At 41.9% G+C, this 144,179-nt stretch overlaps 21 protein-coding genes across 21 annotated transcripts; 1 reads left to right on the forward strand and 20 right to left on the reverse strand.

The window, feature by feature from the left end:
- Positions 1-579: 579 nt before the first annotated feature.
- Positions 580-1,227, reverse strand: LOC138355486 (histone H1-delta-like). Its single transcript, XM_069310625.1, has one exon. The coding sequence runs from the start codon at positions 1,225-1,227 to the stop codon at positions 580-582; it is 648 nt and encodes a 215-aa protein (XP_069166726.1).
- Positions 1,228-3,499: 2,272 nt separating this feature from the next.
- Positions 3,500-4,147, reverse strand: LOC138355488 (histone H1-delta-like). Its single transcript, XM_069310641.1, has one exon. It carries the CDS (start codon positions 4,145-4,147, stop codon positions 3,500-3,502), a length of 648 nt encoding a protein of 215 aa, XP_069166742.1.
- A 5,261-nt stretch (positions 4,148-9,408) lies between these two features.
- On the reverse strand, positions 9,409-10,056 carry LOC138355489 (histone H1-delta-like). The gene has a single exon (XM_069310657.1). It carries the CDS (start codon positions 10,054-10,056, stop codon positions 9,409-9,411), a length of 648 nt encoding a protein of 215 aa, XP_069166758.1.
- A 2,277-nt stretch (positions 10,057-12,333) lies between these two features.
- LOC138355491 (histone H1-delta-like) lies at positions 12,334-12,981 on the reverse strand. Its single transcript, XM_069310672.1, has one exon. The coding sequence runs from the start codon at positions 12,979-12,981 to the stop codon at positions 12,334-12,336; it is 648 nt and encodes a 215-aa protein (XP_069166773.1).
- Positions 12,982-16,180: 3,199 nt separating this feature from the next.
- LOC123751586 (histone H1-delta-like) lies at positions 16,181-16,828 on the reverse strand. Its single transcript, XM_045733676.1, has one exon. It carries the CDS (start codon positions 16,826-16,828, stop codon positions 16,181-16,183), a length of 648 nt encoding a protein of 215 aa, XP_045589632.1.
- A 2,267-nt stretch (positions 16,829-19,095) lies between these two features.
- On the reverse strand, positions 19,096-19,743 carry LOC138355492 (histone H1-delta-like). The gene has a single exon (XM_069310687.1). It carries the CDS (start codon positions 19,741-19,743, stop codon positions 19,096-19,098), a length of 648 nt encoding a protein of 215 aa, XP_069166788.1.
- A 2,267-nt stretch (positions 19,744-22,010) lies between these two features.
- Positions 22,011-22,658, reverse strand: LOC138355496 (histone H1-delta-like). Its single transcript, XM_069310697.1, has one exon. The coding sequence runs from the start codon at positions 22,656-22,658 to the stop codon at positions 22,011-22,013; it is 648 nt and encodes a 215-aa protein (XP_069166798.1).
- A 2,268-nt stretch (positions 22,659-24,926) lies between these two features.
- On the reverse strand, positions 24,927-25,574 carry LOC138355505 (histone H1-delta-like). Its single transcript, XM_069310706.1, has one exon. It carries the CDS (start codon positions 25,572-25,574, stop codon positions 24,927-24,929), a length of 648 nt encoding a protein of 215 aa, XP_069166807.1.
- Positions 25,575-27,842: 2,268 nt separating this feature from the next.
- On the reverse strand, positions 27,843-28,490 carry LOC123751590 (histone H1-delta-like). The gene has a single exon (XM_045733680.2). It carries the CDS (start codon positions 28,488-28,490, stop codon positions 27,843-27,845), a length of 648 nt encoding a protein of 215 aa, XP_045589636.2.
- A 2,272-nt stretch (positions 28,491-30,762) lies between these two features.
- On the reverse strand, positions 30,763-31,410 carry LOC123751589 (histone H1-delta-like). The gene has a single exon (XM_045733679.2). The coding sequence runs from the start codon at positions 31,408-31,410 to the stop codon at positions 30,763-30,765; it is 648 nt and encodes a 215-aa protein (XP_045589635.2).
- Positions 31,411-33,676: 2,266 nt separating this feature from the next.
- On the reverse strand, positions 33,677-34,324 carry LOC138355528 (histone H1-delta-like). The gene has a single exon (XM_069310729.1). The coding sequence runs from the start codon at positions 34,322-34,324 to the stop codon at positions 33,677-33,679; it is 648 nt and encodes a 215-aa protein (XP_069166830.1).
- A 2,265-nt stretch (positions 34,325-36,589) lies between these two features.
- On the reverse strand, positions 36,590-37,237 carry LOC123750190 (histone H1-delta-like). Its single transcript, XM_045732312.2, has one exon. The coding sequence runs from the start codon at positions 37,235-37,237 to the stop codon at positions 36,590-36,592; it is 648 nt and encodes a 215-aa protein (XP_045588268.2).
- Positions 37,238-40,424: 3,187 nt separating this feature from the next.
- LOC123750184 (histone H1-delta-like) lies at positions 40,425-41,066 on the reverse strand. Its single transcript, XM_045732306.2, has one exon. It carries the CDS (start codon positions 41,064-41,066, stop codon positions 40,425-40,427), a length of 642 nt encoding a protein of 213 aa, XP_045588262.2.
- Positions 41,067-44,263: 3,197 nt separating this feature from the next.
- LOC123751585 (histone H1-beta, late embryonic-like) lies at positions 44,264-48,080 on the reverse strand. The gene is made up of 2 exons (XM_069310741.1): positions 48,024-48,080; positions 44,264-44,863 (listed from the first exon to the last, which is right to left on the reverse strand). Exons 1-2 carry the CDS (start codon positions 48,078-48,080, stop codon positions 44,264-44,266), a joined length of 657 nt encoding a protein of 218 aa, XP_069166842.1.
- A 109-nt stretch (positions 48,081-48,189) lies between these two features.
- Positions 48,190-48,837, reverse strand: LOC123751630 (histone H1-delta-like). Its single transcript, XM_045733719.2, has one exon. It carries the CDS (start codon positions 48,835-48,837, stop codon positions 48,190-48,192), a length of 648 nt encoding a protein of 215 aa, XP_045589675.2.
- Positions 48,838-52,063: 3,226 nt separating this feature from the next.
- LOC123751632 (histone H1-delta-like) lies at positions 52,064-52,672 on the reverse strand. Its single transcript, XM_045733721.2, has one exon. It carries the CDS (start codon positions 52,670-52,672, stop codon positions 52,064-52,066), a length of 609 nt encoding a protein of 202 aa, XP_045589677.2.
- A 3,199-nt stretch (positions 52,673-55,871) lies between these two features.
- LOC123751583 (histone H1-delta-like) lies at positions 55,872-56,519 on the reverse strand. The gene has a single exon (XM_045733672.2). The coding sequence runs from the start codon at positions 56,517-56,519 to the stop codon at positions 55,872-55,874; it is 648 nt and encodes a 215-aa protein (XP_045589628.2).
- Positions 56,520-59,718: 3,199 nt separating this feature from the next.
- LOC123751634 (histone H1-delta-like) lies at positions 59,719-60,366 on the reverse strand. Its single transcript, XM_045733723.2, has one exon. The coding sequence runs from the start codon at positions 60,364-60,366 to the stop codon at positions 59,719-59,721; it is 648 nt and encodes a 215-aa protein (XP_045589679.2).
- Positions 60,367-62,617: 2,251 nt separating this feature from the next.
- On the reverse strand, positions 62,618-71,197 carry LOC123750187 (histone H1-delta-like). The gene is made up of 3 exons (XM_045732308.2): positions 71,178-71,197; positions 68,823-68,954; positions 62,618-63,215 (listed from the first exon to the last, which is right to left on the reverse strand). Exons 1-3 carry the CDS (start codon positions 71,195-71,197, stop codon positions 62,618-62,620), a joined length of 750 nt encoding a protein of 249 aa, XP_045588264.2.
- A 27,445-nt stretch (positions 71,198-98,642) lies between these two features.
- On the forward strand, positions 98,643-99,056 carry LOC138355549 (uncharacterized). The gene has a single exon (XM_069310768.1). The coding sequence runs from the start codon at positions 98,643-98,645 to the stop codon at positions 99,054-99,056; it is 414 nt and encodes a 137-aa protein (XP_069166869.1).
- Positions 99,057-116,007: 16,951 nt separating this feature from the next.
- On the reverse strand, positions 116,008-123,660 carry LOC123750189 (uncharacterized PPE family protein PPE62-like). Its single transcript, XM_069310773.1, has 3 exons — positions 123,595-123,660; positions 120,594-120,669; positions 116,008-116,816 (listed from the first exon to the last, which is right to left on the reverse strand). Exons 1-3 carry the CDS (start codon positions 123,658-123,660, stop codon positions 116,008-116,010), a joined length of 951 nt encoding a protein of 316 aa, XP_069166874.1.
- Positions 123,661-144,179: the final 20,519 nt, after the last annotated feature.

Raw genomic sequence — 144,179 nt, forward strand, 5'->3', positions numbered from 1 at the left:
CTTGAACGTGTCTAACGAAGGATGACGAAGTTAATCCCCCCCTAAATAGAAATCTTTATGAGTGGGATTTGGTGGTTATAAATAGGAGCTGCCTCGTATGAGCCAATAGGCCTTCTGCGGTTACCTTTGTTCTTAGGTAGCTGCAGAAGGACCATACGAGGCAGCTCCTATTTATAACCACCAAATTCCACTCATAAAGGTTTCTAATTAGGGGGATTAACTTTGTTAGGAGCTGCCTCGTATGGGCCTTCTGCCGTTATCTAAGAATAAAGTTAACTGCAGAAGGCCTATTGGCCCATACGAGGCAGCTCCGATCTATAACCACCGAATCCCACTCATATACATGTCCAACCCACGTTTAAAACAGATAACCTTTATTCTTATCTTCATTAATTAAAGCCTCTGAGCTTTACACATGAAGCTGGAGCAACTGTGACATCCGTAAATGCTTTCCCATTATAACTACTCATAAATCGTCAGAACAAAAACAAATTTGATAAAAATTTAAATGTATTTGTTTATTTTCACATGAAGGTAACATGTACATTAAAATATTTGCTAGCCCGAGGGTAAAACAGTTCAGGTTTTCCTAGGAATTAAACCTAAAGAATTTAAAAAACTGTCTTGATCCATATGATGAAGACTTGGTTGAGTGAAGGCTTGAGGCTGGCTTCCAGCAGCAGCTTGTGGTGTGGTAGCTGCGACACTCTTGACCTGTTGGACGCCTCCGGACCCCATACTTCTCTTCATCCTGATGTCGGTCATTGTCTGTTCTATCAGGAAGGCCTCAACGATAGAATTTTTAACTAGCTTATATTGTTTCTTTTTAGAATGCCTTTTGCGAGCAGTCTTCTCAGGAAGATTGTTTGCTGATGCATTTTCATGGGAGAAATTCCTTCCTGCCGCCTTCTTGGCTGAAGCCTTGAGCTTGGCTTCATCAGAGCACTTGTTGACTTTAAAATGCATTAACCGACCAGTAATTTTAACCTGTGTGAGGGCGCTTGAAGTAACACCTCGCCTCAAAGCCAGCTTCAGATGGATGTCAGCGTCCTTCTCGTTAACCGAGAAATTACAGACGACGAACTTCAGAATATTCTGACGAGAGGAGCCTTGACTATTATTAAGGAATGTGATGGCGGCAACAACCATCTCAGAATACTTGGGATGGTTCGCAGTCCTGTCCAAAACATTATCAGATGTCTTAGTTTTGGACCTTAAGACGACCATCTTGTGGGCTATTGTAAGACTCGATGCAGACAACTCGTTTTGATCCTACACTTTCAAGAGGTAAGGAGTGATTGCGTTGACTTGTCTGCTAAGGCTACATATAACAGCTGAGGTCAGGTGAGTATTATGCATAACAAGGGGCATATTAATAGGGAATTAAAAGTATCAACACATTTTTACAGGCTCATCATAGCCTGTGCTACATGGACACTTCCTTCTAAGTAGCTAAATCTAAAACAACAACGTATCAACACATGACAACTTAAAACAATGCATATAAATAGGATAAGTTTAGAAAGACATGGATAAATACTGGTTCGGTAACAGGGTTCTTGATTTGTGGACCCAATTATCGCGAAACGTGGGAGAGTTCCTTGATTGTTTCAAACGTGGGTTGGACATGTATATGAGTGGGATTTGGTGGTTATAAATAGAAACTGCCTCGTATGGACCGTCTGCAGTTACTTTTATTGTTATAATCATTAATTAAAGCCAGAGGGCTTTACACTTGTAGCTGGAGCAACTGTGACATCAATAAGTGTTTCCCCATTATAAATTCCCCTTCCCCAATGCTTCCAAGTAGGATGTTATTAAACAAATAATAAAACTCAAACCAAACAAATCCCCAGCGCCGAATGAAGTGTTTGCCAGGGTGCTTAAAGCATGCGAAGAGGATCTTTGCGAGCCACTGTCTACCATATTTAATAAATCCGTAGAGTCAAGCATAGTGCAGAGTCATGGAAGGTTGCTAATGTGCTACTTATTTTTAAGAAAGGAGATAGATCACTTACGTCAAACTATAGGGAAATTAGCATAACGTTTATTGTGGGAAAATTACTTGAATCGATAATTGCAAGTACAATTCGTGTTCATCTTGAAAAACATAAATTAATAAATGATTCGCAACATGGTTTTACAAATGGCCGTTCATGTTTAACAGATTTGCTATAATTTTATTCCAGCATAGTTGAGGCAGTTGATAGTGGTAAGGATTGTAATGTTGTGTACCTTGACTTTAGCAAAACTTTTGATACAGTGTCAGGTGAAAGACTGATTAAAAATATGGTATTAGGGGTGCTATATTAAGTTGGATTATTGCATGGCTACACCAAAGGAAACAGAGAGTTAGTATAAATGGGGTCAAGTCAGAGTGGGAAAATGTTGTAAGTAAAGTGCCTCAAGGCTCTGTCCTGGGACCTGTCCTCTGTTGTTTATAATATATATATATAAATGATTTAGAATCAGGGTTGAGTAGCAACATTTGGAAATTTGCCGATTATATAAAAAATCGGTAAAGAAATAAACACGGAAGTAAACCCCCTATCACTTCAAGTAAATCTAAATAGGATTTTGAAATGGTGAAAAGATTGGCAGATGCAGTTTAATGCTGATAATTGTAAAGTTTTGAGGCAAAATAATAAAGATAGTTACAAGATACGAGCTAGTTAGTGTAGAGATTGCGAAGTCGGATTGCGAAAGAGAACTGGGAGTTATGATTAGTAAGAACTTAAAACCAAAAGATCAATGCATGAATGCTCGTATTAAGGCGAATAGGATACTGGGATTTATCAATCGAAGCGTTAGAAACAAGACACCTGGTATTGTTCTTCAGCTATATCTTGTTCTGGTTAGGCCCCATTTAGATTATGCAGTTCAGCTTTTGTCGCTGCACTATAGAATGGATATAAATTCACTTGAACGTGTCTAACGAAGGATGACGAAGTTAATCCCCCCCTAAATAGAAATCTTTATGAGTGGGATTTGGTGGTTATAAATAGGAGCTGCCTCGTATGAGCCAATAGGCCTTCTGCGGTTACCTTTGTTCTTAGGTAGCTGCAGAAGGACCATACGAGGCAGCTCCTATTTATAACCACCAAATTCCACTCATAAAGGTTTCTAATTAGGGGGATTAACTTTGTTAGGAGCTGCCTCGTATGGGCCTTCTGCCGTTATCTAAGAATAAAGTTAACTGCAGAAGGCCTATTGGCCCATACGAGGCAGCTCCGATCTATAACCACCGAATCCCACTCATATACATGTCCAACCCACGTTTAAAACAGATAACCTTTATTCTTATCTTCATTAATTAAAGCCTCTGAGCTTTACACATGAAGCTGGAGCAACTGTGACATCCGTAAATGCTTTCCCCTTATAACTAGTCATAAATCGTCAGAACAAAAACAAATTTGATAAAAATTTAAATGTATTTGTTTATTTTCACATGAAGGTAACATGTACATTAAAATATTTGCTAGCCCGAGGGTAAAACAGTTCAGGTTTTCCTAGGAATTAAACCTAAAGAATTTAAAAAACTGTCTTGATCCATATGATGAAGACTTGGTTGAGTGAAGGCTTGAGGCTGGCTTCCAGCAGCAGCTTGTGGTGTGGTAGCTGCGACACTCTTGACCTGTTGGACGCCTCCGGACTCCATACTTCTCTTCATCCTGATGTCGGTCATTGTCTGTTCTATCAGGAAGGCCTCAACGATAGAATTTTTAACTAGCTTATATTGTTTCTTTTTAGAATGCCTTTTGCGAGCAGTCTTCTCAGGAAGATTGTTTGCTGATGCATTTTCATGGGAGAAATTCCTTCCTGCCGCCTTCTTGGCTGAAGCCTTGAGCTTGGCTTCATCAGAGCACTTGTTGACTTTAAAATGCATTAACCGACCAGTAATTTTAACCTGTGTGAGGGCGCTTGAAGTAACACCTCGCCTCAAAGCCAGCTTCAGATGGATGTCAGCGTCCTTCTCGTTAACCGAGAAATTACAGACGACGAACTTCAGAATATCCTGACGAGAGGAGCCTTGACTATTATTAAGGATTGTGATGGCGGCAACAACCATCTCAGAATACTTGGGATGGTTCCCAGTCCTGTCCAAAACATTATCAGATGTCTTAGTTTTGGACCTTAAGACGACCATCTTGTGGGCTATTGTACGACTCGATGCAGACAACTCGTATTGATCCTACACTTTCAAGAGGTAAGGAGTGATTGCGTTGACTTGTCTGCTAAGACTACATATAACAGCTGAGGTCAGGTGAGTATTAGGCATAACAAGGGGCATATTAATAGGGAATTAAAAGTATCAACACATTTTTACAGGCTCATCATAGCCTGTGCTACATGGACACTTCCTTCTAAGTAGCTAAATCTAAAACAACAACGTATCAACACATGACAACTTAAAACAATGCATATAAATAGGATAAGTTTAGAAAGACATGGATAAATACTGGTTCGGTAACAGGGTTCTTGATTTGTGGACCCAATTATCGCGAAACGTGGGAGAGTTCCTTGATTGTTTCAAACGTGGGTTGGACATGTATATGAGTGGGATTTGGTGGTTATAAATAGAAACTGCCTCGTATGGACCTTCTGCAGTTACTTTTATTGTTATAATCATTAATTAAAGCCAGAGGGCTTTACACTTGTAGCTGGAGCAACTGTGACATCAATAAGTGTTTCCCCATTATAAATTCCCCTTCCCCAATGCTTCCAAGTAGGATGTTATTAAACAAATAATAAAACTCAAACCAAACAAATCCCCAGCGCCGAATGAAGTGTTTGCCAGGGTGCTTAAAGCATGCGAAGAGGATCTTTGCGAGCCACTGTCTACCATATTTAATAAATCCGTAGAGTCAAGCATAGTGCAGAGTCATGGAAGGTTGCTAATGTGCTACTTATTTTTAAGAAAGGAGATAGATCACTTACGTCAAACTATAGGGAAATTAGCATAAAGTTTATTGTGGGAAAATTACTTGAATCCATAATTACAAGTACAATTCGTGTTCATCTTGAAAAACATAAATTAATAAATGATTCGCAACATGGTTTTACAAATGGCCGTTCATGTTTAACAGATTTGCTATAATTTTATTCCAGCATAGTTGAGGCAGTTGATAGTGGTAAGGATTGTAATGTTGTGTACCTTGACTTTAGCAAAACTTTTGATACAGTGTCAGGTGAAAGACTGATTAAAAATATGGTATTAGGGGTGCTATATTAAGTTGGATTATTGCATGGCTACACCAAAGGAAACAGAGAGTTAGTATAAATGGGGTCAAGTCAGAGTGGGAAAATGTTGTAAGTAAAGTGCCTCAAGGCTCTGTCCTGGGACCTGTCCTCTGTTGTTTATAATATATATATAAATGATTTAGAATCAGGGTTGAGTAGCAACATTTGGAAATTTGCCGGTTATACAAAAATCGGTAAAGAAATAAACACGGAAGCAAACCCCCTATCACTTCAAGTAAATCTAAATAGGATTTTGAAATGGTGAAAAGATTGGCAGATGCAGTTTAATGCTGATAAATGTAAAGTTTTGAGGCTAAATAATAATGATAGTTACAAGATACGAGCTAGTTAGTGTAGAGATTGCGAAGTCGGATTGCAAAAGAGAACTGGGAGTTATGATTAGTAAGAACTTAAAACCAAAAGATCAATGCATGAATGTTCGTATTAAGGTGAATAGGATACTGGGATTTATCAATCGAAGCGCTAGAAACAAGACACCTGGTGTTGTTCTTCAGCTATATCTTGTTCTGGTTAGGCCCCATTTAGATTATGCAGTTCAGCTTTTGTCGCTGCACTATAGAATGGATATAAATTCACTTGAACGTGTCTAACGAAGGATGACGAAGTTAATCCCCTAAATAGAAATCTTTATGAGTGGGATTTGGTGGTTATAAATAGGAGCTGCCTCGTATGGGCCAATAGGCCTTCTGCGGTTACCTTTGTTCTTAGGTAACTGCAGAAGGACCATACGAGGCAGCTCCTATTTATAACCACCAAATCCCACTCATAAAGGTTTCTAATTAGGGGGATTAACTTTGTTAGGAGCTGCCTCGTATGGGCCTTCTGCAGTTATCTAAGAATAAAGGTAACTGCAGAAGGCCTATTGGCCCATACGAGGCAGCTCCGATCTATAACCACCGAATCCCACTCATATACATGTCCAACCCACGTTTAAAACAGATAACCTTTATTCTTATCTTCATTAATTAAAGCCTCTGAGCTTTACACATGAAGCTGGAGCAACTGTGACATCCGTAAATGCTTTCCCATTATAACTAGTCATAAATGGTCAGAACAAAAACAAATTTGATAAAAATTAAAATGTATTTGTTTATTTTCACATGAAGGTAACATGTACATTAAAATATTTGCTGGCCCGAGGGTAAAACAGTTCAGGTTTTCCTAGGAATTAAACCTAAAGAATATAAAAAACTGTCTTGATCCATATGATGAAGACTTGGCTGAGTGAAGGCTTGAGGCTGGCTTCCAGCAGCAGCTTGTGGTGTGGTAGCTGCGACACTCTTGACCTGTTGGACGCCTCCGGACTCCATACTTCTCTTCATCCTGATGTCGGACATTGTCTGTTCTATCAGGAAGGCCTCAACGATAGAATTTTTAACAAGCTTATATTGTTTCTTTTTAGAATGCCTTTTGCGAGCAGTCTTCTCAGGAAGATTGTTTGCTGATGCATTTTCATGGGAGAAATTCCTTCCTGCCGTCTTTTGTTTCTTTTTAGAATGCCTTTTGCGAGCAGTCTTCTCAGGAAGATTGTTTGCTGATGCATTTTCATGGGAGAAATTCCTTCCTGCCGCCTTCTTGGCTGAAGCCTTGAGCTTGGCTTCATCAGAGCACTTGTTGACTTTAAAATGCATTAACCGACCAGTAATTTTAACCTGTGTAAAGGCGCCTGAAGTAACACCTCACCTCAAAGCCAGCTTCAGATGGATGTTAGCGTCCTTCTCGTTAACCGAGAAATTACAGACGACGAACTTCAGAATATCCTGACGAGAGGAGCCTTGACTATTATTAAGGAATGTGATGGCGGCAACAACCATCTCAGAATACTTGGGATGGTTCGCAGTCCTGTCCAAAACATTATCAGATGTCTTAGTTTTGGACCTTAAGACGACCATCTTGAGGGCTATTGTAAGACTCGATGCAGACAACTCGTTTTGATCCTACACTTTCAAGAGGTAAGGAGTGATTGCGTTGACTTGTCTGCTAAGGCTACATATAACAGCTGAGGTCAGGTGAGTATTAGGCATAACAAGGGGCATATTAATAGGGAATTAAAAGTATCAACACATTTTTACAGGCTCATCATAGCCTGTGCTACATGGACACTTCCTTCTAAGTAGCTAAATCTAAAACAACAACGTATCAACACATGACAACTTAAAACAATGCATATAAATAGGATAAGTTTAGAAAGACATGGATAAATACTGGTTCGGTAACAGGGTTCTTGATTTGTGGACTCAATTATCGCGAAACGTGGGAGAGTTCCTTGATTGTTTCAAACGTGGGTTGGACATGTATATGAGTGGGATTTGGTGGTTATAAATAGAAACTGCCTCGTATGGACCTTCTGCAGTTACTTTTATTGTTATAATCATTAATTAAAGCCTGAGGGCTTTACACTTATAGCTGGAGCAACTGTGACATCAATAAGTGTTTCCCCATTATAAATTCCCCTTCCCCAATGCTTCCAAGTAGGATGTTATTAAACAAATAATAAAACTCAAACCAAACAAATCCCCAGCGCCGAATGAAGTGTTTGCCAGGGTGCTTAAAGCATGCGAAGAGGATCTTTGCGAGCCACTGTCTACCATATTTAATAAATCCGTAGAGTCAAGCATAGTGCAGAGTCATGGAAGGTTGCTAATGTGCTACTTATTTTTAAGAAAGGAGATAGATCACTTACGTCAAACTATAGGGAAATTAGCATAACGTTTATTGTGGGAAAATTACTTGAATCGATAATTACAAGTACAATTCGTGTTCATCTTGAAAAACATAAATTAATAAATGATTCGCAACATGGTTTTACAAATGGCCGTTCATGTTTAACAGATTTGCTATAATTTTATTCCAGCATAGTTGAGGCAGTTGATAGTGGTAAGGATTGTAATGTTGTGTACCTTGACTTTAGCAAAACTTTTGATACAAAAGTCAGTATGTCAGGTTTGTCAGGTGAAAGACTGATTAAAAATATGGTATTAGGGGTGCTATATTAAGTTGGATTATTGCATGGCTACATCAAAGGAAACAGAGAGTTAGTATAAATGGGGTCAAGTCAGAGTGGGAAAATGTTGTAAGTAAAGTGCCTCAAGGCTCTGTCCTGGGACCTGTCCTCTGTTGTTTGTAATATATATATAAATGATTTAGAATCAGGGTTGAGTAGCAACATTTGGAAATTTGCCGGTTATACAAAAATCGGTAAAGAAATAAACACGGAAGCAAACCCCCTATCACTTCAAGTAAATCTAAATAGGATTTTGAAATGGTGAAAATATTGGCAGATGCAGTTTAATGCTGATAAATGTAAAGTTTTGAGGCTAAATAATAATGATAGTTACAAGATACGAGCTAGTTAGTGTAGAAATTGCGAAAGAGAACTGGGAGTTATGATTAGTAAGAACTTAAAACCAAAAGATCAATGCATGAATGTTCGTATTAAGGCGAATAGGATACTGGGATTTATCAATCGAAGCGCTAGAAACAAGACACCTGGTGTTGTTCTGGTTAGGCCCCACTTAGATTATGCAGTTCAGCTTTTGTCGCTGCACTATAGAATGGATATAAATTCACTTGAACGTGTCTAACGAAGGATGACGAAGTTAATCCCCCTAAATAGAAATCTTTATGAGTGGGATTTGGTGGTTATAAATAGGAGCTGCCTCGTATAGGCCAATAGGCCTTCTGCGGTTACCTTTGTTCTTAGGTAACTGCAGAAGGACCATACGAGGCAGCTCCTATTTATAACCACCAAATCCCACTCATAAAGGTTTCTAATTAGGGGGATTAACTTTGTTAGCAGCTGCCTCGTATGGGCCTTCTGCCGTTATCTAAGAATAAAGGTAACTGCAGAAGGCCTATTGGCCCATACGAGGCAGCTCCGATCTATAACCACCGAATCCCACTCATATACATGTCCAACCCACGTTTAAAACAGATAACCTTTATTCTTATCTTCATTAATTAAAGCCTGTGAGCTTTACACATGAAGCTGGAGCAACTGTGACATCCGTAAATGCTTTCCCATTATAACTAGTCATAAATGGTCAGAACAAAAACGAATTTGATAAAAATTTAAATGTATTTGTTTATTTTCACATGAAGGTAACATGTACATTAAAATATTTGCTGGCCCGAGGGGAAAACAGTTCAGGTTTTCCTAGGAATTAAACCTAAAGAATATAAAAAACTGTCTTGATCCATATGATGAAGACTTGGCTGAGTGAAGGCTTGAGGCTGGCTTCCAGCAGCAGCTTGTGGTGTGGTAGCTGCGACACTCTTGACCTGTTGGACGCCTCCGGACTCCATACTTCTCTTCATCCTGATGTCGGCCATTGTCTGTTCTATCAGGAAGGCCTCAACGATAGAATTTTTAACTAGCTTATATTGTTTCTTTTTAGAATGCCTTTTGCGAGCAGTCTTCTCAGGAAGATTGTTTGCTGATGCATTTTCATGGGAGAAATTCCTTCCTGCCGCCTTCTTGGCTGAAGCCTTGAGCTTGGCTTCATCAGAGCACTTGTTGACTTTAAAATGCATTAACCGACCAGTAATTTTAACCTGTGTGAGGGCGCTTGAAGTAACACCTCGCCTCAAAGCCAGCTTCAGATGGATGTCAGCGTCCTTCTCGTTAACCGAGAAATTACAGACGACGAACTTCAGAATATCCTGACGAGAGGAGCCTTGACTATTATTAAGGAATGTGATGGCGGCAACAACCATCTCAGAATACTTGGGATGGTTTGCAGTCCTGTCCAAAACATTATCAGATGTCTTAGTTTTGGACCTTAAGACGACCATCTTGTGGGCTATTGTACGACTCGATGCAGACAACTCGTATTGATCCTACACTTTCAAGAGGTAAGGAGTGATTGCGTTGACTTGTCTGCTAAGACTACATATAACAGCTGAGGTCAGGTGAGTATTAGGCATAACAAGGGGCATATTAATAGGGAATTAAAAGTATCAACACATTTTTACAGGCTCATCATAGCCTGTGCTACATGGACACTTCCTTCTAAGTAGCTAAATCTAAAACAACAACGTATCAACACATGACAACTTAAAACAATGCATATAAATAGGATAAGTTTAGAAAGACATGGATAAATACTGGTTCGGTAACAGGGTTCTTGATTTGTGGACCCAATTATCGCGAAACGTGGGAGAGTTCCTTGATTGTTTCAAATGTGGGTTGGACATGTATATGAGTGGGATTTGGTGGTTATAAATAGAAACTGCCTCGTATGGACCTTCTGCAGTTACTTTTATTGTTATAATCATTAATTAAAGCCAGAGGGCTTTACACTTGTAGCTGGAGCAACTGTGACATCAATAAGTGTTTCCCAATTATAAATTCCCCTTACCCAATGCTTTCAAGTAGGTTGTTTTTAAACAAATAATAAAACTCAAACCAAACAAATCCCCAGCTCCGAATGAAGTGTTTGCCAGGGTGCTTAAAGCATGCGAAGAGGATCTTTGCGAGCCACTGTCTACCATATTTAATAAATCCGTAGAGTCAAGCATAGTGCAGAGTCATGGAAGGTTGCTAATGTGCTACTTATTTTTATGAAAGGAGATAGATCACTTACGTCAAACTATAGGGAAATTAGCATAACGTTTATTGTGGGAAAATTACTTGAATCGATAATTGCAAGTACAATTCGTGTTCATCTTGAAAAACATAAATTAATAAATGATTCGCAACATGGTTTTACAAATGGCCGTTCATGTTTAACAGATTTGCTATAATTTTATTCCAGCATAGTTGAGGCAGTTGATAGTGGTAAGGATTGTAATGCTGTGTACCTTGACTTTAGCAAAACTTTTGATACAGTGTCAGGTGAAAGACTGATTAAAAATATGGTATTAGGGGTGCTATATTAAGTTGGATTATTGCATGGCTACACCAAAGGAAACAGAGAGTTAGTATAATTGGGGTCAAGTCAGAGTGGGAAAATGTTGTAAGTAAAGTGCCTCAAGGCTCTGTCCTGGGACCTGTCCTCTGTTGTTTATAATATATATATAAATGATTTAGAATCAGGGTTGAGTAGCAACATTTGGAAATTTGCCGATTATACAAAAATCGGTAAAGAAATAAACACGGAAGTAAACCCCCTATCACTTCAAGTAAATCTAAATAGGATTTTGAAATGGTGAAAAGATTGGCAGATGCAGTTTAATGCTGATAAATGTAAAGTTTTGAGGCAAAATAATAAAGATAGTTACAAGATACGAGCTAGTTAGTGTAGAGATTGCGAAGTCGGATTGCGAAAGAGAACTGGGAGTTATGATTAGTAAGAACTTAAAACCAAAAGATCAATGCATGAATGTTCGTATTAAGGCGAATAGGATACTGGGATTTATCAATCGAAGCGTTAGAAACAAGACACCTGGTGTTGTTCTTCAGCTATATCTTGTTCTGGTTAGGCCCCATTTAGATTATGCAGTTCAGCTTTTGTCGCTGCACTATAGAATGGATATAAATTCACTTGAACGTGTCTAACGAAGGATGACGAAGTTAATCCCCCTAAATAGAAATCTTTATGAGTTGGATTTGGTGGTTATAAATAGGAGCTGCCTCGTATGGGCCAATAGGCCTTCTGCGGTTACCTTTGTTCTTAGGTAACTGCAGAAGGACCATACGAGGCAGCTCCTATTTATAACCACCAAATCCCACTCATAAAGGTTTCTAATTAGGGGGATTAACTTTGTTAGGAGCTGCCTCGTATGGGCCTTCTGCCGTTATCTAAGAATAAAGGTAACTGCAGAAGGCCTATTGGCCCATACGAGGCAGCTCCGATCTATAACCACCGAATCCCACTCATATACATGTCCAACCCACGTTTAAAACAGATAACCTTTATTCTTATCTTCATTAATTAAAGCCTCTGAGCTTTACACATGAAGCTGAAGCAACTGTGACATCCGTAAATGCTTTCCCATTATAACTAATGGGAAATTAGTTATAATGGTCAGAACAAAAACAAATTTGATAAAAATTTAAATGTATTTGTTTATTTTCACATGAAGGTAACATGTACATTAAAATATTTGCTGGCCCGAGGGTAAAACAGTTCAGGTTTTCCTAAGAATTAAACCTAAAGAATATAAAAAACTGTCTTGATCCATATGATGAAGACTTGGCTGAGTGAAGGCTTGAGGCTGGCTTCCAGCAGCAGCTTGTGGTGTGGTAGCTGCGACACTCTTGACCTGTTGGACGCCTCCGGACTCCATACTTCTCTTCATCCTGATGTCGGCCATTGTCTGTTCTATCAGGAAGGCCTCAACGATAGAATTTTTAACAAGCTTATATTGTTTCTTTTTAGAATGCCTTTTGCGAGCAGTCTTCTCAGGAAGATTGTTTGCTGATGCATTTTCATGGGAGAAATTCCTTCCTGCCGCCTTCTTGGCTGAAGCCTTGAGCTTGGCTTCATCAGAGCACTTGTTGACTTTAAAATGCATTAACCGACCAGTAATTTTAACCTGTGTGAGGGCGCCTGAAGTAACACCTCGCCTCAAAGCCAGCTTCAGATGGATGTCAGCGTCCTTCTCGTTAACCGAGAAATTACAGACGACGAACTTCAGAATATCCTGACGAGAGGAGCCTTGACTATTATTAAGGAATGTGATGGCGGCAACAACCATCTCAGAATACTTGGGATGGTTCCCAGTCCTGTCCAAAACATTATCAGATGTCTTAGTTTTGGACCTTAAGACGACCATCTTGTGGGCTATTGCAAGACTCGATGCAGACAACTCGTATTGATCCTACACTTTCAAGAGGTAAGGAGTGATTGCGTTGACTTGTCTGCTAAGGCTACATATAACAGCTGAGGTCAGGTGAGTATTAGGCATAACAAGGGGCATATTAATAGGGAATTAAAAGTATCAACACATTTTTACAGGCTCATCATAGCCTGTGCTACATGGACACTTCCTTCTAAGTAGCTAAATCTAAAACAACAACGTATCGACACATGACAACTTAAAACAATGAATATAAATAGGATAAGTTTAGAAAGACATGGATAAATACTGGTTCGGTAACAGGGTTCTTGATTTGTGGACCCAATTATCGCGAAACGTGGGAGAGTTCCTTGATTGTTTCAAACGTGGGTTGGACATGTATATGAGTGGGATTTGGTGGTTATAAATAGAAACTGCCTCGTATGGACCTTCTGCAGTTACTTTTATTGTTATAATCATTAATTAAAGCCAGAGGGCTTTACACTTGTAGCTGGAGCAACTGTGACATCAATAAGTGTTTCCCCATTATAAATTCCCCTTCCCCAATGCTTCCAAGTAGGTTGTTTTTAAACAAATAATAAAACTCAAACCAAACAAATCCCCAGCGCCGAATGAAGTGTTTGCCAGGGTGCTTAAAGCATGCGAAGAGGATCTTTGCGAGCCACTGTCTACCATATTTAATAAATCCGTAGAGTCAAGCATAGTGCAGAGTCATGGAAGGTTGCTAATGTGCTACTTATTTTTAAGAAAGGAGATAGATCACTTACGTCAAACTATAGGAAATTAGCATAACGTTTATTGTGGGAAAATTACTTGAATCGATAATTGCAAGTACAATTCGTGTTCATCTTGAAAAACATAAATTAATAAATGATTCGCAACATGGTTTTACAAATGGCCGTTCATGTTTAACAGATTTGCTATAATTTTATTCCAGCATAGTTGAGGCAGTTGATAGTGGTAAGGATTGTAATGTTGTGTACCTTGACTTTAGCAAAACTTTTGATACAGTGTCAGGTGAAAGACTGATTAAAAATATGGTATTAAGGTGGCTTATTACCGGTTTCGTAAAAATTGTTCAATTTGTTTATAAATGTATTTATGAAATGGGTATAGAAAGGGCTGCAACTGGTCCAAGTTTCAGCATCACACCCTAAACAGAAAAGGAGAAAAAAAATACACAACGTATTATGCAACGAATTTTCAACATTTTCAAATAATTTCAGAGAACACATGTGTCAACTAAAATCATTTCTATAACACTCAGATATTAAATCTAGCAATAATAAAGGATTGTATTGATGCGTTTTATCAAAAAAAGTGTTTAGTGCAATAATATAATTATTCAAAATTACCCTTCCAAAAATATGCAATATATGATGTTTATAAATTTTTATAATATCAACAAATAGACTTTGGACTAAGATGTCTCAATAGGTTTGTAGAAGCACAAACTCTACATATAAGGTGTAATTTGCCTGTATATTGATTATTAAATGAAACCTCTGAAGTACTTTGAAGGTGAGAATTACTTTCCAGAGTAAAATAAAGATCCAAGTTCGGCCACCTGTAGCTGAGTTTGACGTCGACAGATTTCGTTCATAATTAACACCCTTGCAGATAGGCATCCATTGAGCAGGGTGTGCAAGTTTCATGCAAATCGCTTGATAACAAACGAGAAAAAAAAATTGGCCAAGAAAAAAAAGATTTTTTTTTTTTTTTAAATATATTGAACATACATATTACAATTATTACAAGAGTTTGTGCTTCTACAGCACATAGTAGACACTTTAGTTGACACATGTGTTCCCTGAGATTATTTGAGAATGTTGAACATTCGTTGCATAATAAGTTGTGTATTTTTTTTCTCCTTTTCTGTTTAGGGTGTGATGGTGAAACTTGGACCAGTTGCAGCCCTTTCCATAACCATTTCATAAATAAATTTATAAGCAAATTGAACAACTTTTAATTTATAACGAGTTAGAATTATATGCCCCCTTAAGTTGGATTATTGCATGGCTACACCAAAGGAAACAGAGAGTTAGTATAAATGGGGTCAAGTCAGAGTGGGAAAATGTTGTAAGTAAAGTGCCTCAGGGCTCTGTCCTGGGACCTGTCCTCTGTTGTTTATAATATATATATATAAATGATTTAGAATCAGGGTTGAGTAGCAACATTTGGAAATTTGCCGATTATACAAAAATCGGTAAACAAATAAACACGGAAACAAACCCCCTATCACTTCAAGTAAATCTAAATAGGATTTTGAAATGGTGAAAAGATTGGCAGATGCAGTTTAATGCTGATAAATGTAAAGTTTTGAGGCTAAATAATAATGATAGTTACAAGATACGAGCTAGTTAGTGTAGAGATTGCGAAGGAAGAGAACTGGGAGTTATGATTAGTAAGAACTTAAAACCAAAAGATCAATGCATGAATGTTCGTATTAAGGCGAATAGGATACTGGGATTTATCAATCGAAGCGTTAGAAACAAGATACCTGGTGTTGTTCTTCAGCTATATCTTGTTCTGGTTAGGCCCCATTTAGATTATGCAGTTCAGCTTTTGTCGCTGCACTATAGAATGGATATAAATTCACTTGAACGTGTCTAACGAAGGATGACGAAGTTAATCCCCCTAAATAGAAATCTTTATGAGTGGGATTTGGTGGTTATAAATAGGAGCTGCCTCGTATGGGCCAATAGGCCTTCTGCGGTTACCTTTGTTCTTAGGTAACTGCAGAAGGACCATACGAGGCAGCTCCTATTTATAACCACCAAATCCCACTCATAAAGGTTTCTAATTAGGGGGATTAACTTTGTTAGGAGCTGCCTCGTATGGGCCTTCTGCCGTTATCTAAGAATAAAAGTAACTGCAGAAGGCCTATTGGCCCATACGAGGCAGCTCCGATCTATAACCACCGAATCCCACTCATATACATGTCCAACCCACGTTTAAAACAGATAACCTTTATTCTTATCTTCATTAATTAAAGCCTCTGAGCTTTACACATGAAGCTGGAGCAACTGTGACATCCGTAAATGCTTTCCCATTATAACTAGTCATAAATGGTCAGAACAAAAACAAATTTGATAAAAATTTAAATGTATTTGTTTATTTTCACATGAAGGTAACATGTACATTAAAATATTTGCTGGCCCGAGGGTAAAACAGTTCAGGTTTTCCTAAGAATTAAACCTAAAGAATATAAAAAACTGTCTTGATCCATATGATGAAGACTTGGCTGAGTGAAGGCTTGAGGCTGGCTTCCAGCAGCAGCTTGTGGTGTGGTAGCTGCGACACTCTTGACCTGTTGGACGCCTCCGGACTCCATACTTCTCTTCATCCTGATGTCGGCCATTGTCTGTTCTATCAGGAAGGCCTCAACGATAGAATTTTTAACAAGCTTATATTGTTTCTTTTTAGAATGCCTTTTGCGAGCAGTCTTCTCAGGAAGATTGTTTGCTGATGCATTTTCATGGGAGAAATTCCTTCCTGCCGCCTTCTTGGCTGAAGCCTTGAGCTTGGCTTCATCAGAGCACTTGTTGACTTTAAAATGCATTAACCGACCAGTAATTTTAACCTGTGTGAGGGCGCCTGAAGTAACACCTCGCCTCAAAGCCAGCTTCAGATGGATGTCAGCGTCCTTCTCGTTAACCGAGAAATTACAGACGACGAACTTCAGAATATCCTGACGAGAGGAGCCTTGACTATTATTAAGGAATGTGATGGCGGCAACAACCATCTCAGAATACTTGGGATGGTTCGCAGTCCTGTCCAAAACATTATCAGATGTCTTAGTTTTGGACCTTAAGACGACCATCTTGTGGGCTATTGTAAGACTCGATGCAGACAACTCGTATTGATCCTACACTTTCAAGAGGTAAGGAGTGATTGCGTTGACTTGTCTGCTAAGGCTACATATAACAGCTGAGGTCAGGTGAGTATTAGGCATAACAAGGGGCATATTAATAGGGAATTAAAAGTATCAACACATTTTTACAGGCTCATCATAGCCTGTGCTACATGGACACTTCCTTCTAAGTAGCTAAATCTAAAACAACAACGTATCAACACATGACAACTTAAAACAATGAATATAAATAGGATAAGTTTAGAAAGACATGGATAAATACTGGTTCGGTAACAGGGTTCTTGATTTGTGGACCCAATTATCGCGAAACGTGGGAGAGTTCCTTGATTGTTTCAAAAGTGGGTTGGACATGTATATGAGTGGGATTTGGTGGTTATAAATAGAAACTGCCTCGTATGGACCTTCTGCAGTTACTTTTATTGTTATAATCATTAATTAAAGCCAGAGGGCTTTACACTTGTAGCTGGAGCAACTGTGACATCAATAAGTGTTTCCCCATTATAAATTCCCCTTCCCCAATGCTTCCAAGTAGGTTGTTTTTAAACAAATAATAAAACTCAAACCAAACAAATCCCCAGCGCCGAATGAAGTGTTTGCCAGGGTGCTTAAAGCATGCGAAGAGGATCTTTGCGAGCCACTGTCTACCATATTTAATAAATCCGTAGAGTCAAGCATAGTGCAGAGTCATGGAAGGTTGCTAATGTGCTACTTATTTTTAAGAAAGGAGATAGATCACTTACGTCAAACTATAGGAAAATTAGCATAACGTTTATTGTGGGAAATTTACTTGAATCGATAATTGCAAGTACAATTCGTGTTCATCTTGAAAAACATAAATTAATAAATGATTCGCAACATGGTTTTACAAATGGCCGTTCATGTTTAACAGATTTGCTATAATTTTATTCCAGCATAGTTGAGGCAGTTGATAGTGGTAAGGATTGTAATGTTGTGTACCTTGACTTTAGCAAAACTTTTGATACAGTGTCAGGTGAAAGACTGATTAAAAATATGGTATTAGGGGTGCTATATTAAGTTGGATTATTGCATGGCTACACCAAAGGAAACAGAGAGTTAGTATAAATGGGGTCAAGTCAGAGTGGGAAAATGTTGTAAGTAAAGTGCCTCAAGGCTCTGTCCTGGGACCTGTCCTCTGTTGTTTATAATATATATATAAATGATTTAGAATCAGGGTTGAGTAGCAACATTTGGAAATTTGCCGATTATACAAAAATCGGTAAAGAAATAAACACGGAAGTAAACCCCCTATCACTTCAAGTAAATCTAAATAGGATTTTGAAATGGTGAAAAGATTGGCAGATGCAGTTTAATGCTGATAAATGTAAAGTTTTGAGGCAAAATAATAAAGATAGTTACAAGATATGAGCTAGTTAGTGTAGAGATTGCGAAGTCGGATTGCGAAAGAGAACTGGGAGTTATGATTAGTAAGAACTTAAAACCAAAAGATCAATGCATGAATGTTCGTATTAAGGCGAATAGGATACTGGGATTTATCAATCGAAGCGTTAGAAACAAGACACCTGGTGTTGTTCTTCAGCTATATCTTGTTCTGGTTAGGCCCCATTTAGATTATGCAGTTCAGCTTTTGTCGCTGCACTATAGAATGGATATAAATTCACTTGAACGTGTCTAACGAAGGATGACGAAGTTAATCCCCCTAAATAGAAATCTTTATGAGTGGGATTTGGTGGTTATAAATAGGAGCTGCCTCGTATGGGCCAATAGGCCTTCTGCGGTTACCTTTGTTCTTAGGTAACTGCAGAAGGACCATACGAGGCAGCTCCTATTTATAACCACCAAATCCCACTCATAAAGGTTTCTAATTAGGGGGATTAATTTTGTTAGGAGCTGCCTCGTATGGGCCTTCTGCCGTTATCTAAGAATAAAGGTAACTGCAGAAGGCCTATTGGCCCATACGAGGCAGCTCCGATCTATAACCACCGAATCCCACTCATATACATGTCCAACCCACGTTTAAAACAGATAACCTTTATTCTTATCTTCATTAATTAAAGCCTCTGAGCTTTACACATGAAGCTGGAGCAACTGTGACATCCGTAAATGCTTTCCCATTATAACTAGTCATAAATGGTCAGAACAAAAACAAATTTGATAAAAATTTAAATGTATTTGTTTATTTTCACATGAAGGTAACATGTACATTAAAATATTTGCTGGCCCGAGGGTAAAACAGTTCAGGTTTTCCTAAGAATTAAACCTAAAGAATATAAAAAACTGTCTTGATCCATATGATGAAGACTTGGCTCAGTGAAGGCTTGAGGCTGGCTTCCAGCAGCAGCTTGTGGTGTGGTAGCTGCGACACTCTTGACCTGTTGGACGCCTCCGGACTCCATACTTCTCTTCATCCTGATGTCGGCCATTGTCTGTTCTATCAGGAAGGCCTCAACGATAGAATTTTTAACAAGCTTATATTGTTTCTTTTTAGAATGCCTTTTGCGAGCAGTCTTCTCCGGAAGATTGTTTGCTGATGCATTTTCATGGGAGAAATTCCTTCCTGCCGCCTTCTTGGCTGAAGCCTTGAGCTTGGCTTCATCAGAGCACTTGTTGACTTTAAAATGCATTAACCGACCAGTAATTTTAACCTGTGTGAGGGCGCCTGAAGTAACACCTCGCCTCAAAGCCAGCTTCAGATGGATGTCAGCGTCCTTCTCGTTAACCGAGAAATTACAGACGACGAACTTCAGAATATCCTGACGAGAGGAGCCTTGACTATTATTAAGGAATGTGATGGCGGCAACAACCATCTCAGAATACTTGGGATGGTTCGCAGTCCTGTCCAAAACATTATCAGATGTCTTAGTTTTGGACCTTAAGACGACCATCTTGTGGGCTATTGTAAGACTCGATGCAGACAACTCGTATTGATCCTACACTTTCAAGAGGTAAGGAGTGATTGCGTTGACTTGTCTGCTAAGGCTACATATAACAGCTGAGGTCAGGTGAGTATTAGGCATAACAAGGGGCATATTAATAGGGAATTAAAAGTATCAACACATTTTTACAGGCTCATCATAGCCTGTGCTACATGGACACTTCCTTCTAAGTAGCTAAATCTAAAACAACAACGTATCAACACATGACAACTTAAAACAATGAATATAAATAGGATAAGTTTAGAAAGACATGGATAAATACTGGTTCGGTAACAGGGTTCTTGATTTGTGGACCCAATTATCGCGAAACGTGGGAGAGTTCCTTGATTGTTTCAAAAGTGGGTTGGACATGTATATGAGTGGGATTTGGTGGTTATAAATAGAAACTGCCTCGTATGGACCTTCTGCAGTTACTTTTATTGTTATAATCATTAATTAAAGCCAGAGGGCTTTACACTTGTAGCTGGAGCAACTGTGACATCAATAAGTGTTTCCCCATTATAAATTCCCCTTCCCCAATGCTTCCAAGTAGGTTGTTTTTAAACAAATAATAAAACTCAAACCAAACAAATCCCCAGCGCCGAATGAAGTGTTTGCCAGGGTGCTTAAAGCATGCGAAGAGGATCTTTGCGAGCCACTGTCTACCATATTTAATAAATCCGTAGAGTCAAGCATAGTGCAGAGTCATGGAAGGTTGCTAATGTGCTACTTATTTTTAAGAAAGGAGATAGATCACTTACGTCAAACTATAGGAAAATTAGCATAACGTTTATTGTGGGAAATTTACTTGAATCGATAATTGCAAGTACAATTCGTGTTCATCTTGAAAAACATAAATTAATAAATGATTCGCAACATGGTTTTACAAATGGCCGTTCATGTTTAACAGATTTGCTATAATTTTATTCCAGCATAGTTGAGGCAGTTGATAGTGGTAAGGATTGTAATGTTGTGTACCTTGACTTTAGCAAAACTTTTGATACAGTGTCAGGTGAAAGACTGATTAAAAATATGGTATTAGGGGTGCTATATTAAGTTGGATTATTGCATGGCTACACCAAAGGAAACAGAGAGTTAGTATAAATGGGGTCAAGTCAGAGTGGGAAAATGTTGTAAGTAAAGTGCCTCAAGGCTCTGTCCTGGGACCTGTCCTCTGTTGTTTATAATATATATATAAATGATTTAGAATCAGGGTTGAGTAGCAACATTTGGAAATTTGCCGATTATACAAAAATCGGTAAAGAAATAAACACGGAAGTAAACCCCCTATCACTTCAAGTAAATCTAAATAGGATTTTGAAATGGTGAAAAGATTGGCAGATGCAGTTTAATGCTGATAAATGTAAAGTTTTGAGGCAAAATAATAAAGATAGTTACAAGATATGAGCTAGTTAGTGTAGAGATTGCGAAGTCGGATTGCGAAAGAGAACTGGGAGTTATGATTAGTAAGAACTTAAAACCAAAAGATCAATGCATGAATGTTCGTATTAAGGCGAATAGGATACTGGGATTTATCAATCGAAGCGTTAGAAACAAGACACCTGGTGTTGTTCTTCAGCTATATCTTGTTCTGGTTAGGCCCCATTTAGATTATGCAGTTCAGCTTTTGTCGCTGCACTATAGAATGGATATAAATTCACTTGAACGTGTCTAACGAAGGATGACGAAGTTAATCCCCCTAATAGAAATCTTTATGAGTGGGATTTGGTGGTTATAAATAGGAGCTGCCTCGTATGGGCCAATAGGCCTTCTGCGGTTACCTTTGTTCTTAGGTAACTGCAGAAGGACCATACGAGGCAGCTCCTATTTATAACCACCAAATCCCACTCATAAAGGTTTCTAATTAGGGGGATTAACTTTTGTTAGGAGCTGCCTCGTATGGGCCTTCTGCCGTTATCTAAGAATAAAGGTAACTGCAGAAGGCCTATTGGCCCATACGAGGCAGCTCCGATCTATAACCACCGAATCCCACTCATATACATGTCCAACCCACGTTTAAAACAGATAACCTTTATTCTTATCTTCATTAATTAAAGCCTCTGAGCTTTACACATGAAGCTGGAGCAACTGTGACATCCGTAAATGCTTTCCCATTATAACTAGTCATAAATGGTCAGAACAAAAACAAATTTGATAAAAATTTAAATGTATTTGTTTATTTTCACATGAAGGTAACATGTACATTAAAATATTTGCTGGCCCGAGGGTAAAACAGTTCAGGTTTTCCTAAGAATTAAACCTAAAGAATATAAAAAACTGTCTTGATCCATATGATGAAGACTTGGCTCAGTGAAGGCTTGAGGCTGGCTTCCAGCAGCAGCTTGTGGTGTGGTAGCTGCGACACTCTTGACCTGTTGGACGCCTCCGGACTCCATACTTCTCTTCATCCTGATGTCGGCCATTGTCTGTTCTATCAGGAAGGCCTCAACGATAGAATTTTTAACAAGCTTATATTGTTTCTTTTTAGAATGCCTTTTGCGAGCAGTCTTCTCCGGAAGATTGTTTGCTGATGCATTTTCATGGGAGAAATTCCTTCCTGCCGCCTTCTTGGCTGAAGCCTTGAGCTTGGCTTCATCAGAGCACTTGTTGACTTTAAAATGCATTAACCGACCAGTAATTTTAACCTGTGTGAGGGCGCCTGAAGTAACACCTCGCCTCAAAGCCAGCTTCAGATGGATGTCAGCGTCCTTCTCGTTAACCGAGAAATTACAGACGACGAACTTCAGAATATCCTGACGAGAGGAGCCTTGACTATTATTAAGGAATGTGATGGCGGCAACAACCATCTCAGAATACTTGGGATGGTTCGCAGTCCTGTCCAAAACATTATCAGATGTCTTAGTTTTGGACCTTAAGACGACCATCTTGTGGGCTATTGTAAGACTCGATGCAGACAACTCGTATTGATCCTACACTTTCAAGAGGTAAGGAGTGATTGCGTTGACTTGTCTGCTAAGGCTACATATAACAGCTGAGGTCAGGTGAGTATTAGGCATAACAAGGGGCATATTAATAGGGAATTAAAAGTATCAACACATTTTTACAGGCTCATCATAGCCTGTGCTACATGGACACTTCCTTCTAAGTAGCTAAATCTAAAACAACAACGTATCAACACATGACAACTTAAAACAATGAATATAAATAGGATAAGTTTAGAAAGACATGGATAAATACTGGTTCGGTAACAGGGTTCTTGATTTGTGGACCCAATTATCGCGAAACGTGGGAGAGTTCCTTGATTGTTTCAAAAGTGGGTTGGACATGTATATGAGTGGGATTTGGTGGTTATAAATAGAAACTGCCTCGTATGGACCTTCTGCAGTTACTTTTATTGTTATAATCATTAATTAAAGCCAGAGGGCTTTACACTTGTAGCTGGAGCAACTGTGACATCAATAAGTGTTTCCCCATTATAAATTCCCCTTCCCCAATGCTTCCAAGTAGGTTGTTTTTAAACAAATAATAAAACTCAAACCAAACAAATCCCCAGCGCCGAATGAAGTGTTTGCCAGGGTGCTTAAAGCATGCGAAGAGGATCTTTGCGAGCCACTGTCTACCATATTTAATAAATCCGTAGAGTCAAGCATAGTGCAGAGTCATGGAAGGTTGCTAATGTGCTACTTATTTTTAAGAAAGGAGATAGATCACTTACGTCAAACTATAGGGAAAATTAGCATAACGTTTATTGTGGGAAATTACTTGAATCGATAATTGCAAGTACAATTCGTGTTCATCTTGAAAAACATAAATTAATAAATGATTCGCAACATGGTTTTACAAATGGCCGTTCATGTTTAACAGATTTGCTATAATTTTATTCCAGCATAGTTGAGGCAGTTGATAGTGGTAAGGATTGTAATGTTGTGTACCTTGACTTTAGCAAAACTTTTGATACAGTGTCAGGTGAAAGACTGATTAAAAATATGGTATTAGGGGTGCTATATTAAGTTGGATTATTGCATGGCTACACCAAAGGAAACAGAGAGTTAGTATAAATGGGGTCAAGTCAGAGTGGGAAAATGTTGTAAGTAAAGTGCCTCAAGGCTCTGTCCTGGGACCTGTCCTCTGTTGTTTATAATATATATATAAATGATTTAGAATCAGGGTTGAGTAGCAACATTTGGAAATTTGCCGATTATACAAAAATCGGTAAAGAAATAAACACGGAAGTAAACCCCCTATCACTTCAAGTAAATCTAAATAGGATTTTGAAATGGTGAAAAGATTGGCAGATGCAGTTTAATGCTGATAAATGTAAAGTTTTGAGGCAAAATAATAAAGATAGTTACAAGATATGAGCTAGTTAGTGTAGAGATTGCGAAGTCGGATTGCGAAAGAGAACTGGGAGTTATGATTAGTAAGAACTTAAAACCAAAAGATCAATGCATGAATGTTCGTATTAAGGCGAATAGGATACTGGGATTTATCAATCGAAGCGTTAGAAACAAGACACCTGGTGTTGTTCTTCAGCTATATCTTGTTCTGGTTAGGCCCCATTTAGATTATGCAGTTCAGCTTTTGTCGCTGCACTATAGAATGGATATAAATTCACTTGAACGTGTCTAACGAAGGATGACGAAGTTAATCCCCCTAAATAGAAATCTTTATGAGTGGGATTTGGTGGTTATAAATAGGAGCTGCCTCGTATGGGCCAATAGGCCTTCTGCGGTTACCTTTGTTCTTAGGTAACTGCAGAAGGACCATACGAGGCAGCTCCTATTTATAACCACCAAATCCCACTCATAAAGGTTTCTAATTAGGGGGATTAACTTTTGTTAGGAGCTGCCTCGTATGGGCCTTCTGCCGTTATCTAAGAATAAAGGTAACTGCAGAAGGCCTATTGGCCCATACGAGGCAGCTCCGATCTATAACCACCGAATCCCACTCATATACATGTCCAACCCACGTTTAAAACAGATAACCTTTATTCTTATCTTCATTAATTAAAGCCTCTGAGCTTTACACATGAAGCTGGAGCAACTGTGACATCCGTAAATGCTTTCCCATTATAACTAGTCATAAATGGTCAGAACAAAAACAAATTTGATAAAAATTTAAATGTATTTGTTTATTTTCACATGAAGGTAACATGTACATTAAAATATTTGCTGGCCCGAGGGTAAAACAGTTCAGGTTTTCCTAAGAATTAAACCTAAAGAATATAAAAAACTGTCTTGATCCATATGATGAAGACTTGGCTCAGTGAAGGCTTGAGGCTGGCTTCCAGCAGCAGCTTGTGGTGTGGTAGCTGCGACACTCTTGACCTGTTGGACGCCTCCGGACTCCATACTTCTCTTCATCCTGATGTCGGCCATTGTCTGTTCTATCAGGAAGGCCTCAACGATAGAATTTTTAACAAGCTTATATTGTTTCTTTTTAGAATGCCTTTTGCGAGCAGTCTTCTCCGGAAGATTGTTTGCTGATGCATTTTCATGGGAGAAATTCCTTCCTGCCGCCTTCTTGGCTGAAGCCTTGAGCTTGGCTTCATCAGAGCACTTGTTGACTTTAAAATGCATTAACCGACCAGTAATTTTAACCTGTGTGAGGGCGCCTGAAGTAACACCTCGCCTCAAAGCCAGCTTCAGATGGATGTCAGCGTCCTTCTCGTTAACCGAGAAATTACAGACGACGAACTTCAGAATATCCTGACGAGAGGAGCCTTGACTATTATTAAGGAATGTGATGGCGGCAACAACCATCTCAGAATACTTGGGATGGTTCGCAGTCCTGTCCAAAACATTATCAGATGTCTTAGTTTTGGACCTTAAGACGACCATCTTGTGGGCTATTGTAAGACTCGATGCAGACAACTCGTATTGATCCTACACTTTCAAGAGGTAAGGAGTGATTGCGTTGACTTGTCTGCTAAGGCTACATATAACAGCTGAGGTCAGGTGAGTATTAGGCATAACAAGGGGCATATTAATAGGGAATTAAAAGTATCAACACATTTTTACAGGCTCATCATAGCCTGTGCTACATGGACACTTCCTTCTAAGTAGCTAAATCTAAAACAACAACGTATCAACACATGACAACTTAAAACAATGCATATAAATAGGATAAGTTTAGAAAGACATGGATAAATACTGGTTCGGTAACAGGGTTCTTGATTTGTGGACCCAATTATCGCGAAACGTGGGAGAGTTCCTTGATTGTTTCAAAAGTGGGTTGGACATGTATATGAGTGGGATTTGGTGGTTATAAATAGAAACTGCCTCGTATGGACCTTCTGCAGTTACTTTTATTGTTATAATCATTAATTAAAGCCAGAGGGCTTTACACTTGTAGCTGGAGCAACTGTGACATCAATAAGTGTTTCCCCATTATAAATTCCCCTTACCCAATGCTTTCAAGTAGGTTGTTTTTAAACAAATAATAAAACTCAAACCAAACAAATCCCCAGCGCCGAATGAAGTGTTTGCCAGGGTGCTTAAAGCATGCGAAGAGGATCTTTGCGAGCCACTGTCTACCATATTTAATAAATCCGTAGAGTCAAGCATAGTGCAGAGTCATGGAAGGTTGCTAATGTGCTACTTATTTTTAAGAAAGGAGATAGATCACTTACGTCAAACTATAGGGAAATTAGCATAACGTTTATTGTGGGAAAATTACTTGAATCGATAATTGCAAGTACAATTCGTGTTCATCTTGAAAAACATAAATTAATAAATGATTCGCAACATGGTTTTACAAATGGCCGTTCATGTTTAACAGATTTGCTATAATTTTATTCCAGCATAGTTGAGGCAGTTGATAGTGGTAAGGATTGTAATGCTTGTGTACCTTGACTTTAGCAAAACTTTTGATACAGTGTCAGGTGAAAGACTGATTAAAAATATGGTATTAGGGGTGCTATATTAAGTTGGATTATTGCATGGCTACACCAAAGGAAACAGAGAGTTAGTATAAATGGGGTCAAGTCAGAGTGGGAAAATGTTGTAAGTAAAGTGCCTCAAGGCTCTGTCCTGGGACCTGTCCTCTGTTGTTTATAATATATATATAAATGATTTAGAATCAGGGTTGAGTAGCAACATTTGGAAATTTGCCGATTATACAAAAATCGGTAAAGAAATAAACACGGAAGTAAACCCCCTATCACTTCAAGTAAATCTAAATAGGATTTTGAAATGGTGAAAAGATTGGCAGATGCAGTTTAATGCTGATAAATGTAAAGTTTTGAGGCAAAATAATAAAGATAGTTACAAGATATGAGCTAGTTAGTGTAGAGATTGCGAAGTCGGATTGCGAAAGAGAACTGGGAGTTATGATTAGTAAGAACTTAAAACCAAAAGATCAATGCATGAATGTTCGTATTAAGGCGAATAGGATACTGGGATTTATCAATCGAAGCGTTAGAAACAAGACACCTGGTGTTGTTCTTCAGCTATATCTTGTTCTGGTTAGGCCCCATTTAGATTATGCAGTTCAGCTTTTGTCGCTGCACTATAGAATGGATATAAATTCACTTGAACGTGTCTAACGAAGGATGACGAAGTTAATCCCCCTAAATAGAAATCTTTATGAGTGGGATTTGGTGGTTATAAATAGGAGCTGCCTCGTATGGGCCAATAGGCCTTCTGCGGTTACCTTTGTTCTTAGGTAACTGCAGAAGGACCATACGAGGCAGCTCCTATTTATAACCACCAAATCCCACTCATAAAGGTTTCTAATTAGGGGGATTAATTTTGTTAGGAGCTGCCTCGTATGGGCCTTCTGCCGTTATCTAAGAATAAAGGTAACTGCAGAAGGCCTATTGGCCCATACGAGGCAGCTCCGATCTATAACCACCGAATCCCACTCATATACATGTCCAACCCACGTTTAAAACAGATAACCTTTATTCTTATCTTCATTAATTAAAGCCTCTGAGCTTTACACATGAAGCTGGAGCAACTGTGACATCCGTAAATGCTTTCCCATTATAACTAGTCATAAATGGTCAGAACAAAAACAAATTTGATAAAAATTTAAATGTATTTGTTTATTTTCACATGAAGGTAACATGTACATTAAAATATTTGCTGGCCCGAGGGTAAAACAGTTCAGGTTTTCCTAAGAATTAAACCTAAAGAATATAAAAAACTGTCTTGATCCATATGATGAAGACTTGGCTCAGTGAAGGCTTGAGGCTGGCTTCCAGCAGCAGCTTGTGGTGTGGTAGCTGCGACACTCTTGACCTGTTGGACGCCTCCGGACTCCATACTTCTCTTCATCCTGATGTCGGCCATTGTCTGTTCTATCAGGAAGGCCTCAACGATAGAATTTTTAACAAGCTTATATTGTTTCTTTTTAGAATGCCTTTTGCGAGCAGTCTTCTCCGGAAGATTGTTTGCTGATGCATTTTCATGGGAGAAATTCCTTCCTGCCGCCTTCTTGGCTGAAGCCTTGAGCTTGGCTTCATCAGAGCACTTGTTGACTTTAAAATGCATTAACCGACCAGTAATTTTAACCTGTGTGAGGGCGCCTGAAGTAACACCTCGCCTCAAAGCCAGCTTCAGATGGATGTCAGCGTCCTTCTCGTTAACCGAGAAATTACAGACGACGAACTTCAGAATATCCTGACGAGAGGAGCCTTGACTATTATTAAGGAATGTGATGGCGGCAACAACCATCTCAGAATACTTGGGATGGTTCGCAGTCCTGTCCAAAACATTATCAGATGTCTTAGTTTTGGACCTTAAGACGACCATCTTGTGGGCTATTGTAAGACTCGATGCAGACAACTCGTATTGATCCTACACTTTCAAGAGGTAAGGAGTGATTGCGTTGACTTGTCTGCTAAGGCTACATATAACAGCTGAGGTCAGGTGAGTATTAGGCATAACAAGGGGCATATTAATAGGGAATTAAAAGTATCAACACATTTTTACAGGCTCATCATAGCCTGTGCTACATGGACACTTCCTTCTAAGTAGCTAAATCTAAAACAACAACGTATCAACACATGACAACTTAAAACAATGAATATAAATAGGATAAGTTTAGAAAGACATGGATAAATACTGGTTCGGTAACAGGGTTCTTGATTTGTGGACCCAATTATCGCGAAACGTGGGAGAGTTCCTTGATTGTTTCAAATGTGGGTTGGACATGTATATGAGTGGGATTTGGTGGTTATAAATAGAAACTGCCTCGTATGGACCTTCTGCAGTTACTTTTATTGTTATAATCATTAATTAAAGCCAGAGGGCTTTACACTTGTAGCTGGAGCAACTGTGACATCAATAAGTGTTTCCCCATTATAAATTCCCCTTCCCCAATGCTTCCAAGTAGGTTGTTTTTAAACAAATAATAAAACTCAAACCAAACAAATCCCCAACGCCGAATGAAGTGTTTGCCAGGGTGCTTAAAGCATGCGAAGAGGATCTTTGCGAGCCACTGTCTACCATATTTAATAAATCCGTAGAGTCAAGCATAGTGCAGAGTCATGGAAGGTTGCTAATGTGCTACTTATTTTTAAGAAAGGAGATAGATCACTTACGTCAAACTATAGGAAAATTAGCATAACGTTTATTGTGGGAAAATTTACTTGAATCGATAATTGCAAGTACAATTCGTGTTCATCTTGAAAAACATAAATTAATAAATGATTCGCAACATGGTTTTACAAATGGCCGTTCATGTTTAACAGATTTGCTATAATTTTATTCCAGCATAGTTGAGGCAGTTGATAGTGGTAAGGATTGTAATGTTGTGTACCTTGACTTTAGCAAAACTTTTGATACAGTGTCAGGTGAAAGACTGATTAAAAATATGGTATTAGGGGTGCTATATTAAGTTGGATTATTGCATGGCTACACCAAAGGAAACAGAGAGTTAGTATAAATTGGGGTCAAGTCAGAGTGGGAAAATGTTGTAAGTAAAGTGCCTCAAGGCTCTGTCCTGGGACCTGTCCTCTGTTGTTTATAATATATATATAAATGATTTAGAATCAGGGTTGATGTAGCAACATTTGGAAATTTGCCGATTATACAAAAATCGGTAAAGAAATAAACACGGAAGTAAACCCTCTATCACTTCAAGTAAATCTAAATAGGATTTTGAAATGGTGAAAAGATTGGCAGATGCAGTTTAATGCTGATAAATGTAAAGTTTTGAGGCAAAATAATAAAGATAGTTACAAGATACTGAGCTAGTTAGTGTAGAGATTGCGAAGTCGGATTGCGAAAGAGAACTGGGAGTTATGATTAGTAAGAACTTAAAACCAAAAGATCAATGCATGAATGTTCGTATTAAGGCGAATAGGATACTGGGATTTATCAATCGAAGCGTTAGAAACAAGACACCTGGTGTTGTTCTTCAGCTATATCTTGTTCTGGTTAGGCCCCATTTAGATTATGCAGTTCAGCTTTTGTCGCTGCACTATAGAATGGATATAAATTCACTTGAACGTGTCTAACGAAGGATGACGAAGTTAATCCCCCTTAATAGAAATCTTTATGAGTGGGATTTGGTGGTTATAAATAGGAGCTGCCTCGTATGGGCCAATAGGCCTTCTGCGGTTACCTTTGTTCTTAGGTAACTGCAGAAGGACCATACGAGGCAGCTCCTATTTATAACCACCAAATCCCACTCATAAAGGTTTCTAATTAGGGGGATTAACTTTGTTAGGAGCTGCCTCGTATGGGCCTTCTGCCGTTATCTAAGAATAAAGGTAACTGCAGAAGGCCTATTGGCCCATACGAGGCATGCTCCGATCTATAACCACCGAATCCCACTCATATACATGTCCAACCCACGTTTAAAACAGATAACCTTTATTCTTATCTTCATTAATTAAAGCCTCTGAGCTTTACACATGAAGCTGGAGCAACTGTGACATCCGTAAATGCTTTCCCATTATAACTAGTCATAAATGGTCAGAACAAAAACAAATTTGATAAAAATTTAAATGTATTTGTTTATTTTCACATGAAGGTAACATGTACATTAAAATATTTGCTGGCCCGAGGGTAAAACAGTTCAGGTTTTCCTAAGAATTAAACCTAAAGAATATAAAAAACTGTCTTGATCCATATGATGAAGACTTGGCTCAGTGAAGGCTTGAGGCTGGCTTCCAGCAGCAGCTTGTGGTGTGGTAGCTGCGACACTCTTGACCTGTTGGACGCCTCCGGACTCCATACTTCTCTTCATCCTGATGTCGGCCATTGTCTGTTCTATCAGGAAGGCCTCAACGATAGAATTTTTAACAAGCTTATATTGTTTCTTTTTAGAATGCCTTTTGCGAGCAGTCTTCTCCGGAAGATTGTTTGCTGATGCATTTTCATGGGAGAAATTCCTTCCTGCCGCCTTCTTGGCTGAAGCCTTGAGCTTGGCTTCATCAGAGCACTTGTTGACTTTAAAATGCATTAACCGACCAGTAATTTTAACCTGTGTGAGGGCGCCTGAAGTAACACCTCGCCTCAAAGCCAGCTTCAGATGGATGTCAGCGTCCTTCTCGTTAACCGAGAAATTACAGACGACGAACTTCAGAATATCCTGACGAGAGGAGCCTTGACTATTATTAAGGAATGTGATGGCGGCAACAACCATCTCAGAATACTTGGGATGGTTCGCAGTCCTGTCCAAAACATTATCAGATGTCTTAGTTTTGGACCTTAAGACGACCATCTTGTGGGCTATTGTAAGACTCGATGCAGACAACTCGTATTGATCCTACACTTTCAAGAGGTAAGGAGTGATTGCATTGACTTGTCTGCTAAGGCTACATATAACAGCTGAGGTCAGGTGAGTATTAGGCATAACAAGGGGCATATTAATAGGGAATTAAAAGTATCAACACATTTTTACAGGCTCATCATAGCCTGTGCTACATGGACACTTCCTTCTAAGTAGCTAAATCTAGAACAACAACGTATCAACACATGACAACTTAAAACAATGAATATAAATAGGATAAGTTTAGAAAGACATGGATAAATACTGGTTCGGTAACAGGGTTCTTGATTTGTGGACCCAATTATCGCGAAACGTGGGAGAGTTCCTTGATTGTTTCAAAAGTGGGTTGGACATGTATATGAGTGGGATTTGGTGGTTATAAATAGAAACTGCCTCGTATGGACCTTCTGCAGTTACTTTTATTGTTATAATCATTAATTAAAGCCAGAGGGCTTTACACTTGTAGCTGGAGCAACTGTGACATCAATAAGTGTTTCCCCATTATAAATTCCCCTTCCCCAACGCTTCCAAGTAGGTTGTTTTTAAACAAATAATAAAACTCAAACCAAACAAATCCCCAGCGCCGAATGAAGTGTTTGCCAGGGTGCTTAAAGCATGCGAAGAGGATCATTGCGAGCCACTGTCTACCATATTTAATAAATCCGTAGAGTCAAGCATAGTGCAGAGTCATGGAAGATTGCTAATGTGCTACTTATTTTTAAGAAAGGAGATAGATCACTTACGTCAAACTATAGGAAAATTAGCATAACGTTTATTGTGGGAAATTTACTTGAATCGATAATTGCAAGTACAATTCGTGTTCATCTTGAAAAACATAAATTAATAAATGATTCGCAACATGGTTTTACAAATGGCCGTTCATGTTTAACAGATTTGCTATAATTTTATTCCAGCATAGTTGAGGCAGTTGATAGTGGTAAGGATTGTAATGTTGTGTACCTTGACTTTAGCAAAACTTTTGATACAGTGTCAGGTGAAAGACTGATTAAAAATATGGTATTAGGGGTGCTATATTAAGTTGGATTATTGCATGGCTACACCAAAGGAAACAGAGTTAGTATAAATGGGGTCAAGTCAGAGTGGGAAAATGTTGTAAGTAAAGTGCCTCAAGGCTCTGTCCTGGGACCTGTCCTCTGTTGTTTATAATATATATATAAATGATTTAGAATCAGGGTTGAGTAGCAACATTTGGAAATTTGCCGATTATACAAAAATCGGTAAAGAAATAAACACGGAAGTAAACCCCCTATCACTTCAAGAAAATCTAAATAGGATTTTGAAATGGTGAAAAGATTGGCAGATGCAGTTTAATGCTGATAAATGTAAAGTTTTGAGGCAAAATAATAAAGATAGTTACAAGATACTGAGCTAGTTAGTGTAGAGATTGCGAAGTCGGATTGCGAAAGAGAACTGGGAGTTATGATTAGTAAGAACTTAAAACCAAAAGATCAATGCATGAATGTTCGTATTAAGGCGAATAGGATACTGGGATTTATCAATCGAAGCGTTAGAAACAAGATACCTAATGTTGTTCTTCAGCTATATCTTGTTCTGGTTAGGCCCCATTTAGATTATGCAGTTCAGCTTTTGTCGCTGCACTATAGAATGGATATAAATTCACTTGAACGTGTCTAACGAAGGATGACGAAGTTAATCCCCCTAAATAGAAATCTTTATGAGTGGGATTTGGTGGTTATAAATAGGAGCTGCCTCGTATGGGCCAATAGGCCTTCTGCGGTTACCTTTGTTCTTAGGTAACTGCAGAAGGACCATACGAGGCAGCTCCTATTTATAACCACCAAATCCCACTCATAAAGGTTTCTAATTAGGGGGATTAACTTTGTTAGGAGCTGCCTCGTATGGGCCTTCTGCCGTTATCTAAGAATAAAGGTAACTGCAGAAGGCCTATTGGCCCATACGAGGCAGCTCCGATCTATAACCACCGAATCCCACTCATATACATGTCCAACCCACGTTTAAAACAGATAACCTTTATTCTTATCTTCATTAATTAAAGCCTCTGAGCTTTACACATGAAGCTGGAGCAACTGTGACATCCGTAAATGCTTTCCCATTATAACTAGTCATAAATGGTCAGAACAAAAACAAATTTGATAAAAATTTAAATGTATTTGTTTATTTTCACATGAAGGTAACATGTACATTAAAATATTTGCTGGCCCGAGGGTAAAACAGTTCAGGTTTTCCTAAGAATTAAACCTAAAGAATATAAAAAACTGTCTTGATCCATATGATGAAGACTTGGCTCAGTGAAGGCTTGAGGCTGGCTTCCAGCAGCAGCTTGTGGTGTGGTAGCTGCGACACTCTTGACCTGTTGGACGCCTCCGGTCTCCATTTTTCTCTTCATCCTGATGTCGGCCATTGTCTGTTCTATCAGGAAGGCCTCAACGATAGAATTTTTAACAAGCTTATATTGTTTCTTTTTAGAATGCCTTTTGCGAGCAGTCTTCTCCGGAAGATTGTTTGCTGATGCATTTTCATGGGAGAAATTCCTTCCTGCCGCCTTCTTGGCTGAAGCCTTGAGCTTGGCTTCATCAGAGCACTTGTTGACTTTAAAATGCATTAACCGACCAGTAATTTTAACCTGTGTGAGGGCGCCTGAAGTAACACGTCGCCTCAAAGCCAGCTTCAGATGGATGTCAGCGTCCTTCTCGTTAACCGAGAAATTACAGACGACGAACTTCAGAATATCCTGACGAGAGGAGCCTTGACTATTATTAAGGAATGTGATGGCGGCAACAACCATCTCAGAATACTTGGGATGGTTCGCAGTCCTGTCCAAAACATTATCAGATGTCTTAGTTTTGGACCTTAAGACGACCATCTTGTGGGCTATTGTAAGACTCGATGCAGACAACTCGTATTGATCCTACACTTTCAAGAGGTAAGGAGTGATTGCATTGACTTGTCTGCTAAGGCTACATATAACAGCTGAGGTCAGGTGAGTATTAGGCATAACAAGGGGCATATTAATAGGGAATTAAAAGTATCAACACATTTTTACAGGCTCATCATAGCCTGTGCTACATGGACACTTCCTTCTAAGTAGCTAAATCTAGAACAACAACGTATCAACACATGACAACTTAAAACAATGAATATAAATAGGATAAGTTTAGAAAGACATGGATAAATACTGGTTCGGTAACAGGGTTCTTGATTTGTGGACCCAATTATCGCGAAACGTGGGAGAGTTCCTTGATTGTTTCAAAAGTGGGTTGGACATGTATATGAGTGGGATTTGGTGGTTATAAATAGAAACTGCCTCGTATGGACCTTCTGCAGTTACTTTTATTGTTATAATCATTAATTAAAGCCAGAGGGCTTTACACTTGTAGCTGGAGCAACTGTGACATCAATAAGTGTTTCCCCATTATAAATTCCCCTTCCCCAATGCTTCCAAGTAGGTTGTTTTTAAACAAATAATAAAACTCAAACCAAACAAATCCCCAGCGCCGAATGAAGTGTTTGCCAGGGTGCTTAAAGCATGCGAAGAGGATCTTTGCGAGCCACTGTCTACCATATTTAATAAATCCGTAGAGTCAAGCATAGTGCAGAGTCATGGAAGGTTGCTAATGTGCTACTTATTTTTAAGAAAGGAGATAGATCACTTACGTCAAACTATAGGAAAATTAGCATAACGTTTATTGTTGGAAATTTACTTGAATCGATAATTGCAAGTACAATTCGTGTTCATCTTGAAAAACATAAATTAATAAATGATTCGCAACATGGTTTTACAAATGGCCGTTCATGTTTAACAGATTTGCTATAATTTTATTCCAGCATAGTTGAGGCAGTTGATAGTGGTAAGGATTGTAATGTTGTGTACCTTGACTTTAGCAAAACTTTTGATACAGTGTCAGGTGAAAGACTGATTAAAAATATGGTATTAGGGGTGCTATATTAAGTTGGATTATTGCATGGCTACACCAAAGGAAACAGAGTTAGTATAAATGGGGTCAAGTCAGAGTGGGAAAATGTTGTAAGTAAAGTGCCTCAAGGCTCTGTCCTGGGACCTGTCCTCTGTTGTTTATAATATATATATAAATGATTTAGAATCAGGGTTGAGTAGCAACATTTGGAAATTTGCCGATTATACAAAAATCGGTAAAGAAATAAACACGGAAGTAAACCCCCTATCACTTCAAGTAAATCTAAATAGGATTTTGAAATGGTGAAAAGATTGGCAGATGCAGTTTAATGCTGATAAATGTAAAGTTTTGAGGCAAAATAATAAAGATAGTTACAAGATATGAGCTAGTTAGTGTAGAGATTGCGAAGTCGGATTGCGAAAGAGAACTGGGAGTTATGATTAGTAAGAACTTAAAACCAAAAGATCAATGCATGAATGTTCGTATTAAGGCGAATAGGATACTGGGATTTATCAATCGAAGCGTTAGAAACAAGACACCTGGTGTTGTTCTTCAGCTATATCTTGTTCTGGTTAGGCCCCATTTAGATTATGCAGTTCAGCTTTTGTCGCTGCACTATAGAATGGATATAAATTCACTTGAACGTGTCTAACGAAGGATGACGAAGTTAATCCCCCTAAATAGAAATCTTTATGAGTGGGATTTGGTGGTTATAAATAGGAGCTGCCTCGTATGGGCCAATAGGCCTTCTGCGGTTACCTTTGTTCTTAGGTAACTGCAGAAGGACCATACGAGGCAGCTCCTATTTATAACCACCAAATCCCACTCATAAAGGTTTCTAATTAGGGGGATTAATTTTGTTAGGAGCTGCCTCGTATGGGCCTTCTGCCGTTATCTAAGAATAAAGGTAACTGCAGAAGGCCTATTGGCCCATACGAGGCAGCTCCGATCTATAACCACCGAATCCCACTCATATACATGTCCAACCCACGTTTAAAACAGATAACCTTTATTCTTATCTTCATTAATTAAAGCCTCTGAGCTTTACACATGAAGCTGGAGCAACTGTGACATCCGTAAATGCTTTCCCATTATAACTAGTCATAAATGGTCAGAACAAAAACAAATTTGATAAAAATTTAAATGTATTTGTTTATTTTCACATGAAGGTAACATGTACATTAAAATATTTGCTGGCCCGAGGGTAAAACAGTTCAGGTTTTCCTAAGAATTAAACCTAAAGAATATAAAAAACTGTCTTGATCCATATGATGAAGACTTGGCTCAGTGAAGGCTTGAGGCTGGCTTCCAGCAGCAGCTTGTGGTGTGGTAGCTGCGACACTCTTGACCTGTTGGACGCCTCCGGTCTCCATACTTCTCTTCATCCTGATGTCGGCCATTGTCTGTTCTATCAGGAAGGAATCAACGATAGAATTTTTAACAAGCTTATATTGTTTCTTTTTAGAATGTCTTTTGCGAGCAGTCTTCTCCGGAAGATTGTTTGCTGATGCATTTTCATGGGAGAAATTCCTTCCTGCCGCCTTCTTGGCTGAAGCCTTGAGCTTGGCTTCATCAGAGCACTTTTTGACTTTAAAATGCATTAACCGACCAGTAATTTTAACCTGTGTGAGGGCGCCTGAAGTAACACCTCGCCTCAAAGCCAGCTTCAGATGGATGTCAGCGTCCTTCTCGTTAACCGAGAAATTACAGACGACGAACTTCAGAATATCCTGACGAGAGGAGCCTTGACTATTATTAAGGAATGTGATGGCGGCAACAACCATCTCAGAATACTTGGGATGGTTCGCAGTCCTGTCCAAAACATTATCAGATGTCTTAGTTTTGGACCTTAAGACGACCATCTTGTGGGCTATTGTAAGACTCGATGCAGACAACTCGTATTGATCCTACACTTTCAAGAGGTAAGGAGTGATTGCGTTGACTTGTCTGCTAAGGCTACATATAACAGCTGAGGTCAGGTGAGTATTAGGCATAACAAGGGGCATATTAATAGGGAATTAAAAGTATCAACACATTTTTACAGGCTCATCATAGCCTGTGCTACATGGACACTTCCTTCTAAGTAGCTAAATCTAAAACAACAACGTATCAACACATGACAACTTAAAACAATGAATATAAATAGGATAAGTTTAGAAAGACATGGATAAATACTGGTTCGGTAACAGGGTTCTTGATTTGTGGACCCAATTATCGCGAAACGTGGGAGAGTTCCTTGATTGTTTCAAAAGTGGGTTGGACATGTATATGAGTGGGATTTGGTGGTTATAAATAGAAACTGCCTCGTATGGACCTTCTGCAGTTACTTTTATTGTTATAATCATTAATTAAAGCCAGAGGGCTTTACACTTGTAGCTGGAGCAACTGTGACATCAATAAGTGTTTCCCCATTATAAATTCCCCTTCCCCAATGCTTCCAAGTAGGTTGTTTTTAAACAAATAATAAAACTCAAACCAAACAAATCCCCAGCGCCGAATGAAGTGTTTGCCAGGGTGCTTAAAGCATGCGAAGAGGATCTTTGCGAGCCACTGTCTACCATATTTAATAAATCCGTAGAGTCAAGCATAGTGCAGAGTCATGGAAGGTTGCTAATGTGCTACTTATTTTTAAGAAAGGAGATAGATCACTTACGTCAAACTATAGGAAAATTAGCATAACGTTTATTGTGGGAAATTTACTTGAATCGATAATTGCAAGTACAATTCGTGTTCATCTTGAAAAACATAAATTAATAAATGATTCGCAACATGGTTTTACAAATGGCCGTTCATGTTTAACAGATTTGCTATAATTTTATTCCAGCATAGTTGAGGCAGTTGATAGTGGTAAGGATTGTAATGTTGTGTACCTTGACTTTAGCAAAACTTTTGATACAGTGTCAGGTGAAAGACTGATTAAAAATATGGTATTAAGGGGGCTTATTACCGGTTTCGTAAAAATTGTTCAATTTGTTTGTAAATGTATTTATGAAATGGGTATAGAAAGGGCTGCAACTGGTCCAAGTTTCAGCATCACACCCTAAACAGAAAAGGAGAAAAAAAATACACAACGTATTATGCAACGAATTTTCAACATTTTCAAATAATTTCAGAGAACACATGTGTCAACTAAAATCATTTCTATAACACTCAGATATTTAATTTAGCAATAATAAAGGATTGTATTGATGCGTTTTATCAAAAAAAGTGTTTAGTGCAATAATATAATTATTCAAAATTACCCTTCCAAAAATATGCAATATATGATGTTTATAAATTTTTATAAAATCAACAAATGGACTTTGGACTAAGATGTCTCAATAGGTTTGTAGAAGCACAAACTCTACATATAAGGTGTAATTTGCCTGTAAATTGATTATTAAATGAAAGCTCTGAAGTACTTTGAAGGTGTAAATTACTTTCCAGAGTAAAATAAAGATCCAAGTTCGGCCACCTGTAGCTGAGCTTGACGTCGACAGATTAGGTTCATAATTAATACCCTTGCAGATAGGCATCCATTGAGCAAGGTGTGCAAGTTTCATGCAAATCCCTTGATAACAAACGAGAAAAAAAAATTGGCCAAAAAAAAACAAAATTTTAATATATTGAACATACATATTACACTTATTAGAAGAGTTTGTGCTTCTACAGCACATAGTAGACACTTTAGTTGACACATGTGTTCCCTGAGATTATTTGAGAATGTTGAACATTCGTTGCATAATACGTTGTGTATTTTTTTTCTCCTTTTCTGTTTAGAGTGTGATGGTGAAACTTGGACCAGTTGCAGCCCTTTCTATGACCATTTCATAAATAAATTTATAAGCAAATTGAACAACTTTTAATTTATAACGATTTAGAATTATATGCCCCCTTAAGTTGGATTATTGCATGGCTACCCCAAAGGAAACAGAGAGTTAGTATAAATGGGGTCAAGTCAGAGTGGGAAAATGTTGTAAGTAAAGTGCCTCAGGGCTCTGTCCTGGGACCTGTCCTCTGTTGTTTATAATATATATATATAAATGATTTAGAATCAGGGTTGAGTAGCAACATTTGGAAATTTGCCGATTATACAAAAATCGGTAAAGAAATAAACACGGAAGCAAACCCCCTATCACTTCAAGTAAATCTAAATAGGATTTTGAAATGGTGAAAAGATTGGCAGATGCAGTTTAATGCTGATAAATGTAAAGTTTTGAGGCTAAATAATAATGATAGTTACAAGATACGAGCTAGTTAGTGTAGAGATTGCGAAAGAGAACTGGGAGTTATGATTAGTAAGAACTTAAAACCAAAAGATCAATGCATGAATGTTCGTATTAAGGCGAATAGGATACTGGGATTTATCAATCGAAGCGTTAGAAACAAGACACCTGGTGTTGTTCTTCAGCTATATCTTGTTCTGGTTAGGCCCCATTTAGATTATGCAGTTCAGCTTTTGTCGCTGCACTATAGAATGGATATAAATTCACTTGAACGTGTCTAACGAAGGATGACGAAGTTAATCCCCCTAAATAGAAATCTTTATGAGTGGGATTTGGTGGTTATAAGTAGGAGCTGCCTCGTATGGGCCAATAGGCCTTCTGCGGTTACCTTTGTTCTTAGGTAACTGCAGAAGGACCATACGAGGCAGCTCCTATTTATAACCACCAAATCCCACTCATAGAGGTTTCTAATTAGGGGGATTAACTTTGCTAGGAGCTGCCTCGTATGGGCCTTCTGCAGTTATCTAAGAATAAAAGTAACTGCAGAAGGCCTATTGGCCCATACGAGGCTGCTCCGATCTATAACCACCGAATCCCACTCATATACATGTCCAACCCACGTTTAAAACAGATAACCTTTATTCTTATCTTCATTAATTAAAGCCTCTGAGCTTTACACATGAAGCTGGAACAACTGTGACATCCGTAAATGCTTTCCCATTATAACTAGTCATAAATGGTCGGAACAAAAACAAATTTGATAAAAATTTAAATGTATTTGTTTATTTTCACAATGAAGGTAACATGTACATTAAAATATTTGCTGGCCCGAGGGTAAAACAGTTCAGGTTTTCCTAAGAATTAAACCTAAAGAATATAAAAAACTGTCTTGATCCATATGAAGACTTGGCTGAGTGAAGGCTTGAGGCTGGCTTCCAGCAGCAGCTTGTGGTGTGGTAGCTGCGACACTCTTGACCTGTTGGACACCTCCGGACTTCATACTTCTCTTCATCCTGATGTCGGCCATTGTCTGTTCTATCAGGAAGGCCTCAACGATAGAATTTGTAACAAGCTTATATTGTTTCTTTTTAGAATGCCTTTTGCGAGCAGTCTTCTCAGGAAGATTGTTTGCTGATGCATTTTCATGGGAGAAATTCCTTCCTGCCGCCTTCTTGGCTGAAGCCTTGAGCTTGGCTTCATCAGAGCACTTGTTGACTTTAAAATGCATTAACCGACCAGTAATTTTAACCTGTGAGAGGGCGCCTGAAGTAACACCTCGCCTCAAAGCCAGCTTCAGATGGATGTCAGCGTCCTTCTCGTTAACCGAGAAATTACAGACGACGAACTTCAGAATATCCTGACGAGAGGAGCCTTGACTATTATTAAGGAATGTGATGGCGGCAACAACCATCTCAGAATACTTGGGATGGTTCGCAGTCCTGTCCAAAACATTATCAGTCTTAGTTTTGGACCTTAAGACGACCATCTTGTGGGCTATTGTAAGACTCGATGCAGACAACTCGTATTGATCCTACACTTTCAAGAGGTAAAGAGTTATTGCGTTGATTTGTCTGCTAAGGCTACATATAACAGCTGAGGTCAGGTGAGTATTAGGCATAATAAGGGGCATATTAATAGGGAATTAAAAGTATCAACACATTTTTACAGGCTCATCATAGCCTGTGCTACATGGACACTTCCTTCTAAGTAGCTAAATCTAAAACAACAACGTATCAACAAATGACAGCTTAAAACAATGAATATAAATAGGATAAGTTTAGAAAGACATGGATAAATACTGGTTCGGTAACAGGGTTCTTGATTTGTGGACCCAATTATCGCGAAACGTGGGAGAGTTCCTTGATTGTTTGAATCGCGGGTTGGACATGTATATGAGTGGGATTTGGAGGTTATAAATAGAAACTGCCTCGTATGGACCTTCTGCAGTTACTTTTATTGTTATAATCATTAATTAAAGCCAGAGGGCTTTACACTTGTAGCTGGAGCAACTGTGACATCAATAAGTGTTTCCCCATTATAAATTCCCCTTCCCCAATGCTTCCAAGTAGGTTGTTTTTAAACAAATAATAAAACTCAAACCAAACAAATCCCCAGCGCCGAATGAAGTGTTTGCCAGGGTGCTTAAAGCATGCGAAGAGGATCTTTGCGAGCCACTGTCTACCATATTTAATAAATCCGTAGAGTCAAGCATAGTGCAGAGTCATGGAAGGTTGCTAATGTGCTACTTATTTTTAAGAAAGGAGATAGATCACTTACGTCAAACTATAGGGAAATTAGCATAACGTTTATTGTGGGAAAATTACTTGAATCGATAATTGCAAGTACAATTCGTGTTCATCTTGAAAAACATAAATTAATAAATGATTCGCAACATGGTTTTACAAATGGCCGTTCATGTTTAACAGATTTGCTATAATTTTATTCCAGCATAGTTGAGGCAGTTGATAGTGGTAAGGATTGTAATGTTGTGTACCTTGACTTTAGCAAAACTTTTGATACAGTGTCAGGTGAAAGACTGATTAAAAATATGGTATTAAGGTGGCTTATTACCGGTTTCGTAAAAATTGTTCAATTTGTTTATAAATGTATTTATGAAATGGGTATAGAAAGGGCTGCAACTGGTCCAAGTTTCAGCATCACACCCTAAACAGAAAAGGAGAAAAAAAATACACAACGTATTATGCAACGAATTTTCAACATTTTCAAATAATTTCAGAGAACACATGTGTCAACTAAAATCATTTCTATAACACTCAGATATTAAATTTAGCAATAATAAAGGATTGTATTGATGCGTTTTATCAAAAAAAGTGTTTAGTGCAATAATATAATTATTCAAAATTACCCTTCCAAAAATATGCAATATATGATGTTTATAAATTTTTATAAAATCAACAAATGGACTTTGGACTAAGATGTCTCAATAGGTTTGTAGAAGCACAAACTCTACATATAAGATGTAATTTGCCTGTAAATTGATTATTAAATGAAAGCTCTGAAGTACTTTGAAGGTGTAAATTACTTTCCAGAGTAAAATAAAGATCCAAGTTCGGCCACCTGTAGCTGAGCTTGACGTCGACAGATTTCGTTCATAATTAACACCCTTGCAGATAGGCATCCATTGAGCAAGGTGTGCAAGTTTCATGCAAATCCCTTGATAACAAACGAGAAAAAAAATTGGCCAAAAAAAAAAAAGAAACTTTTTTTTTTAAATATATTGAACATACATATTACAATTATTACAAGAGTTTGTGCTTCTACAGCACATAGTAGACACTTTAGTTGACACATGTGTTCCCTGAGATTATTTGAGAATGTTGAACATTCGTTGCATAATACGTTGTGTATTTTTTTTCTCCTTTTCTGTTTAGGGTGTGATGGTGAAACTTGGACCAGTTGCAGCCCTTTCTATAACCATTTCATAAATAAATTTATAAGCAAATTGAACAACTTTTAATTTATAACGATTTAGAATTATATGCCCCCTTAAGTTGGATTATTGCATGGCTACACCAAAGGAAACAGAGAGTTAGTATAAATGGGGTCAAGTCAGAGTGGGAAAATGTTGTAAGTAAAGTGCCTCAGGGCTCTGTCCTGGGACCTGTCCTCTGTTGTTTATAATATATATATATATAAATGATTTAGAATCAGAGTTGAGTAGCAACATTTGGAAATTTGCCGATTATACAAAAATCGGTAAAGAAATAAACACGGAAGCAAACCCCCTATCACTTCAAGTAAATCTAAATAGGATTTTGAAATGGTGAAAAGATTGGCAGATGCAGTTTAATGCTGATAAATGTAAAGTTTTGAGGCTAAATAATAATGATAGTTACAAGATACGAGCTAGTTAGTGTAGAGATTGCGAAAGAGAACTGGGAGTTATGATTAGTAAGAACTTAAAACCAAAAGATCAATGCATGAATGTTCGTATTAAGGCGAATAGGATACTGGGATTTATCAATCGAAGCGTTAGAAACAAGATACCTGGTGTTGTTCTTCAGATATATCTTGTTCTGGTTAGGCCCCATTTAGATTATGCAGTTCAGCTTTTGTCGCTGCACTATAGAATGGATATAAATTCAGTTGAACGTGTCTAACGAAGGATGACGAAGTTAATCCCCCTAAATAGAAATCTTTATGAGTGGGATTTGGTGGTTATAAATAGGAGCTGCCTCGTATGGGCCAATAGGCCTTCTGCGGTTACCTTTGTTCTTAGGTAACTGCAGAAGGACCATACGAGGCAGCTCCTATTTATAACCACCAAATCCCACTCATAAAGGTTTCTAATTAGGGGGATTAACTTTGTTAGGAGCTGCCTCGTATGGGCCTTCTGCAGTTATCTAAGAATAAAAGTAACTGCAGAAGGCCTATTGGCCCATACGAGGCAGCTCCGATCTATAACCACCGAATCCCACTCATATACATGTCCAACCCACGTTTAAAACAGATAACCTTTATTCTTATCTTCATTAATTAAAGCCTCTGAGCTTTACACATGAAGCTGGAGCAACTGTGACATCCGTAAATGCTTTCCCATTATAACTAGTCATAAATGGTCAGAACAAAAACAAATTTGATAAAAATTTAAATGTATTTGTTTATTTTCACATGAAGGTAACATGTACATTAAAATATTTGCTGGCCCGAGGGTAAAACAGTTCAGGTTTTCCTAAGAATTAAACCTAAAGAATATAAAAAACTGTCTTGATCCATATGATGAAGACTTGGCTGAGTGAAGGCTTGATGCTGGCTTCCAGCAGCAGCTTGTGGTGTGGTAGCTGCGACACTCTTGACCTGTTGGACGCCTCCGGACTCCATACTTCTCTTCATCCTGATGTCGGCCATTGTCTGTTCTATCAGGAAGGCCTCAACGATAGAATTTTTAACAAGCTTATATTGTTTCTTTTTAGAATGCCTTTTGCGAGCAGTCTTCTCAGGAAGATTGTTTGCTGATGCATTTTCATGGGAGAAATTCCTTCCTGCCGCCTTCTTGGCTGAAGCCTTGAGCTTGGCTTCATCAGAGCACTTGTTGACTTTAAAATGCATTAACCGACCAGTAATTTTAACCTGTGTGAGGGCGCCTGAAGTAACACCTCGCCTCAAAGCCAGCTTCAGATGGATGTCAGCGTCCTTCTCGTTAACCGAGAAATTACAGACGACGATCTTCAGAATATCCTGACGAGAGGAGCCTTGACTATTATTAAGGTAATGTGATGGCGGCAACAACCATCTCAGAATACTTGGGATGGTTCGCAGTTCCTGTCCAAAACATTATCAGATGTCTTAGTTTTGGACCTTAAGACGACCATCTTGTGGGCTATTGTAAGACTCGATGCAGACAACTCGTATTGATCCTACACTTTCAAGAGGTAAGGAGTGATTGCGTTGACTTGTCTGCTAAGGCTACATATAACAGCTGAGGTCAGGTGAGTATTAGGCATAACAAGGGGCATATTAATAGGGAATTAAAAGTATCAACACATTTTTACAGGCTCATCATAGCCTGTGCTACATGGACACTTCCTTCTAAGTAGCTAAATCTAAAACAACAACGTATCAACACATGACAACTTAAAACAATGAATATAAATAGGATAAGTTTAGAAAGACATGGATAAATACTGGTTCGGTAACAGGATTCTTGATTTGTGGACCCAATTATCGCGAAACGTGGGAGAGTTCCTTGATTGTTTCAAACGTGGGTTGGACATGTATATGAGTGGGATTTGGTGGTTATAAATAGAAACTGCCTCGTATGGACCTTCTGCAGTTACTTTTATTGTTATAATCATTAATTAAAGCCAGAGGGCTTTACACTTGTAGCTGGAGCAACTGTGACATCAATAAGTGTTTCCCCATTATAAATTCCCCTTCCCCAATGCTTCCAAGTAGGTTGTTTTTAAACAAATAATAAAACTCAAAACAAACAAATCCCCAGCGCCGAATGAAGTGTTTGCCAGGGTGCTTAAAGCATGCGAAGAGGATCTTTGCGAGCCACTGTCTACCATATTTAATAAATCCGTAGAGTCAAGCATAGTGCAGAGTCATGGAAGGTTGCTAATGTGCTACTTATTTTTAAGAAAGGAGATAGATCACTTACGTCAAACTATAGGGAAATTAGCATAACGTTTATTGTGGTAAAATTATTTGAATCGATAATTGCAAGTACAATTCGTGTTCATCTTGAAAAACATAAATTAATAAATGATTCGCAACATGGTTTTACAAATGGCCGTTCATGTTTAACAGATTTGCTATAATTTTATTCCAGCATAGTTGAGGCTGTTGATAGTGGTAAGGATTGTAATGTTGTGTACCTTGACTTTAGCAAAACTTTTGATACAGTGTCAGGTGAAAGACTGATTAAAAATATGGTATTAAGGGGGCTTATTACCGGTTTCGTAAAAATTGTTCAATTTGTTTATAAATGTATTTATGAAATTAATATAGAAAGGGCTGCAACTGGTCCAAGTTTCAGCATCACACCTTAAACAGAAAAGGAGAAAAAAAATACACAACGTATTATGCATCGAATTTTCAACATTTTCAAATAATTTCAGAGAACACATGTGTCAACTAAAATCATTTCTATAACACTCAGATATTAAATTTAGCAATAATAAAGGATTGTATTGATGCGTTTTATAAAAAAAAGTGTTTAGTGCAATAATATAATTATTCAAAATTACCCTTCCAAAAATATGCAATATATAATGTTTATAAATTTTTATAAAATCAACAAATGGACTTTGGACTAAGATGTCTCAATAGGTTTGTAGAAGCACAAACTCTACATATAAGATGTAATTTGCATGTAAATTGATTATTAAATGAAAGCTCTGAAGTACTTTGGTGTAAATTACTTTCCAGAGTAAAATAAAGATCCAAGTTCGGCCACCTGTAGCTGAGCTTGACGTCAACAGATTTCGTTCATAACTAACACCCTTGCAGATAGGCATCCATTGAGCAAGGTGTGCAAGTTTCATGCAAATCCCTTGATATCAAACGAGAAAAAAAAATATTGGCAAAAAAAAAAAAATTTAAATATATTGAACATACATATTACAATTATTAGAAGAGTTTGTGCTTCTACAGCACATAGTAGACACTTTAGTTGACACATGTGTTCCCTGAGATTATTTGAGAATGTTGAACATTCGTTGCATAATACGTTGTGTATTTTTTTTCTCCTTTTCTGTTTAGGGTGTGATGGTGAAACTTGGACCAGTTGCAGCCCTTTCTATAACCATTTCATAAATAAATTTATAAGCAAATTGAACAACTTTTAATTTATAACGATTTAGAATTATATGCCCCCTTAAGTTGGATTATTGCATGGCTACACCAAAGGAAACAGAGAGTTAGTATAAATGGGGTCAAGTCAGAGTGGGAAAATGTTGTAAGTAAAGTGCCTCAGGGCTCTGTCCTGGGACCTGTCCTCTGTTGTTTATAATATATATATATATATATATATATATATATATATATATATATATATATATATATATATATATATATATATATATATATATATATATATATATAAATGATTTAGAATCAGGGTTGAGTAGCAACATTTGGAAATTTGCCGATTATACAAAAATCGGTAAAGAAATAAACACGGAAGCAAACCCCCTATCACTTCAAGTAAATCTAAATAGGATTTTGAAATGGTGAAAAGATTGGCAGATGCAGTTTAATGCTGATAAATGTAAAGTTTTGAGGCTAAATAATAATGATAGTTACAAGATACGAGCTAGTTAGTGTAGAGATTGCGAAGTCGGATTGCGAAAGAGAACTGGGAGTTATGATTAGTAAGAACTTAAAACCAAAAGATCAATGCATGAATGTTCGTATTAAGGCGAATAGGATACTGGGATTTATCAATCGAAGCGTTAGAAACAAGACACCTGGTGTTGTTCTTCAGCTATATCTTGTTCTGGTTAGGCCCCATTTAGATTATGCAGTTCAGCTTTTGTCGCTGCACTATAGAATGGATATAAATTCACTTGAACGTGTCTAACGAAGGATGACGAAGTTAATCCCCCTAAATAGAAATCTTTATGAGTGGGATTTGGTGGTTATAAATAGGAGCTGCCTCGTATGGGCCAATAGGCCTTCTGCGGTTACCTTTGTTCTTAGGTAACTGCAGAAGGACCATACGAGGCAGCTCCTATTTATAACTACCAAATCCCACTCATAAAGGTTTCTAATTAGGGGGATTAACTTTGTTAGGAGCTGCCTCGTATGGGCCTTCTGCAGTTATCTAAGAATAAAAGTAACTGCAGAAGGCCTATTGGCCCATACGAGGCAGCTCCGATCTATAACCACCGAATCCCACTCATATACATGTCCAACCCACGTTTAAAACAGATAACCTTTATTCTTATCTCCATTAATTAAAGCCTCTGAGCTTTACACATGAAGCTGGAGCAACTGTGACATCCGTAAATGCTTTCCCATTATAACTAGTCATAAATGGTCAGAACAAAAACAAATTTGATAAAAATTTAAATGTATTTGTTTATTTTTACATGAAGGTAACATGTACATTAAAATATTTGCTGGCCCGAGGGTAAAACAGTTCAGGTTTTCCTAGGAATTAAACCTAAAGAATATAAAAAACTGTCTTGATCCATGTGATGAAGACTTGGCTCAGTGAAGGCTTGAGGCTGGCTTCCAGCAGCAGCTTGTGGTGTGGTTGCCGCGACACTCTTGACCTGTTGGACGCCTCTGGACTCCATACTTCTCTTCATCCTGATGTCGGCCATTGTCTGTTCTATCAGGAAGGCCTCAACGATAGAATTTGTAACAAGCTTATATTGTTTCTTTTTAGAATGCCTTTTGCGAGCAGTCTTCTCAGGAAGATTGTTTGCTGATGCATTTTCATGGGAGAAATTCCTTCCTGCCGCCTTCTTGGCTGAAGCCTTGAGCTTGGCTTCATCAGAGCACTTGTTGACTTTAAAATGCATTAACCGACCAGTAATTTTAACCTGTGTGAGGGCGCCTGAAGTAACACCTCGCCTCAAAGCCAGCTTCAGATGGATGTCAGCGTCCTTCTCGTTAACCGAGAAATTACAGACGACGAACTTCAGAATATCCTGACGAGAGGAGCCTTGACTATTATTAAGGAATGTGATGGCGGCAACAACCATCTCAGAATACTTGGGATGGTTCGCAGTCCTGTCCAAAACATTATCAGATGTCTTAGTTTTGGACCTTAAGACGACCATCTTGTGGGCTATTGTAAGACTCGATGCAGACAACTCGTATTGATCCTACACTTTCAAGAGGTAAGGAGTGATTGCGTTGACTTGTCTGCTAAGGCTACATATAACAGCTGAGGTCAGGTGAGTATTAGGCATAACAAGGGGCATATTAATAGGGAATTAAAAGTATCAACACATTTTTACAGGCTCATCATAGCCTGTGCTACATGGACACTTCCTTCTAAGTAGCTAAATCTAAAACAACAACGTATCAACACATGACAACTTAAAACAATGCATATAAATAGGATAAGTTTAGAAAGACATGGATAAATACTGGTTCGGTAACAGGGTTCTTGATTTCTGGACCCAATTATCGCGAAACGTGGGAGAGTTCCTTGATTGTTTCAAACGTGGGTTGGACATGTATATGAGTGGGATTTGGTGGTTATAAATAGAAACTGCCTCGTATGGACCTTCTGCAGTTACTTTTATTGTTATAATCATTAATTAAAGCCAGAGGGCTTTACACTTGTAGCTGGAGCAACTGTGACATCAATAAGTGTTTCCCCATTATAAATTCCCCTTCCCCAATGCTTCCAAGTAGGTTGTTTTTAAACAAATAATAAAACTCAAAACAAACAAATCCCCAGCGCCGAATGAAGTGTTTGCCAGGGTGCTTAAAGCATGCGAAGAGGATCTTTGCGAGCCACTGTCTACCATATTTAATAAATCCGTAGAGTCAAGCATAGTGCAGAGTCATGGAAGGTTGCTAATGTGCTACTTATTTTTAAGAGAGGAGATAGATCACTTACGTCAAACTATAGGGAAATTAGCATAACGTTTATTGTGGGAAAAATATTTGAATCGATAATTGCAAGTACAATTCGTGTTCATCTTGAAAAACATAAATTAATAAATGATTCGCAACATGGTTTTACAAATGGCCGTTCATGTTTAACAGATTTGCTATAATTTTATTCCAGCATAGTTGAGGCAGTTGATAGTGGTAAGGATTGTAATGTTGTGTACCTTGACTTTAGCAAAACTTTTGATACAGTGTCAGGTGAAAGACTGATTAAAAATATGGTATTAAGGGGGCTTATTACCGGTTTCGTAAAAATTGTTCAATTTGTTTATAAATGTATTTATGAAATTAGTATAGAAAGGGCTGCAACTGGTCCAAGTTTCAGCATCACACCTTAAACAGAAAAGGAGAAAAAAAATACACAACGTATTATGCAACGAATTTTCAACATTTTCAAATAATTTCAGAGAACACATGTGTCAACTAAAATCATTTCTATAACACTCAGATATTAAATTCAGCAATAATAAAGGATTGTATTGATGCGTTTTATAAAAAAAAAGTGTTTAGTGCAATAATATAATTATTCAAAATTACCCTTCCAAAAATATGCAATATATGATGTTTATAAATTTTTATAAAATCAACAAATGGACTTTGGACTAAGATGTCTCTATAGGTTTGTAGAAGCACAAACTCTACATATAAGGTGTAATTTGCCTGTAAATTGATTATTAAATGAAAGCTCTGAAGTACTTTGAAGGTGTAAATTACTTTCCAGAGTAAAATAAAGATCCAAGTTCGGCCACCTGTAGCTGAGCTTGACGTAGACAGATTTCGTTCATAATTAACACCCTTGCAGATAGGCATCCATTGAGCAAGGTGTGCAAGTTTCATGCAAATCCCTTGATAACAAACGAGAAAAAAAAAATTGGCCAAAAAAAAAAAAAATTTAAATATATTGAACATACATATTACAATTATTAGAAGAGTTTGTGCTTCTACAGCACATAGTAGACACTTTAGTTGACACATGTGTTCCCTGAGATTATTTGAGAATGTTGAACATTCGTTGCATAATACGTTGTGTATTTTTTTTCTCCTTTTCTGTTTAGCGTGTGATGGTGAAACTTGGACCAGTTGCAGCCCTTTCTATAACCATTTCATAAATAAATTTATAAGCAAATTGAACAACTTTTAATTTATAACGATTTAGAATTATATGCCCCCTTAAGTTGGATTATTGCATGGCTACACCAAAGGAAACAGAGAGTTAGTATAAATGGGGTCAAGTCAGAGTGGGAAAATGTTGTAAGTAAAGTGCCTCAGGGCTCTGTCCTGGGACCTGTCCTCTGTTGTTTATAATATATATATATATAAATGATTTAGAATCAGGGTTGAGTAGCAACATTTGGAAATTTGCCGATTATACAAAAATCGGTAAAGAAATAAACACGGAAGCAAACCCCCTATCACTTCAAGTAAATCTAAATAGGATTTTGAAATGGTGAAAAGATTGGCAGATGCAGTTTAATGCTGATAAATGTAAAGTTTTGAGGCTAAATAATAATGATAGTTACAAGATACGAGCTAGTTAGTGTAGAGATTGCGAAGTCGGATTGCGAAAGAGAACTGGGAGTTATGATTAGTAAGAACTTAAAACCAAAAGATCAATGCATGAATGTTCGTATTAAGGCGAATAGGATACTGGGATTTATCAATCGAAGCGTTAGAAACAAGACACCTGGTGTTGTTCTTCAGCTATATCTTGTTCTGGTTAGGCCCCATTTAGATTATGCAGTTCAGCTTTTGTCGCTGCACTATAGAATGGATATAAATTCACTTGAACGTGTCTAACGAAGGATGACGAAGTTAATCCCCCTAAATAGAAATCTTTATGAGTGGGATTTGGTGGTTTTAAATAGGAGCTGCCTCGTATGGGCCAATAGGCCTTCTGCGGTTACCTTTGTTCTTAGGTAACTGCAGAAGGACCATACGAGGCAGCTCCTATTTATAACTACCAAATCCCACTCATAAAGGTTTCTAATTAGGGGGATTAACTTTGTTAGGAGCTGCCTCGTATGGGCCTTCTGCAGTTATCTAAGAATAAAAGTAACTGCAGAAGGCCTATTGGCCCATACGAGGCAGCTCCGATCTATAACCACCTAATCCCACTCATATACATGTCCAACCCACGTTTAAAACAGATAACCTTTATTCTTATCTCCATTAATTAAAGCCTCTGAGCTTTACACATGAAGCTGGAGCAACTGTGACATCCGTAAATGCTTTCCCATTATAACTAGTCATAAATGGTCAGAACAAAAACAAATTTGATAAAAATTTAAATGTATTTGTTTATTTTTACATGAAGGTAACATGTACATTAAAATATTTGCTGGCCCGAGGGTAAAACAGTTCAGGTTTTCCTAGGAATTAAACCTAAAGAATATAAAAAACTGTCTTGATCCATGTGATGAAGACTTGAGGCTGGCTTCCAGCAGCAGCTTGTGGTGTGGTTGCCGCGACACTCTTGACCTGTTGGACGCCTCTGGACTCCATACTTCTCTTCATCCTGATGTCGGCCATTGTCTGTTCTATCAGGAAGGCCTCAACGATAGAATTTGTAACAAGCTTATATTGTTTCTTTTTAGAATGCCTTTTGCGAGCAGTCTTCTCAGGAAGATTGTTTGCTGATGCATTTTCATGGGAGAAATTCCTTCCTGCCGCCTTCTTGGCTGAAGCCTTGAGCTTGGCTTCATCAGAGCACTTGTTGACTTTAAAATGCATTAACCGACCAGTAATTTTAACCTGTGTGAGGGCGCCTGAAGTAACACCTCGCCTCAAAGCCAGCTTCAGATGGATGTCAGCGTCCTTCTCGTTAACCGAGAAATTACAGACGACGAACTTCAGAATATCCTGACGAGAGGAGCCTTGACTATTATTAAGGAATGTGATGGCGGCAACAACCATCTCAGAATACTTGGGATGGTTCGCAGTCCTGTCCAAAACATTATCAGATGTCTTAGTTTTGGACCTTAAGACGACCATCTTGTGGGCTATTGTAAGACTCGATGCAGACAACTCGTATTGATCCTACACTTTCAAGAGGTAAGGAGTGATTGCGTTGACTTGTCTGCTAAGGCTACATATAACAGCTGAGGTCAGGTGAGTATTAGGCATAACAAGGGGCATATTAATAGGGAATTAAAAGTATCAACACATTTTTACAGGCTCATCATAGCCTGTGCTACATGGACACTTCCTTCTAAGTAGCTAAATCTAAAACAACAACGTATCAACACATGACAACTTAAAACAATGCATATAAATAGGATAAGTTTAGAAAGACATGGATAAATACTGGTTCGGTAACAGGGTTCTTGATTTCTGGACCCAATTATCGCGAAACGTGGGAGAGTTCCTTGATTGTTTCAAACGTGGGTTGGACATGTATATGAGTGGGATTTGGTGGTTATAAATAGAAACTGCCTCGTATGGACCTTCTGCAGTTACTTTTATTGTTATAATCATTAATTAAAGCCAGAGGGCTTTACACTTGTAGCTGGAGCAACTGTGACATCAATAAGTGTTTCCCCATTATAAATTCCCCTTCCCCAATGCTTCCAAGTAGGTTGTTTTTAAACAAATAATAAAACTCAAAACAAACAAATCCCCAGCGCCGAATGAAGTGTTTGCCTGGGTGCTTAAAGCATGCGAAGAGGATCTTTGCGAGCCACTGTCTACCATATTTAATAAATCCGTAGAGTCAAGCATAGTGCAGAGTCATGGAAGGTTGCTAATGTGCTACTTATTTTTAAGAAAGGAGATAGATCACTTACGTCAAACTATAGGGAAATTAGCATAACGTTTATTGTGGGAAAATTATTTGAATCGATAATTGCAAGTACAATTCGTGTTCATCTTGAAAAACATAAATTAATAAATGATTCGCAACATGGTTTTACAAATGGCCGTTCATGTTTAACAGATTTGCTATAATTTTATTCCAGCATAGTTGAGGCAGTTGATAGTGGTAAGGATTGTAATGTTGTGTACCTTGACTTTAGCAAAACTTTTGATACAGTGTCAGGTGAAAGACTGATTAAAAATATGGTATTAAGGGGGCTTATTACCGGTTTCGTAAAAATTGTTCAATTTGTTTATAAATGTATTTGTGAAATTAGTATAGAAAGGGCTGCAACTGGTCCAAGTTTCAGTATCACACCTTAAACAGAAAAGGAGAAAAAAAATACACAACGTATTATGCAACGAATTTTCAACATTTTCAAATAATTTCAGAGAACACATGTGTCACCTAAAATCATTTCTATAACACTCAGATATTAAATTCAGCAATAATAAAAGATTGTATTGATGCGTTTTATAAAAAAAAGTGTTTAGTGCAATAATATAATTATTCAAAATTACCCTTCCAAAAATATGCAATATATGATGTTTATAAATTTTTATAAAATCAACAAATGGACTTTGGACTAAGATGTCTCAATAGGTTTGTAGAAGCACAAACTCTACATATAAGGTGTAATTTGCCTGTAAATTGATTATTAAATGAAAGCTCTGAAGTACTTTGAAGGTGTAAATTACTTTCCAGAGTAAAATAAAGATCCAAGTTCGGCCACCTGTAGCTGAGCTTGACGTAGACAGATTTCGTTCATAATTAACACCCTTGCAGATAGGCATCCATTGAGCAAGGTGTGCAAGTTTCATGCAAATCCCTTGATAACAAACGAGAAAAAAAAAATTGGCCAAAAAAAAAAAAATTTAAATATATTGAACATACATATTACAATTATTAGAAGAGTTTGTGCTTCTACAGCACATAGTAGACACTTTAGTTGACACATGTGTTCCCTGAGATTATTTGAGAATGTTGAACATTCGTTGCATAATACGTTGTGTATTTTTTTTCTCCTTTTCTGTTTAGGGTGTGATGGTGAAACTTGGACCAGTTGCAGCCCTTTCTATAACCATTTCATAAATAAATTTATAAGCAAATTGAACAACTTTTAATTTATAACGATTTAGAATTATATGCCCCCTTAAGTTGGATTATTGCATGGCTACACCAAAGGAAACAGAGAGTTAGTATAAATGGGGTCAAGTCAGAGTGGGAAAATGTTGTAAGTAAAGTGCCTCAGGGCTCTGTCCTGGGACCTGTCCTCTGTTGTTTATAATATATATATATAAATGATTTAGAATCAGGGTTGAGTAGCAACATTTGGAAATTTGCCGATTATACAAAAATCGGTAAAGAAATAAACACGGAAGCAAACCCCCTATCACTTCAAGTAAATCTAAATAGGATTTTGAAATGGTGAAAAGATTGGCAGATGCAGTTTAATGCTGATAAATGTAAAGTTTTGAGGCTAAATAATAATGATAGTTACAAGATACGAGCTAGTTAGTGTAGAGATTGCGAAGTCGGATTGCGAAAGAGAACTGGGAGTTATGATTAGTAAGAACTTAAAACCAAAAGATCAATGCATGAATGTTCGTATTAAGGCGAATAGGATACTGGGATTTATCAATCGAAGCGTTAGAAACAAGACACCTGGTGTTGTTCTTCAGCTATATCTTGTTCTGGTTAGGCCCCATTTAGATTATGCAGTTCAGCTTTTGTCGCTGCACTATAGAATGGATATAAATTCACTTGAACGTGTCTAACGAAGGATGACGAAGTTAATCCCCCTAAATAGAAATCTTTATGAGTGGGATTTGGTGGTTATAAATAGGAGCTGCCTCGTATGGGCCAATAGGCCTTCTGCGGTTACCTTTGTTCTTAGGTAACTGCAGAAGGACCATACGAGGCAGCTCCTATTTATAACTACCAAATCCCACTCATAAAGGTTTCTAATTAGGGGGATTAACTTTGTTAGGAGCTGCCTCGTATGGGCCTTCTGCAGTTATCTAAGAATAAAAGTAACTGCAGAAGGCCTATTGGCCCATACGAGGCAGCTCCGATCTATAACCACCGAATCCCACTCATATACATGTCCAACCCACGTTTAAAACAGATAACCTTTATTCTTATCTCCATTAATTAAAGCCTCTGAGCTTTACACATGAAGCTGGAGCAACTGTGACATCCGTAAATGCTTTCCCATTATAACTAGTCATAAATGGTCAGAACAAAAACAAATTTGATAAAAATTTAAATGTATTTGTTTATTTTTACATGAAGGTAACATGTACATTAAAATATTTGCTGGCCCGAGGGTAAAACAGTTCAGGTTTTCCTAGGAATTAAACCTAAAGAATATAAAAAACTGTCTTGATCCATGTGATGAAGACTTAGCTGAGTGAAGGCTTGAGGCTGGCTTCCAGCAGCAGCTTGTGGTGTGGTTGCCGCGACACTCTTGACCTGTTGGACGCCTCTGGACTCCATACTTCTCTTCATCCTGATGTCGGCCATTGTCTGTTCTATCAGGAAGGCCTCAACGATAGAATTTGTAACAAGCTTATATTGTTTCTTTTTAGAATGCCTTTTGCGAGCAGTCTTCTCAGGAAGATTGTTTGCTGATGCATTTTCATGGGAGAAATTCCTTCCTGCCGCCTTCTTGGCTGAAGCCTTGAGCTTGGCTTCATCAGAGCACTTGTTGACTTTAAAATGCATTAACCGACCAGTAATTTTAACCTGTGTGAGGGCGTCTGAAGTAACACCTCGCCTCAAAGCCAGCTTCAGATGGATGTCAGCGTCCTTCTCGTTAACCGAGAAATTACAGACGACGAACTTCAGAATATCCTGACGAGAGGAGCCTTGACTATTATTAAGGAATGTGATGGCGGCAACAACCATCTCAGAATACTTGGGATGGTTCGCAGTCCTGTCCAAAACATTATCAGATGTCTTAGTTTTGGGCCTTAAGACGACCATCTTGTGGGCTATTGTAAGACTCGATGCAGACAACTCGTATTGATCCTACACTTTCAAGAGGTAAGGAGTGATTGCGTTGACTTGTCTGCTAAGGCTACATATAACAGCTGAGGTCAGGTGAGTATTAGGCATAACAAGGGGCATATTAATAGGGAATTAAAAGTATCAACACATTTTTACAGGCTCATCATAGCCTGTGCTACATGGACACTTCCTTCTAAGTAGCTAAATCTAAAACAACAACGTATCAACACATGACAACTTAAAACAATGCATATAAATAGGATAAGTTTAGAAAGACATGGATAAATACTGGTTCGGTAACAGGGTTCTTGATTTGTGGACCCAATTATCGCGAAACGTGGGAGAGTTCCTTGATTGTTTCAAACGTGGGTTGGACATGTATATGAGTGGGATTTGGTGGTTATAAATAGAAACTGCCTCGTATGGACCTTCTGCAGTTACTTTTATTGTTATAATCATTAATTAAAGCCAGAGGGCTTTACACTTGTAGCTGGAGCAACTGTGACATCAATAAGTGTTTCCCCATTATAAATTCCCCTTCCCCAATGCTTCCAAGTAGGTTGTTTTTAAACAAATAATAAAACTCAAAACAAACAAATCCCCAGCGCCGAATGAAGTGTTTGCCAGGGTGCTTAAAGCATGCGAAGAGGATCTTTGCTGCCACTGTCTACCATATTTAATAAATCCGTAGAGTCAAGCATAGTGCAGAGTCATGGAAGGTTGCTAATGTGCTACTTATTTTTAAGAGAGGAGATAGATCACTTACGTCAAACTATAGGGAAATTAGCATAACGTTTATTGTGGGAAAATTATTTGAATCGATAATTGCAAGTACAATTCGTGTTCATCTTGAAAAACATAAATTAATAAATGATTCGCAACATGGTTTTACAAATGGCCGTTCATGTTTAACAGATTTGCTATAATTTTTTCCAGCATAGTTGAGGCAGTTGATAGTGGTAAGGATTGTAATGTTGTGTACCTTGACTTTAGCAAAACTTTTGATACAGTGTCAGGTGAAAGACTGATTAAAAATATGGTATTAAGGGGGCTTATTACCGGTTTCGTAAAAATTGTTCAATTTGTTTATAAATGTATTTGTGAAATTAGTATAGAAAGGGCTGCAACTGGTCCAAGTTTCAGTATCACACCTTAAACAGAAAAGGAGAAAAAAAATACACAACGTATTATGCAACGAATTTTCAACATTTTCAAATAATTTCAGAGAACACATGTGTCAACTAAAATCATTTCTATAACACTCAGATATTAAATTCAGCAATAATAAAAGATTGTATTGATGCGTTTTATAAAAAAAAGTGTTTAGTGCAATAATATAATTATTCAAAATTACCCTTCCAAAAATATGCAATATATGATGTTTATAAATTTTTATAAAATCAACAAATGGACTTTGGACTAAGATGTCTCAATAGGTTTGTAGAAGCACAAACTCTACATATAAGGTGTAATTTGCCTGTAAATTGATTATTAAATGAAAGCTCTGAAGTACTTTGAAGGTGTAAATTACTTTCCAGAGTAAAATAAAGATCCAAGTTCGGCCACCTGTAGCTGAGCTTGACGTAGACAGATTTCGTTCATAATTAACACCCTTGCAGATAGGCATCCATTGAGCAAGGTGTGCAAGTTTCATGCAAATCCCTTGATAACAAACGAGAAAAAAAAAATTGGCCCAAAAAAAAAAAATTTAAATATATTGAACATACATATTACAATTATTAGAAGAGTTTGTGCTTCTACAGCACATAGTAGACACTTTAGTTGACACATGTGTTCCCTGAGATTATTTGAGAATGTTGAACATTCGTTGCATAATACGTTGTGTATTTTTTTTCTCCTTTTCTGTTTAGCGTGTGATGGTGAAACTTGGACCAGTTGCAGCCCTTTCTATAACCATTTCATAAATAAATTTATAAGCAAATTGAACAACTTTTAATTTATAACGATTTAGAATTATATGCCCCCTTAAGTTGGATTATTGCATGGCTACACCAAAGGAAACAGAGAGTTAGTATAAATGGGGTCAAGTCAGAGTGGGAAAATGTTGTAAGTAAAGTGCCTCAGGGCTCTGTCCTGGGACCTGTCCTCTGTTGTTTATAATATATATATATATAAATGATTTAGAATCAGGGTTGAGTAGCAACATTTGGAAATTTGCCGATTATACAAAAATCGGTAAAGAAATAAACACGGAAGCAAACCCCCTATCACTTCAAGTAAATCTAAATAGGATTTTGAAATGGTGAAAAGATTGGCAGATGCAGTTTAATGCTGATAAATGTAAAGTTTTGAGGCTAAATAATAATGATAGTTACAAGATACGAGCTAGTTAGTGTAGAGATTGCGAAGTCGGATTGCGAAAGAGAACTGGGAGTTATGATTAGTAAGAACTTAAAACCAAAAGATCAATGCATGAATGTTCGTATTAAGGCGAATAGGATACTGGGATTTATCAATCGAAGCGTTAGAAATAAGACACCTGGTGTTGTTCTTCAGCTATATCTTGTTCTGGTTAGGCCCCATTTAGATTATGCAGTTCAGCTTTTGTCGCTGCACTATAGAATGGATATAAATTCACTTGAACGTGTCTAACGAAGGATGACGAAGTTAATCCCCCTAAATAGAAATCTTTATGAGTGGGATTTGGTGGTTATAAATAGGAGCTGCCTCGTATGGGCCAATAGGCCTTCTGCGGTTACCTTTGTTCTTAGGTAACTGCAGAAGGACCATACGAGGCAGCTCCTATTTATAACTACCAAATCCCACTCATAAAGGTTTCTAATTTGGGGGATTAACTTTGTTAGGAGCTGCCTCGTATGGGCCTTCTGCAGTTATCTAAGAATAAAAGTAACGGCAGAAGACCTATTGGCCCATACGAGGCAGCTCCGATCTATAACCACCGAATCCCACTCATATACATGTCCAACCCACGTTTAAAACAGATAACCTTTATTCTTATCTCCATTAATTAAAGCCTCTGAGCTTTACACATGAAGCTGGAGCAACTGTGACATCCGTAAATGCTTTCCCATTATAACTAGTCATAAATGGTCAGAACAAAAACAAATTTGATAAAAATTTAAATGTATTTGTTTATTTTTACATGAAGGTAACATGTACATTAAAATATTTGCTGGCCCGAGGGTAAAACAGTTCAGGTTTTCCTAGGAATTAAACCTAAAGAATATAAAAAACTGTCTTGATCCACGTGATGAAGACTTGGCTCAGTGAAGGCTTGAGGCTGGCTTCCAGCAGCAGCTTGTGGTGTGGTTGCCGCGACACTCTTGACCTGTTGGACGCCTCTGGACTCCATACTTCTCTTCATCCTGATGTCGGCCATTGTCTGTTCTATCAGGAAGGCCTCAACGATAGAATTTGTAACAAGCTTATATTGTTTCTTTTTAGAATGCCTTTTGCGAGCAGTCTTCTCAGGAAGATTGTTTGCTGATGCATTTTCATGGGAGAAATTCCTTCCTGCCGCCTTCTTGGCTGAAGCCTTGAGCTTGGCTTCATCAGAGCACTTGTTGACTTTAAAATGCATTAACCGACCAGTAATTTTAACCTGTGTGAGGGCGCCTGAAGTAACACCTCGCCTCAAAGCCAGCTTCAGATGGATGTCAGCGTCCTTCTCGTTAACCGAGAAATTACAGACGACGAACTTCAGAATATCCTGACGAGAGGAGCCTTGACTATTATTAAGGAATGTGATGGCGGCAACAACCATCTCAGAATACTTGGGATGGTTCGCAGTCCTGTCCAAAACATTATCAGATGTCTTAGTTTTGGACCTTAAGACGACCATCTTGTGGGCTATTGTAAGACTCGATGCAGACAACTCGTATTGATCCTACACTTTCAAGAGGTAAGGAGTGATTGCGTTGACTTGTCTGCTAAGGCTACATATAACAGCTGAGGTCAGGTGAGTATTAGGCATAACAAGGGGCATATTAATAGGGAATTAAAAGTATCAACACATTTTTACAGGCTCATCATAGCCTGTGCTACATGGACACTTCCTTCTAAGTAGCTAAATCTAAAACAACAACGTATCAACACATGACAACTTAAAACAATGCATATAAATAGGATAAGTTTAGAAAGACATGGATAAATACTGGTTCGGTAACAGGGTTCTTGATTTCTGGACCCAATTATCGCGAAACGTGGGAGAGTTCCTTGATTGTTTCAAAAGTGGGTTGGACATGTATATGAGTGGGATTTGGTGGTTATAAATAGAAACTGCTTCGTATGGACCTTCTGCAGTTACTTTTATTGTTATAATCATTAATTAAAGCCAGAGGGCTTTACACTTGTAGCTGGAGCAACTGTAACATCAATAAGTGTTTCCCCATTATAAATTCCCCTTCCCTAATGCTTCCAAGTAGGATGTTATTAAACAAATAATAAAACTCAAACCAAACAAATCCCCAGCGCCGAATGAAGTGTTTGCCAGGGTGCTTAAAGCATGCGAAGAGGAGCTTTGCGAGCCACTGTCTACCATATTTAATAAATCCGTAGAGTCAAGCATAGTGCAGAGTCATGGAAGGTTGCTAATGTGCTACTTATTTTTAAGAAAGGAGATAGATCACTTACGTCAAACTATAGGGAAATTAGCATAACGTTTATTGTGGGAAAATTACGTGAATCGATAATTGCAAGTACAATTCGTGTTCATCTTGAAAAACATAAATTAATAAATGATTCGCAACATGGTTTTACAAATGGCCGTTCATGTTTAACAGATTTGCTATAATTTTATTCCAGCATAGTTGAGGCAGTTGATAGTGGTAAGGATTGTAATGTTGTGTACCTTGACTTTAGCAAAACTTTTGATACAGTGTCAGGTGAAAGACTGATTAAAAATATGGTATTAGGGGTGCTATATTAAGTTGGATTATTGCATTGCTACACCAAAGGAAACAGAGAGTTAGTATAAATGGGGTCAAGTCAGAGTGGGAAAATGTTGTAAGTAAAGTGCCTCAAGGCTCTCTCATGGGACCTGTCCTCTGTTGTTTATAATATATATATATAAATGATTTAGAATCAGGGTTGAGTAGCAACATTTGGAAGTTTGCCGATTATACAAAAATCGGTAAAGAAATAAACACGGAAGCAAACCCCCTATCACTTCAAGTAAATCTAAATAGGATTTTGAAATGGTGAAAAGATTGGCAGATGCAGTTTAATGCTGATAAATGTAAAGTTTTGAGGCTAAATAATAATGATAGTTACAAGATACGAGCTAGTTAGTGTAGAGATTGCGAAGTCGGATTGCGAAAGAGAACTGGGAGTTATGATTAGTATGAACTTAAAACCAAAAGATCAATGCATGAATGTTCGTATTAAGGCGAATAGGATACTGGGATTTATCAATCGAAGCGTTAGAAACAAGACACCTGGTCTTGTTCTGGTTAGGCCCCATTTAGATTATGCAGTTCAGCTTTTGTCGTTGCACTATAGAATGGATATAAATTCACTTGAACGCGTCTAACGAAGAATGACGAAGTTAATCCCCCTAAATAGAAATCTTTATGAGTGGGATTTGGTGGTTATAAATAGGAGCTGCCTCGTATGGGCCAATAGGCCTTCTGCGGTTACCTTTGTTCTTAGATAACTGCAGAAGGACCATACGAGGCAGCTCCTATTTATAACCACCAAATCCCACTCATAAAGATTTCTAATTAGGGTAATTAACTTTGTTAGGAGCTGCCTCGTATGGGCCTTCTGCAGTTACCTAAGAATAAAGGTAACTGCAGAAGGCCTATTGGCCCATACGAGGCAGCTCCGATCTATAACCACCGAATCCCACTCATATACATGTCCAATCCACGTTTAAAACAGATAACCTTTATTCTTATCTGTATTAATTAAAGCCTCTGGGCTTTACACATGAAGCTGAAGCAACTGTGACATCCATATATGCTTTCCCATTATAACTAGTCATAAATGGTCAGAACAAAAACAAAGTTGATAAAAATTTAAATGTATATGTTTATTTTCACATGAAGGTAACATGTACATTAAAATATTTGCTGGCCCGAGGGTAAAACAGTTCAGGTTTTCCTAGGAATTAAACCTAAAGAATATAAAAAACTGTCTTGATCCATATGATGAAGACTTGGCTGAGTGAAGGCTTGAGGCTGGCTTCCAGCAGCAGCTTGTGGTGTGGTAGCCGCGACACTCTTGACCTGTTGGACGCCTCCGGACTCCATACTTCTCTTCATCCTGATGTCGGCCATTGTCTTTTCTATCAGGAAGGCCTCAACGATAGAATTTTTAACAAGCTTATATGGTTTCTTTTTAGAATGCCTTTTGCGAGCAGTCTTCTCAGGAAGATTGTTTGCTAAAGCATTTTCATGGGAGAAATTCCTTCCTGCCGCCTTCTTGGCTGAAGCCTTGAACTTGGCTTCATCAGAGCACTTGTTGACTTTAAAATGCATTAACCGACCAGTAATTTTAACCTGTGTAAGGGCGCCTGAAGTAACACCTCGCCTCAAAGCCAGCTTCAGATGGATGTCAGCGTCCTTCTCGTTAACCGAAAAATTACAGACGACGAACTTCAGAATATCCTGATGAGAGGAGCCTTGACTATTATTAAGGAATGTGATGGCGGCAACAACCATCTCATAATACTTGGGATGGTTCGCAGTCCTGTTCAACACATTATCAGATGTCTTAGTACACCAACAACACAGGTGTAGTACACCAACAACACAGGGGGGTACACCAACAACACAGGTGTACACCAACAACACAGGGGGGTACACCAACAACACAGGGGGGTACACCAACAACACAGGGGGGTACACCAACAACACAGGGGGTACACCAACAACACAGGTGTAGTACACCAACAACACAGGGGGTACACCAACAACACAGGGGGGTACACCAACAACACAGAGGGTACACCAACAACACAGGGAGGTACACCAACAACACAGGGGTACAACAACAACACAGGGGGGTACACCAACAACACAGGGGGGTACACCAACAACACAGGGGGGTACACCAACAACACAGTTGTAGTACACCAACAACACAGGGGGTACACCAACAACACAGGGGGTACACCAACAACACAGGGGGGTACACCAACAACACAGGGGGGTACACCAACAACACAGGGGGGTACACCAACAACACAGTTGTAGTACACCAACAACACAGGGGGTACACCAACAACACAGGGGGGTACACCAACAACACAGGGAGGTACACCAACAACACAGGGAGGTACACCAACAACACAGGGGGTACACCAACAACACAGTTGTAGTACACCAACAACACAGGGGGTACACCAACAACACAGGTGTAGTACACCAACAACACAGGGGGTACACCAACAACACAGGGGGGTACACCAACAACACAGGGGGTACACCAACAACACAGAGGGTACACCAACAACACAGGGAGGTACACCAACAACACAGGGGGTACACCAACAACACAGTTGTAGTACACCAACAACACAGGGGGGTACACCAACAACACAGGGGGGTACACCAACAACACAGAGGGTACACCAACAACACAGGGGGGTACACCAACAACACAGGGGGGTACACCAACAACACAGAGGGTACACCAACAACACAGGGGGTACACCAACAACACAGGTGTACACCAACAACACAGAGGGGTACACCAACAACACAGAGGGTACACCAACAACACAGGGGGTACACCAACAACACAGGGGGTACACCAACAACACAGGGGGTACACCAACAACACAGGGGGTTCACCAACAACACAGGGGGTACACCAACAACACAGGGGGTACACCAACAACACAGGGGGTACACCAACAACACAGGGGGTACACCAACAACACAGGGGGTACACCAACAACACAGGAGGGGGGGGTACACTAACAACACAGGGGGTACACCAACAACACAGGGGGGGGGGGTACACCAACAACACAGAAGGTACACCAACAACACAGGTCTACACCAACAACACAGGTCTACACCAACAACACAGGGGGCACACCAACAACACAGGGGGTACACCAACAACACAGGGGGTACACCAACTACACAGGGGGTACACCAACAACACAGGGGGGTACACCAACAACACAGGGGGTACACCAACAACACAGGGGGTACACCAACAACACAGGTGTACACCAACAACACAGGGTGTACACCAACAACACAGGTCTACACCAACAACACTGGGGGGTACACCAACAACACAGGTGTACACCAACAACACTGGGGTGTACACCAACAACACAGGTGTACACCAACAACACAGGGGGCACACCAACAACACAGGGGGTACATCAACAACACAGGGGGTACACCAACAACACAGGGTGTACACCAACAACACAGGGGGTACACCAACAACACAGGGGTTACACCAACAACACAGGGGGCACATCAACAACACAGGGGGTACACCAACAACACAGGTGTACACCAACAACACAGAGGTACACCAACAACACAGGTCTACACCAACAACACAGGGTGTACACCAACAACACAGGTGTACACCAACAACACAGGTGTACACCAACAACACAGAGGTACACCAACAACACAGGTCTACACCAACAACACAGGGTGTGCACCAACAACACAGGTCTACACCAACAACACTATTACACCTACAACAGCACATGTCATCAAACCCCTGAACACACACACACATACCACTCAAACCACCAAGATTCCAAATATCATAGTTTCCTCTCAAAATAGAAACTCTGCACCACCAGCCATCAGAGTTTAAAGACCAACAGTGAACCGTATTCCATATTTTCTCTCTGTCGAGAACCGCAGCTGAACGGGCGAGTAGCGCCATAAAGATGGCACTCTTGAGGGCAACTCTGGTGCGCGATGCACCTAATGGAGGTAATGGGGGAGGGGGTAGTGAAGAGGGGTCGTGGGACTCTTATTTTAGCAGTGGGATGGGTTTATGGGGGTAATGGGTTTGTGGGTTGAAGGGGATTTTGCCTGCGATTGAAATAGAGGGCATTTTTGTCTTTCCATACTCCCACAAGCTCGTTCGTTTTCATATATATATATATATATATATATATATATATATATATATATATATATATATATATATATATATATATATATACATATATATTGGTAGCAGTCTTTCCTGTAGACATATATTATTAAATATGACCGAAAAAGTAAGATTAATAATTCTAACACGAATTTTCTCGATCTTTCTTACGTTTCTTTTCACTGTTGATGGTAATTCAAAGATCAATTCTCCAAAATTCATTTTTATTTCTAGTCTGACGCGACACTTGAGCGCGTTTCGCAAAACTTATTACATTTTCAAAGACTTTGGTTTACAAACACACAACTGAAACTGAATAGAGCTTACACATCTTCGATTTTATATCTACATTTCGGTGAGGTGGATGAGGTGAAAACAAACTTTCAACAATGGGTATTGAATGGGTATTAAATTCAAACACAAGACAGAACACGAAACAATGGGTATTGAATGGAAGTAATTGAAGAAAGCCTATTGGTCCATATTTTTTCATGCTTCTATATTGGAACGGAGTCTTGAAGTGGGTAGAATATAGTTGTGCATTAATTGGCTGTTGATTGCTGGTGTTGACTTCTTGATGTGTAGTGCCTCGCAGACGTCTAGCCGCCTGCTATCGCTGTATCTATCGATGATTTCTGTGTTGTTTGCTAAGATTTCTCTGGTGATGGTTTGTTTGTGGGAAGAGATTATATGTTCCTGAATGGAACATATAATGGTGTACCTCTTAATGGAGCCCTGTTGTTTAACGATGCATAAGCAACAGGGCTCCATTAAGAGGTACACCATTATATGTTGAGAATTGATCTTTGAATTACCATCAACAGTGAAAAGAAACGTAAGAAAGATCGAGAAAATTCGTGTTAGAATTATTAATCATACTTTTTCGGTCATATTTAATAATATATATATATATATATATATATATATATATATATATATATATATATATATATATATATATATATATATATATATATATATGTATATATATATATATATATATATATATATATATATATATATATATATATATATATATGTGTGTGTGTGTGTGTGTGTGTGTGTGTGTGTGTGTGTGTGTGTGTGTGTGTGTGTGTGTGTGTGTGTGTATGTGTGTGTGTGTGTGTGTGTGTGTGTGTGTGTGTGTGTGTACTCACCTATTTGTGCTTGCGGGGGTTGAGCTCTGGCTCTTTGGTTCCGCCTCTCAACTGTCAATCAACTGGTGTTCAGGTTTCCGAGCCTGTGTGTGTGTGTGTGTTTGTGTGTGTAAATCACGAAATTTAACACTTGAAGAAAAATGTGACAATGTCAGACCACAGAGAAAGAATTGAAACAGGAATTTCCTTAAGTACTTTCGTATATTAATACATCTTCAGAAGGAATAAAAGCAAGATGTAGGTTAAATATATCATACACAATATATCAAGAGTATCATAAGTGTAGTGTTAAGTGAAAACAAGTCTATGAGCATGTAAGAAGCCCTTACGAAAAGCTTCTAGCGGGTCAGACCAAAAATATAAATGAATTTTGGGTAGTTGATATTTCAATTATCCAATAATAGTCCAATGAAACCCAAATAAAATTCAATAAAAGATCATATTATATATATATATATATATATATATATATATATATATATATATATATATATATATATATATATATATATATATATATAATATAAACACTCAAATAATTATTATTAAAATAATAACTAAAAAATTACCAAAAGCAGGCACCCAGCCGGAAAGACTATTCAGCAGACAAAGAACAAAAAAGATCAGGCAGACACAGACATCACAAACCATTTTAGCCCCGCCTGCTGTCTGCCAGCTGGTTCTCTCTCGGAACATCAAAGGTACTTACCGGAAGAGGCGCATAAAACTATAGTTAGCGTGGGCACGCCAGCTGGGAGACAGGAGTAGAACAGTGGATTTACTGTCTGGTGTATTAGCTGAGTTAGTGAGTGAGTGAGTTATCTTGAGGTTATCTTGAGATGATTTCGGGGCTTTTTAGTGTCCCCGCGGCCCGGTCCTCGACCAGGCCACCACCCCCAGGAAGCAGCCCGTGACAGCTGACTAACACCCAGGTACCTATTTTACTGCTAGGTAACAGGGGCATAGGGTGAAAGAAACTCTGCCCATTGTTTCTCGCCGGCGCCTGGGATCGAACCCAGGACCACAGGATCACATGTCCAGTGTGCTGTCCGCTCGGCCGACCGGCTCCCTGAGTGAGAGCATGATGAGAGGATGAGTGTGTAATTACTTATCATTGTTTACCTGTCAGTGACTACGGGAGGGGACTGAGCTCTAGCTTTTGGCCCCCGCCTCCTAGCCTTGTCGTGGCTGTTGCGTTCCTTGTAGAAGCTGGCCTAACCCCAAGGTGTAGGTGGCTTGTACAAGAGCGTCTCTCTGTACATACCACGTGTTGACCACGCGTACAGGGTACCTTACCTGGCGATCATTTCGGGGCTCAACTTCTCCGCGGCCCGGTCCTCGACCAGGCCTCCTGGGTACGAGTAATTCCTTAAATTTCTTCGACTCCTATATTTTTCCAGCTTCTACTTTTGTTTTCTCGGCCTAATGTCTCTCAACTTGAGAGGATTCTTGTCCACTTTCCCTATTCCCCCTCAGTATTTTGTATGTTGTAATCATTTCTCCTCTGTTTTGTTCTGTCCTCCAGGATTGTGAGGTCCAGATCTTTCAACCTGTCCTCATAACTTAACCCTCTTAGCTCTGGTACTAGTCTAGTCTCAGACCTCTTTAAGTTTCCAATTTTAGTTTTTGCTTCACAAGATATGGATTCCTGGCCGGTGCTGCATATTCCAGCAGTGGTCTAAGAAGAGCTGTGTAGATTACCTAGAATGTGTCCAAATGTTGGTAAGTGTTCCGTGTGGTGGAGTTCTCGTCCTGCCTGTGTCTGTCTCTGATGTTAGTGTGGGAATTTTACTCACAAATCTTTCTCTGATTCTAGCAGTTACCTTAAATATATGATGTAGACACCTTCTGGTCTACTGTCTCCCTTCCCGGTCTTCATTGCCTTACACTTGCTGGAATTTAACTCCAGCAACCATTTGTTTGTCCACTCCTTGAGTTTACTAAGTTCTTCCTGTAACATTCTGCAGTCCTCATCTGTTTTTGGCATGAACTGTTATCTTTGCATCGTCGTTTTATTTCGTCTTATCTTTGTTTACTCAACTCTGGTACCTACGTTGGTTTCTTTGTCAAGACCTCCAGAAATCTTTTGTAGAGTTCCTCACGTACTTCCTTGTCGTTTTCCACAGGCAGCTCGTCCTCATAAACAAAGGCATAAAGACCATTCCATGCACCCGCTAAACCCCAGCTGTTTATGAATGAAAAACGGTTTAAAAACGACTCACAATTGATGGCGTCCGAACACTTCTCGAATAAGTGCTTCGCTGACGACTTGTGTTCGAACCACAACGCTGTAAATGCTTCACCCACGTACTACAAATACAAATAATCGTCAACAGAACCTAAACACCTAACCAAACCTAACCAATGCCTAAATATGCACCGTATACTAACATTTAACAATATTAATTTATATATGAGAAATTTCTATTTTGACAGAACAGTATGTTAACATTGATGAATGCGTCTTTGGGGTCGACCGCTGGATGGAATGGACTTGGTCTGAGGACGGGGTGTCCACGAGACTTCTCTGGTGTCTCTCTTGAACCTTTTTATATGGTCTCTGTGTTCTTCCCATATATGATTATAACTCAACTTCCCTCCTGCCTCTTGGTGCATTCATCAATGTCTCTCTTTAATTAAGGCATCTCTGTTTCCCTCTATTCCCATATCTCTTTACTTTTTCATGTATTTTTGGGTATTTTCTTTGAATCTTTGCACCTATTTTCACCTATTTCGTCTTTGCACCTATTTTCTTTGCACTTATTAAACCAGAGGATTAGCGTTGCCTCTCTCGTCCAAGTCCTTTTTAAGTGGGATGTTCAGCTCAGTTTCATCTGCCTGTTTCTGAGCATTTACTTTCTTCATCTCAGTTCTCTTCTTTTCCTTCAGTTTTCTCATTGAATATTAACTAGAAGAATCCCTCACTTTAATGAAGTCCTCAATGGCCGTAGTCTCTCATCTTCCTCAACGTGTTTCTTAGTCTATCTCATTCCTACAGCTCTATTACGTATTCAGGTATGATGATGTTGTGGTCTCTAACCATTAGTATGATGATGCAGTGGTCACTAATCACTAGTATAATGATGCAGTGGTCACTAATCACTAGTATAATGATGCAGTGATCACTAACCACTTGAATAATGATGCAGTGATCACTAACCACCAGTATAATGATGCAGTGATCACTAACCACTACTATGATGATGCAGTGATCACTAACCACCAGTATAATGATGCAGTGAACATTAACCACCAGTATAATGATGCAGTGATCACTAACCACCAGTATGATGATGCAGTGATCACTAACCACCAGTATAATGATGCAGTGAACACTAACCACCAGTATGATGATGCAGTGATCACTAACCATCAGTATGATGATGCAGTGATCACTAACCACCAGAATGATGATGCAGTGATCACTAACCACCAGTATGATGATGCAGTGAACATTAACCACCAGTATGATGTTGCAGTGATCACTAACCACCAGTATAATGATGCAGTCACCACTAACCACCAGTATAATGATGCAGTGATCACTAATCATTAGTATAATGATGCAGTGATCACTAACCACCAGTATAATGATGCAGTCACCACTAACCACCAGTATAATGATGCAGTGATCACTAACCACCGGTATAATGATGCAGTGATCACTAACCACCAGTATAATGATGCAGTCACCACTAACCACCAGTATAATGATGCAGTGATCACTAACCACCGGTATAATGATGCAGTGATCACTACCCTGGAAACACAAACCGAAACTGTCTCTATTTTCCGCTTGTTACAACTTGTAATAAAGTTGCTACAACTTGGCTTAACGTGTTAACGACGTATTAGAACGTTGTTACAATTTGCTATATTGGTGGTTATAACTGGTTAGATGGTGCTAAATTTCATTCGAACGTTGTACCAACGTCGTAGTTCCGGTGTGTGTTTGGCGGGTAACCACCAGTATAATGATGCAGTGATTACTAACCACCAGTATAATGATGCAGTGATTACTAACCACCAGTATAATGATGCAGTGATCATTAACCACTAGTATAATGATGCAGTGATCACTAACCACTAGTATAATGATGCAGTGATTACTAACCACCAGTATAATGATGTAGTGATTACTAACCACTAGTATAATGATGCAGTGATTACTAATCACCAGTATAATGATGCAGTGATCACTAACCACTAGTATAATGATGCAGTGATTACTAACCACCAGTATAATGATGCAGTGATCACTAACCACTAGTATAATGATGCAGTGATTACTAACCACCGGTATAATGATGCATTGATCACTAACCACCGGTATAATGATGCATTGATCACTAACCACCGGTATAATGATGCATTGATCACTAACCACTAGGGGCATCCCAAACTATACCTTCTGAGCATCCGCCTCATCTTGGACAAACCCAAAGTCTTAGTGCTGGTGGCTGATCCTCTCCCTACACTCCTCTTGGCTCTGTATTATGTTCTTTCATGAAGTTCTTCTCCACTGTGTCTATCAGCCAGTTTGCTCTATGTATCATCACCCCCGTGGATGTCCCTATTTATCCAGATTATTTCTCCGTGATTGAAATCCCTAATTATGAGAATCGTGTTTCTCGTCCCATTTGCCACTGACGATTCTTTTTCAATTTCTTTGAGGCACATTTCGTAGCATTTATCGTATTCTTCCCTAGTTCTTTTGTGGTTTGGGATTGTAAGCCCTTGCTACGACTAGCTTCATGTCCCGCTAATGTTATTGCAAGTATGTTATGTATTCTTGCTGATCAGGTTCCACCGACAGTTTCACTTCCTCGAAGTTCCTGCGTAGTTGGAGCAGTTGTGTTACCACATAACCACCACCTGTCAGTTACCACCAACATACACTTGTCAGTTTCGTTTCTGTTATTCCAATATTTTGTGGATCCTCTTGTCACCCTTTGCTATATTTGTTTCCCTATTAATTGTAATTCGATCTCCATGCGAGTCAATGACTTTAAACAATATTCATCTCTACAGGGCTCCTTTGGATTCCCACCCAGGTACTGGCTCTGGTGATTCCATGGACAATACTGTCAGGGGAGGGAGTGTTAAGCTGGTTAATAATCCATCGACCCCTGCCTGGGGTCAATGGATTAGTGGTAAAAACACATTATTGTTTTTGTGCGCTGTTTGTAGGGATTTCTATACTGCTTCTGTTGTTTTTTGGTCTCATTGAGGCATATACTCGTTTTGCTGCTCTGATTTTCTTTGATTCTGCTCTATCTTACTTTGATATATCTTGGCATGACATGACAACAGACGGAGGGAGCCAGAGTGAGAAACGGAGAGACAGACAGACAGACAGACAGACAGACAGACAGACAGACAGACAGACAGACAGACAGACAGACAGACAGACAGACAGACAGACAGACAGGCAGACAGACAGACAGACAGACAGACAGACAGACAGACAGACAGACAGAGACGTTTCCGAACGTCTGTCTGTCTGTCAGAACGTATTTCCTAACACTGTTGCTTGTAATGTCTAGATGATTTGTGTGAGTAGTGACCGTAGAGTTTCAGTCCGTGAATGTGGTCAAGCTGAGGTTGATGGTTAGTGAAGTAGCAGGTGGAGGGAATGTGGTCAAGCTGTGATTGATGACTAGTGAAGTAGCAGGTGGAGGGAATGTGGTCAAGCTGTGGTTGATGACTAGTGAAGTAGCAGGTGGAGGGAATGTGGTCAAGCTGTGGTTGATGACTAGTGAAGTAGCAGGTGGAGGGACTGTGGTCAAGCTGTGATTGATGACTAGTGAAGTAGCAGGTGGAGGGAATGTGGTCAAGCTGTGATTGATGACTAGTGAAGTAGCAGGTGGAGGGAATGTGGACAAGCTGTGGTTGATGGGTAGTGAAGTAGCAGGTGGAGGGAATGTGGTCAAGCTGTGATTGATGACTAGTGAAGTAGCAGGTGGAGGGACTGTGGTCAAGCTGTGATTGATGACTAGTGAAGTAGCAGGTGGAGGGAATGTGGTCAAGCTGTGATTGATGACTAGTGAAGTAGCAGGTGGAGGGAATGTGGACAAGCTGTGGTTGATGGGTAGTGAAGTAGCAGGTGGAGGGAATGTGGTCAAGCTGTGATTGATGACTAGTGAAGTAGCAGGTGGAGGGAATGTGGTCAAGCTGAGGTTGATGGCTAGTGAAGTAGCAAGTGGAGGGAATGTGGTCAAGCTGTGGTTGATGGGTAGTGAAGTAGCAGGTGGAGGGACTGTGGTCAAGCTGTGGTTGATGACTAGTGAAGTAGCAGGTGGAGGGACTGTGGTCAAGCTGTGGTTGATGACTAGTGAAGTAGCAGGTGGAGGGACTGTGGTCAAGCTGTGGTTGATGACTAGTGAAGTAGCAGGTGGAGGGAATGTGGACAAGCTGTGGTTGATGGGTAGTGAAGTAGCAGGTGGAGGGAATGTGGTCAAGCTGTGGTTGATGACTAGTGAAGTAGCAGGTGGAGGGACTGTGGTCAAGCTGTGATTGATGACTAGTGAAGTAGCAGGTGGAGGGAATGTGGTCAAGCTGTGATTGATGACTAGTGAAGTAGCAGGTGGAGGGAATGTGGTCAAGCTGTGGTTGATGACTAGTGAAGTAGCAGGTGGAGGGAATGTGGTCAAGCTGTGGTTGATGACTAGTGAAGTAGCAGGTGGAGGGACTGTGGTCAAGCTGTGATTGATGACTAGTGAAGTAGCAGGTGGAGGGAATGTGGTCAAGCTGTGATTGATGACTAGTGAAGTAGCAGGTGGAGGGACTGTGGTCAAGCTGTGGTTGATGGCTAGTGAAGTAGCAGGTGGAGGGAATGTGGTCAAGCTGAGGTTGATGGCTAGTGAAGTAGCAGGTGGAGGGAATGTGGTCAAGCTGAGGTTGATGGCTAGTGAAGTAGCAGGTGGAGTGCTTGTGGATCAAGGTGTGATTAGAATGTGGAGCCACACCACCACGTGAGGTGTGGAGTCGTGGAAATAATATATTAGTTTAGATGAAAGCAATCAGACCACGGCGCTAGAATTTCTAATTTTCTATTTCTTCCACAGAGGAGTCACAGGGCTGTTGTGGGCGTATCCAGGTCATACTAGCTAAGTTATTGATTGGATATTGAAACAAAGTAATGGAAATAGTAGTCACTATAATTCTTATGTCAACATGGAGCCAGTTCTCTTGATATGCCAAAACATCCAAAACGCAACGTTCTAACTTAACCAGAAACTCACCAACCCGACCAACCCACCTAACCTAACTTTCACTAGCGTTGGATAGAAATCATAGAGATTTGTGAACCGCGACTTTTCCCAGACCGTAAAGTTTTCTTTATTTCTAAAGAAATAAGATTTCTTTATATCAGATTTCTAAAGTTTTTGAGCATTAGTACGTATAAGTAACGAGGCCGAGTTGGGTTATTGACAACGGAGACCACACACTCACGACAACAATGTTGGCCACGAGAAAGTTGTGTAATGAGCGCCATGAGGATAGAATACACAATGGACTAAAGTTTAACATCAAGTTTGAGGATGTACTTTCAGAACAAAACACTCTCATACTCTCTACCTTGTAAGAGTGTTTTGGAGTCCATGATGGACCAAGTATTTTGTTTACAGAAACCAGCAACATTTAATGCTATAGATTTATGAATCATTGTCGGAAACCCCGACACTATTTAATAATATTACATGCAATATGCAGATAATATTGCTGCTGTTGTATACACAAGTTAACCCATAGAAAATGTAGCTTGTAGTGGAATTTTCCGTCAATAGAAAACGGGATATCATTGCCACATAGTACTATAAATTCACCAGCTATTCTGTTGGGAACTATTCTTAAATACATTAGTTTTTGGACTTATTACATCATAAAAACCTCTCATTTGAATTAACTTAACTATCAGTATCAAAATAGAGTAAATGTGACCCTTCTATCACTTACTGACATCTGGACAAATTGAGCCAGTAGCGTCAGTGTGGTGAGAGAGGTCAGTCATTGTTTGTTAAGACCAGAGGTGCTGGGGAGCAAATTCAGCTCTTATAATTACTTTGGACGAAGTATTATGGAGACCAAATTAGTGTTCAACCATCATCAACACGCTGTCAACATAAACAAGGGAAGTGTCTAACCGAAACCCGTTTATCTAATCATTTCTGGCCAGTCAATGTTAGGTAGATAAAGGGGCGAACCGGTTAGCATGAGAAAGAGCCTCTAAATACAGGTAATTAAGCCTTGGTCCTTATCTTATATAAATACAGTGTTTCCTCTGATATAGCTGTCATATATTAGGATTCCGGCTTTACAGCTAGTGCCCTTTGACAGGAACAAGAAGAGGAAGCAAAAATTAATCTTGGTACATCAGTTACTTGAGTGATGGAAGCTAGCCTCTCACGAGGATAATTTGGTGTCTATATCCTAGTTATACCTGGTGGACTAAGCCTGCTGTACAATAAGATAAGGCACCCCCCAATTTTATATACTAATATATGTAGTTTAATACTGTAGTTTGATTGGCTGCTTATATATAAATTTAATATAAACCTCCCTAATGTGTAAGGATCGATTTGTGAGAAATATTGCAGAAATACAGTCCACTTAACATCATACCAATTGCTATCGAAATATATAAATTAACGTAAATATAAATTCTATAAAAATCCATATAAATTAAATAAATATATATCTCACAGGTCGGTTCCCACAATCATGTAGTGAAATTAATTGGTAGAGTTGTTGAGAGGTGATACATAAGGTAATTGGTAAATGATTAAGCAAGAAAAGGGGCCAGACTAATTAGCGCTTGGCCAAGTGTGGTTCAAGAGGGAGTCAAGTGGGGGGTTTGAACTTAGCGATTTCCCTTAGAAATTTCCACTATAAAGAGGAGGAAGCAGATCGCTTCTCGACTCTACCTCCTCCACAGTATTTATGTTGACTCTCAATATCAACACTAATTATTCCCCTACATTATTATGTCACCTCTATCTCCACAGTTTATACAGCCTCACATAGTAATATTATCCCTCAGTGATGGAGGGAAAGCCTAGGAATAAATCTCATATAAGTTTGGGTGAGTCTCCTTCTGTGGGTCCTGTCATTCTCACATTCTGTCTGTTGCTACTCCTGTTTTTAAAGGAGGAGCAACAGAGACAAACTGTTGTCTCCTGTTGCTCCTCCTACTCTACTCACATTGTACCCTTCTAGTGATTAGCTCTACTCATATTGTACCCTTCTCTCCCGTGAGTTAACTCTTGTCCCGTGACTAGAAGTTTTGCTCTTATATGAGAGATTTTTCATCATTATCCCGAGAGGCCCCATACTGTCTGTATTACCTCTCGTGTAATTGGCCCCTAATGCTGTGCATATTAGTGACTTTAAGCATTGTATATACTACCTCTGTCGAGAGATCCAACATTCTCCTTGTAACTTATTTTGTTTGTACTTTTACCTGAATAAACTATTATTATCATTAATATTATTATTATTATTATAAGTAGTAGTAGTATTGTGTGTGTGTGTGTGTGATCCCACCGAATCTCAAGCGAGACCGTCGCTCTACCGTCCAGCCCAAGTGGTTGGACTTGTTTACAAAGTTGAAAAATCGATGAGTAGCGTTGCCTTTTCAAGTCTTGGCCAGTTAAATGCAGAGCTTTTCATTTTCAGACTTACTGTCGTATTTCCTTCTCAGTCTTTCATGATTTGCATCAATGATCTCTTGTAGCCCGCTAAGTTTACTTGTAGCTCTTGTACTAACAAGTTATCCCCCGACATCTCTACAGCTCAACTGTAGCTCCTACCTATGTAGAAGCTTGAACAGGTGGTCACAATGAGAAACGACAGGTAGTTCTGCCGTTTCAAGTTTAATCAAGTAGCTCCGTGTTACGGTATCGACACCATCGTCGGAGTGTGGAGTGGCAATTTCAGCGCCATCTATGAGTCTGCCGTCCAACTCCCCTAGTATTGGGCGCTATGTAGACAACGCCATCTGTTGGTGGTGGTCTGGCATCAGCGAATGGTTCTGGTTTCCTGTCTCAGACAGAATGTGGGGTCGATGTGGATGACCTCTGGTGGGTGGCGTATCAAGATCAACGCCCTCTAAGTTGTGGCTACAAGTCACAATGTCAAGTCCCCGGTGAATGAGTATTAGCCCAGGGTTACCTAGTGTACTGGCCATCTAGCTAATGACGTTTCTATGTCCAAAGAGGTGACATATGGAGGCGATTGAGCTGAAGAGGGTAGTTTACCTTGGGCAGTCCATGAACTCTTTGCTTGGTCCTACGAGAAGACTAAGTAACCGCCATCGATCTGAGCAGTGTGTGTTAGCTGCTGTTATATACAGTGTTTTTTTGAAGATCGAAATACCCGAGATTGGCTCGTAAGAGTTAAGGAAGCCCGCGATTTGCCTTTCCTCAAAGCTCAATCCCTTCAGCTCAGGAACGAGTCCCGTTTCGACCTTTCCTAATTTCTCCTTCTCATTTTCCAGGTAAGGATTCCCATGCTGGGGAGTCGTATTCAAGAGTAGGTCTCATCTTCGCTTTAATAGGGCTCCGGAACGCCTCCTTGACCAAGTTTCTGAAGAAGTCACGTACTGTATGTGTGTGTGTGTGTGTGTGTGTGTGTGTGTGTGTGTGTGTGTGTGTTTGTGTGTAAACCAAAAAATTAATAATAAAGTATTTTCATATGTTTTCTGTACAGACCGTGATGACGACTGTAAACTTTGAGGTGTGTGTTGGGATGGTTGGGCTCATGTGTTTATTTACCGTTGAATATGCAACGGAAAATATTAAACATGTTTTTTTTATGTAAATTAATGTTGAACTGCGAACATGTCAGACTACCGCATCATTTGTCAAAAAATAAAATAACACTCGTGACTCGCAATGTAATTAATTCATCATTTGTATATATAGCGCCAATTATATAGCCACAAAAAATTATATGAAGTTCCCTAACTGTCTCCAAAAACATACTTCTGTGCTATAGCAGTCAGGCGGCATATTTGGCTCACAAGTCTGAGGTCCCAGGTTCGGTCTCCGCGCCAGGATACAGTTGTTAAAGTTTTCTCTCACCCTTGAGTCTGCAAACTGTTGTGGGTTGCATCGTGGTACGGGAAAATGGCAAGTAGTGGTCCTTACATGCTTCGTGCTCCAGCCTATGACAAGCCATAGCTGTTGGAAATATAGAAGACAGTGTACTGACTCTGGATCATCGTGTTAAGGGGCCGTGTTGTGCTGGGACTAGCAGGGGCGGCAGGCGCCTTGTAGCCAGGGAAAACTTGGCAAAAAATTGAATATGAGCGTGACTACGGTGTCGGCCTCTGGGTTGATCTTGATACATTCCAGTCACGGACACATTGACTATACTACACTCTCTCTCTCTAGCTCTCTTTTTCTCTCTTGTGCTCTCTCTCGCTCTCTCTCGTTCGCTCTTTTTCTCTCTTGTGCTCTCGCTCGCTCTCTCTCTCTCTCTCTCTCTCTCTCTCTCTCTCTCTCTCTCTCTCTCTCTCTCTCTCTCTCTCTCTCTCTCTCTCTCTCTCTCTCTCTCTTTTTCTCTTGCATTCTCTATCTTGCCGCCGAACTCGCCTTCCCCGGATCAATGTTCACTACATTCCACCGCCATGCTAATTACATTGCCTCTCATGCCCCAAGGTTATCTCATTATCCACATCTTCCCTCTTCATCTTCCCCGCACCTCTACTTCTCTCTGACATTCCCCCTTCTCTCTGTCTCTACCTTGGCTCCTCTCTTCTCCCCCTCACCTTGTGCCAGAAGGAAAAAACGGACTTTAAAACGTTAAGCTTCAAACGACACCGACTTATCAACAGATGGAGTGTGAGAGGGGAGAGGGAGCAGACGCCGGAGGTAGGGGGGAGTAAGAGGGGGAGTTAATGAGGGAGAGGTAAGGGGGTGTTAAGGGGATAGGGGATGAGAGGGGATAAGGTTTGGAGGGTAGGGGATGAAGGGTTAAGGTGTGGGATGTGGGGATGAGTGGTTAAGGCGTGGGTGTGGGGGATGAGTGGTTAATTAATGTGTGGGGAGTAGGGGATTAAAGGGGTTAAGGTGTGGGGGGGGGTAGGGTATGAAAGTAGTTAAAGTGGGGGTAGGGGGAGAGGGGTTATAGCATGTGTTGCTCTTACGTGCCACAGATGGCTCTATTTTTTAAAAAAAGAACATGTTTTTACCTGTCACCGGTGAGGCATCTATACTTATACTCGCGGAATAAACGGTATTGTAAACAACACAGCTAAATTCCAACGCAATGTCACACAATATAATTAAATAAAAATGTATCGAAATCTATGGAAATTCAATTTGTCAATGCAATCGAAAACACTAAAATAGAATCATAACATATTTAGTATAGCATGTATTGCTATTACGTGCAAGAGATGGCGCTATTTAAAAAAAAAAAGTTTTTACTTGTCAATGGTGTGGCATCTATATTGTAGGTATATAAAAACACGCGTATTTGAACTGATCGTTGTGTTAAAATTTCAAAGCAATCGGTGAAAAACTTTCGGAGATTACAGAGTGTGTTGCTCCTACGTCCAACAGAGGTTGCCATTTAAAAAAAAAGACACGCGCCTCTTCCAATGTAACGTTATGTCAAAATTTTAAAGCAATCGGTAAACAGGTTTTGAACATTTCCCTCACATGAAAAATACATGAAAAACAGTTAAAAAAAAAAAAAAAATTTCATCACAGACGTTACATCTATGTAATATGTATATAAAAACCCGCTCGAATGTGAATACAACGTTGTGTGAAAATGTGAAAGCAATCGGTGAGGAACTTTCGGAGATTAGCGATTTTGGTCAAACGAACATTTACATATATATACATACACTAATTGTTCCTGGCCAGGCGTTCCTGTAGCTCAGCAACGCATGCGTGTTGCTGAGCCACAGCAACCTTTCACTGTCTCTCAGTCCTCCCCACCATTCCCCCATCCCCTCGTCCTCCTAACCATTCCTCACTACCTCGTCCCTTTTTCCTCCCCATCATCCCTCACTCCATCCCCTCGTCCTTCCCACCATTCCCCACTTCCTCGTCTGATGAACAAATGATCTGATGTTCCCATCAGAAAATTGGGAACATCAAATGATCTGGGGCAAGATTCACGAAGAAATTACGCAAACACTTGCAAACCTGTACATCTTTTCTCAATCTATGGTGGCTTTGTTTACAATTATTAAACGGTTAATGAGCCCCGAAGCACCAGGAGGCTGTTTATAACACTAACAACAGTTGATTGACAAGTTTTCATGCCTTAAACTGTTTAATAAATGTAACCAAAGCCATCAAAGATTGAGGAAAATGTACACGTTCCTAAGTACTTGCGTAAATGCTTCGTGAATCTGGCCCCAGCTGTTCCCATCACTGAAGTATAAGAAAACCAGTTCAAAATACGAAATGAAAAGTAATGAAAAAAACAAAAAAATAAACTATATTCGCGAAATGAACGGTATGGTAAACAAAACAGCTCAATTCCAACGCAATGTCACACAAAATAATTAAATCAAAATGAAAATAAATCGAAACTTATGAAAATTCTATTTATCAATGAAATCGGAAACATTGAAATGGAATCATAACATATATAGTATAGCATGTGTTGGTCTTATGTGCAACAGATGGCGCTGTTTTTCAAAAACGCATGTTTTTACCTGTCACAGGGTTGGCAGCAATATAGTAGGTATATAAAAACACGCGCGTATTCGAATGGAACGTCGTGTCAAAATTTCAAAGCAATTGGTGAAGAATTTTTGGAGATTACAGTGCGTGTTGCTCTTACGTACAACAGATGGCACTTTTTTTTTTAAAGCATGTTTTTTTCCTGTCACAGGTGAGGCATGTATATAGTATGTACATAAAAAGACGCGCCTATTCGAATGCAATGTTGTGTCAAAATTTCAAAGCAATCGATTAAGAGGTTTCGAAGATTCTCTCGGAAAACACATGAAAAACACATTTTTTTTAAAGCATGCTTTTTACTATCACAGATGTGACATCTATATTGCCTGTATATTAAAATCTGCTCAGATGCGAATGGAATGTTGTGGGAAAATTTTAAAGCAATCGGTGAAGAACTTTCAGAGATTAGCGATTATGAACAAACGAACATTTCCATTTTTATTTATATAGATATATATAATATGCAAACAAGCCTGAATGGTCCCCAGTCATATATGCAACTGAAAACTCCACACCCCAAAAGTGACTTAAACCCATACTGCAAGGAGCACTATGCAACTGGTGTACAGGTGAGCAAACAGCCTCGGCTACCATCATCTTTTGTACGGTTATATATATATATATATATATATATATATATATATATATATATATATATATATATATATATATATATATATATATATATATATATATATATGTGTGTGTGTGTGTGTGTTGTTGAATAGGACCGAAAGGGAAAGATTAAGAGTTCTAACACGAATCTTTTCAATATTTCTTATGTTCTTCTTCATTGTCGAGGGTAAAAGATACAATAACTCTCCAAAATTCATTCTTTTTATTCCTAGTCTGACGCCTAAACGCGTTTCGTAGTTCCTTATTACATTTTCAAAGATTTAATTTACACTCAAAATACATTCATATTTATAATCGTTTTTGGGTGAGATGATATGGAACAAAAGTTTTGGGTGAGGTGAAACATAAGACAGAACACGAAACAATTGGTATGAGAACATATGAACAGAACAACTGCAGAAGGCCTATTGGCTCATACTTCCTCTTGCTGCTTCCATATTGGTGTTAGGTCACAACTATATTCTACATAGGGAGCCGGTCGGCCGAGCGGACAGCACACTGTACTTGTGATCCTTTGGTCCAGGGTTCGATCCCGGGCGCCGGCGAGAAATAATGGGCAGAGTTTCTTTCCCCCTATGCCCCTGTTACCTAGCAGTAAAATAGAAATAGGTACCTGGGTGTTAGTCAGCTGTCACAGGCTGCTTCCTGGGGGTGGAGGCCTGGTCGAGGACCGGGCCGCGGGGACACTAAAGCCCCGAAATCATCTCAAGATAACCTCAAGATATAGCAAACATTCACTCAAACAAACACACGAGTATAGATATACCTTGGGTTGGTGACCGAGCGATCTCTGGAATAGTCTCCCCCCCCCCTCCCCCATCTGGCCTCCAGGACCGTACAAATACATTTTATTTATATGCACGCAAAGAGGGCAACCCTATGGTGCCTGGAATTGTGTCGTCTCTCCCAAACCCCTTCTACTCTATCCCCTGTTTCCACCTTCCTACACCCTTTCTATTCTCCCTTTTCCCCCTCCTGTCTCCCTTTTCACCCCCCTCAACATTCCCTTGTGTACCTCTCGTCTCGTTGCAAATACACATGGGTATATACACGCATATACATGCATATACACAAGGTAAACTTTTGTCGTGGTCTCCCTTCAGAAGTAAAGAATACTCGCTGGTTGATCAGAAAGCTCCTTTGAGGTAAAGGTAAATGGTTTACCTTGCAGCCTTAGGTAAAGGCTGAACACATGCAGGCGTTCAGTGGAGAACATTTAAACAAGTACAGGTGTTAAGGGGGAAAGTTGATGAACAAATGCACAAGTTCCAGACAGAAAACGTTGAACAAATGTATTTGTTTCGAAGGAGAGAAATATTAATAGGACAGAATGAGCTTCTTTGAGTTTTTCGTAACTTGGTGAAATGTGGATAAATATATTTATTGCCATATTTTGGTAAATATGTTCAAAATAAGCGCGAAAATACAATAATAATTATTTATACCGAATTCTTACACATGAAAAAGTGATACAGTCGAGCAGTCTCACGTATAAAAAAGAATATTATATGAAAATTATATATACATGGAGCTTATTGTGTTAATAACATGTATTCTGAGAACACATGGTCACATAAATCATTATTCAGTCCCCCTTCACACTACAGCTACTGTAGAGTGTTTATTGTATAATATATTTTATGGGAGGAAAATAGATTCAGAGGTAAAGTCCGGAACAACATAGAGAAAGGTGGGCCGACCACCACTTGTATGTACTCGAGGCCAACACATAAGGCTTCCCACCACAACCAACTTGGTCAACACAAGACCGCAGTTATTACTTAAAGTCATGAAGACTTGGTCATCAGCAAGCACGACATGTGAGAGAGGGAGAGAGAGATGGAAAATAAGTTTGGAGTAGGAATAATAAAGAGAAAATGGGGAATAAAACATGGGAAAGGACTGTGGGAGAGTAAGTGATATGAGAAGGGGTGGAGGTGGAGGGGGTGGATTGGGGGTGGGGGTGGATTGGGGGTGGGGGTGCAGGGGGGGGAGGGGTGGGGATAGGGGGGAGGATGGGGGGGGGGAATATTGATCGCTGATCAACCATAAACTCTTAATTAAATTTTACTTTATTGACCAAGTCTTCTCAAGCTTCGTGAGTCATGAGGGTGAGGTGTAGGGTGTTATGGTGCTGAGCAGTGTAGATGGGTGTGGTGCTGAGCAGGGTGTAGATGGGTGTGGTGCTGAGCAGGGTGTAGATGGTTGTGGTGCTGAGCAGTGTAGATGGTTGTGGTGCTGAGCAGTGTAGATGGTTGTGGTGCTGAGCAGTGTGTAGATGGGTGTGGTGCTGAGCAGGGTGTAGATGGGTGTGGTGCTGAGCAGGGTGTAGATGGTTGTGGTGCTGAGCAGTGTAGATGGTTGTGGTGCTGAGCAGTGTAGATGGTTGTGGTGCTGAGCAGTGTGTAGATGGGTGTGGTGCTGAGCAGGGTGTAGATGGGTGTGGTGCTGAGCAGTGTAGATGGTTGTGGTGCTGAGCAGGGTGTAGATGGGTGTGGTGCTGAGCAGTGTAGATGGTTGTGGTGCTGAGCAGGGTGTAGATGGGTGTGGTGCTGAGTAGTGTAGATGGTTGTGGTGCTGAGCAGTGTGTAGATGGGTGTGGTGCTGAGCAGTGTAGATGGTTGTGGTGCTGAGCAGGGTGTAGATGGGTGTGGTGCTGAGCAGTGTAGATGGGTGTGGTGCTGAGCAGGGTGTAGATGGGTGGGGTGCTGAGCAGTGTAGATGGTTGTGGTGCTGAGCAGGGTGTAGATGGGTGTGGTGCTGAGCAGTGTAGATGGGTGTGGTGCTGAGCAGGGTGTAGATGGGTGGGGTGCTGAGCAGTGTAGATGGGTGTGGTGCTGAGCAGGGTGTAGATGGGTGTGGTGCTGAGCAGTGTAGATGGTTGTGGTGCTGAGCAGTGTAGATGGGTGTGGTGCTGAGCAGGGTGTAGATGGGTGTGGTGCTGAGCAGGGAGTAGATGGTTGTGGTGCTGAGCAGGGTGTAGATGGTTGTGGTGCTGAGCAGGGTGTAGATGGTTGTGGTGCTGAGCAGTGTAGATGGTTGTGGTGCTGAGCAGTGTAGATGGTTGTGGTGCTGAGCAGTGTAGATGGTTGTGGTGCTGAGCAGTGTAGATGGGTGTGGTGCTGAGCAGTGTAGATGGGCGTGGTGCTGAGCAGTGTAAATGGTTGTGGTGCTGAGCAGTGTAGATGGGTGTGGTGCTGAGCAGTGTAGATGGGCGTGGTGTTGAGCAGTGTAGATGGGCGTGGTGCTGAGCAGTGTAGATGGGTGTGGTGCTGAGCAGTGTAGATGGGCGTGGTGCTGAGCAGTGTAGATGGGCGTGGTGCTGAGCAGTGTTGATGGGTGTGGTGCTGAGCAGGGTGTATATGGGTGTGGTGCTTAACAGGGTGTAGATTGATGTGGTGCTGAACAGAGTGTAGATGGGTGTGGTGTAGGAGGTACCAAGAGTGGTGGTGAAGATGTCGTTCTGAGTGATGATGGAGTTGATGATGGTGGAGATGATAGTGGTGGTGATGGTGGAGATAACGACGGTATAAGTCGGTGAAGTTGTCGCCTATAAGAACCTCCACAACTGAGCGGAAAAACTGCCCACAGACGCTCTCCATCCTTATCTTAGTGTCCTGTAGGACTAACAATCCACGCTGTTGTCTTCTAACAATCCACGCTGTTGTCTTCTAACAATCCACGCTGTTGTCTTCAAACAATCCACGCTGTTGTCTTCTAACAATCCACTCTGTTGTCTTCAAACAATCCACGCTGTTGTCTTCTAACAATCCACGCTGTTGTCTTCAAACAATCCACGCTGTTGTCTTCTAACAATCCACGCTGTTGTCTTCAAACAATCCACGCTGTTGTCTTCTAACAATCCACGCTGTTGTCTTCTAACAATCCACGCTGTTGTCTTCTAACAATCCACGCTGTTGTCTTCTAACAATCCACGCTGTTGTCTTCTAACAATCCACGCTGTTGTCTTCAAACAATCCACGCTGTTGTCTTCAAACAATCCACGCTGTTGTCTTCAAACAATCCACGCTGTTGTCTTCTAACAATCCACGCTGTTGTCTTCTAACAATCCACGCTGTTGTCTTCTAACAATCCACGCTGTTGTCTTCTAACAATCCACGCTGTTGTCTTCAAACAATCCACGCTGTTGTCTTCAAACAATCCACGCTGTTGTCTTCTAACAATCCCAGGAGTAATCTGAACTGTGTAACAATCAGTTCAAGTGAAGGAGGAACGTCCAAGGGGAATATTCTTTTCAGATCATTCTCAGTTTTGTTGTTTTCCATTTCTCTTTTAATTGGGTAAAAATATTCCTGCAAGTTCGATTCCCAATGGTCCAACAGGTTTGGAAAAAAAAGAATCCTTCCTTAGTCCTCACGTGGCGTATCTTTCCCTTGTGCCAGCTGAGCTTTCAGGGGCTATATAGTCATACTGGCTAAGAGCACTCTCTTAATAGATATATAATGTCCTGCGCGACTTAGAACCTGTATAGCGTTCAGTTCAATTTTTTTCTTTATTTATGCACCCCATACCCGTACCGTGGGCGGTGGTGGAAAGGGTTACAGAGGCACATAATGGGTTCAGGAACTGAATTACATAGTTCGTTTACCTAAGCAAGTGACAATCTTGTGAAGCTTGTTACACAATTGTTAATGTTACATACACATGTACATATATATATACAATCATTTACACGAATGCATATACGGATAAAAGATCTTTTTATATGAAGTGATTCAACAAGAGGCTCACAACAGTCACTATACAAGGCACTTTGCATCTATAGTGAGTTACAAAGTTACTAGTCTTGCTCCACACCCACCCAACTGGGCGGCAGCTTTACAGTCATGTGCTCCACACCCACCCAACTGGGCGGCAGCTTTACAGTCATGTGCTCCACACCCACCCAACTGGGCGGCAGCTTTACAGTCATGTGCAGGCTGCACCTACAGTTAGCAAATTTTGGATACTTGGCTAAGATTCCGGGCAGTACATCATTATGAAAGAAGTAGTTACACATTTCTTTGACTCCATTGATGGTGTTATCTCTGAATTCCGCGATTTTTTTCACATTCCATTACACAACGTATGATAATAGTTCTGCTGACAGAGTTTACATTTAGTTAAATCTTCACCGACAGATGCTGCAAACTGCCAGAGGTACTTGTAGCATAGTGGTAACATCTAGAAGTCTGCTAACCTTGTTGGATGACCTATAGACGTGCGGCTCTTTCTGTATAATAGAATAATGATAGAGTAACTGGTGTGAATTTTACTTTGCCTCAGGTCTATGAGATTTTGTTGATGTCCCCAGGAAACTGCCCTCAGGCTGCTCAAAGGCAGTTCAAGATGGTAATCAATTCCCTCTTTATGAGCAAAAGTTTTGGCCAACTCATCAGCTCAAGCAGACAATATATTGGATTAGTTCAGTCGCCTTTCTCCACGAGGACACTATCGACCTGCAGAGAGCTTCCTGCGTGTATTTCTGTTAACCGGCTCGACCTGAACGTCAAATTTCATTTCTGATTCAAGCGGTAAAAATATTTCAGCGTCTTGAAATCAGTTCCTTCGTAGTCTGGGAACCTTAAGATAAAATAATTGAATTGTGTTGATCGTTTCCCCATAGTGTTTTATGCCCTATTAACGTGTATTAGTTCCGTTGTAGGTCTCTATATTCTCCCTTGTCTTCACGTGTTTGTTGTCTAGTAATAGACAAGATTAATGAATGTCATTGTGACCAAAACTGTTTGACCAGAGTTTTGTCGCCTCAGTATTACTACTGATGTTTTTTACACAACATTTATCTGTGGGAAGCCAAACACTCAATGTGGCTCCCGTCTCAGACAGACGCTGAGGGGCCTTGTTTATCCTGAAAAATCGTTTCCAGGGCATTCCTAATTTAGTTAAATCTGTAGAACATAACATTAATCTATAATCTAGCTCCTTTTTACTCTATATGACCAGCTGGCTTAAGTTCCACTAACTCATATATAGTCAGTTTCAAAATAAATATTCCAACAAAATGTTTCCATTAGTTTATATTTTATGAACAATTGTTTACTTGGTCACTTCTATAGAAGAGGAAGTATGGGTGAGGGTTGATCCTTGTGGCGCGTCTTCTTTGTCTTACTCCTGCCTGTACCACTGCCTGTACCACTGCCTGTACCACTGCCTGTACCACTGCCTGTACCACTGCCTGTACCACTGCCTGTACCACTGACTGTACCACTGCCTGTACCCCGCCCTATACCTCTCCCTGTACCCCTCCCTATACCCCTCCCTGTACCTCTCCCTGTACCCCTCCCTATACCCCTCCCTGTACCTCTCCCTGTACCCCTCCCTATACCCCTCCCTGTACCCCTCCCTGTACCTCTCCCTGTACCCCTCCCTATACCCCTCCCTGTACCTCTCCCTGTACCACTGCCTGTACCTCTCCCTGTTCGCCTCCCTGTACCCCTCCCTGTACCACTCTCTGTACCTCTCCCTGTACCCCTCCCTGTACCCCCACCCTTCACCTTTCCATCAGTCAGTTCCTTCCCAAACTTAATATCTCATATATGTTAACCTATTCGCTCGGACATATGAGGTCTTTTAAATTAATATTATTTATCAATTCCGAGGAAACGACACCAATATTTTACACCTGATAGTTCCGTTCCCTGGGCTTCATAATAATAAATTTCAGGAGTAAAATATAAAAAAATTGAGAAAATACAGAAATTGATCAGAACTCTGAGGGGACCTTCAGTAAGCTGAGGGGACCTTCAGTAAGCTGAGGGGACCTTCAGTAAGCTGAGGGGATCTTCAGTAAGCTGAGGGCACCTTCAGTAAGCTGAGGGCACCTTCAGTAAGCTGAGGGTACGTTCAGTAAGCTGAGGGTACGTTCAGTAAGCTGAGGGCACCTTCAGTAAGCTGAGGGCACCTTCAGTAAGCTGAGGGTACGTTCAGTAAGCTGAGGGTACGTTCAGTAAGCTGAGGGCACCTTCAGTAAGCTGAGGGTCCGTTCAGTAAGCAATACACAATTACAGCTTCACCAATATATATTAACACCTTCACCACGAATATATATAAATATATATATAAATATATATATATATATATATATATATATATATATATATATATATATATATATATATATATATATGTCGTACCTAGTAGCCAGAACTCACTTCTCAGCCTACTATGCAAGGCCCGATTTGCCTAATAAGCCAAGTTTTCATGAATTAATGTTTTTTCGTCTACCTAACCTACCTAACCTAACCTAACCTAGCTTTTTTTGGCTACCTAACCTAACCTTACCTATATATATAGGTTAGGTTAGGTTAGGTAGGGTTGGTTAGGTTCGGTCATATATCTACGTTAATTTTAACTCCAATAAAAAAAAATTGACCTCATACATAGTGAAAAGGGTTGCTTTATCATTTCATAAGAAAAAAATTATAGTAAATATATTAATTCAGGAAAACTTGGCTTATTAGGCAAATCGGGCCTTGAATAGTAGGCTGAGAAGTGCGTTCTGGCTACTAGGTACGACATATATATATATATATATATATATATATATATATATATATATATATATATATATATATATATATATATATATATATATATATATATATATATATATAATGTAAATGTTCGTTTTTTTCAAAATCGCTAATCTCCGAAAGTTCTTCACCGATTGAATTGAAATTTTCACACAACGTTCCAATCGTGTCCGAGCGGTTTTTTATATACATACTATATAGATGTCACGCCTGTGACGGGAAAAAAATGATTTTTTTTTTAACTGTATTTTTCCATGTGTTTTTCATGCGAGGGAAATGTTCGAAACCTCTTTACCGATTGCTTTGAAATTTTGACACAACTTTGCATTCGAATAGGCGTGTGTTTTTATATACCTACTATATATATGCCTCACCTGTGACAGGAAAAAACATGCTTTTTTGAAAAACAGCGCCAACTGTAGGACGTAAGAGCAAAACACACTGTAATCCCTGAATTTTCTTCACCGATTACGTTGAAATTTTGACACAACGTTCCATCAAAATATGCGCATGTTTTTATGTACCTACTATATAGATGCCACACCTGTGACAAGTAAAAAACATTTTTTTAAACAACGCAATTTGTTGCACGTAATAGCAAACACATGCTAAAGTAAACATTTTACGATTCCATTTCAATGTTTCCGATTGTATTGAATTGAATTTTCATTGATTTCTATTAATCTTCATTTTCATTTAATTATTGTGTAAGACATTGTATTGGAATTGAGCTGTGTTGCTTACCATACCATTCATTTCGTAAATATAAGTATAGATGCCACACATGTGACAGGCAAAAAACACCTTTTTTTTTAAGAAACAATGCCATCTGTTGCACGTAAGAGCAACACACGCTATACTAAATATGTTACGACTCCATTTCAATGTTTTTGTTTTAATTGATAAATTTAACTTTCAGAGATTTAGATTTATTTTCATTTTTACTCAATTATTTTTTGTGACATTGCATTGGAATTGAGCTGTGTTGTTTACCATTCCGTTCATGTTGTGAGTATAGTCTTTTTTAATTTTTAATTTCATTCTCTTAACTGTTTTTTTATATTTAAGTGATGGGAACATCAGATCATTTGGGAATGCATTGGATGAGTGAGTGGGGAGGACGAGGGTACGGGATTGGGGGATGTTGGAAAGGACGAGTGGACGGAGAAGAAGGGAATGGTAGGGAGGACGAGTGGATGGGGGAGTAGGAGATGGTGGGGAGGACGAGGGGACGGGGGAGTGAGGAATAATTGGGAGGACAAGGTGACAGGGGAGGGGGGGGGGGAATGGTGGGAGGACTTGGAGACAGGTGAAGGTTGCCGTGGCTCAGCAATGCACATGCGTTTCTGAGCCACAGCAACGCATGTCCGGGTTCAGCTAGTATATATATTTATATATATATTAAAGCAGTACTACACATATTTACAATGTGTCGCTTTCACTCAGAACAATACATCGGCAGTGTTCATAATATCCCGGTGAATTCACTTTCCAGGTACAAGTCGTCCACACTTAATGGCAAACACCGGCGAGTTCACCTACCTCAACATGGGCCAGTCCACACATTCCGTATCGTCATGATGTTCCAATACCCAACCTCTGCTCTCCAGATATACACTGGTAGAGGGTTTCAGCAACACGCTGACAGCGGGTTTCAAATATTCACATACAGGTGTAGTTACCACCCTGGCTGAAGTCTCTAGTCGCTCTCTAGCAGCACTTCTCAAATACGCACCACTGTCGTCTCGTAACTCTTCCTGACCAATCCCGGGTACATTGGTCCATACAACACTGCATAAATCAGCAGTTAACACACTGCTATAACCGACGGAGGCCACTTTTTCCTCTCACAGGACGAAGGCCGGCCACACACGTGCAGTTTTAACTGACAGTTATAACTGTTCAGTTAAAACTGTCAGTTAAAACTGCACGTGTGTGGGTATCTCAGTTGCTCATTTCGTCAGTTCAACAGAACTGTACAGTTAAACTGCGACAAATGCAATGTTCCATATTTTTAACTGAAAGGAGTAACTGAACTGAGCGTGTGTGGGGATTCGTAACTGTACAGTTCTCAACTTGTCATTTCTACAGGTGGTAGCGGTGAGTGCAGTTTGAGATGGCACGTGAACAAAACCAAGTGATTGTTGAATTCATTGAACTCTATCGATGTGAACCTTGCCTGTGGCAAGTTAATAAAAGTGAAGAGTATCATGACCGCACAAAGAAAGATGTTGCCTATAGCAAATTAGTAAAGAAGTTGGAGGAACTTTTTGAAGTTGGAACCACTTTATTTTAAGTTAAAGAAGTTGGAACCACTTTTTGCACCACTGCTTACGCTTCTTAGTATTCTTTTTTTCTATTTGCTTGTAGCATTACAAAGAATACACCAAGAGCGGCAAGATCGTACTCCTCGGAATCCATGGTAAAACTGAGGGATTGAACTGTGTGTGTGTGTGTGCATTTCATTTTTAACTGACGTCAGTTTGAACTGTGACAGTTATAACTGAACAGTCATAACTGTCAGTTAAAACTGCACGTGTGTGGCCGGCCTAAGTCACGAGTTCTTGACTGCCCAAGGTGAACTGCCCTCCTCAACGCAATCGCCTTCTTACGTCACCACTGTGACCTTAAAACTTCTGTAGCTAGACGGATAGTATACTGGCTGACCATATCATAACACCCATCCACCGGGGAATTGAAATTGTAATTGTAATCGTAACAGAGATGGCGTTGATCTCGATACGTCACTCACCAGACGTCATCCTCATTGACCTCCCCTTCTAACTTAGGCAGGAAACTGGAGCCTTTCACCGATACCATGCCGCCACCAACAGATGGCGTTGTCTGCATCACACCCAATACCTGGGAGTTGGAGTACAGGCCCATAGATGGCGCCACTCCACCCCCCAGCAACATTGTCGTTACCGTAACATGGTACATAGTGAACTATTGTTGACTAAACCACACACAAGAAAGTGAAGGGACGACGACGTTTCGGTCCGTCCTCGACCATTCTCAAGTCGATTCTCACTATCGACTTGAGAATGGTCCAGGACGGACCAAAACGTCGTCGTCCCTTCACTTTCTAGTGTGTGGTCCGGTCAACATACTTCAGCCACGTTATTGTGACTCATCGTCTGCATAGTGAACTATTGTTATGTTGGACAACCAAGGGGCTATGTTGAACAGCCAACAGTGTTATGATTTTCCCACAGTCGAGGTCACGATGTCAGTCGAGGTCACAGTTGACCAATGAACTACTGCTACAGACGCTAACAATAGCAACTAACGACTGGATCAGGGTGCTGAATGGGTCATCATGTAGACATATTAAACTTTATGGGGATTTCTCCCATTTCGTTCAATGCGTATTGTTGGAAAACGGGATTATTAACACATTTTAAATCCTAAATAATGATCTGGTGTTTGTATTATTTATAGGGTGAAGAAGAGGGATAACTGACACATTAGTACTGATCAACAACCTCAAACAAACGTTATGTTGAGATGTAAAGTTTATTTGCATTACAGATAATCACCTGAAAGGGAAAAATGTTTTAGTCATATTCACGTTATTCCCCTCTCCCTCACAATGTCTGTCTGTCTGTCTGTCTGTCTCTCTGTCTGTCTGTCTGTCTGTCTGTCTGTCTGTCTGTCTGTCTGTCTGTCTGTCTGTCTGTCTGTCTGTCTGTCTGTCTGTCTGTCTGTCTGTCTGTCTGTCTGTCTGTCTGTCTCTCTCTCTCTCTCTCTCTCTCTCTCTCTCTCTCTCTCTCTCTCTCTCTCTCTCTCTCTCTCTCTCTCTCTCTCTCTCTCTCTCTCTCTCCCAAAATCCACTAAGGTATCCAATGCGTTTCTTGGAGTGTAAAGGAAAACTGATGAGGTGTTGACTGGCCTTCTGGTCCAGTGTCTTCGTTGGCTCTTAGTCTGTTAGGTGGAGAGGGAGTGTGGGGGAGAGGGAGTGTGGGGGAGAGGGAGTGTGGTTAAGAGAGGGAGTGTTGGGGAGAGGGAGTGTGGGGGAAAGGGAGTGTGGGGGAGAGGAAGTGTGGGGGAGAGGGAGTGTGGGGGAGAGGGAGTGTGGTTAAGAGAGGGAGTGTTGGGGAGAGGGAGTGTGGGGGAAAGGGAGTGTGGGGGAGAGGAAGTGTGGGGGAGAGGGAGTGTGGGGGAGAGGGAGTGTGGGGAAGAGGGAGTGTGGGGGAGAGGGAGTGTGGTGGAGAGGGAGTGTTGGGGAGAGGGAGTGTGGGGGAAAGGGAGTGTGGGGGAGAGGGAGTGTGGGGGAGAGGGAGTGTGGGGGAGAGGGAGTGTTGGGGAGAGGGAGTGTGGGGGAGAGGGAGTGTGGGGGAGAGGGAGTGTGGGGGAGAGAGAGTGTAGGGGAGAGGGAGTGTGGGGGAAAGGGAGTGTGGGGGAGCGGGAGTGTGGGGGAGAGGTAGTGTGGGGGAGAGGGAGTGTGGGGGAGAGGGAGTGTGGTGGAGAGGGAGTGTGGTGGAGAGGAAGTGTGGTGGAGAGGGAGTGTGGGGGAGAGGGAGTGTGGGGGAGAGGGAGTGTGGTGGAAAGGGATTGTGGGGGAGAGGGAGTGTGGTGGAAAGGGATTGTGGGGGAGAGGGAGTGTGGTGGAGAGGGAGTGTTGGGGAGAGGGAGTGTGGTGGAGCGGGAGTGTGGGTGAGAGGGAGTGTGGGGGAGAGGGAGTGTGGTGGAGAGGGAGTGTGGGGGGAGAGGGAGTGTGGTGGAGAGGGAGTGTGGGGGAGAGGAAGTGTTGGGGAGAGGGAATGTGGGGGAGAGGGAGTGTTGGGGAGAGGGAGTGTGGGGGAAAGGGAGTGTGGGGGAGAGGAAGTGTGGGGGAGAGGGAGTGTGGGGGAGAGGGAGTGTGGGGAAGAGGGAGTGTGGGGGAGAGGGAGTGTGGTGGAGAGGGAGTGTGGGGGAGAGGGAGTGTGGCGGAGAGGGAGTGTGGTGGAGAGGGAGAGTGGGGGAGAGGGAGTGTTGGGGAGAGGGAATGTGGGGGAGAGGGAGTGTTGGGGAGAGGGAGTGTGGGGAGAGGGAGTGTGGTAGAGAGGGAGTGTTGGGGAGAGGGAGTGTGGGGGAGAGTGAGTGTTGGGGAGAGGGAGTGATGGGGAGAGGGAGTGTTGGGGAGAGGCAGTGTAGGGGAGAGGGAGTGTTGGGGAGAGGGAGTGTGGGGGAGAGTGAGTGTTGGGGAGAGGGAGTGATGGGGAGAGGGAATGTTGGGGAGAGGGAGTGTGGGGGGAGAGGGAGTGTTGGGGAGAGGGAGTGTGGGGGGAGAGGGAGTGTGGGGGAGAGGGAGTGTGGTGGAGAGGGAGTGTGGTGGAGAGGGAGTGTGGTGGAGAGGGAGTGTTAGGGGAGAGGGAGTGTGGTGGAGAGGGAGTGTGGGGGAGAGGGAGTGTGGTGGAGAGGGAGTGTGGTGGAGAGGGAGTGTGGGGGAGAGGGAGTGTGGTGGGGAGGGAGTGTGGTGGAGAGGGAGTGTTAGGGGAGAGGGAGTGTGGTGGAGAGGGAGTGTGGTGGAGAGGGAGTGTGGTGGAGAGGGAGTGTGGTGGAGAGGGAGTGTGGTGGAGAGGGAGTGTGGGGGAGAGGGAGTGTGGTGGGGAGGGAGTGTGGTGGAGAGGGAGTGTTAGGGGAGAGGGAGTGTGGGGGAGAGGGAGTATGGTGGAGAGGGAGTGTGGTGGGGAGGGAGTGTAGGGGAGAGGGAGTGTTGGGGAGAGGGAGTATGGTGGAGAGGGAGTGTGGTGGAGAGGGAGTGTGGTGGAGAGGGAGTGTGGTGGAGAGGGAGTGTGGGGGAGAGGGAGTGTAGGGGAGAGGGAGTGTGGTGGAGAGGGAGTGTGGTGGAGAGGGAGTGTGGTGGAGAGGGAGTGTGGGGGAGAGGGAGTGTAGGGGAGAGGGAGTGTGGTGGAGAGGGAGTGTGGTGGAGAGGGAGTGTGGTGGGGAGGGAGTGTAGGGGAGAGGGAGTGTTGGGGAGAGGGAGTATGGTGGAGAGGGAGTATGGTGGAGAGGGAGTGTGGGGGAGAGGGAGTGTGGGGGAGAGGGAGTGTGGGGGAGAGGGAGTGTGGTGGGGAGGGAGTGTGGTGGAGAGGGAGTGTTAGGGGAGAGGGAGTGTGGGGGAGAGGGAGTGTGGGGGAGAGGGAGTGTGGTGGAGAGGGAGTGTGGGGGAGAGGGAGTGTGGGGGAGAGGGAGTGTGGGGGAGAGGGAGTGTGGTGGGGAGGGAGTGTGGTGGAGAGGGAGTGTTAGGGGAGAGGGAGTGTGGGGGAGAGGGAGTGTGGGGGAGAGGGAGTGTGGGGGAGAGGGAGTGTGGTGGAGAGGGAGTGTGGGGGAGAGGGAGTGTGGTGGAGAGGGAGTGTGGTGGAGAGGGAGTGTGGTGGAGAGGGAGTGTGGGGGAGAGGGAGTGTAGGGGAGAGGGAGTGTTGGGGAGAGGGAGTGTGGTGGAGAGGGAGTGTCGCAGTTCAGAGGGGAAATGCGTGCTGTATCTTGGGTATGCACCCAACCTCCGAGGAGCTGGAGGAGGTCTACTAACACTGATTGTCATGTCGATATGTATATTTGTGTGTTCTCTGTAAACTGTAGCTTTGCAATAAAATAAAATGAGATGAAATAAAACAAAATATATATAAAAAATAATAGCAGGGTACGGAGAAGAAAAGATTAAATTGTTCAGTGAGAGTCCACAAGGTCTTCTTCGAATACTCTTTATTTTCTTCTTCGAGGCTGAGGGTCCCTATAATTGCACCAGAGGTGATACCCCTAACATATTTTATATATATATATATATATATATATATATATATATATATATATATATATATATATATATATATATATATATATATATATATATATATATAAATATATATATATATATAATCTTTTTTTTAGTTGGTTTGACTTGCTAAAATTTATAGTAAATTTTTTACTTAAGAAAAAATCATAATGATAGCATAACACGTAATATCTTTAATTATATGTGTACTGTATATTTAAGATTTACAGTTAGATATATCTATCACAAAATAAAAAAAATATAGTTATCACACTTGGAAATTATGTTTGTACCATTTTATATCAATTTTTAAAATAACGCATAAACAGGTATAAATCAGTCTTAATCATAATATATAATTTTGGCATAAAATGAGTAACAATGTCACTTATTATATTAAAACAGAGTTGTTTTAATTTAATTATTTGTAGTATATAAGCTATGTTGATAGCAGGCAAGCTTATCCTTCATTACAAAGCTATAATAATTATTGCATATAATCCCAGACAACAAACACATGATTCACTGTTTGTGTCGCAACAAATACTTTAGAGAAGATGTATAGACGGGAAAAAACATTTTCAGTTTCCACATAGATGATATTATAGTAATGGGGTAATGTGTCTACCTCGTCCACTACCCAGCCTTTAGTTAACTAAACTTGAAGACCTCAGAGCTCTGCCATAGCCTTCACTCCACTCCTCGTTATCTTAGACGGTCGATTGTCTTAGATACTACAAACACGAAAGCTATACTGCGCCTCTAGCAAAGTCTTGAGACTTTCTCAGCTGCCACCACCTGAATTAGCCTTGATTAGTCTCCTAATTGACAGTGAAGCAGGAAACCGCCAATTAGATATAATTCTCCAAATATGGATCCTCAATCAATTAAAAATGGAGGGATGAATTTACGTTTAGTGGGGAAATAAATTGAGATTTTGGGAGTATATATGTATTAAGTAAATGCTTATTGGCTTGCAGAGAGTGCCTAGTTAACGGCACGGGGTCTTCTTGAGGTGATTTCGGGGCTTTAGTGTCCCCTCGGCCCGGTCCTCGACCAGGCCTCCACCCCCAGGAAGCAGCCCGTGACAGCTGACTAACACCCAGGTACCTATTTTACTGCTAGATAACAGGGGCGTAACGTGAAAGAAACTCTGCCTATTGTTTCTCGCCGGCTCCCGGGATCGAACCCGGGACCACAGGATCACAAGTCCAGCGTGCTGTCCGCTCGGCCGGCCGGCTCAATGTGAAGTAACCGTTGGGGGGACATTCTACTAAACACCATAAATACTAAACAAATTTATTAAACAAAGCTTATGAAATGAAAATAAAAAGAGAAACACGCCCTGTCTGAACACTCTATAACTGAAATACATGCTACGGCTACGGTAGTAGTCGTAGCCGTAGGATATATATAGCCGTAGGATATATACATATATATATATATATATATATATATATATATATATATATATATATATATATATATATATATATATATATATATATATATATATATATATATATATATGCATGAAAGCACTTGGATATAAATAAAAGCTTCCTATTCATAATAATAACGGCAAAAGTCTGGAGTCCTCAGCTCTCTCTCATGGCGGCGGCAACATCCTACAAAGACTTGGTGCATGATGCAGATAAAGAAGCCTCGACGTCGCCGCCAGGCTAGGATGGCAGGCTACGGTGGCAGGGAAGGATGGCAGGCTACAGTGGCAGGGAAGGATGGCAGGGAAGGATAGCAGGCTATGGTGGCAGGGAAGGATGGCAGGCTATGGTGGCAGGGAAGGATGGCAGGCTATGGTGGCAGGGAAGGATGGCAGGCTACGGTGGCAGGGAAGGATGGCAGGCTACAGTGGCAGGGAAGGATGGCAGGGAAGGATAGCAGGCTATGGTGGCAGGGAAGGATGGAAGGCTACAGTGGCAGGGAAGGATGGCAGGGAAGGATAGCAGGCTATGGTGGCAGGGAAGGATAGCAGGCTATGGTGGCAGGGAAGGATGGCAGGCTACAGTGGCAGGGAAGGATGGCAGGGAAGGATAGCAGGCTATGGTGGCAGGGAAGGATAGCAGGCTATGGTGGCAGGGAAGGATGGCAGGCTATGGTGGCAGGGAAGGATGGCAGGCTATGGTGGCAGGGAAGGATGGCAGGCTACAGTGGCAGGGAAGGATGGCAGGGAAGGATAGCAGGCTATGGTGGCAGGGAAGGATGGCAGGCTATGGTGGCAGGGAAGGATGGCAGGCTATGGTGGCAGGGAAGGATGGCAGGCTAGTGTGGCAGGGAAGGATAGCAGGCTACGGTGGCAGGGAAGGATGACAGGCTAAAGTGGCAGCAAATATGGCTGTCTAGGGTGGCAGAGAAGGATGGCAGACAAAGATGGCAGCAAGGATGGCAGGCTAGAATGGCAGAATATAGTGGCAGATAAAGATGGCAGCCAAGGATGTAATAGGAACAAAAACTGTAATACGAAAAAAGGCACGAAAGGTATTTTATGTAGAGGTCATGATGGGACCTCGAGGGACAGAATGGGACCTCAAGGGACAGGATGGGACCTCGAGGGACAGGATGGGACCTCGAGGGACAGGATGGGACCTCAAGGGACAGGATGGGTCCTCGAGGGACAGGATGGGACCTCGAGGGATAGAATGGGACCTCAAGGGACAGGATGGGACCTCGAGGGACAGGATGGGACCTTGAGGGACAGGATGGGACCTCAAGGGACAGGATGGGTCCTCGAGGGACAGGATGGGATCTCGAGGGACAGGATGGGACCTCGAGGGACAGGATGGGACCTCGAGGGACAGGATGGGACCTCGAGGGACAGGATGGGACCTTGAGGGACAGGATGGGACCTCGATGGACAGGATGGGACCTCGAGGGACAGGATGAGACCTCGAGGGACAGGATGGGACCTCGAGGGAAAGGATGGGAAAAACGAAGGACAGGATGGGACGATGAGGGACAGGATGGGACCTTGAAGGACAGGATGGGACCTTGAGGGACAGGATGGGACCTTGAAGGACAGGATGGGACCTTGAGGGACAGGATGGGACCTTGAGGGACAGTATGGGACCTCGAGGGACAGGATGGGACCTTGAGGGACAGGATGGGACCTTGAAGGACAGGATGGGACCTCAAGGGACAGTATGGGACCTCGAGGGATAGGATGGGACCTTGAGGGACAGGATGGGACCTTGAAGGACAGGATGGGACCTCGAGGGACAGGATGGGACGTTGAGGGACAGGATGAGACCTTGAAGGACAGGATGGGACCTCGAGGGACAGGATGGGACCACGAGGGACAGGATGGGACCTCGAGGAACAGGATGGGACCTAGAGGGACAGGATGGGACTACGAGGGACATCGAGGGACAGGATGGGCCCACGAGGGACAGGATGGGACCTCGAGGGACAGTATGGGAGCACGAGGGACAGGATGGGACCTTGAGGGACAGGGTGGGACCTCGAGGGACCAGATGGGAACTCGAGAGACAGGATGGGACCTTGAGGGACAGGATGGGACCTCGAGGGACAGGATGGGACCTCGAGGGACAGGATGGGACCTTGAGGGACAGGATGAGACCTCGAGGGACAGGATGGAACCACGAGGGACAGGATGAGACCTCGAGGGACAAGATGAGACCTTGAGGGGCAGGATGAGACCTCGAGGGACAGGATGGGACCTCGAGGGACTGGATGGGACCTCGAGGGACGGGATGAGACCACGAGGGACAGGATGGGACCACGAGGGACAGGATGGGACCACAAGGGACAGAGTAACGTGGGGTGGAGGACATAGCTCTCCTCTGTCCATTATCCCGTCCCTAGTTAACTATTCTAGAATTCCCCCAGAGTTCCTACTACAACCTCTCTAGTTCAACACCTTGTAATCTAGGTATCTGATTACCTAGGTGCTACACCCACAAGGCATTGTACCTGATCGGCTACCTGCAACTCTAGAGAACTCTAGGACATTTTACTGCCACGAACGTATAAGAGAAAACGAAAGTAAAGAAGTGGGTAATGAAGTAATTAGTGAGAGTTTGGGGGTGAGAGAGGTAGAGAGACGGGAGGAGTAGGTGGGAGGAGTAAGGATAGGAGAGGTAGAAGGGTAGATAAGTAGAAGTAGAAAGTGCTGCCACCATCCATTCTAGTTCATTACATACACGATAAGGAATGGAACTTGTCTGTATTTTAAGCTTTTAACAAATGTCATTATTAGCATGTTTCATCTGTATCATGTATCTTTTTCCATGCAAGATTCTTTTAGTCAATAACTCAAAAGTACTCAATTTTGCATATTATTATAGTTTGCATATTATATCCAAAAATCCCAACTATAGGAACAGAATTAAAATCAGATTAAAAAAGTAAGTGAATTAAGTATTTATTTAACAATAAATTCATCAAGTATATTTACCATCATAAGTATCATCATTCAAGCAATTCAAACTTATTGTTCAAGATTAATAAACAAAGTGAGTCATTACACAAGAATTCGAGACCACTACAGCCGTCTGCCCCTGATTACACAACGCTTTGAACACGACTAAGTCACCTTAACGTTCAACTCACCGAGGACTGAGCCTAAATTGGATAGAGAGGAGGTGGAGGGAGTCCCCACCCACCCGGATAGTCTGACTGGCTGCTGTTCACTGCTCTGCTCTGCTCTGCTCTGCTCTGCTCTGCTGTTCTCCTATTGCTCCCGAAAGTACAGTTCCCTGGGTATTTATTGGATATCTAGTAGCAAACTCCGCCCATAAGTAGATAGCCCCCAGGCCCTCTACCAAGCCACAAGGCCTCGAAGGATAGGATGGGACCTCGAGGGACAGAACGGGACATCGAAGGAAAGGATGGGGCTTCAAGAGACAGAATGGGAACTCGAGGGACAAGATGTGACCATGAGGGTCAGTATGGACCATGAGGGACAGATGGGACCTGAAGGGACAGGATGGGACCTCAAGGGACAGGATGAGACCTCAAGGGACAGGATGAGACCTCAAGGGACAGGATGGGACCTCAAGGGACAGGATGGTTCCCCAAGGGACAGGATGGGACCTCAAGGGATAGGATGGGACCTCCAGGGACAGGATGGTACCTAAAGGGACAGGATAGGACCTCAAGGGACAGGATGGTACCTAAAGGGACAGGATGGGACCTCAAGGGACAGAATGGGACCACAAGGGACAGGATGGGCCCGTGATGGGAAGAAAAACAAGCTTCATTTTCTCGCAAGCTGATGTAATCTGCGTCCAGGGGCGACTGAGGAAATATTTACACATTGCCAAGGCTCTTAATTTACACTTTTCTCATGCTGATATATTTTCGTCGTCTTGTATGCTTGGAGGAGGACCTGAGCCGGGCTGAGCCGGGCTGAGGTCTGGGAGTTGGAGGGGGGGCTGAGGTCTGGGAGTTGGAGGGGGGGGCTGAGGTCTGGGTGTTGGAGGGGGGGCTGAGGTCTGGGAGTTGGAGAGGGAGCTGAGGTCTGGGAGTTGGAGGGGAGCTGAGGTCTGGGAGTTGGAGGGGAGCTGAGGTCTGGGAGTTGGAGGGGGGGCTGAGGTCGGGGAGTTGGAGGGGGGGCTGAGGTCTGGGAGTTGGAGGGGAGCTGAGGTCTGGGAGTTGGAGGGGGGGCTGAGGTCTGGGAGTTGGAGGGGAGCTGAGGTCTGGGAGTTGGAGGGGGGGCTGAGGTCTGGGAGTTGGAGGGGAGCTGAGGTCTGGGAGTTGGAGGGGGGCTGAGGACTGGGAGATGGCAGGGGGGCTGAGGTCTGGGAGTTGGAGGGGGCTGAGGACTGGGAGATGGCAGGGGGGCTGAGGTCTGGAAGATGGAGGGGGGCTGAGGTCTGGGAGTTGGAGGGGGGCTGAGGTCTGGGAGTTGGAGGGGGGCTGAGGTCTGGGAGTTGAAGGTGGGCTGAGGTCTGGGAGTTGGAGGGGGGCTGAGGTCTGGGAGTTGAAGGTGGGCTGAGGTCTGGGAGTTGGAGGGGGGCTGAGGTCTGGGAGTTGAAGGTGGGCTGAGGTCTGGGAGTTGGAGGGGGGCTGAGGTCTGGGAGTTGGAGGGGGGCTGAGGTCTGGGAGATGGAGGGGGCTGAGGTCTGGGAGATGGAGGGGGCTGAGGTCTGGGAGATGGAGGGGTCCTTTTCCCTGGCTCCAGCACCACACACCTGGGCACACACTTCCCCTGGCTCCAGCACCACACACACACCTGGGCACACACTTCCCCTGGCTCCAGCACCACACACACACCTGGGCACACACTACCCCTGGCTCCAGCACCACACACACCTGGGCACACACTACCCCTGGCTCCAGCACCACACATACACCTGGGCACACACTTCCCCTGGCTCCAGCACCACACACACCTGGGCACACACTACCCCTGGCTCCAGCACCACACACACACCTGGGCACACACTTCCCCTGGCTCCAGCACCACACACACCTGGGCACACACTACCCCTGGCTCCAGCACCACACACACACCAGGGCACACACTTCCCCTGGCTCCAGCGCCACACACACACCTGGGCACACACTTCCCCTGGCTCCAGCACCACACACACACCTGGGCACACACTTCCCCTGGCTCCAGCACCACACACACCTGGGCACACACTACCCCTGGCTCCAGCACCACACACACACCTGGGCACACACTTCCCCTGGCTCCAGCGCCACACACACACCTGGGCACACACTTCCCCTGGCTCCAGCACCACACACACCTGGGCACACACTTCCCCTGGCTCCAGCACCACACACACCTGGGCACACACTTCCCCTGGCTCCAGTACCACACACACACCTGGGCACACACTACCCCTGGCTCCAGCACCACACACACACCTGGGCACACACTTCCCCTGGCTCCAGCACCACACACACACCTGGGCACACACTTCCCCTGGCTCCAGCGCCACACACACACCTGGGCACACACTTCCCCTGGCTCCAGCACCACACACACCTGGGCACACACTTCCCCTGGCTCCAGCACCACACACACCTGGGCACACACTTCCCCTGGCTCCAGCACCACACACACACCTGGGCACACACTTCCCCTGGCTCCAGCACCACACACACACCTGGGCACACACTTCCCCTGGCTCCAGCGCCACACACACACCTGGGCACACACTTCCCCTGGCTCCAGCACCACACACACCTGGGCACACACTTCCCCTGGCTCCAGCACCACACACACCTGGGCACACACTTCCCCTGGCTCCAGCACCACACATACACCTGGGGCCCACACTTCCCCTGGCTCCAGCACCACACACACACCTGGGCACACACTACCCCTGGCTCCAGCACCACACACACACCTGGGCACACACTTCCCCTGGCTCCAGCACCACACATACACCTGGGCACACACTTCCCCTGGCTCCAGCACCACACACACACCTGGGCACACACTTCCCCTGGCTCCAGCACCACACACACACCTGGGCACACACTTCCCCTGGCTCCAGCACCACACATACACCTGGGCACACACTTCCCCTGGCTCCAGCACCACACACACACCTGGGCACACACTTCCCCTGGCTCCAGCGCCACACATACACCGTCACGTAACATAAACAAACTAGATCCTCCGCGCGTGATGGCCGATGTTTTCCCCGTTTTCTGTTTCATGCGCTGATTATTGTTATTTTTTGTTAGGGCTTCATGTTCACGGAAAAAAAGTAGCATCAGTGTGCTTGCTTTTGTCTTTTATAGGGCTGGATAACTAGGGAAAATAGGCCAGAGGAGGTGGATCACCTTTTGTCATCCCTAATTATTAACGAAGTTAGGTCTTGTCACTCTATGGTCACCAGCATCTGAGATAATAGGTAGAGACAAATTATTGTAATGGGTGTGTTTGGTCAAAAGTGACGCACCTTTATCTACCCTGAGGGGGAGTAAATCTTCCAGGGTAGATCCAGGGGCCAGATTCACGAAAGTACTTACGAGCCTGTACATCTTTTCTCAATCTTTGGCAGCTTAGTTTCCAATTATTAAACAGTTAATGAGCTCCGAAGCACCAGGAGGCTGTTTATAACAATAACAACAATTGAATTTGAAGTTTTCATGTTTGCAAACTGTTTAATAAATGTAACCAAAGCCGCCAAAGATTGAGGAAAGATGTACAGGTTCGTAAGTGCTAGCGTAAGTGCTTTCGTGAATCTGGCCCCAGGTCTCCACCAAACATGAGTTTATGAATGTTTCAGGTATAGTTCCCGAGGGACAGGAAGGGATAGGCTACAATCCCTCCATCCCACCATCCCTTCCCACTCCATCCTTTTATCGTGGAAGCTGCAATAGTGAGGGCAGCTTTAATCAAGGTCACAGCCGACACCTCATCACTTTATGAGGTTATGCAATTGCCAACGTTTGGAGGTAATTCTAGTGTTAATGGTGTTCTAGAACCTCTAATAGGTTCTAGAACCCATCATGAGGATTGATTCAACGCCTCAGACGAGACATTAGTGGACACTTGCCTTTGCTAGGACGCCAGAACACTGGTGACCGGAAGTGAAGAGCCAAGACCAGCGGAGTGTATTGGGCAGCATCTGTCAGGACTATACGAGGTCTTGCCCACTTCTGAGATTCCTGATACGTCACGCAACAAGATTTGAAACTTGGTAGCAACGTTAGAACAGCTCCTTCCCTCTAGAGTGTGTAAGATACGTCAACGTTCCCTCTAGAGTGTGCAGCACACGTCAACGTTCCCTCTAGAGTGTGCAGGGCAACAACGTTCCCTCTAGAGTGTGCAGGAGACGTCAACGTTCCCTCTAGAGTGTGCAGCACACGTCAACGTTCCCTCTAGAGTGTGCAGGGCAACAACGTTCCCTCTAGAGTGTGTAGGAGACGTCAACGTTCCCTCTAGAGTGTGTAGGAGACGACAACGTTCCCTCTAGAGTGTGTAGGAGACGTCAACGTTCCCTCTAGAGTGTGTAAGACACACCAACGTTCCCTCTAGAGTGTGCAGGAGACGTCAACGTTCCCTCTAGAGTGTGTAGGAGACGTCAACGTTCCTTCTAGAGTGTGTAGGACAACCATCTACACTGCTCAGCACCACAACCATCTACACTGCTCAGCACCACACCCATCTACACTGCTCAGCACCACAACCATCTACACTGCTCAGCACCACAACCATCTACACTGCTCAGCACCACAACCATCTACACTGCTCAGCACCACATCCATCTACACTGTTCAGCACCACAACCATCTACACTGCTTAGCACCACAACCATCTACACTGCTCAGCACCACAACCATCTACACTGCTCAGCACCACACCCATCTACACTGCTCAGCACCACAACCATCTACACTGCTCAGCACCACAACCATCTACACTGCTCAGCACCACATCCATCTACACTGTTCAGCACCACAACCATCTACACTGCTCAGCACCACAACCATCTACACTGCTCAGCACCACAACCATCTACACTGCTCAGCACCACACCCATCTACACTGCTCAGCACCACACCCATCTACACTGCTCAGCACCACATCCATCTACACTGTTCAGCACCACACCCATCTACACTGCTCAGCACCACACCCATCTACACTGCTCAGCACCACAACCATCTACACTGCTCAGCACCACAACCATCTACACTGCTCAGCACCACACCCATCTACACTGCTCAGCACCACACCCATCTACACTGCTCAGCACCACACCCATCTACACTGCTCAGCACCACACCCATCTACACTGCTCAGCACCACACCCATCTACACTGCTCAGCACCACAACCATCTACACTGCTCAGTACCACAACCATCTACACTGCTCAGCACCACACCCATCTACACTGCTCAGCACCACACCCATCTACACTGCTCAGTACCACAACCATCTACACTGCTCAGCACCACACCCATCTACACTGCTCAGCACCACACCCATCTTCACTGCTCAGCACCACCACCATCTACACTGCTCAGCACCACCACCATCTACACTGCTCAGCACCAGAACCATCTACACTGCTCAGCACCACACCCATCTACACTGCTGAGCACCACACCCATCTACACTGCTCAGCACCACAACCATCTACACTGCTCAGCACCACAACCATCTACACTGCTCAGCACCACAACCATCTACACTGCTCAGCACCACAACCATCTACACTGCTCAGCAACACACCCATCTACACTGCTCAGCACCACACCCATCTACCTTGCTGAGCACCACAACCATCTACACCCTGCTCAGCACCACAACCATTTACCCTGCTCAGCACCACACCCATCTACACTGCTCAGCTCCACAACCATCTACACCCTGCTCAGCACCACACCCATCTACACCCTGCTCAGCACCACACCCATCTACACTGCTCAGCACCACACCCATCTACACTGCTCAGCACCACACCCATCTACACTGCTCAGTACCACACCCATCTACACTGCTCAGCACCACAACACCCTACACCACCACCTCATGACTCACGAAGCTTGAGGAGACTTGGTCAATAAAGTAAAATTTGATTAAGAGTTTATGGTTGATCAGCGATCAATATTCCCCCCCCCTCCCCCCTGAACCCCCACCCCCTCTTCCCTTCCCCCACTCCCCCCCCCCCTCCTCCCCACTCCACCCCCCACCCCCCTCCACCTCCACCCCCTCCCATATCACTTACTCTCCCACAGTCCTTTCCCATCTTTTATTCCCCATTCTCCCTTTATTATTCTTACTCCAAACTTATTTTCCATCTCTCTCTCCCTCTCTCACATGTCGTGCTTGCTGGTGACCAAGTCTTCATGACTTTGAGTAATAACTGCGGTCTTGTGTTGACCAAGTTGGTTGTGGTGGGAAGCCTTATGTGTTGGCCTCGAGTACATACAAGTGTTAGACGGCCCACCTCTCTCCATGTTGGCCAAGAGTTCATACAAGTGTTGGTCGGTCCACCTTTCTCCATGTTGGCCAAGAGTACATACAAGTGTTGGTCGGTCCACCTTTCTCCATGTTGGCCAAGAGTACATACAAGTGTTGGTCGGTCCACCTTTCTCCATGTTGGCCAAGAGTACATACAAGTGTTGGTCGGTCCACCTTTCTCCATGTTGGCCAAGAGTACATACAAGTGTTGGTCGGTCCACCTTTCTCTATGTTGGCCAAGAGTACATACAAGTGTCGGACGACCCACCTTTCTCTATGTTGGCCAAAAATACATACAAGTGTTGGACGACCCACCTTTCTCCATGTTGGCCAAAAGTACATACAAGTGTTGGACGACCCACCTTTCTCCATGTTGGCCAAGAGTACATACAAGTGTTGGATAATCTCATGTTGTTCCGGATTTTACCTCTGAATCTATTTACTCTCATAAAATATATTATACAATAAACACTCTACAGTAGCTGTAGTGTGAAGGGGGACTGAATAAAGATTTATGTGACCATGTGTTCTCAGAATACATGTTATTAACGCAATAAGCTCCATGTATACATAATTTTCATATAATTTTCTTTTTTATACGTGAGACTGCTCGACTGTATCACTTTTTCATGTGTAAGAATTCGGTATAAATAACTATTATTGTATTTTCGCGCTTATTTTGAACATATTTACCAAAATATGGAAATAAATATATTTATCCACATTTCACCAAGTTACGAAAAACTCAAAGAAGCTCATTCTGTCCTATTAATAATTCTCTCCTTCGAAACAAATACATTTGTTCAACCTTTTCTGTCCGGAACTTGTGCATTTGTTCATCAACTTTCCCCCTTAACACCTGTACTTCTTTAAAAGTTCTTCTCTGAACACTTGCATGTGTTCAGCCTTTACCTAAGGCTGAAAGGTAAATCATTTACTATTACCTCATAAGAGCTTTCTAATCAACATGCGAGAATTCTTTACTTCTGAACGTTTGGAAGTTTTATCTTTTGCCGATCAGAAAATGGACGAATTTGTGTCTTTTCCATCACATAAATGTCAGAGAAAACATATGTAGTGTAGATGGCTTCAGGGACGGAGGTTGTGTGTAGTGTAGATGGCTTCAGGGACGGAGGGTGTGTAGTGTAGATGGCTTCAGGGACGGAGGGTGTGTAGTGTAGATGGCTTCAGGGACGGAGGGTGTGTGTAGTGTAGATGGCTTCAGGGACGGAGGGTGTGTAGTGTAGATGGCTTCAGGGACGGAGGTTGTGTAGTGTAGATGGCTTCAGGGACGGAGGGTGTGTAGTGTAGATGGCTTCAGGGACGAAGGGTGTGTGTAGTGTAGATGGCTTCAGGGACGGAGGGTGTGTAGTGTAGATGGCTTCAGGGACGGAGGGTGTGTGTAGTGTAGATGGCTTCAGGGACGGAGGGTGTGTAGTGTAGATGGCTTCAGGGACGGAGGTTGTGTGTAGTGTAGATGGCTTCAGAGACGGAGGGTGTGTAGTGTAGATGGCTTCAGGGACGGAGGGTGTGTAGTGTAGATGGCTTCAGGGACGGAGGTTGTGTGTAGTGTAGATGGCTTCAGAGACGGAGGGTGTGTCAGGTGTAGAGGCACCATCACCTTCGCGCCGATAGGCAAGTCAATAATAATCAGTAAATTAATATTTACTGTTAGTAAATAATAATTAATTATATATGCATCAAGTGAGAGTGCGCGTCCCTAACAGGCTGCCCGCCTCCTGACACTTTCATGAACCATCATGAATCATCATGCCCGCCTCCTGACACTTTCATGAACCATCATGAACCATCATGAACCATCATGCCCGCCTCCTGACACTTTCATGAACCAGTCATGAATCATCATGAACCATCATGCCCGCCTCCTGACACTTTCATGAATCAGTCATGAACCATCATGAACCGTCATGAACCATCATCAACCATCATGCCCGCCTCCTGACACTTTCATGAACCAGTCATGAACCATCATGAACCGTCATGAACCATCATGAACCATCATGAACCATCATGAACCATCATGCCCGCCTCCTGACACTTTCATGAACCCGTCAAGCCATGACGTGTCGCTCCTTCAAATGGGATTAGTGCAAACACCAGAAGTAAATAATAAAAAAATATTACGTCGGGCGCTGTCCATTATTTTTGAAACTTAGTCAATATTGTTATGAGGCTTCAATTACGTGACCTGAGGGGAGAGGCTGACGGCTGAGTGGACTGCACTCGGGATTCATAGTCCAAAGGTTCCGGGTTCGATCCCTAGAGGAAGCGGAAACAAATGGGCAGAGTTGTTCACCCCTGGTGCATCTGTTCATCTAACAGTAAATAGGTACCTGGGAGTTAGGCAGCTGCTACGGGCTGCTTCCTGGGGATGTATAACAAAAAGGAGCCCTGGTCGAGGACCGGGCCGCGGGGACACTAAGTCCCCGAAATCATCTCAAGATAACGTACACAGAGAAATAACTGAAGCTACTTGTGACAAAACGTAGTTTCACCGGTTAACGCTTTCTTTGGAGACTTGTTCGCATCCTTACACACTAATCTTCTTCATTGTAACTCATTTATCTTCACACGAGCGTTATCTGTAACCATCTTCACTATATTCCATTTTGAACACTCTAAATAACCTCCTACCCGAGAAGGAACTGGTAAACAATTTACAATCATCGTCATTTTTCCGTTCTCTCTCTCTCCTCCTTTCCTTCCCTTCATCACCTTCCCTGCCCTTCACCACCTTCCCTACCCTACACCATCTTCCCTGCCCTTCACTAACTTCCCCTGCCCTTCACCACCTTCCCTGCCCTTCACCACATTCCCTACCCTTCACTAACTTCCCCTGCCCTTCACTAACTTCCCCTACCCTTCACCACCTCCCCTGCCCTTCGCCACATTCCCTACCCTTCACCACCTTCCCTGCCCTTCACCACCTTCCCTGCCCTTCACCACCTTCCCTGCCCTTCACCACCTTCCCTACCCTTCACCACATTCCCTACCCTTCACCACCTTCCCTACCCTTCACCACCTTCCCTACCCTTCACCACCTTCCCTGCCCTTCACCACCTTCCCTGCCCTTCACCACCTTCCCTGCCCTTCACCACCTTCCATGCCCTTCACCACCTTCCCTGCCCTTCACCACCTTCCCTACCCTTCACCACCTTCCCTACCCTTCACCACCTTCCCTGCCCTTCACCACCTTCCCTACCCTTCACCACATTCCCTACCCTTCACCACCTTCCCTACCCTTCACCACCTTCTCTACCCTTCACTAACTTCCCCTGCCCTTCACTAACTTTCCTGCCCTTCACCACCTTCCCTACCCTTCACCACCTTCCCTGCCCTTCACCACCTTCCCTCCCCTTCACCACCTTCCCTACCCTTCACCACCTTCCCTGCCCTTCATCACCTTCCCTACCCTTCACCACCTTCCCTGCCCTTCACCACCTTCCCAGCCCTTCACCACCTTCCCTGCCCTTCACCACCTTCCGTACCCTTCACCACATTCCCTACCCTTCACCACATTCCCTACCCTTCACCACCTTCCCTACCCTTCACCACCTTCCCTACCCTTCACTAACTTCCCTGCCCATCACCACCTTCCCTACCCTTCACCACCTTCCCTACCCTTCACCACATTCCCTACCCTTCACCACCTTCCCTGCCCTTCACCACCTTCCTTACCCTTCACCACATTCCCTACCCTTCACCACATTTCCTACCCTTCACCACCTTCCCTACCCTTCACCACCTTCCCTACCCTTCACTAACTTCCCTACCCTTCACTAACTTTCCTGCCCTTCACCATCTTCGTGCTGCCCTTCAGTGTCATGTAACAGTAGCCAGGATACGCCTGGAATATAGACGTATCTTGCAGCTTTCTCAAAACTCCTGTGTCGAATACAACATCTGTCACCTTTGTGAATGTGTCGAATACAACATGTGTCACCTGTGTGAAAGTGTCGAATACACCATGTGTCAACTTTGCGAGTGTCGAATACACCATGTGTCAACTTTGCGAGTGTCGAATACACTATGTGTCAACTTTGTGAAAGAGAAAACATGCACTCCCTTGAAAATCTTTTTCAAGGGAGTTGATGAAAAATTAATTTCATCAACACAAGACAGAACACGAAACAATGGGTATTGAATAGAAGTGATTGTAGAAAGCCTATTGGTCCATATTTCTTGATGCTTCTATATTGGAGCGGAGTCTTGAGGTGGGTAGAATACAGTTGTGCATTAATTGGCTGTTGATTGCTGGTGTTGATTTTTTAATGTGTAGTGCCTCGCAAACGTCAAGCCGCCTGCTATCGCTGTATCTATCGATGATTTCTGTGTTGTTTACTAGGATTTCTCTGGCGATGGTTTGGTTGTGGGAAGAGATTATATGTTCCTTAATGGAGCCCTGTTGTTTATGCATCGTTAAACGCCTAGAAAGAGATGTTGTCTTGCCTATATACTGGTTTTTTTGGAGCTTACAGTCCCCAAGAGGGCATTTGAAGGCATAGACGACGTTGGTCTCTTTTAAAGCGTTCTGTTTTGTGTCTGGAGAGTTTCTCATGAGTAGGCTGGCCGTTTTTCTGGTTTTATAGTAAATCGTCAGTTGTATCCTCTGATTTTTGTCTGTAGGGATAACGTTTCTATTAACAATATCTTTCAGGACCCTTTCCTCTGTTTTATGAGCTGTGGAAAAGAAGTTCATGTAAAATAGTCTAATAGGGGGTATAGGTGTTGTGTTAGTTGTCTCTTCAGAGGTTGCATGGCGTTTCACTTTCCTTCTTATGATGTCTTCGACGAAACCATTGGAGAAGCCGTTGTTGACTAGGACCTGCCTTACCCTACAGAGTTCTTCGTCGACTTGCTTCCATTCTGAGCTGTGGCTGAGAGCACGGTCGACATATGCGTTAACAACACTCTTCTTGTACCTGTCTGGGCAGTCGCTGTTGGCATTTAGGCACATTCCTATGTTCGTTTCCTTAGTGTAGACTGCAGTGTGGAAACCTCCGCTCTTTTCCATGACTGTTACATCTAGAAAGGGCAGCTTCCCATCCTTTTCCATCTCGTAAGTGAAACGCAGCACGGAACTCTGCTCAAATGCCTCCTTCAGCTCCTGCAGATGTCTGACATCAGGAACCTGTGTAAAAATGTCGTCAACATACCTGCAGTATATGGCCGGTTTCAAGTTCATGTCGACTAAGACTTTTTGCTCGATGGTACCCATGTAGAAGTTTGCAAACAGGACACCTAGGGAGAACCCATGGCGACCCCATCTACTTGCTTATACATGTGCCCATCCGGGCTCAAGAAGGGTGCCTCTTTAGTACAAGCTTGGAGTAGTTTCCTCAGAATATTTTCTGGTATGTCAAGAGGAGTACAGGCTGGATCACGATACACTCTGTCGGCTATCATCCCGATTGTCTCGTCCACAGGTACGTTGGTAAACAGCGATTCTACGTCCAACGAGGCTCTTATCCCTGTGGCCCGTGTGCCCGGCAGTAAGTCAACAAATTCCTTTGGAGACTTCTGGCTGAAGGCGCAAGGAACATAAGGAGTCAGCAGGCCGTTGAGTCGCTTCGCCAGTCTGTACGTGGGTGTGGGTATCTGGCTAATGATTGGCCGAAGTGGGTTTCCAGGCTTGTGTGTCTTGACATTTCCATACGCATATCCAGGTTTATATTCCCCAATGATCTTTGGCAGGTGGAGTCCGGATTTTTTGGCGTTCACAGTTTCGATCAGTTTGTTGACCTTTGCTTTTAATTCGGCTGTAGTGTCCTTCGTTACCCTTTGGAACTTAGTTTGGTCAGAGAGTATGATGTTCATTTTCGCCAGATATTCGTCTTTTTTAAGAATGACATATATTGGCGACTTGTCACCTCTCCTGACAACTATCTCCTTGTTCTCACGAAGGCTTTTAGCTGCCGCTTTGAGCTCGGGGGACAGTATGGTGCTTCTGTAATTGCCTCGATTCTTTCCTCCTTCTGCAATAAGTTCTGCTTGTAAGGTATCTTTGGTAGTGACCTTCTTTTGTGTCTCGAGGTCGAATATGTCGTCCAACAGAATTTCCAACTCTACTTTCCGGGCCATCTCACTCGGTCTGGACATAACATGACAGTTTATGCCCAGATTTAGGAGAGTGACTTGGTCCTCAGTGAGGTTAATTCCTGCATGGTTCAGGAAGCCATCTCTTGGTCTTGGTATCCACGATGCATAAACAACAGGGCTCCATTAAGGAACATAATCTCTTCCCACAACCAAACCATCGCCAGAGAAATCCTAGTAAACAACACAGAAATCATCGATAGATACAGCGATAGCAGGCGGCTTGACGTTTGCGAGGCACTACACATCAAGAAGTCAACACCAGCAATCAACAGCCAATTAATGCACAACTATATTCTACCCACCTCAAGACTCCGCTCCAATATAGAAGCATCAAGAAATATGGACCAATAGGTTTTCTACAATCACTTCTATTCAATACCCATTGTTTCGTGTTCTGTCTTGTGTTGATGAAATTAATACCCTATTAATGCCACCTCTTGTTCTGTCTTGTGTTGATGAAATTAATACCCTATTAATGCCACCTCACCCCATCCACCTCTCTCAAATGTAGATATAAAAACAAAATCGGAGATGCGTAAGTTCTATTCAGTTGTGTATTTGTAAACTAAAGTCTTTGAAAATGTAATAAGTTTTACGAAACGCGATCGTGTCGCGTCAGACTAGAAATAAAAATGAATTTTGGAGAATTGATTTTTGATTTACCTCCAACAGTGAAAAGAAATGTACGAAAGATTGAGAAAAATCGTGTTAGAATTATTAATCTTACTATATATATATATATATATATATATGCGAAAAAGCCAGAATGGTCCCCTGGACAATATGCAACTGAAAACTCACACCCTAGAAGTGACTCGAACCCATACTCCCAGAAGCAAAGCAACTGGTATGTACATGACGCCTTAATCCACTTGACCATCACGACCGGACATAATGAGGTGATAGCCGAGGCTATTTGAACCACCCCACCGCCGGCACTCGGATAGTTATCTTGGGCATAGCATTTTACCAAATCACCTCATTCTTAGGGGCACACGTGAGGAACACAAATGCGAACAAGCCAGAATGGTCCCCTGGACAATATGCAACTGAAAACTCACACCCTAGAAGTGACTCGAACCCATACTCCCAGAAGCAACGCAACTGGTATGTACAAGACGCCTTAATCCACTTGACCATCACGACCGGACATAATGAGGTGATAGCCGAGGCTATTTGAACCACCCCACCGCCGGCACTCGGATAGTTATCTTGGGCATAGCATTTTACCAAATCACCTCATTCTTAGGGGCACACGTGAGGAACACAAATGCGAACAAGCCAGAATGGTCCCCTGGACAATATGCAACTGAAAACTCACAGGGGGTTATTGTCCAGGGGACCATTCTGGCTTGTTCGCATTTGTGTTCCTCACGTGTGCCCCTAGGAATGAGGTGATTTGGTAAAATGCTATGCCCAAGATAACTATCCGAGTGCCGGCGGTGGGGTGGTTCAAATAGCCTCGGCTATCACCTCATTATGTCCGGTCGTGATGGTCAAGTGGATTATGGCGTCTTGTACATACCAGTTGCGTTGCTTCTGGGAGTATGGGTTCGAGTCACTTCTAGGGTGTGAGTTTTCAGTTGCATATTGTCCAGGGGACCATTCTGGCTTGTTCGCATTTGTGTTCCTCACGTGTGCCCCTAAGAATGAGGTGATTTGGTAAAATGCTATGCCCAAGATAACTATCCGAGTGCCGGCGGTGGGGTGGTTCAAATAGCCTCGGCTATCACCTCATTATGTCCGGTCGTGATGGTCAAGTGGATTAAGGCGTCTTGTACATACCAGTTGCGTTGCTTCTGGGAGTATGGGTTCGAGTCACTTCTAGGGTGTGAGTTTTCAGTTGCATATTGTCCAGGGGACCATTCTGGCTTGTTCGCATTTGTGTTCCTCACGTGTGCCCCTAAGAATGAGGTGATTTGGTAAAATGCTATGCCCAAGATAACTATCCGAGTGCCGGCGGTGGGGTGGTTCAAATAGCCTCGGCTATCACCTCATTATGTCCGGTCGTGATGGTCAAGTGGATTAAGGCGTCTTGTACATACCAGCTGCGTTGCTTCTGGGAGTATGGGTTCGAGTCACTTCTAGGGTGTGAGTTTTCAGTTATATATATATATATATATATATATATATATATATATATATATATATATATATATATATATATATATATATATATATATATATATATATATATATATATATATCTATCACTTCATTTTAAAATGTCATTACTCATAAAGGGTTACAACATTGGTTACATGCAGGGTACAAGACTACTTGTCACAAGTTGTAGAGTTCCTCCAGCTCCTCAAATGACGAGCAGGAACCATGGATGCAGTGAGCATTTCCTCTCTGAATCGCCACACTAAGGCGCTGAAAGAGGAAACTGGCAGCTCTAGGGTCTCTAGTTGTTTCAATTAACTTGGACCCCAGCTCCTTCAAATAACTTGCAGCACTTTTACCCCAGGCACCAAGTGTCTCTGAGGCAATGGGGACAAAATTGTAGTGGTGATCAAGATCTCTGTATTTACGTGACATGGCTGCTTCCCGGTGATTGGCAGCTCCTCCTGCCTGTGCAGCACTGAAATCATCACTGAAATCAATTAGTAAGATTTGTAAGATTTTAGGTAAGTAAGAACAGGTCTTACTTACAACAGGTTGTGCACCAAGTCTGACTGAAAGTAACCAGTGTTGGGCCCTCCTCCTAGCACAAGGAGGTTATCTTGAGATGATTTCGGGGCTTTTAGTGTCCCCGCGGCCCGGTCCACGACCAGGCCTCCACCCCCAGTAAGCAGCCCGTGACAGCTGACTAACACCCAGGTACCTATTTACTGCTAGGTAACAGGGGCATTAAGGGTGAAAGAAACTTTGCCCATTTGTTTCTGCCTCGTGCGGGAATCGAACCCGCGCCACAGAATTACGAGTCCTGCGCGCTATCCACCAGGCTACGAGGCCCCCTTGAGCAGGTAAGTTAACTTTCCTTGTACCGTAGCAGGGCATTTTAAGAGAGCCAGCATGTCAGTAAGGAAGGCCTACTGCATTCAAGTACAACTCAAGTATATACTTGGAGCTGGACGGTAGAGCGACGGTTTCGCTTCATGCAGGTCGGCTTTCAATCCCCGACCGTCCAAGTGGTTGAGCACCATTCCTTCCCAACGTCCCATCCCAATCCTTATCCAGCCTTTATAGTGCTGTATAGTCGTAATTGCTCGGCGCATTCCCCTGATAATTCCCTTCCCTGCCCTTGAGGGGTACACTTCGTCGTCTGGGACCACTTGTTCTACGTCCTCGGAGTGCACAGGTCTCCAGTGGCCAGATCTCCAGTGCACAGGTCTCAAGTGCATAGGTCCCCAGTGCACAGGTCTCCAGTGCACAGGTCTCCAGTGCACAGGTCTCCAGTGCCCAGGTCTCCAGTGCACAGGTCTCCAGTGCACAGGTCTCCAGTGCACAGGTCTCCAGTGCCCAGGTCTCCAGTGCACAGGTCTCAAGTGCATAGGTCCCCAGTGCACAGGTCTCCAGTGCACAGGTCTCCAGTGCACAGGTCTCAAGTGCATAGGTCCCCAGTGCACAGGTCTCCAGTGCACAGGTCTCCAGTGCACAGGTCTCCAGTGCCCAGGTCTCCAGTGCACAGGTCTCCAGTGCCCAGGTCTCCAGTGCACAGGTCTCCAGTGCCCAGGTCTCCAGTGCACAGGTTGCCAGTGCACAGGTTGCCAGTGCACAGGTTGCCAGTGCACAGGTCTCCAGTGCACAGGTTGCCAGTGCACAGGTTGCCAGTGCACAGGTTGCCAGTGCACAGGTCTCCAGTGCACAGGTTGCCAGTGCACAGGTTGCCAGTGCACAGGTTGCCAGTGCACAGGTTGCCAGTGCACAGGTCTCCAGTGCACAGGTTGCCAGTGCACAGGTTGCCAGTGCACAGGTTGCCAGTGCACAGGTCTCCAGTGCACAGGTTGCCAGTGCACAGGTCTCCAGTGCACAGGTCTCCAGTGCACAGGTTGCCAGTGCACAGGTCTCCAGTGCACAGGTTGCCAGTGCACAGGTCTCCAGTGCACAGGTTGCCAGTGCACAGGTTGCCAGTGCACAGGTTGCCAGTGCACAGGTCTCCAGTGCACAGGTTGCCAGTGCACAGGTTGCCAGTGCACAGGTTGCCAGTGCACAGGTCTCCAGTGCACAGGTCTCCAGTGCACAGGTTGCCAGTGCACAGGTCTCCAGTGCACAGGTTGCCAGTGCACAGGTTGCCAGTGCACAGGTTGCCAGTGCACAGGTCTCCAGTGCACAGGTTGCCAGTGCACAGGTTGCCAGTGCACAGGTTGCCAGTGCACAGGTCTCCAGTGCACAGGTTGCCAGTGCACAGGTCTCCAGTGCACAGGTCTCAAGTGCATAGGTCCCCAGTGCACAGGTCTCCAGTGCACAGGTCTCCAGTGCACAGGTCTCCAGTGCACAGGTCTCCAGTGCACAGGTCTCCAGTGCCCAGGTCTCCAGTGCACAGGTCTCCAGTGCCCAGGTCTCCAGTGCCCAGGTCTCCAGTGCACAGGTCTCCAGTGCACAGGTTGCCAGTGCACAGGTCTCCAGTGCACAGTGGTGTGACTGTCTGCTCTCGTCTGCAAGCCTGTCACCTCTCAGTCAATATCAAGAGGACAGTCCCGGCCCGTGTAGGTGTGTAAGGAAGCGGTGTTAAGCGCTCTCTCCAGTGAGGTATTAGTGAAGTTAGAAGTGCGGAGCAAGTTGAGTAGAGTGCCATTAAACTTTAGTGATTGAGTGGTAGCTTATGTAGGGCTGCTAAGTCTCCAGTGGATAAAGCACCTGGAAGGGGTCAGGATAAGGATTTGGGATGGGACGGAGGGAGAAGGAATGGTGCACAACAACTTATGGACGGTCGGGGATTGAACGCCAACCTGCATGAAGCGAGACCGTCGCTCTATAGCCCAGCAGGGAAGTGTTGTCATGATTTACACAGCGGTGGAAGCCTGGCATCAAACACGTACACAAAACACCTGCAGTTGCCTCTGTACCCACAACCTTTCCTCTTAAAAATAACGTCACTTTCGGCTGGTATGCGCGCTATGGCCAAATTTGGACGTAATTTGAAATGAAATCGACTCACAAAAGTGACGTACTGTTCCGTTTTCTGTTTGAGTCGTCCGGCCTACGCGGACAGGTTAGGAGAGGAAACTTTCAACTAACGTTTTTCATAACGTTTTGAAACTTTATGAGAATTTCCTGCCCACCTAACCTACCAGAGGACCCTTAACTTACTGTTGCTGAAAAAAATCCCAAATTTATTTACATTTTTTTTTCATTTTCAAATTACGTCCACTTTCGGCCATACGGGTAAACGGCTAAAAGCGACGTTATTTTTAAGAGGACAGGTTGCTGTACCAGGTAGCCAAAGAATTATTGCAGCGTTTATTTACTATTACACGAGTAAAGGAAGCAAGGAAAGTAACCAGACTGAAGAGTAAGTCACAGGATTGTGGTGACGTCAGACACAGGAGGACGTCTGAGCAACGACACGATGACAGGAATTTCGCGCCAAAGGACTTAATTTCCGCAAGAGAGCGTGGCTGATGGTCGTCATGGTAACGCCATCCATTTAAATGGTAGATTAACTGGCTAGACATCCCCACATTCCCCCCCCCCCATCCACTAAGATGAGTTACTGAGATTTCTGAGTAAGACGAAGCGATCTGTGACATTTGTATTATTATTCATGTGCTACATTAATTAATATAAATTTATCGAGGGCAGAGCGAGGGAACTGAAAGTTCTTTATGGTTTCATATGCATTTTGGTTGTGTAGATTGAGAGACTAGAGGTGGACGGATTTATTGTGTTGCATTTATGTTTACAAAAGATGTTGATATTAGCATACCTCGGTATTATTTACATGTATTTACTTTATTTTGTTAGATTTTGTGTTCCTTCAGCTGTTACTAAAGTAAATTTATTTCTGGGTTCATGCAATTGTTTATAGAGTCTAGTGAGATGGCTTTTCTTTTCAAGTAAAAGTTTTCACTTTATAGTTGCAAGGCTGTTTATTGGTGGCTATGCTTTTGGTGCTCCTCTCTGCCAGTTACGACTGCTAGATTTTGCCTCAAAGGTGATTAAACCAACCCGTTCTCGCACTTTCTTATAGTCAATATTGACTTATTAAATAAGTGCATATGTGACATACTAATTTATTGTGAAATTTTAGTTTACCTTGAAAAGCTTCATAGAAAACACCGACCTTACCTAACCTTCTTTGTATGTTAAGATAAGCATCTTATTGCTTCGTAATTACAATTATTACTTAACCTATTATAGGTATAGGTTAAGGAATAATTGGTTAAGTAATTATTACTTCCATCACTGGCCTGCTGGCCATGTTCCGGCAGCCCGTCTTCCTAAGGTTTCCCAACGCCAAGAAACAGTTGTACTAAAGTTTCCTTATCCTATCCTAGCAGAGGACCCAAAACAGAAAACGGGACAGTATGTTAATTTCACTTGGTTGAGATTCCAGTACCCCCAAGAGAGTCCAATGTTGTTGGTGTCTTACCACGAGCTGTGTTGTGGCCGTGTTGACGTCTGGAGGGAGTGCACATGGTGAGAGAGGACAAAAGTGGAAGGATGACGTGATACAACACTGTATTGCCCCCTGCACTCTGGGGACCACTGTTGACTTGTGGGGGTCCCCCGTGCTGGTACTGGAGTCCCCTTGGTAGTGTTGCAAACGGGGAAACATTGCATTATCTGTTATAGGATGGGAGGAGGAAGGAGTGGTGCCCATCCACTTGGACCGTCGGGGATTGAACGCTGACCTGCTGACGTAGGTGGAAGATGGTGTGTGTGTGTGTATGGTCATAAGGCTGTCTTGCCTCATTCATAGTGTTTGCAAGTTAACTGCTATAGCACTAGTTGTTACCATTTAGAGCAATATTACAGACAAATCTGTTACCTGTGTGCAATGGTTACCTCCATAAGTCAAAATTTAGATTAATTTGTTTGTTTACATGTGAAAATTGAGTATTTATACTGTTATACACATGGTCAAATGAGCAACCGCCATGTGTATAAACATAGTGTTCATGTTTTGCTATTACTAAAAATGGCCAACTGAATGTGAATAGAAAAGAACAGTTAGTTTAGTTCATTTATTATGCATCCCATACCCATCTTGTGGGCGGTAGTGGAGAGGGTTACAGAGGCACATAATGGGCTCAGGGACTGAACCCCACAATTCATTTAGCTAAGCAAGTACAGCCAACGAGAGTCACATGTTACTATCCAGGAATTGCCATATGCCAATACTAGAGTATGACTAGTGCTTGACTGACTATCATTTTGTACTGACGTGTTGAGATTATTATGAAATTATACTCTGAGCTCGTAGACGAGGTGGTTTACATACAGTCTGGTAATTTAATTACAGGATACATGCTTCTGCAGGCCACAGATCTGTTTTGTGTTGAATATGAATGTTATATTTATTAAAGGATATTTGTAGAGTATGAGGGAGGAGGTATAATCTAAGATGCCTTTGCTACGAAAGACGCTACACAGACAAGTATCAGTGATTATCAGTTCCCTCTTAAACAAGATATTATGGGAATAGTGAGGTAATATTATCTAGTATCCTCCTATCCCGCATTGGCCTCTGCAGTTTGGTTACATCATTGAGGTCACGGGTTCGATTCCCGTGGTAACACAAAAGCGAGTGTTCACAATTTCCTTTCACCTGACGCGTCTGTTAATCTAGCACTCAATAGGTACTCCAGGAATTAAACAAATGTTGTCGGCTGCATCCGGGAATGTTCAGTAATACAGGCTAAAGGGGGACTCGAAAAGCCTTAAAAGGCTTCCTGTCCCCGATTGCAGCGCCAAGACTTGTTCAAACAAGCAATAACTTCCCGAGATCTTGATTTTCTTGCAGGAAGGAAACATGATACAATGAACGTAAGGTTCATTGTATCATCATCAACTGTCTGAACTATTTCAGACAGTTCTAATTCGTGTAATTACTTCGTGTTCTACTGGAAAGTAATTCGTATACTATTAAGATAATGAAAGTTTTTAATGTGAAATAATTTCGATGAAAAGGATACAAGTTTACCCCTGACACACACCCGGGGGCCGCGTTCATCAAGCACTTACTTAAGAACCTGTACACCCTTTTTAAATCTTTGGCGGCTTTGTTTACACTTATTAAACCGTTTATGAGCTCCATAAACTGTTTAATAAGTGTAAACAAAGCCTCCGGAGATTGAGAAAAAGCTATAGAGGTTCCGAAGTAGAGGGTAACTGCTTGAGGATTCCCGACCAAGTTGTATATTAATAGACATTAATAACAACTTTTTTTATACAAACTTATTAATAACATATTATTAATAACAAATTATCAATATTACTATTAATACGTCTGTGAGAAGCTCTGATCAGGGATGCATACGGCAAATTTATTCATGCATTATGGTAATCCAACTTATTAATAACAAATTAGTAATAACAACTTATTAGTTTAATTTGTTGTTATTCGTTCGCTAATTTTTCTGACCATGTAATCATGAGTATACCTACTGAGACAACCCTCGTAGCTAACTGAGAATAGTAAATGCATTAATTTTCTTCCTGGTTATAACTTGAAGGGTTATAAATTCCCAGATAAATGGTGGAATCACTGATAAGAGTTACACTGAGAAGCGAAACTTCCCGGGAACATTTGTGTTACCATTAATATAACTAATTGTGTGTTGATGTTGTTTTAGATATAGCTACTCAGACTGAAATGTTCAGGTAGCACGGGCTATAGTGAGCAGGTAATTGAGTTCGGGTATTCGCGATAATCTTGTTACTGTGATATTTGGGTCAAAGTTTTAAATGGAGGTGGGCGCTCCTCCTTTTGTCCCGTTTCTATTTTGCTTCTGTTTTAGCGCACTGGTTTTAGTCTTGTTTTAATAACATTATCTTGGTGGTGGATGTAGATGCAGAATGTTCACTAGTGTGTTCCATTCTTCAACTGCTTTTCTAATCATTGTAGTCGCGGTGGAATTTGTATCTAATGCATCTGCTGTCATTGGATTAATGTTGAGCTTAATGCGCAGGGCTTCAGTAGCTTCACATTCCAGTAAGTAGTGCAATAGTGGCGCCTCTGCGTCTGTTCTACAGATGTGACACTCTTTAACTATTGGGTTCATTACCTCCCAGCAGCACTTGTAACCAAGTCTGAGTCTTGTATGGCTACTGCAATGTCTCTGGATATCTTTTTTGCCAGGCTTGAAAGAGTAGTACCCAGTGTCTTGTTCATTCCACATCGCAGAGGATTTTCCTTCCGCTACTTCAGCTCTTTGGCGATTTTTGATAGTTGGGAGTATTTTCTTCTTGATTTGCTCCTTAACCTGTGAAAAACTTGGAGGTATTCTAACCTGTACAACAGGTAGAGCAGTGGCAGTTTTTGCTAGTGAGTCTGCCATTTCATTACCATCTATGCTAATGTGACTTGACATCCAATTTAGAGTGATTAACAGGCCTAGATTGTGTGCTTCTTTTCCTATATGTAGGATTTATGTGATGAGTTGTATATTATCTCTGTGCTGGCTGGATAACAGTGCCTGAAGCGAAGATTTAGATTCGGTATGATTTAGAGTCGGTAAATCATATAAATTATATAAATAATTTATATGATTTATAATAATCATATAAATTATTCTCAATTGTATAGTTTAGGGCCTCCTTCAGGGCATATAATTCTGTTAGCAATGTTGAACACCCACTATTCATGTTCCAGTAAGCTTCATGGTTGGTAGTGTAAACTGCTGCCCCAGTAGAACCTCTTAATCAACTGATCCGTCTGTGAAGATGTGAGTCGCTGTAGGTCTTGAGATGGTATCCATTTGTTCTTCTATTACTTCCTTGAGCCTCTGCGAGTTACATGCTGATTTTTTTAACTGGTAATCCTTCAATGATTATCTTTAGACTCGATTATTCCCAGGGAGGAGGCTGCTGAAAGTGTTGATATGGTCTATATTCCCTTTTGTTTTTAATGGTCAGTTTCAAGTCCATTTTTCTAGAATCGTGACCAAATTATCCGTCCATGCACTTGTTCTATATTGAAGGTTTCTGTGGAGTGATCTGTGAATGCTGTCTTCGACTGACAGTCTGGCGGTGGTTCCAACAAGTTTTGCTGTTGTGGTGGCTGTTCTTTGTTTCATCCTGTTTTCTAATGCTGGTAAGTTGGTTTCCATTCTTAGATTCTCTCGACGCGTCCATATAGGTGCTCCCAGCATTGTTCTGAGGGCATCATTTTGAGACACTTCCAGTTTCTCCCATTGGTTATCACTGAGGGATGTAAGAGCAGGAGCAGCATAGTCAATGACTGACCTGAGTGTTTGAACGTAGTACATTTTGAGTACTGGTAGAGATGCACCCTCTCTAAGAATTGTCAGGGAGCGCAAAACTGAGTTTCTAGTTTTACAACGTCGCCGAAGATACTCAATTTCTTGAGTGAATTTCAACTGGCTGTCTATTATGACTCCAAGGTATTGAAAAGAGGTAGCTCACTTAATTTCTTGTGCGTGGTTCCTGGCGCCTTTACATTGGTGATGACCACAAAGTCGTCTGCATAGTTAAGCAGTTTGGCTTTTGGTAACTTGAGCTTCATGAATTGTTCCATGAGACAGTTGAAGAGGAAGGGGCTTAGTATTCCTCCCTGCGGAGTTCCATTTTCCAGCCTCTTTGAGGTCGATGTTTTTCCTTGGAATCTGACTTTAGCTTCTCGGTTAAGCAGACTTCCTTTGACAAAGTCAAGAGCGTGTCCTTTGATTTCCTTATCCACAAGGCAGCACAGTGTAGCTGGAGAACTGACTAGCTCGAAGGCTTTTTCTAGGTCCAGAAAAATAAGGATTCCAGGTTTGTCATTGATTTGATCCAGGAGGGAGGTAAGGCATTCTGTGGTTCCAACACCTTTTCTGTAAGCAAACATATTTTGGTGTAGTGGATTGGCTTTCCATTCAATTCGATTAAGAGCCATTCTTTCTGCAGTTTTGGCCAGACAGCTTGTTAATGAGATGGGTCTTGGATTTTCTGGGTCTTTAGGTTTTGGAATGGGAACTATAATTGCACTGTTTCAAGAGATTGGTCGAGGTCTTGTCACCTATACTCTGTTGATGAGATTCAAGAAGGCTTCTTCACCCTTTTCTTCTTTTTCTTCTTTCTTGGGCAGCATGCTGTAACTCTTCACCCCTTTTCTTCTTATTTCTTGGCCAGCATATTGTAAATGATTTTCTCCTCAACTGGAGCTTTTTATTTAGTTTACTTTGTAGCGCTTCTGAGTTCATTCAGATTGAAAGGTTGGTCTAGCTCGTCAGGTAAGGCTAAAGCATCGTCGATTTTTTTTTCCATCTTGATGCTTGAAGTCTTTGTTGGTGAGTCAGAGTTGCTTGAGGAAGTTGAGTGGAACTGGCTCTTGAAGCAAATAAATTTGATAACCATTCTGCTTCTTGCTCTTGATGAACATGGTGCGAAGGAGCAGGAGGCGACTTTCCTTTGTCCTTGTTGATCTGCCTCCAGATGTCGCCCAAGGATGTATGCTGATTTAGCTTGGCACACCACTCGAGCCATTGCGCATTAGCTGAGTATATATGTGTGTATATATATATATATATATATATATATATTATATATATATATATATATATATATATATATATATATATATATATATATATATATATATATATATATATATATATATATATATATATATATTTTTTTTTTTTTTTTTTTTTTTTTTTTTTCGAATATAGGGAAGGGAGTACCACCTCTGGCTGGAAGAAGGGGGACCCATAGCCTCGGAGGAAACCACACATAACGCATTGGAGGGAATGTAGGTCCCCTCCAATACAGTTTCTGTGTGCTTTTCTCCTACCACCCCCTTCCTTTTTTTTTTTTTCCTTTATTGTGTATTTAAAGGTTACAAAACATACAAGACAAATGCCTAAAGGTTATGGATCTCTTGAAGCTCCTCCGCTTCTGGACAGGAACCGAGGACGCAGCAAGCATTTCCCCTCTGGATCGCCACACTGAGACGCTGAAATAAAAAACTGGAAGGCCTTGGGTCTCTGGTGACGTCAATGAGCTTGGACCCCAATTCCTTGAGAAATCCCAAGGCACTCTTGCCCCAGGGGCCATGCGTCTCAGACGCTATGGGAACAAAGAGGTATTGACCTTCCAGTCGCCTGTACTTGAGTGATTTTGCTGTTTCCCTGTGGTTGGCCGCCCCACCTGCTTGATCAGCTCCGAAGTGTACATAGGTGTCAGCCAGGGTGGATACACATGTGTAGTCCCACACCAACTGTCTACCCTCCTTCCATGAGTATATGGTGATGCCATCAGGGCGAAGTGCTGGGAAATCCGGGTTTTGGACCCCTAGGATGCGAGGTTCTCTCTCCGCTGGGCACCCAGCTGAGACGAGGCTTCTCTTGATGATGTCATTGACCTCGTTGTGTCTTGCATGCCAGCCCTTTGTGCTTCCGCAATGCAACCCATGCAGTCCGTATTGGTCTGCTTCCACCCTGTTGCAAATACACTTGTATTCAGTGTGAATTGGGGCACCAATTCAAAAATATAATATAAATATATATATATATATATATATATATATATATATATATATATATATATATATATATATATATATATATATATATATATATATATATATATATATATATATATATATATATATCAGTTGCATATTGTCCTGGGGACCATTCAGGCTTGTTCGCATATATATATATATATATATATATATATATATATATATATATATATATATATATATATATATATATATATATATATATATTATTGTAAAGCCTTGTCTCAAGGTCAGGCGGTGGGGATTGATGTGGCAATCAATAAGATTAAGATAAGAGACTGTGACATTGTGACTGTTAGGTAGATGGCTATTGATCGGATAATGAGAAGAACAGCGAGGCTGGGCATTAGTCAATTCTTCAGTGATAGTGATACTTTTCTGAGCATTACTTGAAAAAAAATTGTCTCAATAAGTATAATAAACTCAAAATAACATGGATACATAACACCCTGAGACTATTGGAGGTGTCTGCAAGAAGCTCTGAATAGTAATGCATATGGCACATTCATTCTTGCATTATGGTAATTCAAAGACGTCTAAGGATTACTCTACGAATGAAATGAAACAAATTCTGAACAAAATGACATTACGTTAACCTTATCTAAGGTTGTTGGTGTATGGAGTGAGACTGTTCCTTAGCTTGAATCTCAGAGAGTTTAAGGTGATATAGTTGAGCAGTAATGTGGTATAGAGAATAGTGATGGGCAAGACGAGACTGGCTTAAGAGCAACTAAGAAGTCCCTCACGGGACAAGTGGAGAGAACAATCTTACCAACATCCTGGACATATTGTCTCCTTCCAACCAGGATGCTCCAGTTTGTACTGCTCTACAGGGTTTTAATTTAACTTAAACACAAAGTTCTCACTGGAGTGAGAACTTTATGGGAAGTTCTGGTCACAACAGGAACGAGAATGGGAAGAAGGAGTGGAAGAGGTTCTTGTTTTCATGCCACGAAAGGCCGAATTTTGTTTATATTTTTGAGTCTTCTCAAAGTTATAAAAAATATATTATCAAATTGCAAGGTAAACACAAAAAAACACCGCATCAATACAAGGGCGCGGTGAAGCATAATGCCCTGACATTCTTCTGGCTTATTCCAAAGGCTAACCTCTGTAAGGTTCGCACCTCTGCAAGCACATTTGCAGAGGCGCGATGAGACCCCAGAACATCTCCTGGCAGACTACCTTATCCATGTCAGGATTGCAACTATGTGAACATGAAAACAAATGCTCATGCTCTTGTGACTGGGATAATTAAGACAAATTATATGACAAGCCATATCATTTATCCCAATCAACTATTGTCAACGTTATCGTTATTATACGACGCTAATGTTTGTCTAAACCAGAAGATAGACACACAGCGGACCTCGATATGGGCAATTATCTAGGGACCCCAAGCTGTCATATTGTTCAGTTGTTCACTATTGGCAGATTGGAGAATTACACGACCTCACGTTGGAAAAACCAAGGATTCGAATTCCTTTTATAATTAACTCTATAATATAAATAATGTTTGCATAGTTATCTGATGGTAATCCTGAACTCTAAGGAAGGAAAGACGGATCCCTCATCTGGGTAGGCACCCCAGTGCACTGACTCGCCCAGGGCCTACACTGCTCTTAAGATGGTCCTGTGAATATTCAATATAAAAACAAGATATATCACCTCAGTGATATATCTTCTTAGCTTATAAGCTATATAAGCTAAGTGTCTGTTACTCCTGCTCCTCTGCCATTCTCACACTTGAGAGCAGCGACCACCAACTGCTGCATGCGATTCATTCTTATTTCTCGAAGTGTTTAATACATTTTGATGAAGATTTAGTGAAGGCTCACGAGTCTATTGAGAGTGATCTTTGCTCTTCATGCAAGCTGCACCTACTATCAAGAAGAAGAAGAAGTAAAAGAAGAAGAGAGTGATCTTACTCGACACATCTGCATGATAACGTCCACAGGCGTTGGTCTTGTTATCTTGAAGTATGTGTCAATAAGTGAAGTGTGTTTACATAAATGTTCATACATGAGATTTCTGCCTTTGTGTATTCCTATTTCGGTTGAGTATTTCTGCTTTAAGGCCGAAGTCGAACTCATAATGAAGTATATTTGTAAATAGGTAATAGGTAATTACAGAGATTTAATTCCTTGTTAACTTGGTAATTTGCTTTTCAATTTGGTTCCACTTTAATTGGATTAATTTAATCATGTAATACTTACTGATAAAGGAGATATATTGCACATATTCACAGATGTGATAATCAGTATTCATATAAACCAATGATACAGAATAATATGTGGCAAAGACACTGATTTACAAAGTAATACAGCGATTATTACTTAATTGCCCTTTACTATTGCCATTTATTTGAGAGGTTCACTAATTTCCTTTTCTGTTTTATTTAATATACTGTCTGTGTTAGCAAACTTGTACATATCTAATTCATCAAGTTTAATTACACCATTCTGCTACTAACAACGGTATTAACAGGTCCTATGTTGTGCCCCTTCTGGTAAGGTAATTATCACGAGACAGCACCAAACAATTACGACTATATAGGACTTGGAAGGGATATGAGGATAAGGATTTAGGATAGAACGGAGGATAGGAATGGTGTCCAACCACTTGGACAGTCGGGGGATTGAACGCGGACTTGCAAGACTCGAGACCGTCGCTCTAACGTCCATCTCAAGTTAACACGTATTAACAGTTGTGGGAGTCTGAAGCAGGTGAGTCTACTGGTTGGTTGTGAGTTCCAGATACAGCCTGGGAGTACCTGGAAACTGAGGTACACCAGGCCAGGTGAAGTACCTGGAGTACCTCAGTCCTGAGCTTCTCTTACACTGAGTTATACATTCAGATGCAAACAGTAAGTCGCAATAATGTGGCAGAAAATTTGACACCTCACCGCACACATATTGGAAGTGGGTTAGGCAAGGGAAGTGATGACTCTTCGGTCGGTTCCAGACCAATTTCAATGGTTCTGTACGGAACAAAATGTCCTCATTTGTTTTATTTTCAGATGTGTGGCTTCTGTGTCTTCTCCAGATTAAAGTTTAGGCGTGCTAGGAACCACCACCTCAATAGTCTATCAGTATGTATTAGACAGAGTGTCTGCTTGTCTGTCTGTCCAATCTTGGAGGTCAGACGTTTGGGGCTAGTGTCACAACTTTGCAGGGTGAATGGCCAGGAACACGGGACGGACATAGGCCGTTCACGGTCGGTCCCATTAAGAGGGGGTTCGATCCGAAATGAAGCCCCTCGGAATTGATCCGAATTGAAGCCCCCTAGAAGCCGGTCGGCCGAGCGGACAGCACGCTGGACTTGTGATCCTGTGGTCCTGGGTTCGATCCCAGGCGCCGGCGAGAAACAATGGGCAGTTTCTTTCACCCTATGCCCCTGTTACCCAGCAGTAAAATAGGTACCTAGGTGTTAGTCAGCTGTCACGGGCTGCTTCCTGGGGGTGGAGGCCTGGTCGAGGACCGGGCCGCGGGGACAGTAAAAAGCCCCGAAATCATCTCAAGATAACCTCAAGATAACCTCCCCTACACAAAATCGACGAAAGATCGCTGGCCTAGATTTCTTCGCTAGTAGCAATGAGTGAAAATTACATTTAATGAAAAAGAGAGAGGGAGTGGGAGTGAGGGGAGAGTCATGGAGAGAGGAGAGGCAAGATGTTGAGGGGAAAGGGAATGAGAGAGAGAAGGGAGAGGGGGAAGAGAGGAAGACAGTGATGACGGAAATAGACAAGTAGCTGGGACTCATCTGAGAGAGATACACGGGAGATGGAGTGAAGGAGTGAGCGATGCTGGGTGAGAGGGAAGAAGAGAGGGGAGATGAGGGGAGAAAGGAAAAGAGAGATGGGAGGGGAAGATATGGCAGTTGTTTTGATAGAGGGGGGAAAAAGAGAGAGGAGAGAGGAGAACATTAACCTGGGTGTGACCACTGATTGTCTTGTCTAGCAGATATAACTGACTAAGAGACATAGTCGTTTCTCCAGAATTATATGCTTATTATATGAATTATATGCAGCTCCATGTGTGGTACTCCACTTCCCCCCCCCCCCCCCACATGTACCACATCTCCCTCTCCACCCATTTCCCTTCCATCACCTCTCCTATGGTATACCCTCCCACCTTCCACCAATACAGAACACAGCCTACACCCCTCCCACGTAACCCAGCTGACCACTCACATATAGTGTCATGGGGGTCATGCCCTCCTTCACAGATGGGCAATACCTGTCATCAAGCATCATCAAGGAGGGCAGGAGAGAATGAAGCCTCTTGGTGGCAGTAAATACCTGGGTACCTGGGTACGTGGATACCTGGGGTACCTGGGTACGTGGATACCTGGGGTACCAGTGTATGTGGATACCTGGGGTACCAGGGTACGTGGATACCTGGGTACACATAACACATGTCGTCTAGGGCACTCAAGTTCCAGCCAAGAGAGAGGTAATAAAGACACATGGAAAATATAATTGTCATGTATTTGATACACATATGTCTCAAGATTCCATGGTACTATTCACTTCCACAAAGTCAGCTGAGAGCCCCTTAAGATACGTACAGCACCTCCTTCAACTTCCCTCCAGCTGACAGTCTGACTGAAACAATCAAAGCAACGTTTACAAGAACCTGGCGTCCTCTAGGCTGCCCGCCAGCTTGGCTATACAAACTCACCAGCCATCAGACACAAGTCAATAATGTTCCAAGAATCATTAAGCCATGGTACAATCTGTTATTGTTTGGAAATGTGTGCCCTGTTGTACCACCAAGTGGAGAATTCTTTAGCAACCTCAGTAATTAAGGTTATTAATGAAATTTCAAGAGAAAAAAATCTAGCCTGCATTTCCACTTCTGCGAAGAACACCGCAATGGAATTGTCAACAATTACTCATCTGGGAACGTTAAAATTCGAGCACAAATTAGCGGGGAAATAGAAAACAGGAGGCAGTAGTAGAGGTATAGTCTATATACTACAAGACACAACCACATACAGCTCTACAACACACACCCACATACAGCTCTACAAGACACACCCACATACAGCTCTACAACACACACCCACATACAGCTCTACAACACACACCCACATACAGCTCTACAACACACACACACATACAGCTCTACAACACATACCCATATACAACTCCACAAGACACACCCACATACAGCTCTACAACACACACCCACATACAACTCCACAAGACACACCCACATACAGCTCTACACCCATATAGAGCTCTACAACACATACCCACATACACCTCTACAACACACACCCACATACAGCTCCACAAGACACACCCACATACAGCTCTACAACACACACCCACATACAGCTCTACAACACACACCCACATTCAGCTCTACAACACACACCCACATACAGCTCTACAACACACACCCACATACAGCTCCACAACACACACCCACATACAGCTCTACAACACCCACCAACATACAGCTCCACAACACACACCCACATACAGCTCTACAACACCCACCAACATACAGCTCTACAACACACACCCACATACAGCTCTACAACACACACCCACATACAGCTCCACAACACACACCCACATACAGCTCTACAACACCCACCAACATACAGCTCTACAACACACACCCACATACAGCTCTACAACACACACCCACATACAGCTCCACAACACACACCCACATACAGCTCTACAACACCCACCAACATGCAGCTCTACAACACCCACCCACATACAGCTCTACAACACACCCACATACAGCTCTACAACACACACCCACATAAAGCTCCACAACACACACCCACACACAGCTCTACAACACACACACACATACAGCTCTACAACACACACCCACACACAGCTCTACAACACACACCCACACAGAGCTCTACAACACACACCCACATACAGCTCCACAACACACACCCACACAGAGCTCTACAACACACACCCACATACAGCTCTACAAGACACACCACATACAGCTCTACAACACACACACATACAGCTCTACAACACACACACACATACAGCTCTACAAGACACACCACATACAGCTCTACAAGACACACCCACATAGAGCTCTACAACACACACCCACATAGAGCTCTACAACACACCCACATGCAGCTCTACAACACACCCACATACACCTCTACAACACACACCCACATACACCTCTACAAGACACACCCACATACAGCTCTACAACACACACCCACATGCAGCTCTGCAACACACACCCACATAGAACTCTACAACACACCCACATGCAGCTCTACAACACACACCCACATACAGCTCCACAATACACACCCACATACAGCTCTACAACACACACCCACACACAGCTCTACAACACACACCCACATACAGCTCTACAACACACACCCACATACAGCTCAACAACACACACCCACATACAGCTCTACAACACACACCCAAACACAGCTCTACAACACACACCCACACACAGCTCTACAACACACACCCACATACAGCTCTACAAACACACACCCACACACAGCTCTACAACACACACCCACACACAGCTCTACAACACACACCCACACATAGCTCTACAACACACACCCACATAGAGCTCTACAACACACACCTACATACAGCTCCACAAGACACACCCACATACAGCTCTACAACACACACCCAAACACAGCTCTACAACACACACCCACATACAGCTTTACAACACACACCCACACACAGCTCTACAACACACACCCACATGCAGCTCTGCAACACACACCCACATAGAGCTCTACAACACACCCACATGCAGCTCTACAACACACACCCACATACAGCTCTACAACACACACCCACATACAGCTCTACAACACGCACACACACAGCTCTACAACACACACCCACATAGAGCTCTACAACACACACCCCACATACAGCTCTACAACACACACATACAGCGCTACAACACACACCCACATACAGCTCTACAACACACACCGACATACAGCTCTACAACACGCACCCACATACAGTTCTACAAGACACACCACATACAGCTCTACAACACACACCCACATACAGCTCTACAACACACACCCACATACAGCTCTACAACACACACCCACATACACCTCTACAACACACACCCACATACAGCTCTACAACGCACACCCACACACAGCTCTACAACACACACCCACATACAGCTCTACAACACACACCCACATACAGCTCAACAACACACACCCACATACAGCTCTACAACACACACCCAAACACAGCTCTACAACACACACCCACACACAGCTCTACAACACACACCCACATACAGCTCTACAAACACACACCCACACACAGCTCAACAACACACACCCACATACAGCTCTACAACACACACCCAAACACAGCTCTACAACACACCCCCACATACAGCTCTACAACACACACCCACATAAATCTCTACAACACACACCCACATTCAGCTCTACAAGGCACACCCACATACAGCTCTACAACACACACCCACATACACCTCTACAACACCCACCCACATACAGTTCTACAACACTCACACCCACATACAGCTCTACAACACTCACACCCACATACAGCTCTACAAGACACACCACATACAGCTCTACAACACACACCCACATACAGCTCCACAAGACACACCCTCATACAGCTCTACAACACTCACACCCACATACAGCTCTACAAGACACACCACTTATAGCTCTTCAACACACACCCACATACAGCTCTAAAACACACACCCACATACAGCTCTACAACACACACACGCATACAGCTCTACAAGACACACCCACATACAGCTCTACAACATACACCCACATACAGCTCTACAACACACACCCACATACAGCTCTACAACACACACCCACATACACCTCTACAACACACACCCACATACAGCTCTACAACACACACCCACATACAGCTCTACAACACACACCCACATACAGCTCTACAACACACACCCACATACACCTCTACAACACACACCCACATACACCTCTACAACACACACCCACATACAGCTCAACAACACACACCCACATACAGCTCTACAACACACACCCACATACAGCTCTACAACATACACCCACATCACCTACATACAGCTATACAACACACACCCACATACAGCTCTACAACACACACCCACATACACCTCTACAACACACACCCACATACACCTCTACAACACACACCCACATACAGCTCTACAACACACACCCACATACAGCTCTATAACACTCACACCCACATACAGCTCTACAACACACACCCACATACAGCTCTACAACACACACCCACATACAGCTCTACAACACACACCCACATACAGCTCTACAACACACACCCACATACACCTCTACAACACACACCCACATACACCTCTACAACACACACCCACATACACCTCTACAACACACACCCACATACACCTCTACAACACACACCCACATACAGCTCTACAACACACACCCACATACAGCTCTACAACACACACCCACATACAGCTCTACAACACACACCCACATACAGCTCTACAACACACACCCACATACAGCTCTACAACACACACCCACATACAGCTCTACAACACACACCCACATACAGCTCTACAACACACACCCACATACAGCTCTACTACACACACCCACATACACCTCTACAACACACACCCACATACAGCTCTACAACACACACCCACATACACCTCTACAACACACACCCACATACAGCTCTACAACACACACCCACATGCAGCTCTACAACACACACCCACATACAGCTCTACAACACACACCCACATACAGCTCTACAACACACACCCACATACACCTCTACAACACACACCCACATACAGCTCACGACAACAACAGTGATCCTAGGATGATGATACTAAATCCTGAGGTGCATAAAGCAACCAGGATGACCAAACCACAACTCATAAGATGGAGAAGCGACGACGATTCTGTCCGTCTTGAACCATTCATCAAGACGTATGATGTTCTTCAGCGACGCTAGTGTAATTCATCGTCTCCAAGCAACCATATCTTCTCCACTCGGGTGAGCACGCTGGTTCACGAGACTATGAACCCAGCACAAGAAGCATATGCTGACTCCAGCCCTCGGCGATGCCGAATAGAACCGTCTGGTTGAACCCACAAGATTGTCTAACATATTTCTTGGCTGGTGGTGTCACTGAGGCCATCAGGTCGCTCTTTTTCGGAGCGACCTTCTGTCTTATAACAATTGGATGGGAAAAATCGGACCAATTGCCGTTGAAAAGGTCTTCAGATGACTTGTGGCTAAGGCAACCTGTCCTCTTATAAATAACGTCGTTTTTGGCCGTTTGCCCGTAAATGGACGTAATTTGAAAATGGAAAATAAAAGGAAAATAAATTTGGGATTTTTTTTTTAACAGCATTAAGTTAAGGGTCCTCTGATAGGTTAGGTGGGCAGGAAATCCTCACAAAGTTTCAAGACGTTATGAAAAACGTTAATTGAAACTTTCCTGTTTTAACTTTACCGAGTAAACCGGACGATTCAAACAGAAAACGGAATAGTACGTCACTCTCGTGAGCCGATTTCATTTCAAATTACGTCCAAATTTGGCCATAGTGCGCATACGAGCGAAAAGTGACGTTATTTTTAGGCGGACGGGTTTTTTTTATGCGGTCAGCCAGGTAGCAGCTCCCATGGTGAGACCTTATCAGCTTATGTTTGGGATCCCCGTAGACTGTGATGTATGGGTATAAAGTATATATGGAAGCTGATCAGAATTACATTTCACCTTTGTGAATGTACAGTAATGACACTATGTAAAAGACACATCTAACACTTTATGAAGGGCATACGTAAATCTGTGTATCTATGTATTTACGTATGTAGGTTAGCCTAGCATTTTAAAAGCACCGAATCACCTTCTGTGGTTGAGTGTTCAATAAACCCTTGAACTATATGTTTAACACTTCTCTAACCCTGTCCATGGAGGACAGAAGAAAATGTATATATGCTGGTTAGCATTGTAAATGTGTGGCCACGTCTGTAGTAGAAAAAAAAAAAAAAAAAAAAAAAAAAAGACTGTGATGCTGGAGCACCAGAACACATTGCCAATTTCTCAGGCCGGAAGACGTTAGTTAAGCCTTCGGGCAGAAGCGCTGCTCTCCTCCGAGCCGTTCATAGCCATTTCTCTCCTCATCCTCCATTCATCCAGTCATGTTACAATGGGGACTTACATTGTAAATATCTCCATAGATTCTCTATGGAGATAGCTTAGGTACCGAAGAGATCACTGAGAGCCACACAGCATCTGGGTCCTGAATTACGACACTCTTGCCGGAACCCAGCATACCCTTATGGCCATAAAGGTGACGGTAAGTAAGTAATTATCAAAAGAAGGCACCAAACCGGGAAGACTATGTAGCACCATCAAATGTGCGGAATAATCTGAGAGCGCTAAATATCACCAAGGATGCCAATACGAGAACAGAAACGCATCAGGCGAACGATATCAGAAGTATCCGATTCACCAAGAATTCTATCTAAAGGTGATGGTAGTACTTTTTGATTCGTTCTCGTATCTCTGTCGAGAATACCGGGTTCGGATGCAATGCGGGACAGAAATGAATGAGCACGTTTATTTTTCACCTAATGCCTCTGTTCACCCAGCAGTAAATTTGTTTACCCGGGAGTTAGGCAACTGTTATAGGGTTTGCATCCTGGGGAGGGTCAGCTGCTCGACCTTGAAATTAGCCTAGAGTGCATATATACACATACATACATACACACAGGCTGCCTGTCCCCTACAAAATGAATTGATTAAATAAGAAATTCCAGGAGCAGGCAGCATCTCTAGTTCTCATTCTTAACGCACCCAAGTGTGAAATAGTCTCCCCCAACTCAGAAATTACTGAGGAAGTCAAAAATGTTCTGCCAGTCATTGAAGTAATTGAACCAGTTAACTGCACCCTCCTGGTGGCCCCATTGGCTTGCATGCCATCGAAGAGACCCGGGACCCAACAGTCACGGACCTAAGGGAGGATGCAAGACAAGACTGACAAAATATGTGCTCACGGAGCTCTCCACCTCCTCACAAGATGCAGACAAGACTGACAAAATATGTGCTCACGGAGCTCTCCACCTCCTCACAAGATGCAGACAAGACTGACAAAATATGTGCTCACGGAGCTCTCCACCTCCTCACAAGATGCAGACAAGACTGACAAAATATGTGCTCACGGAGCTCTCCACCTCCTCACAATATGCAGACAAGATTGACAAAATATGTGCTCACGGAGCTCTCCACCTCCTCACAAGATGCCGATCTTAAGCTGACTTATTTTTGAGGTTGTCTCCATCCCACAGCAGCGTTACAATGTGCTTATCACCCGTTTTTTAAGTTCATGCTTTAAAAGGAACTCAATTTCCCTGTGAAGGACTGACAGCAGAAACAAGCATCCATTCCCACAAGATTTGGTGGCCTTGGTGTCCACACAGCCTGTCAGATTGCTTTACAATTATGCGAGATACACAATTGTGCATCCGTCTAATGTTTCAGTTAATTGAATGCTCTTGCAGCCCCAGCACTCAGACCACAGCTCTAGAGAGAGACAGACAGAGACAGAAAGAAAGACAGACAGACAGAGACAGAAAGAAAGACCGACAAACAGACAGACAGACAGATAGACAGACAGACAGACAGACAGACAGACAGACAGACAGACAGACAGACAGACAGACAGACAGACAGACAGACAGACAGACAGACAGACCCAACACAAAACATACAGTTCAACAAGTATATCCTATTGGTGGAGAAAAACAGCTGATGCCTTCCTCCGTGTTGCAACATCACAGCAGGAAAATACTCCTCTTAGAGCAGTGCGTGCTCCCCATGCATGGGACTTTCTTTTAGCGGTACCTGTGTCTGTAACAGACACATGTAATGAAGTGGCCCTCTATCTTGGTACCCCATTTCTCACTGATTTCAAATGTATTTACAACAAGGTAGAAACTAATCAATATGGCTTGCTTGTTCTGCAATCTGCAACCTTTAAGAGCTAGCAATTCAATTTCATTTTTTATTATGCACCTCATACCCATCCCGTGGGCTGCGGTATAAAGGGTCACAGAGGCACTTAATGGGTTCAGGAACTGAACCACATAGTTCGTTTAGCTAAGCAAGTGACAATCTTTGGAAGCTAGTTACACAATTGTTAACGTTACATACACATGTACATATATATACAATCATTTACACAAATACATATACACATCAGTAATGTGTTTTATATCACAAGTGATTCAACAAGAGGCTCACAACAGTCACTATACGAGGCACTTTACATCTATGGTGAGTCACGCAATTATATGAGGATATTGACAACATAAATCCTACCTCGTCCACATGCCCAGCAGAGAGAGAACTGCGTTTTCTATGGTTCCAAAGCCCTGAAGACCCGTTTATCCACGTGGATATTTAGTGGTATGACAACATCCACCTGGATAAACGACAAACAGCTGGTGTAGGATAAAACACACTTATCCACCTGCTCTAACGCCAATAAACACTTTGGTGTTTGTCATGCATGTGGTTTGGCCAGCCATAGAGAAAGGCAGCATGCCCTCATGCAGCATACCCTCAGGCAGCATGCCCTCATGTAGCATGCCCTCAGGTAACACCCCCCTCAGGCAACATGTCCTCAGGCAACACCCCCTCAGACAACACGCCCTCGGGCAGCATGCCCTCAGGCAGCATGCCCTCAGGCAGCATGCCCTCGAGCAGGTCACCTCGCGAGGCCCTCAACCAATCATAAACCCTTATTACAACCAAACAATTACAACAAACTCAAGTGTTTGAGTGCAGTCATTTACGAGTGGGAATAATAAGGGAGCGTGAGTGCTAAAGATAACACCACCGACTTCGACATCCCAACAATATTCATGGAAAGATCACAAGAGACTCGTGATATAAAGCTCTGTTTTATTTCTCGTTACTCTCCATTTATTGGTTTTCGCTCGACACGATATATGTCGCTCACGCTGCCTATGGCAGATATTCTAAGGGATTTAAAATTTATTAGTTTAAGAGACAAAAATAATATGATTGAAACAGAGAGAGAGAGAGAGAGAGAGAGAGAGAGAGAGAGAGAGAGAGAGAGAGAGAGAGAGAGAGAGAGAGAGAGAGAGAGAGAGAGAGAGAGAGAGAGAGAGAGAGAGAGAGAGAGAGAGAGAGAGAGAGAGAGAGAGAGAGAGAGAGAGAGAGAGAGAGAGAGAGAGAGAGAGAGAGAGAGAGAGAGAGAGAGAGAGAGAGAGAGAGAGAGAGAGAGAGAGAGAGAGAGAGAGAGAGAGAGAGAGAGAGAGAGAGAGAGAGAGAGAGAGAGAGAGAGAGAGAGAGAGAGACAAAAAGAAAAACAGACAGACAGAGACAGAAAGAAAGACAGACAGACAGACAGACAGACAGACAGACAGACAGACAGACAGACAGACAGACAGACAGACAGACAGACAGACAGACAGACAGACAGACAGATAGAGACAGAGCAAGAGAGAGAGAGAGAGAGAGAGAGCAAGAGAGGGAGAGACAGAGAGAGAGAGACAGAGACACAGAGACAGAGAGACAAAGATTGTACTGCTCACATCAGGAACCTCCACTAATTAGCTCGTCGTTTGAAGGACCTTCAGAAGTGGGCGGTATCCCCAACCTGTCATCCTAATAAGGTTCCTCCAACATTAAAAAACTGTCGTACTAAAGTGCCCTGTTATCCTAACCTACCAGAGGACCCAAAACAGAAAACGGAACAGAATGCCAATTTCGCGAGCCGCTACCATTTTCTCCCACGACAATTTTTAGCCTTAGGTAGAGTAGAGATTTGAATGGTTCCCGTGTAAACAAATGTAAAGAAAATGGGAAACCGAGGGCAGACTCAAGGAACCACAACATCTACTTGTTTATAAACAAGAAAATCTGTGGCCCGAAAAGATAGATTTTTGGTACATGGTTCGAGAAGTTGAGTATTTATGCTTTGTGGAATGTCAAGAGGAGAACCAATGGATGTAATAATCTGGGAAAAGAAGGGCTGCTTTCGCACCTCATCAATCTATTCTATTTTCCGTCTATTCATCGATCTACCTATTCATTCATCTATGAATCTATCGAACCATCTTCTCGTCTATCTATCCATTCATCTTCTCATCTATCTATCCATCCATCTTCTCCTTTATCTATTCATCTACCCATCCATCTACCTATACCTATCCATATCTTTCAATACATTTATCCATTTATATATCTCTCTATCTATATATATATAAATATATATATATATATATATATATATATATATATATATATATATATATATATATATATATATATATATATATATATATATATATATTTATATATTTATATTTATATTTATATATATATTATATATTTATATATATATATATATATATATATATATATATATATACATTATATTTATTTATATATATATTTATATTTATTTAATATATATAAATGTATATTATATATATACTATGCAAGACCCAAATTGGGTCTTGCATAGTAGGCCGAGAAGTGCGTTCTGGCTACTAGGTACAATATATATATAAATAAATATATATATAAATATATATATATATATATATATATATATATATATATATATATATATATATATATATATATATATATATATATATATATATATATATATTTCTTGATGCTTCTATATTGGAGCGGAGTCTTGAGGTGGGTAGAATATAGTTGTGATATATATATATATATATATATATATATATATATATATATTAGTATATTTTGGTAGCAGTCTTTCCTGTAGGTGGCAGTCTTGACTCCGCTCCAATATAGAAGCATCAAGAAATATGGACCAATAGGCTTTCTACAAACACTTCTATTCAATACCCATTGTTTCTGTTCTGTCTTGTGTTGATACTTTTAATACCCTATTAATATCCCCTCCTGTTCTGTCTTGTGTTAATGCCACATCACCCTTCCCACCTCACTCAAATGTAGATATAATATCAGAGAGACGTAAGTTCTAATCAGTTGTGTATTTGTGAAGTCTTTGAAAATGTAATAAGTTTTACGAAACGCGCCCGTGTCGCGTCAGACTAGAAATAAAAATGAATTTTGGAGAAGTGATTTTTGATTTACCTCCAATAGTGAAGCGTAATGTACGAAAGATTGAGAAAATTCGTGTTAGAATTATTAATCTTACTTTTTCGGTCATATTTAATAATATATATATATATATATATATATATATATATATATATGTCGTACCTAGTAGCCAAAACGCACTTCTCAGCCTACTATGCAAGGCCCGATTTGCCTAATAAGCCAAGTTTTCATGAATTAATATTTTTTCTCTAATTTTTTTCTTATGAAAAGATAAAGCTACCAATTTCATTATGTATGAAGTCAATTTATGTTTATTCGAGTTAAAATTAACGTAGATATATGACCGAACCTAACCAACCCTACCTAACCTAACCTAACCTATCTTTATAGGTTAAGTTAAGTTAGGTAGCCGAAAAAGTTACGTAAGGTTAGGTTAGGTAGGTTAGGTAGTCGAAAAACAATTAACTCGCGAAAACTTGGCTTATTAGGCAAATCGGGCCTTGCATAGTAGGCTGAGAAGTGCGTTTTGGCTACTAGGTACGACATATATATATATATATATATATATATATATATATATATATAATGTCGTACCTAGTAGCCAAAACGCACTTCTCAGCCTACTATGCAAGGCCCGATTTGCCTAATAAGCCAAGTTTTCGCGAGTTAATTGTTTTTCGACTACCTAACCTACCTAACCTAACCTTACGTAACTTTTTCGGCTACCTAACTTAACTTAACCTATAAAGATAGGTTAGGTTAGGTTAGGTAGGGTTGGTTAGGTTCGGTCATATATCTACGTTAATTTTAACTCGAATAAACATAAATTGACTTCATACATAATGAAATTGGTAGCTTTATCTTTTCATAAGAAAAAAATTAGAGAAAAAATATTAATTCATGAAAACTTGGCTTATTAGGCAAATCGGGCCTTGCATAGTAGGCTGAGAAGTACGTTCTGGCTACTAGGTACGACATATATATATATATATATATATATATATATATATATATATATATATATATATATATATATATATATATATATATATATATATATATATATATATATACACTAGCTGTACCCGGTCACGCGTTGCTGTAGCTTATGTGTGGCTGAGCCCAGTAACATTCCCCTGTCTCCTAGTCCTCCCCACCATTCTCCCCTCCTCCGCCTCCTCGCCCTCCCAACCGTTCCTCACTCCACCGTCCCCTCGTCCTCCCCACCATTCCCCACTCCCTCGCCCGATGCATTCCCAAATGATCTGATGTTCCCATCTGAAATTTGGGAACATCAAATGTTCCCATCACTGATATATAAGAAAAACAGTTAATAAAAACAAATGAAAAAAATGAAAACATAAAAAATCAACTATACTCGCGAAATGAACGGTATGGTAAGCAACACAGCTCAATTCCAACTCAAGTCACACAAAATAATTAAATTAAAATGAAAATAAATAGAAATCTACGAAAATTCAATTTATGAATGCAATCAGTAATATTGAAATGGAGTCGTAACATATTTGGTACAGCGTGTTTTGCAATTACGTGCAACAGATGGCGCTCTGTTTAAAAAAAAAACATGTTTTTACCTGTCACAGATGTGGCATCTATATAGTAGGTATATAAAAACACTCACATATTCGAATGGAATGTTTTGACAAAATTTCAAAACAATCGGTGAAGAACTTCTGGAGATTACATCGTGTGTTGCTTCTATGTCAAACAGATGGCACTGTTTAAAAAAAAAAAAAAAAATATGTTTTTTACTGTCACAGGTGAGGCATCTATATAGTATGTAAATAAAAAAAAAACATGCGCCTATTCAAATGCAACGTTGTGTAAAAATTTCAAAGCAATCGGTAAAGAGGTTTCGAAGATTTCCCTCACATGAAAAACACATGAAAAACACCGTTTAAAAAAAAAAATGTTTTTCCCGTCACAGACGTGACGTCTATATAGTATGTATATAAAAACCCAGTCGGATGCGAGTGGAGCGTTGTGTGAAAATTTCAAATCAACCGGCGTAGAACTTTCGGAGATTAGCGCTTTTAAACAAACGACCAATTTCATTTTTATTTATATAGTCTAGCTGTACCCGGCCACGCGTTGTTGTGGCTCAGCAACCTTCTCCCTGTCTCCCAATCCTTCCCCCCATCCCCTCGTCCTCCCAAACATTCCTCACTCCCCTGTCCCCTCGTCCTCCCAACCATTCCTCACTCCCCTGTCCCCTCGTCCTCCCAACCATTCCTCACTCCCCTGTCCCCTCGTCCTCCCAACCATTCCTCACTCCCCCATCCCCTCTTCCTCCCAACCATTCCTCACTCCCCTGTCCCCTCGTCCTCCCAACCATTCCTCACTCCCCTGTCCCCTCGTCCTCCCAACCATTCCTCACTCCCCTGTCCCCTCGTCCTCCCAACCATTCCTCCGTACTCCATCCATTTGTCCTCCTCACCATCCCCCACTCTACCATCTCCCACGTCCTCATAACTATATCCCACTCCACCGTCCTCTAGTCCTCCTCACCAACCCCCACTCCCTGTTCTACTGAGCTTACTGGATCCTGCAGCCTCTCCGAGACACAAACCAGGGTTTTACACAACTCCCCCATGCACTCGAGCTATGTCAATAGGCCGTTCTCCCTCTTCGCCCTTACTTTATTACACTAAATGAAGTAAGTGTAATGAAGTAAGTGTGTAATGAAATGAAGTGTGTAATGTGATGGTGTAGGTGTGGGTCCCGCCTCTCAACTGTCGATCAACTGGTGTACAGATTCCTGAGCCTATTGGGCTCTATCATATCTACATTTGAAACTGTGTATGGAGTCAGCCTCTACCACTTCACTGCCTAATGCATTCAATTTATTAACTACTCTGACACTGAAAAAAATCTTTCTAACGTTTCTGTGGCTCATCTGGGTACTAAGTTTCCACCTGTGTCCCCTTGTTCGTGTCCCACCCGTGCTGAAGAGTTTGTCTTTGTCCACCCTGTCAATTCCCCGAGAATTTTGTAGGTGGTTATTATGTCTCCCCTTACTCTTCTGTTTTCCAGGGACGTGAGGTCAGCTCCTTTAGCCTTTCCTTGTAGCTCATACCTCTCAGTTCCGGGAGGAGCCTGGTGGCATACCGCTGGATCTTCTCTAACTTTGTCTTGTGTTTAATTAGGTATGGACTCCAGGCTGGAGCTGCATATTCGTAAATTGGTAACACATAAGTGGTATACAGAGTCCTGAACGATTCCTTACACAAGTTTCTAAAGGCAGTTCTTATGTTGGCCAGTCTAGCATATGCCGCTGATGATATCCTTTTGATGTGGGCCTCTGGGGACAGATTCGGTGTGATATCGACCCCCAGATCTTTCTCTCTATTTGACTCTTGCAGGATTTCACCTCCCAGATGATACCTTGTGTTCAGCCTCCTGCTCCCTTCGCCTAATTTCATTACCTTACACTTTCCTGAGTTGAACTTTAGCAGTCATTTTCTAGACCATTCCTCCAGTTTGTCCAGGTCATCCTGTAGTCTCTGTCTATCTTCATCCGGCTTGATTCTTCTCATAATTTTTGCATCATCACCAAACATTGAGAGGAACGAGTCTATACGCTCCGGAAGATCGTTTACATATATTAGAAACATGATAGGTCCAAGTACTGAGTCCTTTGGGACTCAGCTGGTGACATCTTGCCACTTTGATGTCTCCCCCCTCACCGTTACTCGCTGTTTCCTGTTAACTCCCTTATCCACTGGAGCACCTTACATTTTACTCCTGCCTGTTGCTTCAACTTTTTTAACAGCCTTTTATGGGGTACTGTGTCAAAGGCTGTCTGGCAGTCCAGGAAAATGAAGTCGGCCCAACCTTCTCTTTCCTGCCTAAATTTTGTTGCCTGGTCATAGAATTCTATTA

Source organism: Procambarus clarkii, chromosome 6 (assembly GCF_040958095.1).
Source record: "Procambarus clarkii isolate CNS0578487 chromosome 6, FALCON_Pclarkii_2.0, whole genome shotgun sequence".
Taxonomy (NCBI): Eukaryota; Metazoa; Arthropoda; class Malacostraca; order Decapoda; family Cambaridae; genus Procambarus; species Procambarus clarkii.

Coding starts and splice junctions, on each gene's coding strand:
- LOC138355486 (XM_069310625.1), bottom strand. CDS start 1,227: ATGGTCGTCTTAAGGTCCAAAACTAAGACATCTGATAATGTTTTGGAC.
- LOC138355488 (XM_069310641.1), bottom strand. CDS start 4,147: ATGGTCGTCTTAAGGTCCAAAACTAAGACATCTGATAATGTTTTGGAC.
- LOC138355489 (XM_069310657.1), bottom strand. CDS start 10,056: ATGGTCGTCTTAAGGTCCAAAACTAAGACATCTGATAATGTTTTGGAC.
- LOC138355491 (XM_069310672.1), bottom strand. CDS start 12,981: ATGGTCGTCTTAAGGTCCAAAACTAAGACATCTGATAATGTTTTGGAC.
- LOC123751586 (XM_045733676.1), bottom strand. CDS start 16,828: ATGGTCGTCTTAAGGTCCAAAACTAAGACATCTGATAATGTTTTGGAC.
- LOC138355492 (XM_069310687.1), bottom strand. CDS start 19,743: ATGGTCGTCTTAAGGTCCAAAACTAAGACATCTGATAATGTTTTGGAC.
- LOC138355496 (XM_069310697.1), bottom strand. CDS start 22,658: ATGGTCGTCTTAAGGTCCAAAACTAAGACATCTGATAATGTTTTGGAC.
- LOC138355505 (XM_069310706.1), bottom strand. CDS start 25,574: ATGGTCGTCTTAAGGTCCAAAACTAAGACATCTGATAATGTTTTGGAC.
- LOC123751590 (XM_045733680.2), bottom strand. CDS start 28,490: ATGGTCGTCTTAAGGTCCAAAACTAAGACATCTGATAATGTTTTGGAC.
- LOC123751589 (XM_045733679.2), bottom strand. CDS start 31,410: ATGGTCGTCTTAAGGTCCAAAACTAAGACATCTGATAATGTTTTGGAC.
- LOC138355528 (XM_069310729.1), bottom strand. CDS start 34,324: ATGGTCGTCTTAAGGTCCAAAACTAAGACATCTGATAATGTTTTGGAC.
- LOC123750190 (XM_045732312.2), bottom strand. CDS start 37,237: ATGGTCGTCTTAAGGTCCAAAACTAAGACATCTGATAATGTTTTGGAC.
- LOC123750184 (XM_045732306.2), bottom strand. CDS start 41,066: ATGGTCGTCTTAAGGTCCAAAACTAAGACTGATAATGTTTTGGACAGG.
- LOC123751585 (XM_069310741.1), bottom strand. CDS start 48,080: ATGACTAGTTATAATGGGAAAGCATTTACGGATGTCACAGTTGCTCCA. Junction 44,864..48,023: donor CAGTTGCTCCAGCTTCATGT/GTAAAGCTCAGA, acceptor TGTTTTGGACAG/GAACTGCGAACCATCCCAAG.
- LOC123751630 (XM_045733719.2), bottom strand. CDS start 48,837: ATGGTCGTCTTAAGGTCCAAAACTAAGACATCTGATAATGTTTTGGAC.
- LOC123751632 (XM_045733721.2), bottom strand. CDS start 52,672: ATGGTCGTCTTAAGGTCCAAAACTAAGACATCTGATAATGTTTTGGAC.
- LOC123751583 (XM_045733672.2), bottom strand. CDS start 56,519: ATGGTCGTCTTAAGGCCCAAAACTAAGACATCTGATAATGTTTTGGAC.
- LOC123751634 (XM_045733723.2), bottom strand. CDS start 60,366: ATGGTCGTCTTAAGGTCCAAAACTAAGACATCTGATAATGTTTTGGAC.
- LOC123750187 (XM_045732308.2), bottom strand. CDS start 71,197: ATGAGGCGGATGCTCAGAAG. Junction 68,955..71,177: donor ATGAGGCGGATGCTCAGAAG/GTATAGTTTGGG, acceptor ATTCATAAACAG/CTGGGGTTTAGCGGGTGCAT. Junction 63,216..68,822: donor GTCTTGACAAAGAAACCAAC/GTAGGTACCAGA, acceptor TGTGTTGAACAG/GACTGCGAACCATCCCAAGT.
- LOC138355549 (XM_069310768.1), top strand. CDS start 98,643: ATGGGACCTCGAGGGACAGGATGGGACGTTGAGGGACAGGATGAGACC.
- LOC123750189 (XM_069310773.1), bottom strand. CDS start 123,660: ATGCTGCCCAAGAAAGAAGAAAAAGAAGAAAAGGGTGAAGAAGCCTTC. Junction 120,670..123,594: donor TCTTGAATCTCATCAACAGA/GTATAGGTGACA, acceptor CTTATTAAACAG/TTTATGGAGCTCATAAACGG. Junction 116,817..120,593: donor AAGGGTGTACAGGTTCTTAA/GTAAGTGCTTGA, acceptor TGTGCACTGGAG/ACCTGTGCACTGGCAACCTG.